The sequence below is a fragment of the Trichogramma pretiosum genome, unplaced genomic scaffold (assembly GCF_000599845.2).
Source record: "Trichogramma pretiosum strain Unisexual culture from Peru unplaced genomic scaffold, Tpre_2.0 scaffold5, whole genome shotgun sequence".
Lineage (NCBI taxonomy): Eukaryota > Metazoa > Arthropoda > Insecta > Hymenoptera > Trichogrammatidae > Trichogramma > Trichogramma pretiosum.
Window position 1 is genome coordinate 2,210,471 of NW_019641672.1, and position 144,179 is coordinate 2,354,649.

The 144,179-nt window shown below is 37.6% G+C and overlaps 1 protein-coding gene across 1 annotated transcript; it reads right to left on the reverse strand.

The window, feature by feature from the left end:
- Window positions 1-11,241: 11,241 nt before the first annotated feature.
- Window positions 11,242-106,064, reverse strand: LOC106658509 (zinc finger MYM-type protein 1-like). Its single transcript, XM_014380510.2, has 3 exons — window positions 104,757-106,064; window positions 103,804-103,964; window positions 11,242-11,398 (listed from the first exon to the last, which is right to left on the reverse strand). Exons 1-3 carry the CDS (start codon window positions 106,062-106,064, stop codon window positions 11,242-11,244), a joined length of 1,626 nt encoding a protein of 541 aa, XP_014235996.2.
- Between the last annotated feature and the right edge of the window lie 38,115 nt (window positions 106,065-144,179).

Sequence of the window (144,179 nt, forward strand, 5' to 3'; positions counted from 1 at the left end):
TAGCGCCCAGCTGATGGTCTTAAATATCGAATAAATAATCATTTTACGCTAGGCCAGCTTAGCGCGCGTGACCTGGTGGCAATTGTAGTATAGCATTCGTAGTAGGTGCAGTGCATGTAATGTGACGTATAAGTCTTTCTCTCTCTCTATCTCCGTCTTTCTCGCTCGTGCAGTAAGCTGCATGTGCAGTCGCAGCGCGTTACAACGTAAACGTTTCACGGCGCGCGGTTACGCAAAACAAGCATTGCGTATTATATTATGGGTGCCTTATTGCGAATATAGCTTGTATGCATGTGTATATTTAGTGGCACACGTGCTGCCCTGCTGTGTCTTAGCTCGTGCATACACATATACCAACACCAACGTCCTGCAATATTGGTTGCAGTCGCGAGAGCTGCACACTTGCGTGCCGTAAACTAATGGTTTTCGATATTTTTAACTTTACACTGGCGCAAATTCAGAGTGTATCTCACTCAAGCTTCTATGTACCTGTGGAGTATGGATTTATTTACACAATGTGATTAGAATCGAGCTCATACTCGCTACAAACCTACTAGTAGGTTTATTTTACTGAGATTTTTCACCATTGCATGGGGATGGTGAAATAACACAGGTTCATATTTGTGTTTTCGAGTTTAATTGAATATAATTATTTTGTCCAAAACTCATGCATTTTTGGACGTGTTATTATGAGAATAAAAAAGTATTATAAACACGTGCTGTAAAATTGTTAATTCTGCAAGGAAAAAAATGGATATTTGCTGAGCGGAATAAAAAGAATTGAAAACTCAAGTACGTCCCAAGCTAACTTGGAAGTACATTTTATTTTTGGCTTGCAAAGATTCGCTGACGATGATTAATTATTCATCTTAGTATAGTTTAAATAGACTTGCATAGAATACAGAATTGTGAGGGAGAAATTCAACTCTTCAATCTTTTAAATGAAATTTGACGCGTGTTGCTCTCTACTAAAAACTTGAACTTTCAAACGTATAGTATTTTTCTTTGCATTAACGTTCTCTATTGGTGGTTTGTTTTAAAGTGGCAAATCATTCACGTTGTGTCGTATTTTAAAATAGTCTTTGATGTCTGCGCTAATTACTTTGACACTAGTAAGATTTTTAGCACATTAAAAATGTAGTTATGGTAATTTATATGAAATATTTGTCTGAACTTTAGAATAAACTATGACAAGTTTGATTATTAATTAAGACATGCAAGTATACATTGGAATATCATCTACTAGCGGAGTTGAAAGTTATCACTTGTCAACAACCAAACATTATTGATTTATAATATTAATTTGATATCGCGAACAAAGATCTGCTCTCTTCTTTGTGAAGGAACATTAAATAACATTAATGTCAGTTAATGTACATATTTTTCAATCGCGCGATGTCAGTAAAAGAAATATTCATTCGGAAATAAAACGAACAAGACTCGCATCGTCGGTAATTTGTACGTTATTTTATTGTTTCATGTCCCATCGAGTTTCAAAATCTAAACAGACGCTTTATCAGATAAATGATTTGGCATATTGCGTGGGTGCAACATAGTATTCACGCATCGCTTTCCACCACATGTCGTTATATCCATGCAGCTCGACTAGATGCTTATTATTGAAAAGGGTTGTTCTCCACGATGCGCGTATCGTTGAAACATTTTTTTAAACGAAAGAATCGTGTTTTGCTACTTCGGGAATTAGGAAGGGAGTCAAACGTGGGGAATTATCACGGTGTCTCGATCTACGTATACTTAATTTTTGAATGTTTTGTATGATTTGAATATAATTACGACGACCATGATCGCATATGACGTTGAAAGTATTTTAGCCTAATGAAAAAAGATTTATGCTCGGGGTGGAGTCCCAATAGTTTAAATTAGCAAATTGTTTTAAATGGATCTTGTATATTATATCTATATTTTTATCTAATGGTATCGATGCTGAATTTCAATTTATAGTAGTAATAATCTTGCTATACAAGCGGCGTATAAAAACTGCGTCCTGCGTGGTGTAACGAATAAACGCACGTTTATTATTTTATTTAATAGCGTTTTCACATGTAATTGGATACCACAGAGCTATGCATTTTCATAACATAATACGCGTCTTTTTTCATTATGCGTAGGGTCTTCGATCACTTTACCCGCGAGCACGATTATTCACGTATACGCGCGCTCGTACAAAGAAAGTTGAAAAGAAAGAGAAAATGCAATCGTGCGAAAAGTTCATTCACTGCGTGAGAAAAATAGACCATTGTTTCTGATGGCCGGTATAATATATGTATGCGTATTGGACTTGTTCACGCTCGTTGTACTGTACGTAGTGCCGGTGATAATCATCGAATCGATTTAGCATAAAAGTGCGTTTCGCGTCTTTATGTTATTAGGGGAATTTACTTTCGCTGTTTCTGTCATTATGCGCATCCACATCCGCGTGTGCAGTTTCACTTTTAATTGTAAAAATTATAATACACAAAAGTTACAGTGATTTCACTATTATGGTGGATTAGTATGTGTATATTATTTAATTTGTACCTCACAATTACATTAATTTATCCTGCTCGACATATGTGAAGGATTAAACTAAAAGATGATAGTTTTAACTCGCTGTATAAATAGAAAATAGAGATTAATCAAATTATACTTTAATTGTTAAATAATTTGAATGCGAACAACGCATATCTCCTTCACCATAAAATAATTTATAAATTTCTTTTTTTTACGTCTGCATCAAGAAATGCGATGCCATTATGTTAAAAAAGCGTTTTAAAAATGGCTAACAATGTTAATTTTACGATAACCATAAATTTCGGGAAATTTATCATTTGGGCCACTGAGAAAGAGTAATAGACGTCCCCAAAATTCTAGTAAAATTTGGAGACATGGGTATAACACGGAAAGCAACAAGTTTTTCATACCCTCAGAAAAAAAATGTTTTGGCCATTATAGATTTCCCAGAGAATTGGCCATACGTACAGGCTGCTTGCTTGATATGGTCGAGTAGAAAAATAAGGGAGAAAGAAGAAAACGAAGAAGGAGTGTGTACGAGAAGCGAGCGAGAGAGAAGAAAGGGTAAGACTGCCTCGTCAATCACGGTCTAGTTGGGGCCACTTTATTTACAGGCCAGGTATATATAACTTGCTTTGACTGAAGTTGCTCCTGCAACCTGTATTACACACACGCGAGCGTTATATACGCATCTGCACAATGTTCAATCAGCATCGTTTTTAATTGAAGAAAGCTTGGCCGAGCTCAGTAAAAGAGAGAAATGGAGAGAGACGATCACGCGCGTTTTATATAGAAGAGCTGTTGAAAAGAAGAATAAGAAAAAGAAGAAACAGCGGCGAGCGGTGACGAGCGAGTGAGAGAGGAGTGAATGATGTCGTTGACCTCGCGACAACGAGCGCAAAAGCAAAAGATTGGGAGGGACAGAGTGAAACGGCATATTATGTGCTGCAGCACACGTTGTACATGCGTATATACCTACGTATATAAAAATATATACCCTCGTCAGAAGAAGTGTTTTGAGCCTGAAGAAGCAAAGGAGCGGGCCTCTTGACGGCCCTCGCAAGCTTTTTTGAAGGGACCTGTGAGCGTACACGGATCATTACGCGACATCGTGGTAAAGATCGCCGGAGATCAGCCGTCAATGCTCCTACAAAGTTTTCACAAGAAGCAATTACGCGTGTCAGATCATTTTTCGGAGCAAAAAAATTGTTGCCTCTTTCAAAGAGCAATCTTTCGTAGTACCAACATTCAACATTGAATATTATAAATGTAAAACTTTTTCAGATAATCTAATTAAAAAGAGTGATAAAAAGCTATATGGTATATAATCAAATGAACTCGACATTTTCAATTTTTCCCAATCAATAATTTTTTCTACATGAAATTTAAAATTCATCAAAATATACAAATATTTAAAAAATATATATATCCACATTGAGAAATCATCGGCAAAAGAAGTCCGAAACAATAGCTCAAAAGTCAGTCAACCTTATGTAAAAATTGTTCAAAATTGATGCTTTTATCGAGTGGAATCATCGGGCCCCAAATTAGCATAAAATTATCATAAACGAAATAAGTTAGCAAAGTGAATATCTTGATTGAGTACTAAATAAATATAGTTGAATAAATTTTATACTAATGTGCGAGAGCCTTTTATATTGCATTATATGCTGCAGGGGGCAGAGCAGCAACTCAAACATTGAAATATTTCAAAAACACGGCATTTGTAGTCAAGTCAGCTACAGTTCGTCGATAAAATCTTATAATTTCGGAAGCGGCACTGCAGACAGTCGACGACCCGGTGAACTTGAAGTGCGCAAGAAGAGAGACGCGTCGCGATCGGGTTCAAGGTAATATCGTGATCTAGGTATAGAATTGCAGCCGATGTTGGCCTCGCACAACTGCAGCTGCGCGCGTCGCAGCAGGAGAAGAGAAGGGCACTGATCGCGCCGATCGGGTAGTTAAAGGTCTCAGCTCGAGCGCACGACTTTTAACGTTAGGTTCCGTTTAATCGAGCTTCGTCCGAGCGTAATGTATACTCTCTCCCTCGACGTCCTCTGATCCTGTGTTTTCACTGCTCAACTCGTTTTTCTCGTGGTATCACGACGCAGCAATACCCCAGCAGTAGACCGGGCCTTTTTTGCAAAATTTTTTGTATCGCCTGGGCTCATGGCTGAGCTGAAAGTTCAAGGTTTCAGATGGAAAAAGCCGGGCTCAAGAAGTCCAAAAAGTGACGGGAACCGGTGTCGATAGGTTCTTGAAGTTCAGAAACGTGCTTTGAAAATTTAGCAAAATCGCTCTACAAATAGCAATCATATTGTAGATTGGTAACTTAGCTCTGAGGGTAAAATCTATATTGACAAGACGTTTTTTTACGTAATTTTATGTTGAAAATCTAATTCCGTAGTCAGTTTTGAGCTAAGAATACGATTTCATTGAAAAAAATTCACTTTTTCGATAGTTTTGTCTCGATAATTTCGCAAAGTTCATTTTTAAGCGCGCGGCGAATGAACAGAAAAAATCTAAAAAATTTTTTGACGCCGCCAAAATTTAGGCTTTTTCAAGACAAATCTAACAGTATATATTATTATGTGCTTTCAGAATATTTTCAAACAAAAATTAAAGATTTTATCCCAAAACCGACATTATATAAGAATTGAAAAATCGAAAACCATATTTGTTTCTTCAAGAAAATGTCTGAGTATAATCATTCATGAAAAAAATTACGTTCAACAATTTGATAGGTTTTTGTCTCGCCTTTCCAAAGCAGTTTTTAGATTTTAAAAATTCGCAAATTTCGTTGAGATACAGCGGTTTTTGTACGATACACTTTTGTGGCTTAAAATTCAGTAATTCTGAGCCAACTTCATGTAACAAAAAACAGAGCTGATAAAATTATTATAATCATTGATGTGTTATGATTATAATCATGAATGATTACACTCAGCCATTTTCTTGAAGAAACAAATATGGTTTTCGATTTTTAAATTTTTTATAATGTCGTTTTTTGGGATAAAATCGTTAATTTTTGTATGAAAATTCCTTCCTTAAAAAAATCATGTGAAGTCGTTTTATTCGTCACCTCATTGGTCGAGAAGTAAGTGCATCTGGTTTCATGATTGGTCGGAATCTCGCGTCGGTCGTTCATATAATTTTTTTAGTGGGAAAACTTAAGGCTCCTCTATACAGACGGACAAATACCGACATACCGATATTATTTTGTACCCATTTTTTTTATTCTCTAGACAACCGTTGAACTTGAAACTTCGTGGGAGTGATTATGAAACTTATAAAAATGTGCCTCTGGAGCCAGTTTTCAATAAAATGTTTAATAAAATCATTTTAACTAATTGTTTGAGAATACGTTACTTTTGAGGTTATAAAAGGGGGATAATAGAACATCAAGTTTGTTTGAAAGTAGCGGTCATTTAATTGAAAACTGGCTCCAGAGGCACATTTTTATAAGTTTCATAATCACTCCCACGAAGTTTCAAGTCCAATGGTTGACCAGAGAATAAAAAAATGGGTACAAAATAATTACGTACTTGTTATCGACTGAGTGTGTGTAGAAGGCCCTTAAATGTTGCGTTTGCTTAAATATTTATATCTGTAAGTCATCAGTTATTTAAATTTCATATTTGTTATTTTCACTTGATTAGTTGGACTCATATCACTAGTAATCTTAAAACACATAATAATATATACCGTTGGATATGTCTGGAAAAATCTTAAATTTTGGCAGTGTCACAAAATTTTTTAGATTTTTTCTGTTCATTTGCCGCACGTTTAAAGATGAACTTTGCGAAATTAACGAGATAAAAAATATCGAAAAAGTGAATTTTTTTCAATGAAATCGTATTCTTAGGTCAAAACTGACTACGAAATTAGATTTTCAACATAAAATTACGTAAGAAAACGTCTTGTCAATGTAGATTTTACCCTCAGAGCTAAGTCAGCAATCTACAATATGAGTTGAGCGTTGAAGGTTGACGGTCTAGAAGTACGCAAGTATTGTTAGACTAATAAAATTTTATCAACTGACAGTTCTCCTAAAGAGGGTCACGAACGAGTGACCGAAACGTTAAGAAAATAAAGAACTTTTGAACATCAAAACTTGTGCCCTTTTATTCCAATTGACGACAAATTTAATTCAATGTACAATATGATTGCCATTTTGAGAGCAATTTTGCTAAATGTTCAAAGCACGTTTCTAAACTTCAAGAGCCTGTCGACACCGGTTCCCGTCACTTTTTGGACTTCCTTAGCCCGGCTTTTTTCATCTGAAACCTTGAACTTTCAGCTAAGCCATGAGCCCAGGCGATACAAAATTTTTTGCAAAAACGGCCGAGTCTACCCAGCAGTATGTTTCTACCAGTTGTTTCTTCTACTCTTACTTCTTTCTCTTTCTCTTTTGCTTTCTCTCTCACACTCTTTTCCTATTTATTTTTTCGGTTTTTCTGCTTTTACGTCTCTACAAAGATTAGTCTTTTGCTTCTGGTATTATGCTTTACTTCGTAACTTTTAATCTGGCTTCGTCGCTGCTGCAGCTCTTCGGATATTATGTACACATGCACGGTAATGCATGTTTTTTTGCCGTAAAATTTATGGTTTTCTCGCGACTGTAATGTATTATTATTTTTGCACTGCTGTACTTTGAATCCACTACACTGCAAGAACGAAAAACATTTGAAACTCATCAAATCTTATATTATAATTCCGAACAGTGCCCACTCTGATTAATAAACTAGGAACGACGGGGGGACTACAATTTTTGGGACCTTTTTATCACTTACTGTAATATACCAAAAGCTTGTCCAGATCGGTGACATACGTGCGTACGGTTTTGTAAAAGTATATTATTTTGACCTATATCTATATCTCAATATCAAGGGATTAATGTTAGTTAATTATTTAGAGTGAGAATAATGTAATAGTGACCCATACTTCCTTGTTTATTTGCTTACAAATTGTATTAAATTATACATAATTTCAGTTGCTAACAATATCTGAAATTTAGTGAAACAGTGTTATATGCATGATACATTTATTCAATGCATGTATTAAACTGATTGGTAAACTCATTAATTCATTGAGCTTTTGCACAAACTTCACGATAAAAAGCTGTTAAAGCCAACATAAAGTGTGGGTTCTTTTCAAGACTATTGGAGCAAAAAACGTTCAGTGAAGAATAGTCATTCGTGCTCATAAATTTAGTCATATCCCATCTTTTTATCTTTTTTCTGTCTCTTACTTGCCAAATGGAAAAGACAATGTTCATAATTTTGTATAACATAATGAAATAGCTTTTTACATGAACGGTACTAAGTTAACACGTTAATAATCGCAAAATATACCCAGCAGCGCGGAAGTTACTTTTCGTCCGGTACATATAATATAAGTTTCTGCTGGCGTTACTGCTACAGCTTTTGTATATCTCTCTTATATGATGAATTGCACTTTTTTCGTATTCTCTTCTTTTCTCTTAACGGGCTTCGTGTTTCGTACGCTTGTAAATGAGAATAAGTATAGAGATAAAGAGCAAAGATGGACTGCTGATAGGTGCACACACATGTACACATTTGTGCAGCGCTAACAAAAAGGAAGCACAATGCTCAAGCCCGATATCACCGCGGGCTGATACATGTGGAGTATCACCGAATAAATAAATGTTTTAAATTCTACTCTTTTTATGCGTAGACAATACTTTTAAAAATTTGGTAAAAGGAAAAGTCGAATGCACCAAAACTAGAAGACATGTCTCTGCAAGCGTGTAATTTGTATGCATTATACAAATCTAAAAAGAAAAAAATAAGATTGCAAAGACAATTGCATCAACTGACTCAGGAAAGCTTGAAAGAGTAGGAAGAGATGCATTAAGTGATGAGAAAAAAATACTCTGGCAGAGGAGTCAACAAGCGAAGAGCAAATATTACATCAAAATCAAAAATATACATTATACAATGAGGCGAAGTACACATAGACACAAAGTCACATTAGATTATGGGCTAAGCCATAGTTAGCGTGATGGTCAAAAAAATTTTTTTCAGCATACGCGCCCTTTAGAGGCTGATTACGCGCTGGGTATGCTGTGTTGGTAACACACTCGGGTACGGTCGAGCAGCGCTCCTCGCATCATATCAGTCAAGAAACATGGCTTTTCTCTCATTTTCCTTGATTCTTGACTCATTTCTAGCTCAATAATGAAGTCTGTTTGTCTGCCCATAACCAAAATTTATCAAACGTGGTATTTTGATGTATCGATAAACATATTACAATATTGGCCTAATCGAAGGAGACGAACACATTTATTTTTAGACATTTATACTATTAATAGCTGATTAATAGCTGATAATATCATTTTTATGAGTTTTAAAGTTGTTAATATGATTTTTAAGTACAACTTTGAATTCTACTTCAAATTTCACATTAAAACCCATGGTTTAACAATTTTTTCATATTAATCCCAGAAAATCAGAGTTGCAAGCAGAGTATCACCAGAAAAAGAAAATTCAACCTTAAGGCCCTGAAAATCCAATAGGGCTGTACCTAGGGAAAATCCTGAAACTTTCAGGACTTTCACTTTTCAATGTACTTTTCAAAACTACATAATTTAAGAAAAAAATTTTTTTTGACCATCACGCTAACTATGGCTTAGCCCATATATGTACATACATATATGTAAAATAGATGTGGTGATACAGCGTGGGTCGAGTAATGGTATATAATTGTCCTGGATGGATAATTAGTGATCGACGGTGTAAGCAGAGTTTCTCCTTGTACGTATGTATTTAATGCAAACAGTAAAATATATATGTAGCAAATATTTGCACTCTACACAGAGGTAAATGATCATCGAGAGATGTATCTGGCTTGTCGTAAGTAGGGCTTCTATTGCACGCGCTGCGTGTATTATGCTGTGGTATAATATCTACTTGCTTAGGTCTCTAATGTGTCCGGATATCACCAACGAATCAATATAATAATGTTGAAGCGTGCACCATCGTACGCAATGGTGAAAAATATCAAAAAACCTATTCGCATTTTATTCAACAGTAATTGATTTATTAATAAACGCAGCATTTTATTTTTTGAAAATTTAGTGAAAGAGAAAAAAATTTATGTATAAATTTCTAGGATATATAAGAAGTAAGTAATCAATTTTCAATTTTCTTAGTTTATTCGATGACCCTTGTACAATAAAATTGCGCAGAAGAAGAAATGGACTCAACAAAGCCACAATCTCGAAATAATCACGTTTTATTCCGAATCCATCAAGATCGAACCCTCACTCCAAACTCGTAATAAACTCTGTCGGTTTTTTTACTCCAAGTATACTCTCGTACATATACATATTGTGCGACGCAAATATAACACAAGCAACTCAAAAACATTGCACAGTAGCAGTCACGCACACATTTACACTCAGATATACCGGCTTGAGAGTAAGAGAGAGAGGGATAGAGGGAGAAAGAGAAACCCATCAAGTCCCTCTCTTACACGCAATTGCGCTATAGATGCATACGCGAGTCAAGGCGCGGCGCAGCAAAAAGAAGCAAAGTGATGTAGGCTAAAATGAAGAAAAAACGAATGCAAACAGAAAGAAGGGGGAGAACTCTGACTCGCAATACAGTAGCTGGGATGTTGCTCTTGCTCTTGCTGCACAACAGAGAAAAAGAGAGAAAAAGAGAAGCTTTAATAATATACTATACGCAGCAGCAGCGGTAATTGTTGTTGCTGCACTTGGACTGTAGCTGTTGAGTCAGAAATGTATACCAAATTTAATACGAATTTCAGTATGGTGATTATAAAAATCAAATTTTCAGGTTTGTAATTTGAACAAATGATAATAAAACGTTACTTAGTAAACTTAAAAATATAGTTGATAATTACTATTCGTTACAATAATAAAATACATAATACGTCATAATTAATTAAAATCGGTGATGATACATCTAAAATACGTTCAATTGTACATCTTTCCTGCATTATTACATGTGACGGCACCAAAGAAGAGGATCCAGTTGACGACGTAAATGTAATGGTTGAATCGGCTGCTTTTTGTGTCTCCGATGTTGTACATCCAATCAAGCAGGACAACCGAAATCCCGACACGTCCCTGATTGTGACCAGAAGTTCTGGTCAGTTTTCTGTCATCCGAGGTCAGCAAGAGTAGCTTGAATAAGACAGTTGGTCTGTTGTGTGTCCTAGTCGTTGTCCTTAGGAGTCTGACAACCTCAGCCTCTAGACCTTGCAAATGACGTTTCGACGGAAGGGGTGCAAGTACAAATCTTTGAGTGTGCGTCCACTGTGATATCACAAGTCTCTTCTTCATTATCTGTACAGAATTCCAATACTTTGTCGCAGAAATAGCCCTTTGGAGCTCCAGCATCCCCTTTTTGATCCCCCAACTCTTAGATGCCCGTTTTGGATATACTCCAAACTCTCTGGATGGCATCGACAGTTGATCGTTATTACGGAATTCAAACTGCGAGTCTGCCAGTCTTGCGAGACCCTCAGTTTAGGCTTTCAAGTAGCAAACTATTATTCTCTCCTTATCTTGCCCGCGCTATCCAGCATGAACAGCGGATGGTACAACAAAGACTCCACGGCAGTGCCTGGTTTAATATCAAGACAAACTTTTGCCGCCTTTTCCATGCTAAAAATCATCCCTTACAGCGGTACGCCGTGTAAACATGACAGAAGGTGTTCGAACATTCACCAATAGCGGCTTCAAGAGCATGTTTTAGAATTCCATCTGGTGTTGTAGCCACTCCACTCCCAACCCTTCTGCATCAGATCCGGTACGACAAGAGACGTTACCATTGGACCTGTGATCGTCTTTATAATTTGATCCCAGGCGTAATGTTCAGCTTCGTTGCTTGCTTGACTTAATAGCAATATAAAGAGCCAAGTAAGAATCGCCAATATAATTACTAGCGGTCAATACTGGCATAACACTGGGTGCCAGTACTGGTTTTTTTCATCTTGATCTAGTACTAGCTGGATGCTGAAATGATAATAGTAAAGCCAGAACTGGTTAGCAATACTGACTCAATGCCAGTTGCGGTTATCGAGCCAATAATACAAAAATTTTTTTGCAGTACTGTCTCAAAATCGTTAGTCAACATTGGTCAGTACTGGCCCAAGATTACAGAGTTTTTTTAAAAATTCGATTTAAAAATCAATTAATACGAATATAATCATGTAATAAAAACTTGTTTGTTTTTTTTTAATATTGAAGCAGTTCTGGTAAATTTGTTATAAATTACGTAACAAACCAGTACTAGACAACGATAAATTTTGTACTTAAGGAAGTCTCAGAGCATCGACGAACTAGTGTTGATGGATGATCACGCGCTCTCTGAGTTTCATTAACACTGCAATGATCTTCAAGAGCTTTCCTGGCACCCCAGTTCTCTGTATGAAAGATCTTAAATACTATACTCAGGTAGTAACTTTTTATGTCAGCGTCACTCGCCCGTCAGAACTCGATTCTGGGCAAGAGCGATTCGCTGTAAAAGTACAATCAACAATGGAGTCTCCCAAGCAAGAAGCTACCAGTATGATTCTTCCGGTCCAGTAGTGGTTAAACACTGGGGGCCAGTATCGTTTTTTATTATCTTGGACCAATAATGTCAAAAGACTGGAAATAATAACAAAAAACCAATACTGGTTAGTATACTATCCTTTATTTTCCGAATTGCTCCAATCCTCGCTCTCACCCCTTGAAAGCTCATCATTTGACTTACAATGAAAGAAAATCACTGTCTGATTTCGATAAGTTAATTCTAGATAGTGCCACACGCGTCAGCTTTTTCCCCATTTAAATAACAGGTAAATCAACCTCGAAACTTTCTGGAATCTTTCATGGGAAGCTTTCTTGAAAGATTTCACGAGAAGCTTTCATGCGATGTGGGCATTAATGTGACAATTTTCCCGTTCGATTGTTCTTTTATAAGCATTAATAACATAAATTTCAACACATTGCAACAAAAGTGCATAAAAATTCATATAATTGCATTCCGATTACTACCAAAAACTATACAGCACATCTTAGAACGCACCCTGAAAATTTCATGTAAATTACAAAAATGGATTTTGAGGTACGGTGGTAACAACAGAAAATTTGAATTTTTGCAGAGGAGACTTGCGCATCGCTTAGCATAATTATTTTTCATATATCCCTCAGCAAAAATTTTTCTTTTTGTCTGTAGGGACGAGAAAAGTTATTTTTGGTTGCGGTATCATGATAAATATTTTTTGTTTTTGTTCGCCTTGTTTTACTTTGTGTTTAAAGTTACAGTGACCAGAGCAAATGCCCCAATCCTTTATACTCGTCGACTTTTAGGTAAATAGCTCAGATCAGTGGCAAGCGTACTTTACTGGCACATCGTTCCTACGACTAATTCGACCATTTGTGACGTTGAGGTGCACGGTGGGCATGGGAATCCCACCAACACACAAATTTTGAACAAAAGTTAAGAATTTTTTTATTTAAGGAGGCTGTAGCGAAATTGAAAAAATCTTTAGACCGGAGTGAAATTTTAACCACTGATAGTTCATGAAATTACAAGATTTTTGGTAAAAAAAATTGGGGGTTTCCATGCAAATTTGGAAAATAATGAAATTCAAAGTTTTGGCCATTTAACATTGAATCAAATGGGAAGTGGCAGTTGTTAGTGTACTGTGAGCTCGAATCTCTTTACAAGTTAATGAAATTAACATATGTTATAGGAAATTTCATTAGCTTTCGAATGATATAATTATAAATGGGTGTTTCCAGGCAAATAAAAAAGATATTAAGAGTCCAACACTTTTTCCCTATGTTCTGCCATGCTAACGCTGGCCGCTGCGTAACGCATATAGCCTTGCGCATGTAGCACTTTAATACAGAACCACCTTGCATCGCTACAACCTCCTTAATTTTTCATGCAATACTTGAGAGAAAAATTCTAGCGAAGCGAAACTGAGCGTGTTTAAAACTGCCGTTGCTGACCAAGTTGTGAATTGATTACAATCGTAGATTATAATGACGATGCACGTTACGTTGGGACGTAGGCTACGATTATTTTTTATAAATCAACAATGTATTGATTCCCACTTCGCACATCGAGAGTTTATAACAAAGAAAAAAGTCATGTAGTTAAGTTATAGTTTACGAGAAAGGAAAAAAAACATAAAGAATCTAATCGGATAGCTTAATGATTACGATCTAACACACGTCTTTTATCGTCATCTATATTATAATACGTTAACTCGCAAGTATACAATATATAGCGCATAAGTTAGTTTCATTCAATCTTGTCACGAAGAGGACGCAGAATTCTCAAGTTAATAGTTTTTGAAATGACGTAGAGGCGCAGCATTAGAGATAGCACAAGCATAGCAAGAGACAAGCGAATTATATAAGTAATTGAAGCAGTTGGGAGTGCGATTTGCGAGCGCGCGCGTAGAAATTTCATTGTTAAAATGACAACACGAACCACGTCGAGGCTTTATCTGAACGAGGATAAAGACGATACCGTAGCACTAGTACCACCGAGCAGAAGGAAAATTAATGTGTGTATATAGAATATTTGAGAGGCTGCTTCGTCGTCTATTCGTATATCTATGATTTGCACTATTTCGATATAATTTCTAATTTTCGTTCTCTTTCTAATTGAACTTGAGAATGCACATGTTCATAATGCAGAGGAATTATTCTAGGAGTAATATGCAATCTACTGTTTTGAGTCTCCCTCGTCCTTTTATTTTTCTTCTTCTTTTTCTGCTTGATGCAGCTAAGTACAACATTAGATAATCAGCTCGAGGCCAAAAAATAAATTCCATAAAATACCAATGAGACGACTAATGGAATGAAAAAATAATTGAGGAATAAAATCTTTTGCCGATACACGTGCAGATGAAGTACTTCAGTAGTAGTGAAGCAAATCTCGTTTATTGATAGAAATTAACAAAAATCTAGCGAATGAGAGTAGATACCAAACGGATAGATGAAAAAAGTTAAAACCAAAGAAGATAACCATCGAAAAGCGAAAAAGATTAATATGAAATGGCTGTAGAGATTTAAAAATAGCACAAAAGAAAAGAAGACAAACGAAATATGTACTGGAAAATATTATAAAAAAAAATAAATAAATAAATATATAATGGTCTAAAACCTAACATGTAAGCTTTAAATGCTCATTTATCAATTTTTGTGAAGAACTACAACGTCATTTCGATCGTGTACCTGTGCTCCACAAAGAGTGTTCATAACTTCACCGGCCACCTCCACTACAACTTTTTGGCGTCTGCCCGATACCTGTGCGCACAGGTACAATCCTCTACAGAGTGTCACAACGCGCTCGAGTAAATTAATTAACTTTTTGTCTGGTGCCTATAAACGAGATCCCAGTAGTTGCATTTTGAATGGTTTATTTTTTAAAAGAGTTTTCGTTTTTATTTGTTGGATTTGTATAGTTTTTTTATTACTGGATATTATAGAAACCCTCGATATTACACATGAACCTATTATCTTCAGTAAGCAATCTCTTTGAGTATTGATCGTTCCTCCTATTACCGAGAATTTTATTTTCTTCATAGATAACTGAAAATATGACAATAATTAACGACTCGTCAAATGTTATGTACATTTTTTCGATTGATCGAATAAGCTCGCCAACAATCTTCGGCTTCAGATGAGCATAAAAAGTGAATTATCTGTGTGCAGAGTAGAAAAAAAATTTACTTGGCTTGTTCACTATGATATAAACACGAAAGAAAAGCTGCAAATGTCGTCGCAATAAAAAAACTTCAACTTCTTGCTCTGTACCTAACACAAATATAATAGTCGTTGCGTCAATTTTCTTCTTTTGCTCTTTTTACTTGCGAAAAGGAGTGGCACTGCAAGCATCCACTGTTTCAAATAATGCACTGTATTACGACTATATAGATTTGTGAAAAAAAATAATAGAGCTCGCGTGCTGGACGAAACAAAAAATGTACTATGGGCTTGAGGCCGAGCGGAAGCTATGATGCGTAATAATAATGTGTGTAAAAGTAGAAACAACAACATGCTCCCGAGTACGCCCGATGGTGGTGGCGATGGGCATCTAATGCGTGAGCGCGTTTATTTCTTGCAATTATGAATCGAAACGTTACCCTTGGGCACAGGTGATCAAGCTCGCGCGCTCTGCGTTATTTATGTGCCTTGGAGTTTCTCTAATGCGCCCGATGCGTAGCGGTAAATTTTATAGCAGCTCGATATGCTTTTTTCCATTTCTTTTTAGATCGAGGCCCCTTATCGTTTGTACTATGCATGTCGTGATTCGAAGTTTTGCTTGTATAAGCTGGTCTTCTTTAAGTCGATCGCAAGCGAGCGATTATACGCTTTGCTGTGGAAGATTTTAGATAAACCGTGAAAATAAATCGTCAAAGTTGAGTTATATGTGTTACAGGGTCTGCCGCTTAAGAAAATCACTTTGGAACAAAAATGTTGATACTAGTAAGCAAATGATTCTACTATCCGATGTGTATTGCAATAACTTATAAATATAAATAACTTCAAAACCAAGAAATTAAGAATTAAAGTAAATTATTTATTATTGAATATGTATTAAAAATCATATGTGACGTACTTCATGATTAAATGAAATAATCAATTATCTCCTTTCGGGTTTTTTTATCAATTATATTGGTAAACAAGTTTTCTTTATTGTAATTATTGAATTATTCTGAGTAATGTTGAACTCTACGTTTCAATATGTATAGTGTGTTAAACATTTCATCTCTCTTAACGCTTAAAATCGACTTATAATAAAAGTGAGAAACCAGCTATTTAGTGTCGACGTAATCGGATTATTATAGTGCAAATTTGTATGGGTCGTTCATTTCAATTTTCTTGCTTATAAGGAATATATTGCCAAGTGGCATCTTCCCGAGCTGGCATTTCCCTTCGCTTTACCTTGTCATAACCTGTATTTCAAACATTGGTGGTTATGATTGTTTTCTTCATACCTTGACCGAAAGTAAAATTTACCTCCCGCTGCTCGGTTGGGAAATTCGACTTTCATGACAAGGTATGATCGTATATACAACACGGGAGAAAGGAGAGAATGTCTCAGATCAAATGTAATCGTCATCCGAGACGAATCCGAGTTTACTTTTACTCCCTTGTTGTGTAATGTACTATTGTTAGCGTTTCTTTTAACGTTTACCTCAGATCATAATAGTTCAGTTTTGTTTAATAGGTTTCATTGAGCGGATGGTTTTTGTAACCAATATTTTAGATAATGAAAAATTTTATATAGGGTATGAAATAGCTGAAACTTAAAAGATCATAAATACAAAAAAGTAAGTTCTGATACATAAGTTGGTATAGTAAAACTCTCTTTGTTAAAAAGATTGCGACAAATCACAAAGAAATTTTACATACTGGAGCTGCTTATTTGTTTTAAAAATAATGTTTGACATATTCATGCTTATTTACTAGAATAAAGAGAGCCCAGGCATCGTGATATTTATATCTACTGATATTGGAAATCTACTAACGAAGTTTCTACTAGTCTGAATAATTTTGAAAATATGTTTTCCAAATTATATATTTAATAATAAACTTATCGAAGAGAAAACAATTTGGATACAGATGATAAAAGAGCCGTATTAAAAAAGTTCTGGGTATTCGTTCATGAATTGTTCTCGGTGCATTGAACTAATCATTATATTATACGTTAAATTTTAAACAAAAACAAAGCATTATTAGGTTCACACTTCTTGGCGAGTTCACTTCGTCGTATTATATCTACCGTCACTGCACGCTATTTCTTATATATATGCCATCTAATAAACTACCTAATCACTTAAAATTTAAGTTACATAAAATAACCTAGATATATTATATAAATGGGACATGATCATTAACTTTTTTCTACTTATTTATTTTTCTTTCATTTTTCGTTAGTATAACAATTTTCCATCGTCTCATAAAAGTCATTTTGAAAAATTATTTCATTTTTCCTAACTAAATCAATGTAGCGTCTTCATAAGCGTGAGCAAAATAAGCCTAATATACGCATATAGGTATATCAAGCGCATCATTCATCGTATTCACTGCGCGGTGCCTACAAAAAAGCACTTGTGCTTAATGTATACACGTTATAGATGAAACAGCCGGTGACTTGAAATCCACCATTGTTACAATCAAAACATTTGCTATTGCTCAACTTCACATCAATCAGTATTTTCCCCGAGCTTATTTGTCAATGACAGCTTCTTACAATAAAAATCCCGTAATAGCCGCTTAATTCATTATAATATTGCGCATTTCGTTTTACGGCTTTTCACAATGATCTTTGCACGAATGGTCTCATTGAATATCGCAAAATTTGAGTTGTAACAAAAAAAAGTAGAAAATTATACGTGCATGTGGTACCACGTTGATAATTTAGGGCAATGATTATTATTTATGTATGCAACGCTAGACTAACGACGTGATAGCTTCGATCGATTTTACGTAATTTCTGTTTACATGCAGATTTGCTAGTTTCACTCGACAATGACCTTGCTACGATTAAGATGCTTAACTTTTCCTGTAGAAGACTTTTATAATTGTCCATATGATTTTTCAGATAATCGGATCGTTGCGATACTTGAGAGCACATTCGTTTGTGAAAACAGCAGCCTCATTTATTTTTGTGTACAACTTTGGATGAGGCATGGAACTTGAAAGACTTCAGATTCGTACCGAAGAAATGAAACGAGAACTTTGTTGATAAATCAACACTTGCATCAGCCATCATTACCCTTCTCTGCATGTAAATAAGTACTTTTGCACATGGTTCGTATAACGTTCCAATATATCTTTCTATACGACTCTTTACTTTCGCTTTTATTATACTCTCGCATAAAATGAGCATATGTATGCGTACGCGAAGTGAGCTTTGACATTAAATATTCATTTTTATTAAGCTTTATTTACGCTATGGGGAAAAATGTTTTGCTACTGAATTTTATTATTGTTATCGTTTAAGTGTCTTGTTTGAGAAACAGCAGCTACTGTGTATTTTTCAATGATACACAAAGAGTATGTGCAGTAACGCTGACAAGTTTTTACCTGCAAGTTGTTTTACCTGCCTAAAAAACTATTGCCTCTCAAAATAAACTTGAGTGCAGAGTGATATTATGAGTCTTGAAGCACTTTTAACGCGATGACTTTAAATGTCTCCATTCAAAATTTTTCACATATTCATATTTCAAACTAAGTGCTTTTCAGCCTGCAATAGCCTTAATTTTGATAATCGTTATCATTTTCAAGTCTTTATCTTTAGATTGAAAAAATTTTAAATCTACTCGTAAAAAGAACACGTTTGCTTTACTCAAGCAACACATTGTCATATTGAACTTGGACTATTAAGACATACAAGCCCAGGGACAAGCTCAGGTTCAAAACTAAGAACATTTTCCCTTGACAAAGTTTTAATGATATGGTAGAAAAAAAACTAAAATGATCAAACTGTCTGTAAAGAAGCAGTGAAAATTCATGCCTGGCAATTACTGTAATGCAGCATATGCCTTATCTTTCATACAAGTCTGTAAGGAAATGTTAAAGATTAAAAACGGTAGTAATCCAACTTCTTTCTTTATAATTTTGATTATTGGTAAAGAGTTGGCTAAAGGCGACTAGAAGCAACATAAAAAGCAAAAATTGATTTATTGAAATTGACACAAGGCATGTTTAACAAATACTAAAGCATAAACAATGCGCGCATTAATCTCTGTTTAAATTAACAGTCGTACATTGCAAATGACATAAAGTGCGCACATATAGTCGATGTATATATAACATTAAGCTTGCCCGATGCGTGTGTACACGATAGTTTGGTGTGTATGTAAAGTGATGTAACGCATCTACGCATGTGTCTAATTAGCAAGGCAAACATCGCTACCTCGACCAAGATTCTCATCCCCAAGCAAACGATGGATGTCATGCGTACATGTAGCGCACATTATCGTATGTACTACTGGGCCGTCTAACGAAGTAACTCGACTTACACTTTGTGGCCGTGTCGTGTTTGAGGGATATAATAATATTCATTGAAAAGCGGGATCTTATTGCTTCGACCAGTCATTTCGGTGGATTTGTATTTGATAACAGTGACCGAAAATTTTTTTTCGGGTGATGCTGTTTCGCCAATAAGAGAATTGATGTATTTAACTCGTTATTATGGTAGTAATACTACAAAATTATGGAATTAAAATGTCTCAAAATTAAAAAAAATACTTTTCAATTGTTTCAGAAAGTTTCAAGATAAATTTGGATTATTTAAAAAATTCGGAAAATGGATTTTCCAATCCAATATTTAAATACTTTAAAAGATTCTGAAAAAATGAAAAGATGTTTTGTGATAAATTCCGTTACATTTTTATTTTATAAACTTTTTCACTAATATATATAATAAGTTTTTGAGAAAAAAAGATTGAACATTTTTGTATTGTAGAATTTTTCTCTCAATCAAGCATAAAAGTGAGTACGCATAACCGATAACACATTATAACTGCACATATAACCAGCGATTAACTTGCAGAGACACATACACACTTGAACGCGTAAAATAAGCCAGAAGCAAAAAATAATTTTTGATGGGACATGGGCGCTGATTTCATATCTTTTGTACGTATAATCGATGGAAAAAGTTAATTAAATCGTTTACTTGCTCTGTATCATATTGGTATCGAACATCAAGCGAACAGAGCTGCGAGTGGCTACCGAAGCTGGAGCCCTCCTCATTGACAGTTGTGTATTGCAATATACACAAGTTTACTAACATGAACAAAAACGAAAAACTGTGATCTGAGAATTAAATAATTTATTAAAAATGAAAAAATTATAAGGTGTATTGTACACAACTACAGGAATAAAATCAGTGATTCGGGCATTAATTTCTATCGCTTTCCTAGACATAACACTCTTTTCCTCACGCAATTGCTTATAAAAACGCTTGGATTAAAGCAGTGAAATGCGTTCAATTGTCCACGAGGTAAGATATTATATGCAATCATAATTTTGTTTAAAATGCTAAATCTGAACATCCTCAAAGCCCAAGCTGTAATCCAACTATTTTCACAGATACTTGTGCAGAAAAAATAAATGACCCTAAACAAGTAGTTAAACGCTTTGAACATTGGTTAAGAAGAAATGAGAAAAGTGACATTTCTGATCACGAAGACAAGTAAAATCATGAAGATACGTATGAAACTAGTGATTCGCTTCGAGATGAAGTGAATAAATTTTCATTACTTGAATTTGCACTTCATACGGAGCTTCTCTCAATCTTTTAGTCCGGATACAGGTTGGATTGATGATCTTGCAACTATTAAAGCTTACTTTTCCCACTCTTACCTAAAATACGCAACTTTGCCGCTAATTTTAGACTCTCGTAGGAAAAAATAGTATCATTAACTGGTGTAGGTATGGTTTTTTAACAAAATTCGTACTATAATCCCTCGTTTTGTTAAAAAACCATATGTACACCCGTTGAGAAATATACTATTCCTCGCTTACATTCTTGACGTGTTTGGAAATGGCTAGATTTTGACTATTGTGGATAGGATTGCGCCGAAATGAAATTTCGCATTACCGCTGGAAAGCCCGTATTTAGAATTACGTCCATATAAAAAAATGTCAGTAAAATTGTTACTGTTTCATACTAGTTCGGCTATACTTGAGTCTTGAGTAGTATATGTTTTTAAATAACAACCCTGAATGTTGATAATAATTTGTTATTGCTGCCTTGAATGCTTAGCATACTATAATACCGTATGTTAACATTTCAACAACGGAGGGCGCTCGTTTTATAAAATTGTCACCACGCACTAGCGCTACAGTAGCGGCTCGAGGCTAATATAGTACAGTAACACAGAGCGATAGCGCGTGAAACTATTTACTGCATCGTTTTTTCATTAAAAAAGTTTGAAGCTCGATGTACACGCGCGTATAATCAATGCAATGCGTACATGTTGCTATTTTTTCTCGAGGCGATACATTTAAAGCACGAGAGAGAATGTCGCTGTACAAACGTAACTTCAAGGAAATCAATATTTTCCCACCATTAATGAAGAAATAAAAGCTCTGGAGGCGTCGTAGGCGCAATACTCGCCTATAAGATCGTACTGTACGTTTATTTATACACAGCTGCAGCAGCTCAGGGTAGATCATGTAATCCTTACACAAGACACATGCAATAACTGCAAGAGATCGCAAAAAAGAACACATTATACATCAAAATAAGATGATGAGGCTGTGCTGAAAATAACTGATTTATCGAATTAAAATATTTGTACTCATTGTTTATTACAAATACAGACACCCAGTTTCTCCGTGTCAAAGTCTCATTTTATAATGGATATTTGTTTACCCGTACTTTATGCCGTGACTTATCATTTTCAGGAGAACTGATGGGCATAAAATAAAAATATGTATTGCTGCAGGAGAGAAAACGCTGGAGAACAGCATCACAACAAGACGCTAACGACTCGTGTGTTGCCAAGCATGCTAACGACGACGAAGAAGAACCGAGTAAAGGTTATGATGCCATGGTCAGCATATATACGTATACGTTGCGGGGCATATTAGCGCAGAGTCGTGCATTGCACTGGTGCAGCAGCAGCAGCAGCAACAACAGCGGCAGTAACATCAGCGATCGTTTGCATACGACGGGTAATAATAAACGTATACACACAAACAGGCACGACACGCACACGCGAGCGTTAAAGGCGCGAAGCGGTAAGCGACAACGCGCAATTATGACGCGAAGAAACTCTCGACCCGTAGCGTCGATGATAAACGGATAAATATCGCGCGCGCGAGTATATACACACTTGATGCTTCGATACGTATGCGCGTAAGTAATATACACACAACTAGACATAGGTGTGCGCGCGTATATAGCTATATAAATGCGTAATATTTATGCACGTGGGACGCTTTCCGAGCGCTCGTATACGCGCGCCTATGCGTACGCGTCCATGCACTCGCACTCGCACAGACAGGCTTGTGACATTCTTTTAATCTTCCTGCGTGCGAGAACTGATTTATACACCTGATTGCAAAGCTCGCGTATACGAGCGATGCTAACGATTTTTCCCCGACGAGGATCAGGTTTTTCTTATTATTATTGGGGCCGATGGGAGGGAAGTTTCAAGCTTGTTTTGCAATTAATCTTGCAAAAGATTGTGCGCCGCAGTCCACTCCGTATATGCACATAGTGCATCGCTATTATACCTATGAATCGCTTTGACATGTCAACTAATTACATTTCATATGCATTTATTAATGCCTGTGAGGTGCGCAAGCTTTCAACTGTAGGAACTATTCACATGCTACCGCGCATCGCGTTGCCGAACACGAGACGTTTTTTGTGTTCTATCAAAATATCAATTTCATCGAGCGACTTATCGGCAGATGCGCACCGAGAGATGAATATTGTAACATGCCATTGCTTTGGCGCTCACATTTTTACAGTTACGCAAGCCATCAGTGATCTAGCTGCCTGGATGAACTCGCTCACCGCAACAGCATAATGAACACATTTACTTTTTCTCTACACTACCTGTGAATACGTTGATACGTCGATACGGGCCCTCGCGACAGATTATCTGTAGCAATATGCTCACGTACGATTGCTGCTGTCCGTCTGTATTCAAGTTGCATGCAGTCGACTTACACATCTATCCAAGTATCATCATCATTACCGTCATCTATCGGTATATTTTTCATACTACCACAGCTCGCGCATAATCCTGTACAAGTTTACGTGCTCAGGGCCAAGTTTAGATCATCATCTTCGGTGCGGGACGTTACCGAAGAGCGATAACTGTCAGCGGGCTTTGCACGTCTCCGACTGATGCAGCGTTACGTTCGATTTAAAGCATTACAAGTGCACAAGCCGGAGAAAATAATATTGTCTACGAGTATATTTACAGCATTGTTACAATAATATTAATAAAAGGTGCTATATTGACGAGAAAAACTATAAAACCTAAACCCTTTTTCTCGTCTAGTGTCGTAAAAACATCACTAACACTTATGTCGACAGAGATTTTTGCCTGCTCCCTCTAATGATGTTAGTTCATTTGAAAAACTTTTTTATCAATGCATGAAAGGTCGAAGTCTAATGTTCTTTTCATCAAGTTTGATATTGAAATATCAATCGAAACCAAAACCAATCAGGATAATTGTGTACAATTTCAAGTTAACATTGTGATCGAGTCAAAAATGCAAAACAAAAAATCATGGAAACTCTTAGTTTTGCAACCGAGTGCAGTTATTTTTCGGCGACTCTTATTATAGACCAGCAGATGATGACAGATTGTTGTTTACTCTAAGCGTTTCATAATAAATCGTATAATATTTAGGTTAGTATACTAAATAACGTTTATGTGCATGAATAATTTTAATTGAAAAATCGCATTACAGTTGCGTGCATATGGGCAGCTAAAGAACCTACAATTGTTGAATCTTACAATGATTGTCACGCTTTGCACAACTTTGCAAAGATGTAAAACCGTGGAAAAACTTTCAAAGCTGCAGATGCCAAAGTGCTGTCAGTTATACTTTTAATGAATGCGTTTTCTTGGAAATTTTGGAGTACCTAACCATTCGAAGAAATAATCTAAACTTTTTGCGTTGAGTCAAATTTATTATTATCTATTAAAGAAGATGGTGAAAGTGTTTTCTCGAATTGTGAACGTCTGTATTTGAAAAATGAAGAGAGGCGCGAAATTAGTTTATATTTAAAGTATCGCAAGCCTTAGTTCTTTTTCCTCATAGCGATCTGAAATGTAAGCGCGTAAAGTACGTATGCATGTATACAAAGTACAAAGCGCAGAGTTATACATATTCGCGTTGTATTGTTTTCGAAACCATTAGCAAAGAACAAAAGTGAACAATTGAAGAAATCATAGAATAAGACTCGTTGTCGTCTGCTGTGTGTATATGGAAGTAAGGCTGAGCACAACGAGACATCGCTTTAGCTTCTTCAACGATGATTATCTTTTTTTTTTCTTGCAACGTGCTGCTGCACACTTATCATCTCCCATCCTGTCCATTTGCTCCTCTGCAGATTACTTCGACCTTCAATACGCGCGCGATATCGCACGTCTTATCATGGCACACGAGGTACTACAAGAGCAGTGCTCGCGAGCATTAATGATTATTAATAGCGTTGGCACAATAGAATAGCTCGTCGACTTTTTTTTTCGCTCTCAGACGCAAGTGCGAATCACGTACCACGGCGTCGGCGCACGGGCGAAAGTTATTACATGCGAGGCACGCGCCTCTTGTACCATGCCTATATATACATACGTATGTGGCGTGTATCGCGGCAACCGTCATATAGTTTTAAAATAAAGTAGAAAATTAATACACTCTTTTATAGAGGCATATTATTGCATCGAAATTCTGAAAATTTGTAAAATTGAGTTACAATTTTATCAATCTACTCGGCACAAAGTAGAATTATTAATTGATACATTTAATTTTAACTTTTATCATCACCTTTGTGCTATTTGGCATTGATACTTGGATATTGGATATCCAATTTTTAATTGGAGTCCATTTTTCGAATCATTGAATTTTCCTCTCTTGCATTACGTGACTCTATCATAGTTATCATGATACAACCCATATGTATGTCGTCCGTGTGCATGTATACGTACATATGTAAGGTGCAATGGGTGCGGGCGAGTGAAATATATCAATGTAATCGAGGATTGACGAACGAAAATAAATGCGATAAACGAGTGTCAATTTCTCATTACCCATTTGCATTCGAGTCGTTATTGTTTTGCTTTGCTAATTTTTCTATCTTTTTTCTTTCATTTTTCTTTGAAAGAAAAAATATTTTGCTGCATTACACTTCTCTTAAAATGACCCAGCAATTCAAAGTTAACTTTAATAAAGAATTTATATTTTTAATTTGTTCCCGCGAAATTAGGAGTATTAACACAGAAGGGCTCGCTGACCACTCGGTCAGCTTATAGGAGCACAGAAAGCAACCGTTGCAAGCCCAAGCCACAAAAGTAGTGATAATACAGAATGCAAATCTAGGCGAAACATATAATCACGGTTCAATCGCACGAAGCAGCTTAATTGTAGCCTCTCTGGCTATTTATTTCTCTCTCGCTCTCTTTCTCTTTCATACACACGCTGTGCAAAGGTGCACTAATATCGAATGTGCGTTAATCGGATTAAGCTCGTTACTCGATTGATGCTTATGCACTGACGTAGTAAACTTGTGCGCATTACTGACAAGTGTCTCTGCTTATAGCCGTAAGTGCCTTGTGGCCAAATAAACCTACCAAGCGCGGCACACTTTAAAAAGTCAGCAATGGCGTGCACTTTTACATAGAACGTTCAACGCGCTCAATGATCATTATCACTTTGACTTGCTCACCTAATGACAAATTAATTATCCGAAACGAGTAAAGCTCGTAGCCTTTTTCTCCTTGGCCGATTGATATAATAGCTAAGATTTGTGGAAATCTATAATAGATCTAACCAGCGTATATTCTATATAGATATAGTCTATAGCGCAAGACTTACATAACTTATACATGCGTACATGCACGGTTGCAGTTGAGTAATGGATTTGACGATTTGATGAAGTTGCCATGATTACAGGGCTAATGAAGCAATTGCTACTGTTTAATTCATTTCACGAACCAATTTGATACGTCGGTAATGTCGATATGTGTTTTGATATTTACAGCTTGGTTATCGTCATATATGCATTTTTACTTTTCATGACATTTTGCGTTAACACTCCTTATTTCAAACATACATAGAACTTTTTAAATTAAATTATAACATGATACATACTTATAATTTGATAAAATTGACTTTTTTACCCATTACTTTTTCTTGTCTTTTTTTTTAACTTGAATTTTGACAAAACTTACCCTTGATTATTTATGCATGTATCCATCTCCATATAATTGAAAAATAATTACTACCACATGCTAATATCTTAAGATTTATTTTGATTTACTCTTTATACTCGTGCAAAGCGCTATTGTACATATTTATTCGGTGTATGCGTAAAATAAACGACGAATATCTGCTCACAACTTGTAGGTAATAGGTATTTTATTTAAATTAACTTTGTTTGAATATCAGCAGCGTGCCCATGAGCATATGTATATGCAGACCTGTTTGCTTCATCAGAATATTTTCACAAAAATGCAAACTGGTTATTTTAATACGAATGAATGAAGGCGGAATAGATACGTCAAATGAAAAAACAATGACTTTTGATATCCGAGTAAACATTATCACAAATAATTTAAACCAAAACAGAGATAAGGTATGGTAAGAAATATACAAAATTTGAAAAATTATACAATTTTTTCGAAGTATTAAGACAATAGTATATTTTTCAACGGGTGCAGCTAGTGTTTTTTTTAGCAAAACGAGGTATTATAGCACGAGCTAAAGGCGAGTGCTGTAACGAGTTTTTTCCTACGAGAGCCTAAAATTAGCTACATATTAAAATTTTATATTTAAGTAAAAATTAATTTTGAAGAGCGAGTGCCTATATCCCGTACGTTTAAAAACATTCCTCTAAGACCTCATTGAAAACTCCGTTTTCATACATCGGAGCAAAGTTCTGTCAGCTGATGCATCTTTCGTCAGCAAACAAAGAGAAATAATCCATCGATGCTTCCGATGAAGCAAACGACACTCTTAAATATAAAAATATACATTTTCGTGTCTGCACAGCTGGGCCTGTGTCTGATGCAACACGTATATATATGCAGAGTGCTTGACCCGCTCAGCTATAGACATGGTCATGCACATAAGCGAGCGCGCGCCTATATGCCAAAAAAAGCCTGTACGGTGCAAGATTCCCATGAGTGCACGTGCGCCCATGCAGGAGCTGCTGCCGTTCAAGCGACATCTTTCTCGGCTCGCTTTTTCTCGGCTTTTAATATCGCCGTAATAAGCCCCACCCCCATTGCGCGAGCAAAGCAATCTTGCTCGTATTCTAGTTCACCTGCAGCACCTGATGCGCGCGAGATTCCCATGCAAACGCGCGTGTGTATCGTTGCTCCCCTTCGTCTGGAACGAAATGTACACAGAGGCACAAAATCGACGAGGTAAAATATATCTATAAAGCAACGAGTGATTGTCGCTAGGCACAGTACGTACCCTTGTAAGCACTCCTCATTTTCGTCGTCTTCTTTTTCAAGCGCTCCTGCGCACTCGATGTTATTTTCACGTGCCTTACTCGTATATGTATTTATACGCGCATGCGGTTCAATAGGCCATTGCACCTGCGCTCACGCGCGTCTGCCTCTATTGTCGCAGCTTTTATATTATATCCCATAAGAGGGTGGAGGTGCGGTGCAGAGCCACATTGATATGCAGATGTCACCAATGATGCGAGTCAGGCTATACGCATTTACAAAGGAGAAATGCGTAAACTCAGAAACTTGTTTTGAACAAAAAACCAGTGGGAGAGATTACGTCACTTAAACCCCATCTTGCTGGCAAGTAACAAGCGCGTGAGTATTAAACAATAGCAAATGAGAAGTGGCTTACATAAGAATTACCGGGTCATCGGGCTAGTTTCTTTGCCTTTTTCAGGCCAAGCCTTGCCGCACGAACTTGCAGTATGTAGGTCTCTCTAGTAAGGGTGAATATACAAACGGTGCACCCCTGCACGTACACAACAGCACTAAATATGTTAATTCATCCGAGCAAGTCAGACGGGTACAACCGCCGTTGCTCCTCGACTTTTATTCATTTTTCGCGATTTTTGCGATATACCTATAGTGCAGTTGGACTTGATGTTATATGGGGTACAATGACCTTTTCAGAGAAAGAGAGAGAGAAAGAAATGAACGAATCGTGGCGCAAAAGGGCATTTCACTCGGCTCATGCAGTACCTGCGTAGGTAGGTAAGTGCATTTTCACACAGATGGTCGAGCAGCTTCAGCACAGTTTCTCACGTATGAGCGGCGCGTAGTTCCAGCAATTAAGGGGGATGACGATATGTATATTTGTGAGAGCAGTGGATTTTTCGCACTTTCTCCACGCGTCAAAACAACAAATGCAATCATATCATGCTAACGTATCTCGTTTCCCGCTCGACGCTTCTCGTTGTGTTTATAAAACTACTCTTGCCCCACTGCCTCTGTGCATAACGTTGCACTAGAGTATTTTATTCAACGGGTAGACATGCTGATGTGATTTTTGAGGGAGGTAGCATTTCTGCTAATGCAACTAGTTGCATTTCTCCATCAAGTTTCAACGCATGTATCGTAATCGGTAACGTATATTCATTCGAATGTATCGAGACAAGTGTAAAAGTCTTTTTATTTATTTTTATTTTTGTTTTTAGATTGTTTTATAAAACCATTTATAGTCGGTCACTAGAAATCATTTCAATAAAAATGGTATAAAACTCATACCTGATATAAATTAAAATATCCATAAACGCATTTATCTATAATTATTGTTGCATAAATCATGGGATTTTTTTTTAAATATTATATTGAAAATAATTATTTTATAAATCATGATTGAAGACAGCCAGCATCGTTAATAAAGTAATCTGAAACTCAAAACATGTATAAAATCACTTCAATCGAGTGTCAGAAACGGGTGAATAAAAATGAACATTGAGTTTAAATTTTAAAAAAATTGACTAACTAAGAATTAGAATTTGCATACAAAATTTTAGCAAGTAATTATTGAAAGTATAAGCAATTCGAAAATATGAAAAAAATTAATCACTGACTTAATCACTGACACACGCTGATGTGGATAGCTAATTCAATTTTTTTTATTAGTGATCGTTCATCTTGGTATCTCTTTGAACTTTTATCAAAGAGATACCTAAGCTAAGTAAATTATAACCATTTTCAAACAAATTTTAAAATACAAACAAAGACATACGAGGATATTTAGAAACCAATACAATGAAGACATCTTTGTAACACGTTAAAAACAATTCAAAAACAATGATTTTTTAACCTATGGTCCAGTTATACAGACTGCAAGATTGATCAATTTATAATAAAAAAAAATTGAATCAAAATGTTGATGAAAAATCCGTTACTTATAGTCTTAAGTACGTTGATGGATGAAAACACTTTAATCCATTGCATGGCACTGAGCTAACGATGCCACTTATTTTTTTTTCCTTTCTTTCTTGATTATATACGGAAGCTTGTGACGGTCGTCGACGAAGTCGTCATCATCAAGTATACAACATAATCCGGCCGTGGGGAGGTTCAAGCGAAGAGAGCAAACCGCACTGAATGAGAGAAAGAACACAAAAGTTTGCGGTGTACAGGTTGACTAGAGGAAAAATATTGCCGAAGGGAGTTGACGAAGGAAAAAAGAAAAGAATCGAACAACTAACGAATGTACAGCGATAATTTGGAAAGAGAGAGAGAGAGACAGAGACAAACAGACAGAGGGAAAGGGAAATGTACATACCATAAGTTCATCTTGATGGGCAATAGTTGGATTGCCTCCGAGCTTTGCACTGTAGCGTAAGTAAAATATTTATTAATATCACAGCTAACATCGTTAATTGGAGAGGGTAACCACGATCTTCGCGCGACAATAATCACTTTCGCACTGCGCACCGTCGGGGCAGTTATATGTTATTATTGTAAACCAGCCCAGGACGAAGAGATACAAAGAAAAAACAGAAAAAAGTGGTATAACTTGGAGTCAACATCTTACAATTCCAATTACAGCGGTGATTATGTGTGCAAAATACAACGGTGTACCAGTCGCATATTGTTATAATGACTGTGAAGCTAATAGAAAATGTGTCAGCTAGGGTGCAAGTTATGTGTCATTTTGGAATAATCTTGTTGGAATGCAAAATTCAAAAAGATCGACAATTAAAATTTAAGTTCCTAAAAAGCAATTTCGTTTAAAGAATAACAAAGTAAAAACGAATCAAATGTAGATTTTGAAAACGAAATTATGAACGCTTGAGCAACAACCCAATAGCTCATCTTTACGAAGATGTTTGAAATAAAGGTTTAATTCGAAAAGTCGATAGCTCAAGATGAAAGTAACCGTAGTGAATCGTTGAACTATCCCGTAAATGCAGTTTTACACAATATAGAGAATATCTATGATTATTGTAGTGTTAATGTCGTGTTCCCTTCTTTCGGCTGTAGTGCTATGGCCCCAAAGTTGACTTTCTCTTATTTATTTCTCTATAAAAGAGCAAAGTCATCACATTATTTTTTTGCAAGAGTTTTTCCTTTTTGCGGCCGAGTGTGTAACTGCCCATGATACTTTTTTAAATCAGTATTTTTTTGTGAACTCAAACGTCGGTACTAAATGATTACAATAAAATGAGAAGAAGAAGAGATTTTTTTTTTCAATATTTTTGAATATGTAAGTTTGTATTTGAATTTTTTTTTGAATATGTCGTCGCCCCAGCGCAAGAACCGCACAAATAAACTTAAGGGGCAAAAACAACCTTATCCCTATGTTAAAAGGATAGGATTAAGGCACCTTTTTACCACTTGAGTTTATTTGTGCGGTTCTTGCGCTGAGGCGACGATGTAAATTATCTTGCCCTTATTAATGTTATAGCTATATAAGCATTATTTAGAGGCTACTCACCGATACAATATGCCGTGGCGTACACGCTATTATAATTTTTTTTTAACAAGGACCATATTCTCTTAATTCAATATGAATATCACTTTTTCCCTACCAAATCGAGATATGCTTGGCAGTATAACCCAACATGCACCAACGTATTCCTCGAATACGCGTACAGTTTATTATTATATCTCGAAGAATTCGAAAAGATCATGAAAATTTAACTTGAAAACTTTTTCATTTTAGACGGAAAAATGTTTCATAATAATACACTTTAAACGCGTACAAACTGCATCAAAGTTTTATGATACAGCTTGACTATAGTTCGGATGTAAAATATTATACATCTTCGGCCGCCAAAGAGAATAATAGATAATACGTAAGCTGCAGTCACGCACTCGCTCATGGCACTGCAACATTAAGCGAGTTAAGCTGCGTGAAAACTTTTCATGAAATTTGTGAAATATAAAAACGGCAACAGGAGCAGCAGAAATTCAAGCAAGTCTCTCTTATGCTCTATCTTTCTTTATTTCTTTCGATGTTGGGAAATCATAGAGTTCATGCTCAATTTAGGATTCTAAAGCGTCTGTTGCATATTGGAAGTCACACGCGTATGGCACACACTGTTCTACCGCATCTGTAAACAATACAAACCGAGGCCTAAACTGTCGGTTGCTCATGACTAAAGTGGTACTTATGACGACCACCACGTGCAATACACGTTTTGCATATGAATAGTACTATTTTATAAAATATATATAGGGTTCTTCAATTTGAACCGAATGAACATATCTTCGATAACGTGTCGAATGAGGAAAAATCATAGTTTTGGCCCTCAAATTGATACAAATATCGATCAAATATCGGCGAATAAGCTCATTATGACATTATAATTAATTTTCTAGTAGAGAATTAGTAATTCACGATCCAAGTGCCTTAAGTTACACTTTTTGGCACAGCTTAGTTTAGGGGCCGAGCACAACGAGCCCTGAGGCTAGGCCGGTGTAAGGCGTGTGTTCGCCTGTGATCGGAGTTTGTGATTGGGCTGGTGATCGCCCAGGTGAAGCAAGCAGTGCAACGTGTGAAGCCTTGTGTGGGCTTGGAAGCAACGCCCAAGGAGACGCCTGGATTTGGCTTGAGGATCTCCCGGAAGTTGGGCTTGTGAGACGCTGCGAGAAAGCAACGATCAGCCACGCTCAAGGAGAAGCCTGGACTTGGCTCGAAGGTATCTTGGAAGGTGGGCTTGTGAGACGCTGCAAGAAGACAACGACCAACAACGAGAATCAACATCAGACGCAGAAGAAAGAAGATAATTTAAGGTACTCGGTCGGCGCGTGCTAGAGTGTGCCCGGAAGGCCAAGGTATGATGTGTGATTGAATGTGCGAAGATCGGCCGGGTTGTAAGCGGTGCGAGTAACGCGGGCAAGATAAGGCCCAAGGTCGGACACGGATCGCCCGAAAACGCGACGCGTAGAGTAAGCCTTCGGGGATAGTTATTTGTAAATTAGCGATTAGTTGTAAGAAATAAAGTATTTTGTTTGATTGAGAATCGCTCGTATTGTTTACCAAGCCCTGAAAGGCCCATTTTCAGATCCGAAAGCCCAGGACGGATTGAAGGGCTCACCAGCAGCGGGCCCAACTCGGCGAGAGGCCCGAACCTCCTCGCGAGATACGGTAAGGCCGGGCGGGTCCCGGAATAAAAGTATTTCGACGGCAACGCGCTGCAGGGCGAATTAGGAGGCCCGGTAGTTGCCCGTCGCAACTACACGCACTCACGTTTACGTTCTCGCGAGATACGCAGCTCGAAATTTTCTTGTCGCGTTAACCTCACACACACGAGTGATCAGTATTGTTTTCAATTGATTTTTACAGGAAGTCAACCTGTAAACACATCATCTTATCTAACTTTATAAAGTATGATGGCAAACACCGCTGAAATTATTGAACTACTGTTTCCTTCAAACAGTGAAGAAGTTGTCTATTTGGTTAAGAATGGTTATATTTATCGGTGGAGAAATAATACCCACACCGTCAGCAATTGGAAGTGTTTGGCAGATGGAGGAAATTGCATGGCACAAATAAACACAGTAAGGATGGGACCGTCGATCACTGCAACATCCGTCGGCTGGCACAGAGGCAACCACGGTGATCTCCCCGACCTACTTAAACAAAAACGTGATGATGCTTGGGGCCTTATTAAAAGAAACCTATTACACGAAAGATTCTTAATATCAAGACTCGGACCCACTGCACCGAATGTCACTGCCTCGTGGAGAGATATTCTTGGAATTCCAGCAGAGTTCTATTTGTGTACAGGTTCATTGGATCCCCCAAATGTGTGGTGCAACCTGAGTTACACACGGGATGAATTAGACCTAATCAATAATTGGGTATTTAATAATAATTAGTCAATAACCTGAATGACACATGGAAACGTCCAATTCATTAAATTTTTATTCGTGTCGAGCCCATTTCCTGAAGAGCTCCTAGCCAAAAGAAACGAAACCATTAATCAGATTAAAATTTACAAGGTATTCGCTTTGAAGAAATAATGTTTTTTTTTTTTAAATAAATTAGATTCAAGTATTTCAACATAAATTCAGTTAGATTGATATCATTTTCTTAATTTTAAAATTTTTTGTTGCATTTAAAAATTAATTTTGATTAATGAATATCCATTATGTAAACTTGTAGTTTTTTGTTGTATTGTGTTCGGGTTTATTGTAGTAATGTTAAAGCCGTAACGGCCGAATGTAAACATTAAAATTAGCTGTTACTGTTACCTCTTGTACTCATCGCGGCCAGTTGTCATCGAGCTGGCTGAGCGAGAGCAGCTCACCATACTCTAGATCAATAAATCTATCGTTCAAATATTCAACAGCCTTTTACTCGAGTTTACCTCCACATTCAATTTATCTATCTTAACATATTGAAAAGGTAATTCAAAAATAAATATTTGTATTAAGAATTATATGTATAAATAAATTGTCATAAGTTTATAATAAAAAAAAAAAAAAGAGCTGTGCCCTGTAACTCCGTTACAATACCCCCTCCTTACGCAAAACTACCGGCATGGTATGTTTTGAAAAAAATAAGACAACAAACTTAGAAACTTTGTAACTAAGCAGCCTACCTACGGCTCAATTCCTGAAAGTGTATGAGGGTGAATGGCAATGATTAAGCCCGGCCTACCGTCGTGTGGTTTTATATCTCGTGAATGATGGTTCGCTCCGAACTTACAATTTCAAGGTCTCGATCGAACGGCTAAATTTCAAAACGATTCGCCCGTCAACTCTACGCCTTATCCGTCGGGTTTCACCCCCAACAACTTGATTCAAATCAACTGAAACTTGGCGTCAATGCCCTACTACTACCTTTTTCAAAATACAGTGAAACTTACACACTAACTTTACGTGAACCTGCTATTCGACCCTCTACTGATTTTTGGGTTATTCCGTCCTCGCGATTTCTTTACCCCTTTTCGTGAAGCTATTTCCCCTCTTCGATCTTACTTGGGTCCGTAACTTTAGAAAACGAGTACGCGCGTACTATGATACGACTACTAACATTCGAACTCGGTGCCCTCGCGTGATACTGCTTCTAGACACTTGTCTATTTTTAGCCTAACGGGCTACCCTACAGTAATGGTACGCGTCCAACCCCCATCGAATGTCTACTCTGCCCTCATCACCTCCAGGCCACGAATCCCGGCCACCCTCGCGACTATTTGGGCTTCGTCTTCGCATCTTTTCGCGCGCGTCTCTTTACTTTTCTATCTGCTCGACCCAGTACGTGGGCTTCCTCGGTCTTAACTTTTCGCGCACCTCGCTCTGCTCTCCCCCTTCTCATGGTCTCGTAGCGACAATTTCTCTCTTGCTTGGCGAATGTAGTTACTTATTAGAGTTTTTGCACGCTCTACACATTTCGTACATCCATACACAGTATCGCTCTTTTTGCCACATCCTCCGCACGTCGGTAATCCATTACCTAGGTTCTGCCAGAGCTCCTTTGGGCACGAACTTTGCACGTGTCTTTCTTGGTCGCACCTTACGCAATCTCTGTTTCGGCAATCACTCACCCGATGTCCAATCTCTTTACTCTTGTAGCATCTCACTTTTGACGAACTCTGCGACCTGTGGCTTCTTCCTGGGTTCATTAATTACTATTTTCTAATTCTACTTTCGTAAAGCTTCATTTTTTCAGATCGTGCTCCAACTTAGAAATTAATTATAATATTTTTTACATTTATCTATACGTATGAAATTTTTGTAACAATTTAAATCAAAGTTGAGAAAAATACAATTCATAAAGAACATCAGAATGGGTCGTGCATGGTATTTTTTCAAAACAAGAGAAGCCTCCTTTTATCAGCTTAAAAATCATTCAATTGTGATGTCTAAGAACGGTCGCAACTGAAAAGGATCATAATTTATGAGGAGCGGTTATCAGACAGTAGGAAAGTGTAGCGCATGCATTTGAATAATACAAAAAAATGGATTCGGAAGTACTTTTTTTATAAACAATTTAATTTTTTTTATTTACTAATAAAAACAAAAAGATAACTATGCTGATGCAAGCTTCATTGCTGAGGCTCGGGACCTTATCTTTCTCGATTGAGGAGGATCACCTGCAGTCTTATGATATCGACATCAGCGAAGGCGACGAACATGCAGCTTTATAATATACAAGAAAGATATGAATAGAAAAACGAGAAATCAAACAGAGCAAAAGCTGCACTTGTAGATGCGTATAAGTAAACGTCGAGATTTTATTATGTTCACTTTATATGCACGCGCGTGGTGAAGGTACTCCCAACGAGCCCTGCGAATTTTTTAAAGGTGTATACATTTGCATCGACACGCGCGCTTCCGCATTTTTTTAGGGCGAGCGGTTCTCTCTGCATAGTGCAACGTTGCGTATCCGCTACGAGATTTCACCTCGAAAAAAAGAACGATTTTTCACGATGAATATGAATAAGAGCAAGCGCAACATTTCTGCGCTCGTAAAGTCGGCTTCATATTGATGTACGTAATGGACAAGTGTGGACTTTGAATAGTTGATAGATTTATCGTTTTGAGCTAAAAATTTTTACCGTAACAATCGATTTGCTATGAAGACACAGCATGCTGATCAGGCTTCGTATTACTTGATTCAAACCGTTAATATCATATACTGCATAAGGTGAAATTTAAATTGATGCTTACGGTGTTCAGAATAATGGAACTACTGCTGCTGATATTATATTCATTACTTTTTAATTTCAATTTTTCTCATAAGACTGGTATTATACGATTAACAAACAAAATTTATTTTATATCCTCATGCTAAAACATCTCGATACATTCATTCAGTTGTAAAGTTCACGTGCAAACTTTTTAAATCACGGTCATTTATACAAATTTATGACATCTTACACAATGTTCTATTGTAGCAAATGTTATATACAACTGCGTATAAATGTTGATTAATATGAATATTTGTTCGTTAGCTCTTAACAAATTTTCTGATATAATATCGAATGTAAATAGCAAACTAAATTTTCATTTGTTTAGTCATATCTTGAAAAATTGAAAAAACTGATCTAAAAATTTTAATATCAATAATTTAATGGTAAAGCAATAGTTAGATTGCATCAATAAGCAATTGGTTTCACTAATAAAATTGAAGCAAAACTGCAAAAACGCATTTACATAAACAGAGTCTTTGCTAGCAAGGCATTGGAGCTTTTTTGCTATATGCATAATGAATGTATATTTCATAAGAAGAAAAGTAGGAAAACTAAGAAAGGCAAGCACGTTTAGTCGTTCTAGGCACGTCTTGTTTCTGTTTCTTTCTCGCAAAAAAAAGCCCGCATTTTTTGCCTAGAAATTTTTCGGTCTCCGTGACATTGGCAACACAGTTACGCTTGGGTGTATTCTTTTGTTCAAAAAGAGTTGGCGTGCGTCACACCTCCGTACATTTAGGTGCAAAATGCGCTTGCTAGATTCTTATTTATATCTGTCGTATGCTAAATAGAGGAGCACGTATTTTTTTGGATATTGTGCGGTGCGGGCTTTAAGCCTCCAAGGAGCAGTCGCGTAAATAAGTCGGAGGGATGCTGGAGTTTGCGTCAGGCAGAGATGACTTCGGTCATTCGCATGCGTACTTGATATCCGCAAGAGGGAGAGATCAGCGTATATATACATATTGTATATTTCTTTTCCTTGAGCTACGAGTTATAAGATATGTTATTTAGTTTTTTTTTCTTCATTCATGTTGCAAGTGTCTAGAATAATTCGTGAAAAAGCGGAAGCTTCGCTCAATGCGCGTATGTGCACATAATAATACACACGATAAATAAAATAATTTACTTGGCTCATTGAAAAGAAAGAAAGAGAGAGATAGAGAGAGAGACGGAGAGGGGAACGAGTGAAAAAAGGCTTTTCATCATCATCAAGTCGCGTTTGCTCTTGATGCAAAATTATATAATTGCACGCGAGCGAAAGAGAGATCCCTTTTGATATATATCAAGATCCTTTCGAATAAATACCCGCGAAGCCCCATTATTACGAACGCACCGTAATAGCAGCCGAACGCCTCAAAGGCATGTAATATGCTATCAGCAGCAGCATCCAAGGCTTGAGCTCGTAATAGCTCTCGTACATACATCCATATACCATGTGCACATACACTACACTGACACTCTCGCGCACGCGTACACATATAGTCAAACGAATTTCTACTTTTATCATGCAAAGCAGATTTTTAAGAATAATATCAAAGAATACATATGTTTTGTCGCTACCCCCCCTCCTCTCTCTCTCTCCTTGTGGTAGACGTCCCAATCGCTTGGGACGAATGAGAGGATAAAGATGTATTGAAGAGGGGAAAGCGGTAGCCCGTAGTGGCGCAGTTTTTTTGCTAAGGTTGGACTACGTCATTATACTTGAATCACTTCGTCGTACGTCTTGGTAGTATATTTCCTTGGAAGGACAAATAAAAATTACATTTTCACTACCCCTTGAAAGACCGTAAAAAATTGTATATCTTTATCGATTCCTTGATGATTTAATGCTATTTATTGTCTTTTCTCCAGTTCACATTATTATAATAAGCAAATAGATCTGCTATGATATCTAGACGTTCGTACGTGCGTATGGCAATGTCGAAGGATCGAAGCGTTTTATAAAGCGTAATTATCATAGTCTGCGGTCTCTCGTACTACGTGTTCTGCACTCAGACATACGTGCATACAGTATCATTTTCATAATAACGTCTCGATCGCGAGCTCTATAGGGCAACGACTGTATGGCAAAGAAACAGAGAATAAAAAAAGGATTGACACGAGAAGAAAATCGACCATAAGAAGACGAATATCAGCTTTATTCAGTTTTTTTTACGTTCAAGCTTATAATATACTAGTCTAATGGTGAAAATATGACTGGGAGGAATATGGAGGGGAGGGTTGTACGCGTGTGCATCATGAATAAAAAAAGTGAACATATGTAAAAAAAACAAGTTTCAGGTACGTTGAAGGGGCTGAGAAGAAAAAGAAATCTCGTTCTGGTGACTGGCTTATACATATGCAGCTATGATACCAATCATCGATTGGAAACGATAAAGTATCCTGCGAGAATGGAGCGGAGGATTTTTCTAGAATCATCGGACTTGATATAATTTACTTTTATGGAAACGTTTATGCCTTAATGATTGCGATTCTTAGTAATCTATGTACGCGTAAATAAGCATCAAAAAGCCATTGTATTACATGTTTTTAAATTTATTAAGCATTTAGTCAAATAGAAACGACGATTAATGGAAATTGATTTAATGAAATTTATATTTCAATTATACAATTATAAAATCATGGATTGTGTATGCATTATTATAAGATATAATGTAATTTTAAAAATAAACCGATTTCCCGACCCTTCGAGGGGTTATTGACCGACCTGTTGAACTAACACGTATCCCTGCATGTAACCGGAGATCCTTATCCTGGTTTACAAAATAACCGTAGTCTAATGTGGACTTCGTGTCCAGAGTGATGATAGCTTTATTCAAGTGTGAAATCTTTGAGGTGCATTTGCACAAAAATGATGCTCCCAATAAGAAATCCTTTCAACACGTATATTTTCAAAAATCACCGATGGAAAAAATTATCACAATTATTACATCGAAGATCAAGACTGTGAGCAAGTATATATAATCAATGATAAATACATAATTGTGGCTCCAAGCGAAGGAAAAAAAAGATAAACATAAAATTCAAAACCTGCAATTTCAAACTGACTTATATGTTTACAATAGTCATCGTTGAAAAAAAATTACATCGCAACCACAAAGCTCGTAGCTTTTTTTTTCTTCATCCACACGTCAATAACTAGTACGTTATCCTGCTCGTGCCGCAGTGAACCTTTCTTTCGTCTCGCAGAAAATCGGTTCTCAAACCTTTTTCTCTCTCCCTCCCTCCGCCAAGAGTGTACAAAAAATCATTTCAACTGCTACCGTGTACACTGTTCGTACGCATACACGCAGACAAAGTTTATACGCGTGCGAGCTACTGTGTACAGTAGCGTTAAAGTCCGGCAGCATATAATAACACAAGAAGTAAATGTTTTTTCTCGCTTTATTGACTTTTTGCTCTGATTTACTGCAGAATCTTCTCGGAAGTCTGGGCAGTACTCCGAGCTAGGCACGATCCCTCCAAGCCAATTCCGCGAGCTTCTGCATCGTCTCTGTGCGCATTGCCCACCCCGAACGAGGAAAATGAGACAACTACCGAAGAAAATTACTTCGAGTCCCGGACTGATTAACGACCGAATCGCCGTCGTTGTTTGGTACAGAAAGGCTTTTTTATCTGGATAAGACGAAATAAAGAAATGAGAGGAGCATCTCCCGTAGACAAGCTTCATTTCTATTTGGAAAGTAGAGAGCAGCAAAGTTGACGATGCCGCACGAGTGAATATTATACAACGCCAACAGACAGGCAAATATAATAAAAGGCAAAACGATGACTTTGATAAAAATAAAACAGAGAGGATATTAAAAATGAAACAGAGATAACCGAAAAAATAAAAAAAAATGACAGCTCCATGCTGCTAGTGGACGAAGTCAGGTAATTTATGTATGTATGTATATATATACGTATAAAAGTAGAGGTGTAAAGACTCGAATCTTATCTCCGCGGGCAATCGCAAGATGCGACTTTGGGCGCAGCAGCAGAAGCATCTCTGAACGTGCTGCAACCAGCAGCAGCAGCAGCAGAAGCATCAGCATTGCCAGTATATACGATAATTATCCTGTGTTCGGATCGGGTTTCATGAAAGAAAAGAGGGAGCGAGAAAGATGACTGCTGCAGAAGAAGGAGTACAAAAAGAGAGAGAGAGAGAGAGAGAGAGAAATAATGCGATAGAAGGTGGTGTAGAAAATAAAGAGAGAGAGAGAGAGAGAGAGAGAGGCTGATTTAATCTGTACTGCAGCGTCGTCGCTGTCAGTCCTGAGCGCACACACTGTCGAGTTTTCTCTTGCCGAGCTTCGAATCTCACTTTTTCTGCTTTAACCTTCTCTTCTGCGCATATACAGACACGTGTATAGAATCAAAGACCATAGGTTACTAGCCACTCGCATTTACATCGGAGACTATTGCAGAGAAAGAGGAGAAAGATCGAGTGAACCACCTTAATTTTTTTTATTTGTACAGATAGCTTTGAGAATTTCTAATTTCATCAAAAAAATTATATCATCATTAGTGAAGAAATATTCAAGGTTTGACGCTTGCCGAGCAATGAAACTTCACGATAACAATTATTAACTAACCTTGAAAACAGTAGCGAAAAATCCATTGTATCATCAAAGTCATTGTCTTGTGATTACAGAAGAAGTCATCTTTGTAGGACCGATTGGTTTACATATGAGAATTTTTGATTTGAACGTTTTTATTAATTCCAAGGACTCCTTGGTCTGAATGGCAACAAAAAAAATTACAATCAGTAAATAGACAAAATGCAAAAAATTTACAATATACGAATGACAATAAATTGAGTACTTTGATACTAATTTTTAAAGTGAGTTTAGTAAAACAAAACTTTTTCACAACAAGTTTCACGAATAGAAACATATCAGAAATAGTAACTATATAAATCACTTTTTTAACAGCCTTGGTAAACTCAAGTTCAACGGTTTTCAATATTATTGATTTTCGTGAAATCTTTTAAAATTACTGTATTGCTATTACTCGAAATCCAAGTTCTCTTTGAATAGTCTTGGGATAGCATTTCATATAATAGTCAAACTCGTCTATTTTTTCGTGTCAAACGTTTACCTGTACCATCAGTCTAAATTTTTTACAGATAAAAGTAGGTCGCATGATGGTAAATCTTTTGCGAGCTGTATGCAATGTGCATTGCATCTATAAACTTTAAAATAGTATACCATACTTATTTATTTCACCGAGCATTCCCTTCGATACTATGATTCGAGACAGGAGATACGTTCTTTTGTGATGCAGATGGGATCAAGCATAATTTCGGGAAAGGTATCCATTCGTTTGGCTGGCCGTCGATTCCCTTAATACCTTCGCTTGAGCTAGCGCAATCGAGATGACGTACACATAAAAGACCAATTTTTTCTGTCCGTTTCAAGTGACACAAGTCATTTGTTTTACAAACGCTCAAACTCTCAAGCACAGTAAGTATTCGTAGCACCTGAAAAAGTCACTTAATACGCATAGACTCGAAGAGAGTGTGTCTAAATCTGTTTATGTATATTAATAACTGCAAGAGTATCTAACAATGAGTACTTAGCCCACGTGCGTTTATACGCATGGCTGTTTTCGAATGAAAATGCTTATATACTCGTTGGCACGGCGAAGCAATAAATATTTATTAAACCGTCCCTTCTCGTTATGTGTATCTAGATTTTTTGCGCAGATACATATGACAAAACGTACATGCTCTATGAAAAGTATATACGGGGAGAACCGCAATTTTGGTTGAGAGAGAAAAATAGACAGACAGAGACGGAGAGATGAGTCATTAATCCTAAGTGTCGAGAGTGCGACAAACTCAACTAGTTCTCGCATTTGAAAATTAACGAGAGCTGCGGTTACCGTTGCTACTGCTGCTGTTGTTACTGTGCATAGTATTATACAAGTCACTGTTGAAGGAGCGATTTTTCACGGCACTGCTAAACGCTCTTGCGTCAACGTTGCTACATTATGTATGTATTGGTCTCGACCGAGGGGGTAGGAGGGGTGCTGCAAGGGGAAACAAATTATAGCACTTGTATGTAAAACAAATCTACGCTACGTTTTTTGCGTAAAAATTTCAATTCTCAAAGGGTTGTGGATACGTTTGTTTTTTTCCGTTTCCCGCAGGTAACCATATTTGCAATAAATGTTCAGAGGATAAAAGCACATGGACTGTTTTCACGTCTGCATTATTTACGATGAGTCGAGTGCGACAGTCCATTAGACAGACGCACAGAACAGAATTTTAGTCTGCCTTAACTGAAAAAAAAAATAATAATAAACTCATTGTGTGACAGAAAGGCCAACAATAATGTTTCAGCCTATCTATTAAAAAATTCACGCTAAAAATCATGCAGCCCACTTGATGCGATGTATACATGGGCCAAATCACGTCAACTTGTATAGCTAAAAATGATACTTTGTACAGATAAAATTGCATACTTTCAAAGAAGGAGAGTGTGGGGCATAATAGGTTCGGAGGTAAAGTAAGTTTTGGTGTTTTCAATTAGAAAAAAATTTTTTGAAACAAATTGATGCCCCCAATTATTGATATTTGAATGAAAAATGGTTTTTACGAAATAAAATTTAACTTAAATAATTTTAACCTGTTATAAAAATAGCCTATGTAAAATTATGGTTGGGTATAAAACTATTTCTCACTTTTAACTTTCTTTTTCAATGAACTATTGTTATATTTGCACTCAACTCGTAAATGCTGAAGATGCTTTCAGATTTAAACTTTTATTATTTAGTTTTATTTATTCTTGGTTATTTTTTTATTGTTTATTTGACAATTTTTTTATAAATAATATTAAATATAAAAAAATTGATTGAAAAAAATGAGTGAAAAAAATTAATTTTACGTGATAAGAGAAATATGTAATGATTTTTTTAATGAGATAAATTAGTACTTTCTCTAGAATATCTTTTGATATTTTTCATCATCCAATCGATCCTGTCAAAAAAACTTGTGAAAAGAAAGATAATAAAAAACCCAACACCCACTGCAGAGAGTCAGAGAAGTGTACGCCGCTAAAATAGTGTAGGACGAAGTACCTGGACAAGCAAAGAAGTGGAACTTTGGGACAAAGAATAAGAGGAAAGGAGCCTCGATAAGCCTCTCCCCTTGCGTTCGCTTGTATCGCAAGTAGCAGAGAAGAAGCAAAGTAGTATTAATGTACACAAGCTTGCGCACAAGCACTTGTATAGGTGCGCACGCTCGAGCCTATACATGTATATGTGTGGATGTAATACGTCGTGGCAAAACCAGTCTAACCACCTTGTGTCGATCTTTCTTTCTTTTTAGCATCCCCTCTCTCGTTTTCTCTCTTTCTCTTTCTCTCTCTCGATCGTTTACCTCTATATACAGGTATATACATTCTATTGGTGAAGAGCACTGCAGCTTCTACACCGCTGCTACTTCTTCTTTCAATAAAAACTTTTTTTCTCGTCCTCCTGATGCGCAATATATTCTTCCTTTTTCCTTTGCCTCGCGGTCGTTCGTCTTTCGCTTGCTTGCAACTTGGCACAACTTCTGCCGTGGCTGCTGTAGCGCGTATATTATACCTCGAGCTGTTACTGCTTTTGCTAGTTTACACGTGTGTTCCCCTATGCAGTAATATATATCTTGGCTCACACTTTAGATTTTCCTTTCGTGCAGTTTTCAGGTACAGAAATTAGTCTGCATAATGCGATCTGTGCATCGTATTTTTCAGCGTAGATGCAAATTAACAAATAAATGTAACGACAAATTTCAACGACTTAGCCTAATGGTATTTTACATACGGCATCGGCTTGCTCTTGTGGAATCAGTCAACGTGCAAAGTTCGAGTAAGTCAATCGAAACTACTGCAGTATTTCCAACCGCAACTCCCCTGTTTTGTTCTTTACCTATATGCTCGAGCAGCCCGAAAGCGCGTATCGGAATAACAGCAGTAGCAGCATAAAAATCAAAAAAAGACCGAACACAATTTTACACAGTGCAAAACCATAGGTAGGCTGCATCAAGTGTTCTAGAAAATAAAACCCCGCGTCTAAGCATCAGCGTCTTCCACTCCCTTTCGTTTTCCGTGCGGAGTGTCTGCTACTTCTGCTGGACCAGGCCAACGGTAAAGTGCACCGCGTTACAAGTGATAGGTAATTACACGCGTTTGGAGTGTATATCTTGTACCTTGAGCCAAACACCTTGTTCAAAAATAACGGTCGCTACTATTTGCTCACAATTAAATACATGAGTCTCTAGAGTTTCATGTATAAAAATCGAATTTTAACATTTTTAAAGAGTATTTTTGTATGTTTATTTTGTACATCTTTTCAATAAAACAATAACTCCTTATTTGATATTCATTTTTATTTGATTCGCTTGAATGTTTCATAAGCTATTGAAACAAGAATTTTTCAATTAAAGAAGTGCTGATTTTGCATAAAAAATAGGAAAATATCACAAAAGCAGTAAATAAAATATACCTTACTTGTATATTTCATTGTTAGATCTCGGTTAGGTTTGAAGTATTTATGCGCAGTCAGATTAGCAGTCTTGTATACATATCACATTTCTTCTCTGCCTCGTGGTCACGGGCATTGAATGTATATATGTGTATATGCTTGTCCAAGATGCTATACGTAAAATATTTTGCTGCTACTGGCTATGTGTAATGAAATGATCGGTGCATAATACTATCGGCTAAACAAAGCAAGACTTGGCGGCGACCGGTATAGCCGCGCGCAAAAAGGCGTTAAAATCATTCTCGCGAAACTCGGTAATTTCTACTTGGGCAAAATGTAGGTTAAGACTTGTATGCATCACAGAAAAATACGTGTCTGGCCACCAGTAATATAGCCAGCAGAATTGTATAGATATATATAAATGAAATCGTTACACGGGGAAAAATGGGCAGCCGATGCCATACGAAACGAGCCGTGGTAATTATCGACAAATAAACTGGAGAGCCATAATAGCGCGCGAGGCCATCAACTGTGGACAATTGTGTTGGCCAAAATGGCATTTTCTCGAGCTGCTCTCAGAACGTTACAAGGGTGGTGACTTTTTACACCTTTGGACTGGACGGTTCGACACGGCCGCGCGCGATCGTATTATCGCGCAAGTACCCAATGACGCCGCTAACGACTGCGGCTCATTTTACGACGACATTGTGTTACTGTACTTTTCGAGCGTGTCTACAATTATTTAAAATGTAGTTTTATAGAAGCTAAAAGTAATTGAGAAATATATACGAGTCTTTGTCAGCCGATCCGTATGACCATGCCTCATCGTCGTGGTAGCTGCTGAAGCATTTTTTGAGGATTCTCCACTTCTGAACATCCGACTGTAAAACAGCTAGCATCTCGTGAAGGTGCGCAACATCGCCAAACCCGATCAGCAGAAATAAAAAATCAGCGCTTGAACTATTTATAGAAGGGCAAGTCGCCACGAGTCGCAGTCACATTAGCTGCAATATTATGCATTCGTCCGAGTGGCATGTAGCCTGGCTCCTACGATGAACATTTATCCAGCGCTCGTATAGCATCTATATATCTTAACGATGCGTTTGTTGCCTCTCTCGCTCGCGTTTAATAATGCATATCGTCGGATTACCAACAGTACAATGCATACTCGGCTGATTATGGATAATTGCGAGTCTGCCAGCAGCAGCTAGCCTCGCAATGATTTTGTCCGACGCTCGTAATACAGATATTAGCCTTTGAAGTCGCAATTGGTAAGTACACTTAGCAGAAAGTTGCGCACTTGCGTTAAAGTGAAAATTGAAGATAAGCCACGGTCGTCGGTGAAAGCGAAACAAAAGAGCCCTACAAAAGTGTAAAACAAACATTTTCGACCCATGGCGTGATTATCTTTTGCAGCTCGTACATCCTATATATCGTGTAAGCTCGAGTTTGTTTTGAGCCTCGCGCGTCATTACGATAATTCGAGCCCAGCGAACATCGAGGACTGAAGTTTTGCATTGTATGTTTGCACTTGGTCTTTTATACCTTTCGCGCGCATGCCCGAGCGTGTAATTTCAATATGTTTCGCAGCACGAGGTCTATATGAACCCCGTAAGAATATTAAAATCAACGCGCATACGAATATTTTCCACAACGAAAGTTTGAAAGATGAAAAATTGCTATCGCTACCTGCGTACTTCAGTACTGTTTTATTCATGAATTTTTGCCGCGAACTTCACAAAGTAAATAAAACAACAGATTTTAGGCGCAAAGTAAGTGTCGAGTCAAATTTCACCGCAATATCAGTAAAAATTGAATCGTAGCTTCCAACAGCCTAGGCTCCTCCGCAATCCTGTGACTTCCTGTTAGATCAGTTTTGAACACGTCTGCTTCGATAAGTTTTCATGACAAACTTCCCGGCACTTGCCGTGACTTTGAAAAAATACACGACGTTGAAGTCATGCTGAAGTTCGGCTTCATGGCTAGATGAATGAAGTGTACAGTAAAGCATCAGCATCTAAAAAACGTAAAATAGAACAAGAGCTTGTAGAAAATAGTATTCCTGCGTTTTTGCATCAAATATATCGAACACTGACGTGTGTTATGCGCGTTTAAAAACAATTTAAAAAATATATTTTTTATCGTCAGTCAACTAATAATATACTAAATCCTCCAATTTGTCATTTGTTAATACCAATTATATTAATTTTATTAAAATTACTCGTTCATCTAATTAAAAGGCTCAAAAGGTATCTGTGCAGAAGGACTCTTCATTTTTCAAGAAAAATATACGGATATTGTATCGTCGCCCCAGCGCAGGAAGGTATCTACTTCCAAGCTGTAGCAAGAAGGATACTTACTCGCGCGCAGAGGCAAAAAGGTATCTAACTCGAGCGCAGCGGCAAAAAGGTATCTAATTCGAGCGAGAAGCAAAAAAGTAGCTAATTCAAACGAAGTGGCAAGAAAGTTTTGACGCGCTGAATTTAGGTTGGCAACAGAGCCGTAAATGATAAATTTTTGTTTTGTATTTGATCAAAAAAGAGAAAAAACAAGTGAGCTAGTGTAATGATTTTCATTCATTTGTAATGCGAGCAAACAAATCAATCTCACCGCGATTTCGACTCAATTTGTCACTTATAATTTTGTTGAAACAAAATTTTATCATTTACGTCTGCGTTGCCAACCTAAATTCAGCGCGTCAAAACTTTCTTGCCACTTCGTTTGAATTAGCTACTTTTTTGCTTCTCGCTCGAATTAGATACCTTTTTGCCGCTGCGCTCGAGTTAGATACCTTTTTGCCTCTGCGCGCGAGTAAGTATCCTTCTTGCTACAGCTTGGAAATAGATACCTTCCTGCGCTGGGGCGACGGTATATTAAACTTGCATGAACGGGGTTAAACGATGACAATGCCGATGTTAGCCTTGAAAAAACGTTCACTCCCTAGCATGACTCTAAGCGCATATATGCACTTATTTATATTTTTATGTTCACTTGTATGAGTGTGTATACGTATATAGCAATAATATTGGCTTCGGCTTATTTTCTACCTCAAGTGTGAAAATCTCAGGTACGTATATGTGCGCACAAACGAGAGAGTACATTACAAGTCGAATAACAAGATTTTCTGTATTTTTTTCTTCTCTCGTCTTTTGTCTTTTCGCGCCGTACCGAGAAACGTTTATATCGGGCTTTATGCACCAGTCTCTGTCGCTCTCCGCGCACAACACGTTTTTCTCGGCTCTCTTTCTCTCTAGAGAGAACTGCTTAACATTGCCAAGACCATATTACGCTGGTTAATAACTGCTGCTGACTGTACATAATGGTGTCTATAATATGCCGTAACAGTTTGGAGACATTCTTCAAACGAATCATTTAAATACTCGTTAAAGCAAATCTTTGCCCTCAAATCGCTGGCGTTGTTTGCCACTGACAATGGTCAGACGCAATTTAAAAATTACTCTTTTTACAAAATCATGTTCATGTTAGATGAATTTATGATAACATCAAGTATTCGTCCGATTTAACAATAACAAGCGTGCAATGTCAAAAATATCAATGAACCGTGTAAAATTTCTCAACGTGTGGCCGGCGTACATGGCTTTTTATGCATACGAGCCTAAGCAGCTCAGTTATACGACATATACATATAAATCTAGTTTAGGGTTAGTCAAAACGATTACAATCGCAATACATCACGAATAAAAATCATCTCTTTCTTTTGCTCTACGTACTGCAGTAGCTCTCGAGAGTAGACAGCACAGTGGTGGTAACGGCGGCGAGCACAATCAACACCGTCACGTGTTTTTATAACGTGTGCGTATATATATATGTGTGTGTATAGTATGTGTATTATACACGAGTGCAAATCTTTAGAGTCATGTAGCGGGTCGCCGAGTCAAATCATAATATAACGCAATACACAAGTGCACAATCCTTTGTTTAGAGAGAGAGAGAGAGATGCTGAGTTTCTACGAGTCATTACAGTTGAGGTAATAAATAATGAAAATGATTGAATGCCCGCATAAATATGTGTATATGTTAAACCCCTCACTCTACCCTTTGCTACCACATATGAAAAATATATACAAGTACGCGTGGACTAATGTTTTTTATACATAAACTGTAACCCAGGATCGCGATTTAATCTTGATTAGAAATTTCTGAAAAAACAAAGATCAAGACTAAGATGTTTTTGATCCATTGGGGTATTGAATCTCTTATTATCTACTTGTTGTAACATCATATTAGAAGAAAATGAACGATGGACTTAATATTATTATTAAGTGATACGCTTTGAAAGGAAAATATATCCAGTCGGGAGGAATATTAATTTTTTATCTTAAATTAATTTTTTTTAAATACAAAGGGATTTTATGAAAAATTTTATGTGTGATTCAAACGTTATTCCCGCCATAAAATTTGATTTCAGAAAAATCGTCACTTTATGTTTACAAATAAAGAGCAAACCGCAACATAACACAGTAAGTGATTATATGTATAAATAGTTTGAAAACCCGCAATAACTATTTGAATTTTATATGGAAATTAACCCTTGATAATGTTTTTAAAAAACGGCTATACGTTTATCTTGATATACATGAACATTTTAATCGACTCGACCTTAAACGCCGAAGACAAGAAGAGCTTTTATATTGAAAATTGAAGAACGGGTAGCAGCTTCTACAATTATTTTTGTGCCCTATGGGCAGTTTTGAAGATTGTTGAAGGTATCTTTTAAAGTGTGTAAAATACCTCGTTTAACTGAAATCGACTTGATTTTTGGGCATTTTGCATACACAAATATTAATTTTTATCAATCGGCGAATATTATAATATATCGTCTATTCAAGGGAAATTCGTACACAAAATCCTAAAGATTTTTGAGTTTCCAGTACAAATTTTCCCCTGAATAGCCAAACCTATAATATATACGGACTCTGAAATACAATGTTTCGCTTCTATTAGTAATATATGTGTTCATATCGTTATTACGAAGCAGCTGAATCGAAGACAGGTATTAAAACAGTTTGAAGTTACCACACTGATCAGTACCTGAATACTTTGTGCACCTGGCAAAAAACAAGTAAAAGTTATGTTGCAGTTAGATTATGAAAAAATTAACAGTATTATTCACGGTGAAAAAGTATGAACAAAAGTACGAAGTTGATTATATTGCACCGCCGTGGTTTTCAGACAGACGGCGTGCGAATTGAGCTGCATACATAGTTGCGCGAGCTGTATACTAACTGAAACTTTTATAAAAGTTACCACGAGCTTTTGCGAATGTGTATGTTGCATATACCGATATGATCGGGAAGCCACCACTATTTTTAGACTTAAATACGTGCTTCCGAGCAAAACACTGCGCTGCAAGTGGCCAGTCGTTCCATTTTCAAAAGCCGATTATCTTTTTCATTTAGCCTTTTCTCACTTTTACGTTGTAGTACACGTATGTTTCTGTGATTTTTCACAGTGAAAAATTGGCACGTTTCTAAAAAAGCTCGAAAATTTAACGCAGAAAAAAAGGCTGATACAGAAGTTCATCGTGAACCTTAAATATCAGCTCAGAGTAAAATAAGCACGTTATTCATTTACTCAGCAAAGAGTAATTTCTGTGCGCTGTAGCAAAACATAGTTGTCGCTTTCGCAACTGACGAGAAAAGTAATTTTTTTAATTATAAAAGAAACACTTGACGCTGAGCAAGTCGCAATATAATTGCCTCGTCGAAGGATCATACGACGAGTTTATAGGCATTTTTCACGTAACATCATGATTGTGATAAACTTGAAGAATATGATAATGCCGATCATGACTAGGATCCTAGCTAATGATAATAATAACAATATTAACAGTCGCTACGTAGATAAGATCAAAGTGATGCAAGTGTGCGAGTGTGTACGTGTGTACATCATGTGCTTAATATGTAGCTCAAGTATCTCATGTGTAGATATATATGAGATGAAGGAATAAAAAAAGCATCGCGAGCGAAAAAGTATAAACAGTGTATATATATACGGACGCGAAGATAAAAAGAGAAAAAAGTTAAACCTATCGGTTACCGAAGCGAGAGACGGAGAGATCGTTGCACCGTCATAATAAACACAAACACACGAACGCATACACACGCAGAAACACACGTACGCACACTCGAGCGAGCCAACGACGCAGAGACACGCGCTTTTGCCATTGAAGTGTGTAAAGTACATTGCGTCAGATGCTCGTGATGATTTTATTTTAATTCTATACACGCAAGCATCGAACGAGCCGCTGCCTCGTCGTCGTCGTCGTCGTCGAACAGTCTATGCCTGACGAGGTGAAAAAACTTTTGCGCAGTATATAGAAACGGACGCATAAATACACGTATGCACACACCGGAAAAAGTAACGAGTTGCATTAGTGTATGTGTGTGATACGACGACGCACTAGCTGGCTGTATCGAAGAAAAAAACATTACGCGAGCTGCGATGTTTATGTTAATTATCGTTTATCCTTCGGTCAGGAGAGAAAGAGAGAGAGCTATAAAAACTGTTGTACGATATGTATATACGATACGGCGTCCTTTTTCCGCTCAATCTTCGATATAACGTATGTATCGGAATCGGTCTGTGCACTGCTCGTCTCCTACGCAAAATATATACAGCGCAGTGTCACACCCGAAGCGGTGCAGTAATATGCGCAGCTCGTTGCATCAAGGTGTTTCGTCACCGCTGCTCGGGCAACGTCGTATCATTTTTCTATAATATAATTCATATGCTCCAGTCGCGATGGATTCTTATACTGACGCACGGGGAGGAAAGATGAGAAAAAGAAAAAAAACTGTTACAATGTGAGCATACGTGCAATATAGACTGTACCTTACTGTTCAGCCTCATGCTCGCAACCTTGATTGGAAAATTCAATTATGCCAAGTGCAGAAAAAAAGAAATCCATAATGACTTTTGCGGCTTGTCTTTTCGTTGCTTCGTCGCAGTCGCTCTTGTCGCGCGTTTACCTATCTAATATGTGCACACGTAATGCCAGTAACTGCATCATTGTGTAGGATTATTGCTTCAGGCGATATAGAAAAACTTCATTACGTCTCGTAGAGCGTCGATCGTTCAATATATATAGCGCTCTAATGTTTACAAACACGCTCGTGTGTATACATACATTGAACTGTGCTGCAGCTCTGGGAGTTTAAAACGTTGAGTAGTCTGCAGTTCTCTCTCTCTCTCTCTCTCTCTCTTCGCAAATGATATCGCAATATGCGAATTAACATTGTGTTAATGTTTGTAATGACTCAGAGAGCATAACGCGACGACTACGCGCTTGTCTAAGGAGAGCATTTTTAATAGAGCTATCGATAAAAAATGTAAATATAACTGGCAATAATCATAAATTGCGTTGAAAATTAACTACTGGTCGTAAATATTCAAATAGCTTCAAATAAAAGTATATAAACATTGCTGATTGTTGGCATCGCTTGTCACTGTGACGGTATTATGAATTAAGATTGTGACTTGGCCTCGACTGCAATAATTTTTTATATATTATCAATTTCTAAGGTTGATCATTCTAAAGAAATATTTCAAAAGTCAACAACTTCCGAATCCATAAGTAATTTACTCGATAAATTGGAAAAAAATTTGTAAGCAAATCATCATCATCGGTCGTATTTTTTGAACGATATATCGGTAAATATTGAGGCTTATTGATTTATACAGGATTTTTTCAATTTGACTTAACAACGTCTAAATTAAACGTAAATAACGTACATTTAAAATTAATCATCTATGCAATTTTATTGAATTAAGTCGTTCATGTATCCAAGAAGATCTTCATCTTATATTTGCTCTGCGTACAAATGCACGATTCAATAAAGTCATTCCCAATTAGTCTGAACTCGTGGCTCGCTACGCATCAGAAAAAGATGAAATCATTTTACTATGCCATTGAATGTTTTTCTATAAAGACTGAATCGTCTGTATATTGTGACCGATTTTGTATTGTGTTTGGTGCAAGACAATCAACAAAAGACCTCGGTAGATTTCAACTACAATTAGGCTATTCCAGCAGATCTCAACACATGGCTTTCGCAGGATCGAGAGGAGAAAACCTCGCGCTGCTAAGGACGATAGCCGTTACGGCTCATTGACGCATTTCAATTTCATGTTTATGTTTGCCAATGATCTCGACTTGGATCGACGTCGAAGAAACCGAATCTTTGCTCGCTCGAACGAGCGTATGGACCGTAAACTTTCTCTCGATTTTTTTCCACCCACTCGCCATTTTTTGGCAATTAAAAGTCTGGCTTGTACTAGCAGCAGTATAACCTACTGCCACAAAAACGTTTCGAGAAATAGAGATGAAGGAGCAATTCAGGTTTAACGCCAGAAACAGAAGCAGCAGCAGAAACATTAGCAGGGCCCGTGATAATACCAAAGTGCATCTTTGCGTGCTGGGATCTCGTCAACGAGGCGCTGCGTAAAATTTTCTGACTACGTGAAACGTATATAAGCTGCCCTCCCCCTCATCAGCGTCATCCGCTCCACATATTCGATAATTCATACTTGCCCTCGTGCGCAGGCCAGGCGAATAACAGCCGTTCGAAAGATCGTCCATGTTTACATATATCAACGAAGAGATATATAGCACGCCACGCACGTGCTGTATATGTATGCGTATATCTATATATAGGGTCCGGAGCAAAGCACTGCCGTGCAGCATAATGCAGCACACGTTTTAGCAAAAGCATATACGCAATGCACTCGTATATATACATGTATACGTGTATAATATAAGCAAGCCCGCGAGCTGAGCCTTCCACCTCTCTGGCTCTTTTCTCTTTTTTTTCTCTCTCTCTCTCTCTCGGTGCGCGCGAGTGATTATTTCTCTCCTTCTTGGTAGCATATTGCAGAGAGCAACAAGAGGTGCCGAGAGGAGCAAGAAAGAGACAGAGGGTGGGAGGGGAAAAAAGAGATACACGGAGGACTTGTCTCAACTCGCGCAGAATATGTATACACTCAGAGAGTCCGGTACAGTCCAAAGCATAATTTTCAACCACAACATTATGTGTTATGATGCACGCGTGCTTATACGCTGCAGCAACAGCAGAAACAGCAACGGTAGTGATCGCGACCCCGCCGAGCTGCACGAGTAGCTAATATAAAAGGACTTGTGTAATAAAGTGCCTGCTGCTGCTGCTGCTGTTGTTGCTGCCGTTGTTTTATTGCTTTGCGTGTATACTCGCACGCGTACTCTGAGTTGTTTTCCATCGTCGTACGCGTGCGTATATAATATGTATATGCGTATATATTGATGCCGATACGAGGTGAGCCATCTCAAGAGCTATTTTTTCAATCCTTCAGACCGATAACAGGACTTGAACGTAAGATAGCTACATGATGGAATATCAACACTTTTGTTTAAATGCAAAGTAGGACAAGTTTTCAATTTTGGGTCCCTGTTGATTATGATCGAGCTTTATTATTTTAATTTTAACCAATTTGATGTAACTTCCAAAAGACGATTGAAAAATTGACTACAGCAAAGGACTTCTTAAAGCAATTTTGATAGTTGGAAACTCGAGGATTCTTACTTATCAGGATAGTTTTTCTTCATTTGACTGTAATCAATTTTGAAAACTTTTTGTTTGGTAAATCGACCACTTTGGGACAATTTGAAAATGCCTGCTGTATAATGCAAAAGGTATTTTTGTAACTCACGAAAAATAATTGTTAAAATTTGGAGATGGCCGAGACGATTAACTATTCATTGAAATATTCAATAAGTTATTTACTTAATTGTTTAACATTTCATTTGCTCAAAATGATTCGTATTTTTATTTACGTATGGCCAACTTTCAGCATATCACGATGATTATTATTAAACAACTTTTTATCCTAACATTATCCTTCCTTTCCATAAAGAAAACCACGTATATTACAGAAATATATCAACCCGATCCTTGACCCGATTGGTCGTAATTACGGTACGATAGTTACATAGACACGGATCAATGTGTGATCGAAACTACACTTGCATAAAACAACATATTTTTATATGTACATGCGGTACGTCTCGAGCGATTCCATTAAATATAACTTCTGTTTACGGAAAGTCCCTTGCCCGCGTTCGATCTCGCTCCGGGTATTAGCTCTATGATTAACTATATATGTGTACAGAGCCGCGTTGACGTAATTTTCCAAGCTCCCTGTGCTTATATCTTGCTATATGGAAATTCTTATAAGTGCGCATGTTTATTATTTATATATATGTATATATATTATATTCATATGCACAAACACGATTAATATCAAATTATTCAAAGAGCTTGTCTACTTTATTGGCAAATGTAAACACTGCAGGACTAAATTACATTAAAACGTAACTAAGCCGATTTCAATCTCGTACTTTGCCATTCATGACCTAAATATCGAAGAAAATTCGCCCGAGACTTGGATCATTGAAAATTATTAAATCAACCTAAAACATTTTGTCTCTTAACATTGAAATGTGTCTATGCAATTTGAAAGTTTAAAAGACTTTACTGTGCATAATTATTATAAAAATAAAATGAAAGATATTGAACGCAGTAACAACCGTGACAGCATGTTGATAAAAAAAGAGCACTATAGTATGTTTTGATAAAGAGTAAACAAAGCAATTAGCTACTGAAAACCCATAACCTTATAACGGGTTGGATCGGCCATCATAACAAGATGCTGTGGCTGGCGTCGTAAAATCATTGGATTCGAATTAGTAAAGTATCGTTTTCAAAAAAAAGAGCAGAGGAAAAAACGTCGGACGCGACTTGTATAGTATTAAGCTAAGAAAGTACCTGCGCAACGTGTTCAGGACCTGTTTTTGATCGGCAGTGAGCGAGGCACCTTGGTTTGTGCACATGCATACGCATACAAATGCGTGTATGCAGTGTGGAGAAAGAGAGAGAGGAGAGAGAGAGAGAACGCAAAGAAACGGACCTCGGGTGTGCAAGAAACCGGTACAGTCAGTACAAACACTTTCGATCACAACATTCGCGTGAATATATATAGCGTACAAAGTCAATGGCTCGTGTGCAGGCTCTTATATGCGCTTGCCGTAGACATTGGCTGCTGCTCCACGCCCAAAGTACATAAATAGGCTCGAGCCTCGTAATTTTTCGGCCCTTCGGCCTCTGCCCATAGACACATATGTAGGTAAAACTTATCACTCGAAAAGATTGTGTGGATTCGCTGCACTCGATGAAATTACCATAAGGGCAATTGATTTTTATTGCGATATCGCCGAAAAGAAAAAGATTCACGATACGAGCGTCGGGCTTTTATTAATATTCCGCGGGCTCCGAGCTCCCCTTAAGAATACGCCCGCATTAGAGAGATAACGTCATCACCTATGATGCGTACTTGGCGCTCCAAGAATACGATTATTACTTTTGTCTTTCACGTGAGGGAAAACTTATGATACGTGAGACGCGATCTAGACTGATCAATATTACATGAATCGGAAGGACAAACGAGTGCACGAGCCAAATGGTTTTACGGTGTTGTATATGCCGATATATCGGATGAAGGAAATACTCTTCCAAATAGAAGGAGCAAAGTAAATTATAGAAAACAATCGTTGCCGATACATCGAGCTCGTGCGGGGAGGAAAGTTTGCGCACCTGCTCGGCAGCCTCACTTAGCATACGAATTTTCCTCGTCACGGTAAATTTCAACGAAATATGCTGTAGATCGCACACATCGCTCTCGCTCTTTTCCTGCGATCCTCGCTGGATACACAAGCCGCTGGATAGGACGTGCGAAGCGTCCCTGGAATTTCATTATACAGCAGCACACTCGACTCTACTCTACATAATACTCTTGTTTGTTTCATCTACTTCGGAAAACTTTCTTCTCCCTCTCTCGCCGGCTCGCTTTTTTCTACTCGCCGCACCCGCTTCAAAAGTTGGCTCAAAATTTTCGCGCGAATTCCAGTCAACGAACTATATAGGAGTCTGTCGGGCGCATAGAGCCATTCTTTTTTTCTGCTCACCGAGTCGCAGCAAGTATTTGCGCATACTCTACGGAGACGAACACTGCTGGATCCTCCAAGAGCCTTATTACGTAATGCACTCAGCGTTCGATGATTCGCTATTTTGCCACTGTATATATGGACGAGCGCATATACAGAAGACACATGGAGCAATTGGGAGAGACAAAACTCTCGGATAAACTCTCGTTTGCTGCAAATCGTCTTTTCTCTCTTTCTCGCCTGCCGCTACAAGCTTTGTGTAGCTAGGTATTTGTGCTGAACAAGGGAGGCTCTGTACATTTGGGTACACATCACGGGGGGAAGCGAAAACCGAGTGAAACGCGATTTTCGTAGTTGCAAGCCTCGACTATGGATATGTGTGCCTTCCAAGAGGATTCCCGAAACAGTTACCCAGACAAGAAAGGCAATGCCCTCGCTTGTCGCATATGCGTTAGTTTGCCTCTGCAGCTCTGTGCGCCGTGTTCCTGATATTTCGCAGGGCTAAGATCTCTTTTATACCCGTAGTTCTATTTTCCCTTAGCGATAGTGGTGCGCTGAAATCGGCCAAGACACAAAGAACAAGAGAAAAGAGCGCGTCAAATAAGGCTGTGCGAATATTGGAAAGAAAACGGGTAAAAAAAAGCAAAGACTGGTCACGGAAAATCGAGCGTAAAAGTTGAACGAAAGTCCCCAACTCATGATTCTATATTGTATATAGAAGTTATATCTTTGAGATTATTCGGCCGTTATCTCGCTCAGCGTTTTTGCCCCATCTTGCACTGCACACCTCTACCTATATATAACTCAACACCAGCTGCAAAAGTACTAAATTTATTTTAGGACTTTTTCTTCGCCCAGAGTTAGAGCAGTGGATAACTTCAATTAAATGTTCGATCTCATAAAATATTTCGCATAAAAAGTTTCCAATTTATATTAACAATTCAAATGAAAAATATTCTCAGCAATAGTATTTCTTATTCTATGAACATGAATCAAAAACCACATCCAATAATAAAACGAAAGATTTCTTACATTGAATAATGAGTACAATAAAAGTTCCAATAAAGTAAAATTAAATTCGGAAAATACTTGATATGCTTAAATGTAACCGCACTAAGTTTTGGTAACGAAACAGTGAATATAAACAAGGCATTAATTTTAATTTGAATATAACTTTGTTGCAGCACAATTATGTTGCCAAGACAAACGTCTAGAGGCACTTTTTGGATTCACAACTTTTTCCGCTACCTCGTGATGCTTTTGAGGCTGCAGCGCACTCGGTTGTTTTGGATTTATTTAGCGAGTGTGAGCAACGACAGAGCCGCCGTCATGAATATATACGACTTTCTCATACACAGCACGTGCACTGCTCACTACCCAATTCACCGGCCACTCTTCTTTTTTTCGTCATTATGTATACCTGTACCGATGCAAACCAGAGTGTAGAGTGAATATTATACGTGTACCAGAACAAACAGCAGTGGTGTTTTTTGCGTTGTTAACACGCACCGAAAATCGTGAGAGTTCGTCATACGAATTAACAATTGTAAACAAATGAAAATTCATTGATATTCTGTGCAACATGGTGTAATTACTCAACCGAATTCACTATGAATATCCCCGATAGAAAAAAAAGAGAATTGAAGAATTGACTATTACATTCATATGTAATTTTTATCCGACTGAAAAATATTTTATCCATATCATTAATGATGTAACTTCACAGAATAATGGTTTTAAGGCAGTTTTTACAAGAAAACATCAAGTACCATAATCATGAACTGATAATTACATTGTCATTACTAAAGACCAGCCTTCGTTAGATAGTATAATTTGCCCATAATCGATCTTGAAAATATCAAAATTTCAATTGTAATTTAATCGAGGATACGATTTCACTAAAGGCCAAATGGACGTTTGCATTGCATACGCACAGACATTTAATTGCACAGGTCAATTTCGGTTGTACGCACGTGGCTAATAGTTTAAGCTTATAAAAAATGTTGCAATTGCTAGACAAAGCCGGAGACATATAATCATAATGTTCAGCGGCGTACGATGCACACAAAATTGCAAAGTTTTAAAATGCACTGGCTCGAATAATTAGAAGATAAGCATCGCATTGACTTGGGCATATCGCACCTCCGCGATCGTCATAATCTCCTTTTCATCGAGTAAGCTCATATACCTTCTCGATGTATTTACATACATATATGTATATTCCTTGCATAATGAAATTTCATCTACAATCCAAATCTATGGTAATAAATCACGCTTTTGCAATATTGATTATCGCGCGGAGAGCGAGTGCGCGAGAACAACGCAACGACTTTATAATATTTCGCTCGTGGCAAAAAAGAAATGAATTTATCACGCGAACGGCCAATAATGAGGGCCACATAATAAAAATCTTGCGGTATTTGAATATACCTATAGCCAGCGAACAGCTATATAGGTGATCGCGACTAGACGCGCGGTGTACCAATGACGCTATTACGAAAACCAATGGCGTTTTCAAATAGACCAGTTAAGAAAATCAGTCGCTCGTTGTAGCGTAACGCGAGTAATGGCTCTCCGCTGCTTGCTACTGAGGTTAAAGCTTGTTAACCCGAAGTTCAAGTATGCTTATGTCCTTTGAAAAGTCGTTAGCGCTATAAATCGAACAGATAATATCTGTATATGGCGCATACGAAAAAATGGAAAACTACGACGAACTCGTGTCCACTGCTGGGTAAATTCATCACTCGCTTGCCGCAGCAATAATTACCGAGCGTCTCTTGCCTGTGCTAATAATCACTTGACAAAATACCTATAATTATAGGCGAAAGATTTTTGTTGGTTGCTTTTGCGGAGTCTTCTCGCGATTGGACTTTGTACTCGGATAGATGGATTCCCTAACGGCAGCGAGCCGCTTCTAATCAACGACTGATCGATTATAACGGCATGGGAGGCCGAGCAACGGCGAGGCATCGTCGTATCGCGCAGCCCCAGCACGTGGGCAAATCCAGTAATTAGCGCTCGGGCACGCAGCGTTATTCAACGGTTGAAGCTCGAGTCGGCCTATAGCATGAATTACGCAAAGCCAGAGCGGCGTGGCGCGGCTCACGCGAGTCCTGATCTGCATATAATTTCACCTTGCGCCTCGTACGTATACATGCCAAGCGCGACGGAAATAAGAAAATACTTCCTACGCGCGCACGCGACTATTATGAGCTTTTTATAATGCGTCTAACCGACAATAAACGATTATCTTATGTAAAATCGCGGCGCAAATGATATCGGTACCGAGCCTCCAGGGTCTTCTTCGGATGACTGATTTTTCCATGCGAATCCGACGCTTTTATAAGCTAGCGATTTACTGTACTGTACTAAAAACGAGCGTTTAACTTTATTCGTACTTAGATACTATCTTATTTTGGAACATCGCTCATGGTTTGGAAAATCTTAATTATGGAATAATTTTGATGCACACAATACCCATGTAGATACGTGTAAGTGCACTAATTATATTTTATGCTTAACAATATTGATGTATAATGTTTACTATTTCAATTATCTTTATAAGGCTTTGAAAATGATGCTCAAAACAATTTTTTGTAGTAAAAAAATGGCATGACACTTATATAGTCATTGTGAAATTCCTTTTCTATATTTATTGAAACATCGTGATAACAGTTAATTGTCAATATTTATGAAACGAATCGTGCTCGAGATATATTTTTTCGTCATAAAATACATATGCTATCTAAAGACCTATTGGATAGAGTCCACGCGAATAGTAAGGTAAGTTTTCAAACAAGTGATTTGTCGATTATTCAAAGGTGTGGGTTTAACGAGATACGCGATAAATAACGTCAAAGCTGCAACTTTTAATTTTCTAAATTATCATGTGTACTAAAGTAATTCTCGTTGCGTAATTTATTTTATATAAAATTACGTGACATCTTACCGCGATTAAAAGTTTCTCGCAAAAAATGATTTAAAATATGTTTTTATTTTGATCTACGTCTTTTATCAGTAGAGCGAAATTTGTTGCATTCATAATTGCAGATTGTAATAAGTAGCTCAAACAAAGTGCATGCGTATAGCAGAAAAATAATAATCCATCAATAAACGTACATTTAAGCAAGTACAGTAGTTGTAAAACAATCGCACAAAAGATATTCAAGCACGTACAGCAACGCGTGTTCTTTTCTGCATACTAGAACGAATCCGATCGAGGTTTGAAATAAGATTCATCATCCACACCATAAAGCGTGAAGGTCTCGTGAGAAGCGGAAACTTAACACCCGATGGCGGCTTCGCGCGTCGATAATGCATCAAACGTATTGTACACACGCTCGTACGCGAGAGGAAGATCCATCTTTTACAACCTGATCTAACTTGGAACAATCGAATATGCGCCAAGTGCAGCTGCAACAGTTTTTTTACTTCTACTTTTTTGTAGCGAGTCCATAGGCATATATGGTGCTATTACGTGTATTATGCATATGGCAATAGCAGCAGCAGCAGCGGCAATGTATTTATACATTGATTACACGTGCTCGCACACGCCCTCTCCGTCACGCTACTGCAGCGCATAGAGCGATTTGCATAAATTTTCATTGTTCTCCCGCTATTGCTGCGCTTGTAAAGCAGCCAGTTATATATAGATATAGCAAGGTAGACTCCAGCCTGTATATATAGCACATGGTAACCTTGGCCTCGATATCGTTTGCTTATCTATATAAGCGCTCGCGTGTACATGCGCTTAGAGCGTTGAATCGATGCGCTGCCTACGCGCTTTCTATATCGATAAAACGCCTTGTGCGCACTAGCGAGACTTACGGTCAAGATTAAGGCTGGAAAAATGAATTTTTACCCATACTTACCGAGTGTCGATGCATCGACTCGATTGCTCGTCTCTCGAGAGACAATTTTTTATTCTTCGAGATAATTCGCGGCTGAATCACGAGCGACCGAGTCAATTCATTGAATTGCGATCAACGAGAAGTGGGGCGAAGTGCAAATCCTCGCGTGGAGCACTCACTTTTTCCATCGCGTGTCGAATAATTCCACCTCAAAATTCGTTGCACTTGACGAGTACAAAGTGTTATCATATCGGAATCATTGGGCGTCAATCACTGCACTGCGACTCAACGCACAGAAAATAAGCACCTGCCGCAGTCAATAATCTCTAGGCTAATACTCGAAATTTCTCCAAAGCAAATCATACATAGGCCGAGTTTTCCTTCATTTTACACTGGCTAGAGCGCTAAATCCATAATAGCTGCTCTCACCTTTCGATCATGGTTCGATCGGGCGAAAGGGCTGCTTTCCGCGTACGCTTCCGCGTCGGTGTGGCACGCGCGCGTGTCGAATAATTCCACTAGATACGCTCGTACAGTTGTATACGTGTGCCGCGGCCTTAGGCTCTGCCTATATTATATACGTGTGTACGTATGTATCACGAAAGTTAATCTAATATAGAGGAAACCCATAGCCTACTAGTACACATACACGAAAATTGCACGCATTCTCCGATGTATGCAGTGCCAGGCGTCGAGCAACACATCCTAATTGTAATTCAGATACAAAATCAAAAAAGGAAAGTATGCGTATGTACTTATTTCTTTCGGCTTTGTGATATTTATATAGAACCGATATGCTGCTGCCTGCAATATCTTATTGTTTTGCTCGCTCTCGCATGGACGATTTCGCTTTCTCGAAAATATGTATAATATACACGCCCAGATGCAGTGGATGTTTGTCATCGCACTGGATTTCTAACTGAAAATTGATATCGAACTCTCGACACATTTTTAATAGATCGAGCTTCGTCATAACGCACGACCTGTGCACTTTAAATATCGCTGAAAAGCAATCATTTATTTCGCCACGTAGCCGCGACCGCAGTTATTGTTACATATCAAAAATAAGCCTCGAGCACACGCATAATGCATAAAACTTGTACATAATAGGCGTATAGCGCGCTTGGCAACAACACCTTTGCCTCGAGCACGTGAATATGTACGTATACTTACGTGCTGCGCATGTATGTGTATAAAACCGCAGGAGCGAGCGCTCGGACCGTTGCGCAAGAGATCATTGCCAAGCGCGTAATTAGATGATTGTCCGAGGAGCTCTCGACTGCCGGCGAGAGGTGCAAAAATCAAGTGCGAAAGTAAAATCGGCTATGTGTGTTCGCGTCGAAGCAGATATTTTCCATAGAATCGTGAAGCTGTAAACACGTGTGCGTGAGCGAACCCAGGACTTCCTGGAACACATCTGCGTGGACTGTACCGCACACTGCAGCGAATCACGTCCGATTATATTCGATATTGTCTCTCTCTCTCTCTTTTACTCGTGGCTGGCGATTGCGTTATGTATACAGCCTTAGAGATTCTGAATTATACGATCTTTATAGCTTTCGGTCGCACTTGGTTCAAATGCAGTCGAGGATTGATTGAGCCCAGCCTCGTGGATATATAAAGGTTAATTGAATGTTGTGATACACGCCTGAGTGAAACTCCAAATGAAAATTGTTCTACGGTACATGTAAGACAGAAAGAAAAAGAGCAATTTATTGTTGTTACGGGTGTGAATATGGATATTGTGAACAAAGAAGTATCAATCCAATCGACAGGTGCATATATATTCATCATTTTTGATCATTTGATTGTTGATCCTTGATTATTGAAACCTGTAAACTGTAAAAAGAAGTCATGAACGAAACGAAACTACAGGTGACAGTTGATTTTTCACACTTTTCAGTAGTTTATGACAAAAGGCAAACGATTAACCTGAGAACGAATATAAAAAGCAATCAATAATTGAAAAGATAATTTTTCGTCACTTATTATGCAAACAAGTTTTTATTTAATAATTCGCTATGAGTAAACAATGAATTAACCAAGGTTTAAAACAAGACGAATAATTACTGCAATACAATTGGAAACAAATTAAATATAACTTATCAAAAATTTATAACGTAATAGTCAAAATAAAAATTGGTAATTTAATTTTGATATCTTCGACTAATTCATAGCCACGTGTACAATAAAAGTTATTTTTAAAATTTATCGATTATATTGCCAACATCGCTACTACAAGAAGTTAATAAGCTTCGAAGATCTGTAACAATAAGTTTACTTCTTACTAGCCTAAGACTATTTTTACACTGCAGGACAGATTTTTTCAGTCAGTATATAGGAAATAAAATATAGTTATGTCGCAATACGTTAAAAGATCCAATACATTGGCACATTACAAATGTGGTTAAATCAAACTACTGCTTGTTAAAACTGCATTTTAATAATTACTATAAATTTCCATTTTTGTAATTTCAAATTATCATCCTTTTTTGTTATGAAATTTTTTTGAAAAATTCGAGCAGAAAACATCATTTCATAAGCTGATGTTAACTTAATACCCAATAAAAGTCGGTTAGAAAACTTGAAAAGTAAAAGAAAATACAAAATTTCTTCTAATGACGGCTTGAAAAATTACAGTAATTTCTCACTCCCCGAGCTAACTCTAGAGTACACGGGTTACGTAAGCCACATGAATTTCCTATATCTAGATTTTATTATTTACATGATATCATAAACATTAATAGCTCTCGTTTTGGACGCCATGTACGTGTGCAGCAAAGATACCAAGCAGCTACAGACTTATAAAAACAGCGTTTTGCCAGATCTTGAAAGGTGGGAGAAGTGCTTAGATAACCTCGACAACAAAGCGCCAAGACACACGGTTTAATAATCAACCACTAAATACCCTTAAGGACTTGTGAGTCGTGTGTACGTGTGTGTGCGTGTGTGTTTGTGCGCGCTGCCACGATATTACGCATTCATATAGGTGTATATATATAAAGCACAAAGCGAGCACGTGCTGTCATTCTGCACTATGAGGCGTTACACATTTTCCATAGAACTGCAGTAGCAGTAGCCTTACAAACTTCTTATACAGCATAAACATGCGGTTGGACTTTAACTAGTTAATAATGCGCACCAGAGCTCACTCGTTCGTCGGCGCAGCTATTATGTCCAGCTCCTGAATATACTGAGCATGCGGAGCATTTTCATGCACTTAGGCCTACTTGAGAAGGAAAAATTAGTAGGGTTTTATGCGATACAGAAAGGGAAGGGGAGAGAGAGATAGCTTGTTTTCTGGACAAGCTGTAACACAGTGACGTAAGCTAGAGCCTGGCTTCGCCTATTTCGATCAAATTCTTAGTTCGAGCATTTGATGAGAGGTTTAATCGTAGGTGGACAAGGATTATATTTACGTTTTGCACGTTTATATTATCCTCTAGGTGATGCAAGCTTTCATAATATATAATAATCATACAATATATAATATAAATTTTATACATTTTTCTCGTAGAATCAGGAGGAAATGATTTAATTGCCAGATAGATTCCTTCTTGGTGATTAAAAATTCATCAAATGAAAGAAATTTTTAGTACCTCAAATAGTTAAATTCAAAATGAGCTATTTAAATTACAGCACCAAAATTTTGGGTCATTAACCTCCGAGTGTCTTTAAATAAAATTATCTAGAGCTTTGATTCCAATGGTTAACCGTGAAATTTTCAATAAACAAATATATTCGCGATAAACCTAAATTGAAAGAAAACGCAAAAAATAAGAAATATAAACACCTGAAAAACACAAAAAAACTGCTTAAACTGATGTATCTTAGTCAAGAGTCAATCAATTTTTGAATCATAAAATGATTTTAAAAAATCACTATTTATATTTACAGGATAAATTATTGTTCAATTTTTTCAAAATTTTTCTACACCAAACTAAAAAGCACTGGTTTAATAAGAAATTCGTCGAATCATTCGATTATCTGCGTTTAAAATACTCGATTATGTTTTCTAAACAATTTTACGATAAATTGCATGAAATGTTCACAATACATCAGGTATTGTGTTGCAGTGTGAAAAAATGTATCAGATAACTCGAGGCGTAAACAAACCAAGTTTCATTGAACGTATTTTGCCTCGTTCTCTGCGCAAGACGAAACACGCGCTTACAAATAACACATGCCATGGAAAATAAAGCAAAAGTAATGTCTCATCGCGCGGGCCAATAATTCCCTTGCCGGACAAATAGCCGTGTAAACTTTCTCACGCGAAAAATGACACTGCATGGAAATCAACGACTGTCTCAAAGCGATAATAACTTCGTTATCGACGAGGTCTGTATGCGTACGCATGGGAGCGTCGTGAGCTAAGCTCCCTGCTGTATACGCATTTTACCTGTATGTGCTTAGATTATCTTTTGCATCGTCGTCGTGTGTTATTTTACTCGATGATTTACGACGCTATCGTCAAGCTTTCGTCACTTTATTTTTTTATCGTCGAACATATACCGATGTTTTTGGCTCAAAAAATTTAGCCTCGATCGCAAATTATGAGAGATGGAAGGTAAATGTGCGCGAATGAAAATACGACGCGTGTACGTGTCGGGGATGCTTGATCTCTTTTTTTCGAGACGCAGACTCGTGGTTATGCCTCATCTTCTTATATTGAGATGCGAGTTTTCGTTTCATATTTTATGGAGACGTAATGATTGACTCAGCAAATATGTATTCATGAAATAAGACCACACAGAAAAGCATCTGAAATTTTTTCAGCTCATGGCTTTTTCGGCATAAATATTGGATCAAAGACTTCTTAAGGTTTTACGGTAAATAGTTCGCGTAAGAAATGCTCACTTAGATTCAATTTGTAGTTGACTTTTTGTTTTGATAAAAATAGCAAATTATTTCAAATAAATTGGAAAGTATTTCATGTTTAAAGTTTCCTTTGTCTATCCTCGGCTGCGCAATTTCTTAAAAGAAAGGAAAGACTTGTTCGTCGCACTCACGTCACCTCGTAAAGTCTCATGATATAAGTTTTATCCTGCGCTATTCGTCTTAAACCTTAGATAATAGACACAGCTCTTTAAATGACAGGGTAAAGTGGATCCAGGCGTTTGAATGTTACTTATATATACGTATACACTTTGAACGTGAAAATTCCTCTCGCTCGCAACTTTTTTATACGATGCGAATAGCTGAATTACGAGCGCAGGCAGGGATCAGTCTCTCTCTCTTTTGCGCTCGCTCTTGGCGGAGTAAGAACTTTCTTTGGGCGAGTGTCTGCGTGATTCGCATATCGATTCGATCTGTCCGGCACCTGAGCTTCCTTACATAAGTAGGTCGTGTATATGATAACGAGCTGGCATTATCGAGGAAGCAAACGAGCCGATAGGATTTGTCAAGACACCTGAGTCGCCTTGGCGAAGCTTTTGTACTTTGAAACACAACTTAATTAATTAAGAGCCCCCCAAGGCTGCGGCAAAAGCTTGCCTATATAAAGTGCGCAGGCAGACCGTGAAGCCCAGCTGATGTACTCGGCAGCGTCGATGTAACGAGCGTAACGCGCCGCACTGCCGCTATTGCCCGCGCGGATAAAGGCCTCCTTTTTATTCCAATCTCCAGAAGATGCAACCCTTTAAAACCTCACTCCAACGACCGAGTGAAATATTCAAGTAGGGAGATCTCTTTCACGATCACCCTCGGGCTGCTTGGGTGTCATAAGACTCGAGCTCGTCGCACATTACAGCGAGAGCCTCTCTGGCCACCTATATCAGGAAGGATGTAATCAGCGTGTGCGGTTCGTTGCTTAATTATCAAAAATTAAATATCTACTAATTTGCTGAGAGGCCTTTTAAAAGTAATTTTGCCCTTGAATTATTTATAGCGATTTCTTTTGTGCGAGCCTTGGCACGCGAGCCGAGGAATTCTTTGTGCCCGGGAGGATGTGCGCTAGTTCAAAGAGATGACGACGAATAGCTGCGCCTTTCTTTGAGTACTTCTGTCGCCACTGTCAGCTCGAAGGGTGGAACGGGTTAAGTGCGCTCGGATTCAAGTTTTTTTTTTACAAGCCAAGGGATAGCTGAACCCGGACCCTTTGGCTTTCAGTTCGATGTATACCTTCCAACTACAATCATAAATTGAAAACAAAAATAAAAGTAGACGATCAGCGCGAATTAATGAGAACTCTGTATTACCGAAAATAACAAGCGGTATCTTTTCCTTTGTATGATTGAAATTTTGATCCATAAACTCTCCATTGCTTGAGAAGGTAGAACATTTCACTTTGTGGTTTGGAAAAATTCTAATTAGGACAAAAAAAAAGGAGTCTGAAAATAATACTTTAACGCCTCGGAAAAGCAAGTTATCTATTTTCTATTTCGTCACTCAGGGCCAATCGTTAAATCATTTCTCGCAAGCAATTTACACGGTCGGTAAAAATTACTTATTCAAATTAGGAAAAATCAATAAATCAGCGCGTCTATGAGCGGCTTGCATCGTGCTTGTTGTGCGCATAGATTTCTTTAAATTACAGAAATATAAGACTCTGTTGGCCGAGCCGTCAATAATGTATGTTTAGCTAATAAAAACACGGCAGCCGACAAGGAGCGACGACGAGTAACAGCAGCAACGACAGTCGACCGCTCTTGGTGGAGCTCAATATAGTGTGACCATTGTTCGAACTTGGCTATAAATTTTGCGCACTTGCGTGAAACACACGATGGACAGGTACGATAATAATTCCACATCGTTGCGCATTATGTTATATATACATGTATATGTGTACACATGGACAGTTTCTTCGTGCGTATAATAGAGATTGTGTGCGCGAACGTGTGTATAAAACGCGTGCAAAAGCTGTATGTTACGTATTTGTGTGACAAGCACGCATTTACCTTAAAGCTCGAATTTTAGAGGCGAGCGACGCTAAGTTAATTTACGTCACATAGAATCAGCATTTTGATGTTATAGCGTTGAAGGATATCTTAGAAAGTCTATCTGAATACAATAACGTTAATGTTTATTAGTTTGAAAATTAAAAATTTTCCGAAATTGAACTCTTTTAATTACTATTACATTGTAAATAATAATGATGAAAAATTAAAGTAAATTTACTTATAAATTTGAAAAATACAGATTTAATAGCAGTATAATTTATGCGATCGTAAGGATTACGACTAATTTAAGACCACCGTGGCGTACGATAATAAAATCAATGGATCGGCTCTCATCTTAAAACGTGCGTTGTAAACCCCCTAATTGATTGATAAATAGGTCAAGTGCATCGTGGTGTGTTTGTACAGCACACTTAGAGCCTTCTCAAGTTGATGCAATAAATGTGCAGGGTGCTAACAAGATATTATATGAATCATTTCAATTTTAAATACTCACACATTATTACATGGAATCATTAATCGAAGTTGTTATGTGATCAATATACGATCGTAGTAAGATGCAAACGCTTGCGGATGTTTGGAAATCCTCCACTTGCTCGATATTTTTTACGTAGTTGCAACTTTGAAATGTTAGACGAATTAAAATTTATTCGACGGTATTGCTAACCTTTCTTTGACCATAATGTTCATGAGCATTGAAAAAGGGCTCTCATTGTCTTTTGCATTAATAAAGGGAGTTATTTTTGAACATTTGAGCATATTTTTTCCGTTTTATAAAGTTTACTTAAGAAAAATTAACATTATATTGAAAATATATTTTGGAAATGAAAGATAAAATCGTAAAATTTATGAAAGAAATTTCTTAATCAGGATATCTGGTTGTATGTTAAATTTTATGCTTAAATTTTTCATTATCTTGCATTATTTCATTGGATAGAAGGCAACTAGAAGCTTTAGATCTAATGTTATTTTATCCAGCTAATGAAGCCTATACTTTCGGCTACGTAAACTTCGTTGGCAAGGAAGTTGCGTATATATACGCAAAAGCGCATTGTGTACTCGAGGAAGAATATTCATAAAATCTAATGAAACGTGGTGTACTTGTATTCGCGCGCGCGCTCGAGCAAGCCTGAAAGATGGGAGAGTTTTGAGCGCGTAGAAAACCGCCTACGCCTATATATACGTATACCTACGCGCAGTGCGTGGCGTTAATTTCCGAAAACACCAGTAGTGCTTACAACACATAGAGCACACAAGGGGCTGCACTGATGCCAAGCTATACGCGCCGGCGTTTTACGATCTTCAGCCCGAAATCACTGGCGACGCGATAATAAAATAATCTGGGGCCTTTCGACTCATTAGCTCTGTTCTCGTTACTTAGCCCGCTTCGAAATGGTGTCTCCTTACATGTACACACATCAAGTATTAACGTTTGGCTTTCTGCTATTTTATGCCCTCTGCTCTTGAAATTGCAAAGATGCTGAAAATAAAGATTGTTTTTTCATAAAAAATCAAATAAACACGGGTACGTAATAATTTGGTACTATAATTTTCATCAAAAGTAGCATGTCAACAAACATGTTATTTCCAAAACAGCTCGAGTTGATAAATGATATTATTTAAGCTATTAATTTAAAGTGTGTACTGCTTTTAGACTAAATTTAGATAAAAATAAACAAAACAACGACTGCTAGGTAAAATCAATTGCACATAAGTATGATTAGCGCAATGAGGAAGTAATCACAAATTAAACTTTTCTTCCAAATCTGCTACACATTACGATCGTTACTCCCCCACAAATGCATGCATGTTCTGCGCACGAAATGCTACATTCCTTGATTACTCCAGCTTCATAACACCCTGCAATTTGCCTATATTTTCATGCGGGAGCGCAATTGAAGCAATAGCTTTCAAAATGTTTCTATAAGTGACGGTAATTATTGTTATTTTCCATTTTAATTGCCGTTTTAAAAGTTGTATGCAGTCTCAAGAGTGAAGAAAAAATGCGTAGTAGAACACTCGTATCGAAATATTTCGTGCAACATTACTCGGATAGGAAGAAAATTACTTAATTTTACGAAATAAGGCTCGTTTAAAAAAAACTAATATAGAAAATTTTTTTAATACAACTGCAGTGATCCAAGGCAAAGAAACAATACAAAAGGTTTTCTATTGCGGATGGCTACCGCGGATTCACGTCACTTTCACCCGCAAAAGTGCAATTTTCTCGTATACAATGCAAACTGCTACGAACAACGGTGCAACAAGCTCCGCGTAAACACGTACCACTGTAACGGTCAGTGCTATGTCGAACAATGATGTATCTTTTATATTGTAAAAAAGAATAGGAAGTCATAGTTTTATTGACCCTCGAAATTTTGCACTTAGCTATCTGTTTCTTGAAGAGAAAAAAACGTCTTTTTTCCATAGCTCGGAAAGAAAGCAAGAGCCTCGATGCTGTTCCGCATAATTTACTCTTTTTACTGTGTCATAATTGAGAGCACATTGCACTAGACGCACGATGTTTCCTCTGACTTTATTTCTAATGCTCATAAGATACGAGCATAAAAAAACTTTCATTTTCACGCAACTATTACTCTCATCAAACGCAGTAATTTTGTTGGCATAATTATCGCAGGAACGCGGCGCATGCTCACCACAACGCACAGCTCGCACAATAGAGCGAAATTGAAATTGAAATATTATTCAACGGGCTTCAATTTGAGTTTCACTTTCGATGTTTTTACAGAGAAATGATAGCCTCATCGCGCACATGCAGCTACATGGTATTCTTTCAAAAGAAAAATGATCAAACAACCTAGTATCATCGCGCGCGTCGAGAGAGCAAGCGAGAAATTTAACGAGAATCAGTAAAAAAATCGGTGCAATCTCGCCTGACACGTACGTATATGATACATGATTCGCCGCGGCACACCCCAAAATTAGACGCAGCGCTGAAAAATGACACTCCCGATTGGCAATTGCAGGCTCGGTGTTGTCTCGCGTATGCGCGTCGCGGTTTTCACTTTCGCTCGTCTCGCGTATCTAACATCGGCACGCGCGCGCACGCCTGGACATGCCGGTTTCACGCACTGCAAAGTACACGCGTCGTATATACATGGAGAAATATCGTGCACGAGAAAAGAGCAGCGGAGCTATCGCGTGTAAAGTCGCGCTCTAAAGCAGCTCGACGCTGCACCCCGTTAAGTGGATCCAATCAAGTCAACAGCGGCAGAAATGAAGCTGCGCGAGAGCTATACGCGTTAGACTGCGCGATACTCGAGGAAAATGAGGGGTTGCACAAATGAGGAAATAGATACATCGAGGGCCGACTGCTCGTGCGAGAGATAGGCGCGAGAGATATCAACGGAAGCCAGCGCGCGCTGTATATGGCCTCGCGAGCCGTCGCCACCGCCACCGATGAGAAGGAAAGTGGGCTCGAAATTAAAGCGGGATGCAGGGTACGGAGCGCAGGGCAGAAATTAAATTACGCATCGGGCACTACGAGTACTCACGGAGCGCTCTTATTTTTTCTCAAGGTGAATGATAATAATACTGCTTCGCCACTGCGATATGATCGCCATAGCCTTCATTGTATGGATCTGCTATAATTTGCCAAATTGAAGAGTAGACGATAATAGTAAAATTTCAGAATATATTTTGATTACGAGACGAAAGCAAAAATCGGTAAATGTGCGAGGCAAATAAAGTCATCTTTGTACATGATACAAACGACCAGTAGCGCGGCTCCAATATCTACGCCACATTGATACTATGACTTTGGTGTGGTCGACTTGTTTGCAGAATTACTACACTGTATTGCTGGACACACTAAAACTTAACGATCAACTCTAACTATTGCATCTTAATAGCTGATATAAATGTCTGCGCATCTGACAGTATACGGATGAGTCAGTTGAGCGGATAAGTCTCTGAGTAGTAGCGATGCCAAATGTAACACACAACTTCCGCAGAAATGCTACGATTTATGTTTACCGAATGGGCCATGAAAATGTTATTCTGATAAGAGGGCGCGAATGTATTGTGTGAAAAAGTCCGATGAAAATATTTGCAGGACAATCAACTCTTTCGTCTAAAATTTCATAACAGTAGACAGTGTACTTGTTTTTAAACTTGACCTTTAACGAGAAATATTTTCAATGCTAGTCAGTTTGTGTTGAACTAATAACACTTAGAATTCAAAATTATTCAACCCTTTCCGAACTTCATTTACAAACATACCGTGTTTGCAGTCTAGTTGATTCTCGCATTAATTAAATTAATTAAATCACATAGGAGTAAACTGATCCATACAATGGACGTTTCGCATATGTATCTCCGTATTCACTCATACATATGGCTGTTTAGCCATATAGAAATTTGAGCTTGTACAAGGTGAATTTGTAGCGTTGCTCTAACATATTCAACTCGTGAATGCGAATGAAGTTTCAAGACAACAATTCGAGATTGTGATATTCTATATGTACATGGGCTAAGCCATAGTTAGATGGTCAAACAATTTTTTTTTCTTAAATTATGTACTTTTGAAGAGTACGTTAAAAGTGAAAATTTTAAAAATTTTAGCCCTCTAGGTCCAATCGAGTAAAATAAGAGAAAAACTATGTTTCTTGACACATATCTAGGTCAATAATGAGGTTTTGTTTGTTTGCCGCTGACCAAAATTTATGATAAGTTGCTTTTTGATGTATCTACGAAGAGATTTCACTTTTGGCCGAATCGAAGGACATTTATTTTTGAACATTTATGCTATTTTTAGCTATTTTATCATTTTTATGGGTTCTGAGGTTATAAATATGATTTTAAAGTAAAAATTTGAATTCTACATTAAATTTTACACTAAAAACCATCGTTTAACAATTTTTTCATATTAACCCCAAAAAATCAAAATTGCAAGCAGAATAACACCAGAAGAAGACGTTACGTAATCTGCCCATTCTTTTTCATATGGAATTGTCTGCATATGCCATGTGTTATTGTTGAGCAGTCTCTTTGATCATTGATTTTAGTATGGTTTATTATGCATTTCATAAGTACACGATGAGGTAAAAATGTGTATCACACGTCGAAACTTTGACAAATGATAGATTTCTTCAGCTGCGCACATGCACACGAGTGAATTACAGTATCGGCACAGTATAGCGATTGAGCTACGTGCTACAGAGGACTAGAATAACGCAAGATAGAGTATGCCCGAGAGGCGATATAATTTGCCAAGGTACGCTTAATTTTAGTACCTTTCAAGTCATTCAGATTCATACTATTATGAGAGTAAAAGTTAAATATTTTTAACAACGATTCTTCATTATTTTATCAAATTATGAAAGTCGGTCGTTAATTAAATTTTTCTCAAGAAAATATTTTTATTTTTATATGATACGAAGATGAAAAGAATCATGAGTGAACAATCAACATCGATAGGAATAAATTATATATTTATTAAAAATAGAAAATTAAAATAATTGTGTAAATTCCTTTCACAGTACATTCATATTTATATACTACAAAGTGCTGACGAAAGTGATTAATTCATAATAAAATCTTTAACTCTTATTCGATTAATGCATAAGAGAAGCCATGACTGTTATATATGATACTGCTGTTTTAATAATCTACAAAATCAAATAAAGTTCATTCATTTTAAATATCTCTTGCCAAAAATTCATATGTATAAAAAAATACTCATGATTATATACCGCAGTGAAGTTAACGTAATTCATTTTTAAAATTTTTGAAGGACCAGACTGCAACTCACAAGGTCTATTAGATCGAATCAACATCAAATGTATCAACTGTTTAGTTTTGTTTGAAAACTCATACCATCCACATGAGTAACTGCAATGAATATTATTTTTAGTACAAGAAACTTGTCCCTATACCTACAAATAAATATGCACACACGTATGTTCAAAAATATCACTACTTGCGTTAGATATTAGTTGACCTACGTGTCCCATTAAGAATGAAAATAATATAACGAATATGAAAGCAACAGTCATTTCCATTAACAGAAACAGGTTGCCATTTTTCAGAGCTATTAAAATCTGAAAGTCAAGTCTTTTAAATTAAAAAGATTGCTGGCTAAATGACATAAAGTAAAACAAAATACCAATATTCCAGTAGAACTCAATGCACATAATACATAAGTAGATAGCAAAATTAATATTTTATCACTAAAACGTTGATTCTCCCAAAAAAACCTGAAAAATTATAATTTTATTTAAAATTGCTTAAACTGGAATCCAAAAACGCTCAACTCAATTGCTTCCTTATGATTTATAACTATGCCTCTTATTTCAATGTGAATGTTTTCAAGTGCTCGACTATCAATCAATGAATTAAAATCATCAGCAACTCGTTTTTGAACTTTTTTCAATCTATAACTAAATTTAAAAATTGTATTATGAATCTTGAAATTTCAAATATTTTCTTTATCAACAATAAAAAAGTCTTAAGGGTAGATCCAGTAAAAGTAAACAGAGCTTGATCAGCAATAGTTATTTAGGCAACAAGTGCCCAAAAGGCGTTTTTGAGTACGAGTGTGCGGAAAAAGCTGGGCACGTGTTGCAAACAAAATTTTATGCAATAGTAAGCAAAAAAATACTTGCATTCTAAACGAGGCATTTTCCGCACACCAGTTTCCAAAATGAGGCATTTTCCGCACACCAGTGCCGAAAAACGCATTTAACCGCACACCGATGTCGAAAAACGCATTTTGCGCACTGAAAAATGTGCGAAAAAAGACATTGTTCGTCATACTATTGCATAATAGTTATTTTGCTGACACCGCAAAATTTTGCCAAATTACCCGCAAAATTGAGCCCAATTAATTTGTTATGGGTGAGATTGTCTTTCATCATTCACTTTTGTGGATCTACGCTGGACTTTTTTTCAGTGAATAGAGTGAAAATAATTCATCGTATATTTACGAAATGAATTACTGAATACTTACCGAACTAAACCAAATATTGAAAGATTTATAGAAATAAAATAAATTCCAGCACAAAACTCTGCTGATACAACTGTTGCAAGAAAAGTCATCAAAAAAATGGTATACATATACCAGTAATAAAAATACTTTTCTCGATCCAAAAACAATTCTCCAGTGGTGCAAAGTAATCTTGTATAATTATGATTTCCAAACATTTTGGAATTGGCTAAGAGAATGATCAATGTAGGGACAACAGCAAACCCTATATATGATCCATAAATAATGGCTAAAAATCGAATGCATTTTTATATCTATTAAAAATTAATCATTAAATTTCATAACGTGAATAAAATCATACCAACGAAAATATCGGATAACTGATCGTACGACTTGCATATATCAATAATAACTTGTATTTCATCGACTTTGACAAAAGACTTGATATATTCAATGACTCTTGAATGATTGGATTGCATCTAGTACGCACAAACATAATTTGTTATTTCTTATATATTCATTCAGATTTATATTTTGACATACCTTTGAATCGAAAATTAAAAAAATTATATATGTAATGGTTACTGTTAAAATAAATGAAAATTCAAACAGTGTTTGCATGGCGATTTCCCATTTGACTGGTATTTCAGTTAACTGTATGTGTGCTGAAGCAGTCTGGAATTTTAAATAATTTAATGGAAAAAATTAGATTTGTAGGTGTTTTATTCAAGTGTCTTACCACCGCAAATAGTGCATGTGCCAAGTTACACAAAAAAAGCACCCTTCCTAAAATCTTTACTGCGGGTCTTTGATCAGTAAAGAAAAAAGCCCATCTGTACAGTATTTGATGCTTTGCATAAATTGCCAATAATGATTTTTCCGCTGATTGGAATTTTGATTTCTTTTCCATCATCAAAATTTGACGTATTTTTTATTTGGTGTAAAATAATATTTTTTGATGTTAATACTCGTACCTAAATCGTATCTCAGCAAATGTGTTCAAAAAGCGCAATAAAGAAACTTGACCTTGTTGTAAAGTTAGAGTTTTTATGAATATTTTATGGAAGCTATAGAAGGAATTTAATAATGCAATTTCGCAACAAAAGAACAAGTTTTGTATCGAAGTATAGATCAAATGAAAGGTAAATAAAATTTTCAAGTTGATTTTATTTAAAACCAAGCTCAACGCTTATGTAAATATTTTATCCTGTGAAGCATCAACAATTTGTTTATTTATAAAACTCAGTACTTTGCCACATCATTTAAAATTATTATTTCAAAAAAGTAATATTAACAATTAATTGCACTTTATCTAAAATTGAATTATAGCTTTCCTCGAAACATGGAAGCTTCATTTTATTTTTAAGTGTATTCGCATTATTTAAAAAAATTATTCCCAACTTTGAGTTTATTTAATATTATAATCTGATGAGATTTATCCCTGTATCTAAAATAATATATTAAGGGGACCTCCCTCCTCCAAATTAAAAAGAAAAAATATTTTTTCAAAGATTTACTTGTAATAGAATAAAACGACATATCTTAATGAAACTTTTTATGTTTACTTTATTGACCTTCTACTATATCAAAAATGTTTCTATGATTTGGTACCACTATACAGTGTCGTCTGCTACAATTGCTTTAAAAGAACACGAAAAAAACCGCGGCGGTAACGATTAAGAAAATACCATTTATCACCCTGAAATCTTAACACAATAATCTGCCCATGTTACTGCTCCAAATGAACTAGAATGGAAAAAATCGTCATAATATTTTCGGACATATAAACAATTTTTGAAAAAAAAGTTCGATTTTTGAAAAAACGCCGCCATTTCTTTATTTTTTAACCAATGATTTTCATTCTAGTTCAGACGACACTGGGTGGTAACAAATTATAGAAACATTTTTTGATATAGTATAAGGTCAATAAAACATATTGTATAAAAAGTTTCATTAAGATATGTCGTTTTATTCTATTACAAATTAATCGTTGAAGAAATATTTTTTTTCAATTTGGAGGAGGGAGATCCCCTTAAATGGTCAAAGTTACTACATATAAACACGGGGACATTTTATCTTGAGAAGTGAAAATTTTCGCTTGTGAATATGATAATATTTACTTCAACCTTTCCCTCCGTGTGTATTATAAGATAAAAGCCAGTCTAAATAAACGATAAACTATTCGCTACATCGAGCAGAAATCCAACGCTTTGTTTCGACCTGTTAACATTTTCGAGGAAACTAATCAGGATTAGAGTTAGGATTACGTTATGTATACGCATTGCTCAGTGCGCACAGGGAGTGGACTGGCATTGCTCGCAGAAACCGATTGAATTAGCCCTCGCACTGGCGGATCGCCGTACTCTCTCGCGATCCTCGGCTATTATATATATATCTGCCTCGTAAACTCTTACTAAGTACCTATTTCAAGCTCCTCCTGTCTCATGTCTTTCTCACTCGTGCACATGTGTGTGCGCTCTCAGCTCGGAACATCAAGAGTCAGCTGTCTTGGTATGACCATACACACTGACCAACGAGAATTAGGGAATTTCGAGCAAATTTCATTAGCGGCATCGGGAAGTTGCTCTTAATTGTAGGTTACGAAACGTCCGATGTAGAGCTCTACCGCTTCCACGTGTATATGTATATGTGCTTGCAATCGGCGATTAGGCGTGGAACTACGATCGCAGCTTTGCTGCGGATGGCTATATTCGCGCTACGTTATCACGTGCACGAGGGCTGCTGGAAGTGTATTGAAAATTTCTTGATTAGCCGCAAGAACGAGCGGCTAATGGTTACGATCTTTTATGCCTGATAAAGAGTCGCTGAAAATTTGCATTTAGATGCCGCGAATATTTAAAGCTCCAGAGGGAATCAACAAGTATACATCATTGATGTAAAAAACCAAAACTTTTTAATGCGTTAATTAGCGAGAAAACGCAAGCAAGCCCTCGAGGTAAAAGCGTCTTAATTGCTTGTAACGAGCTTTGGCGATCGAACAAAGCTCGCAGGCGCGAGCGTGGCGAGGCTCGAACTCGACGCATTGGATAATCCGTGGAGCGCTGCTGCGGCTGCAGTTGAGGCTATAAATACGTTTGCCGTACATTTGCATTTATAATAAACGCGTTGTGATAGCTCGACTCGCGCGCAGTGCTTACAAGTCCATGATTTATTTCATAATTCATACGCATATTATTGTACGTGTAACCTCTTGCGCGCGCACTCGCGAACTGGGTGAATATCGCGTTGTGTACGCGGCTCTTTGTATACGAGTCCGTGTCGCGCTTCGCTACTTTTTGCCTTTTATGCGCGCCTATAGGTGTACATGGTGCATACATTAAAACTTTGCCACTGCGCGAGGGACTTGTTTATTTATTTAATTCGCGACTGCGCGCTGCCGGCGCTACACGCACTTGCGCGTGAGCTCTGTAACCGAGAATCGAGAGAAAGTTTGCCTTTATTTGACTCGTAGCTGCACCTATGCGGGTATCTTATGATGGCTAAATAGATGCTGCGACGATTTGTTGCTTATTTATGCTCGCCTAGCGCCTTGTAAAAGTCATGCTGCTGCTACTATGCTCATTTTCTCGAGCTCATTGTGTCACGCATGTAAGATGCCGAAACGATCTGTTTATCAATTTGCAATTGACGAAAATGTCTTCTATTGTGAATAGTGATGCTTACGTTAAGTGCCTCGATTAGAGCTCGAAGAACAATCGATACATGTGCGCACAGCCTGCAACATCTTTAAATATGTTTATCTCCGTCAATTATCGCATCAGGTGTTGAGAATAACAAAACACCCATTTTAATACTTATTGAAACATTCTATGGAAATTGTACTGATAGACTACAATTCTCCTTTATATCAAATTTTTCTTTCACAGGATAAATATGCACTTGCAGATAACATCCCTCGTATTATGCAGCATGTGAATCCGATAACGAGGCAAGATTTTTCGTCAATAAATAATTACGATAACAAAGCTGTGTACACATACGGCGCGACTGATTACCATGTGCTATAGTGACAAGCCCAATAGAATTGTTATTAATGTGGCGTTTAGCAACGTCAAGTCGCACGATCATCTTGGACAGTGATTGAACTATGCCTCACGAGGTCATGTGTTAGCGCGCTTAAGCATACGCTCAAGTTTTTTCTTCGATATCTGCGCCATTACTCATTATATGCCTATTATCAATTTCTCAGCTAGTATAAATCGTACGCAATACAAAAGGTTCTATATGCACCAACTGCGCGTAAAATCGATATTCACTCAGTTAAGCGCATACAAAAGGGTTAATTTTTTTGTTAACTTGTTAGCCCTGTGTGTTGGAACACCTCGACGTTTGACACGTGTATCTGTGTCAAATCACACGCGCTTGAATCACGCGGCAGTAGTCGTTACATTATCTCGTTCAAGCTTCAGTACGCCTGAAACCTCGTATTTCTGCCTTTGCAAAGTGCTCGGCTGCCGCACGGACATTATATTAAAGACAACAATATATAGAAAAGTCCAAGGTAATCCGCGTATGTCACAACCATCGCTCGTCGCGCTGTATAACGCGCGCGAGCTCGAGAGCCTCGATAAAAAGCGAGAGCGCGTGCCTATATGCACTTGGCGATGTTTTATTACGACTGCTCTCCAACTACTCTGTAGCAAAAAGAGAATTGATCAACAAAGCTGATTCCGATGCATCGGACGAGCCTATGCAGACTACTTTGTATATCTATGGGTTGGAAAATTACGCGAGCTCGATGCTCGCTCGTTCGAGTGTGTCTGTGCCACTCGTCACCTTAGAACATTCGCTTTTTTGAAATTTATCCTGCTAAATCTTCGCATAATATTCGACTAACAAGGACTGATAGACTGATCAGTAAAAATTTACGTTCAACAAATCACTATGAACAACGGCTTTTTTCATGCTTACGTACTTATGCCTTACAATGAATACAGCCACATGTCAGCGGATCTTTTATACGTACACACATAAGCAGCGTGCATTAAAACAGAAAAGAGACAGGAGTGTCTGACGTGGCCTGATTAGCCGGGGTTGATTGCTCTCATTATAATGCATATGCTCACCTTGACCACTTACCATGAATATTAGTGAGTAAAGAAATATTTACAAAACGGGAATCTGCGCAGTACAATTTATTTACGTTTTACGATGACATTTACAAAGCATTAGCGAAGGATTAACATTACTTTTTCAGGTTCTATTTTAGTAAAAAAGAGGAAAAAAATAATAAAATACGTATGCAATTATTACAATTTTGTCATTCTGCAAAAAAGTTTAATCGATCAACAATTGCAATCTTGTCGACGAGCATTGAATAAATAAATTTACTGAACTTGACTAATTTTCCCTGAAATATTGAAATGCGGTATGTGATTGAGAAGCAGGCAATAAGTTAAGTGCATCGAACAATAGATCGACGATCGAGCGTTACCGCATTCGTCGCGCGCCATAAGTTAGACTCGCGATACACATCGACGTTGATAACACAATTAAAATAAATATTTTAGACCTACATTTTTAGCATAAGCACACGTAGGTGGGTATGTACATAAACATAGAAATAGATATACAATAATTGCGTAATTGGCGTAATACCTGCGCTCGCACCGGCTATACGTATATTGCTCAATGGTGTAAACACTGGAGCTCAGTCAGCTGCCGATAGTAAATATATATTAGTCATAGCGTATATAATACGCTTGTATTTCAATTGAAAGTTCATCGACGCATATAACGTACGACGAAAGCCAAGTAAAAGCGAAAGAAAAATATTGCGATGTATGACTTTATTATTATGATTAAATAATCATTGCCTCGCGCCCCGTTCTATATCACAGCATTGAGTAATATTAATTACATGCATGAGTATGAATATTAGCACAGCTTTGCAAGCAATATGGTGTTAATATAGATTAGTGCACGCAATGCAGAGCCACGACGCGTGAATCTCTTTCCCTTTCTCTTGCGCTTATGACTTTTATCAGAATATACCTCCGTGAAAATTTTTAGCTTATCAATTGCATTATTTTATCTAGCTACTTTAAAAGTGAAACTATATTGAACTTGTAATAGAGACGATTCAAGATACATTACCAAATTTAAGTACAATCGGATTTTTTCTTCGAAATTATAACTTTTGATGAAAACTCTTGAACATCATTGAATGATTTAGCAGTTTAGTCTACAAAGGCTTTCATAAAAACGGATGCAACGGATGAACACCGTGAGAAACGTACTTTGCTCATGTCCAATAAAATGCGAATGTTTGCTGGATAATCCACAAGTTAAATCTAAATCAACTTTGTTTTTGCTTCAAATTTTCTGCATTCAAGCATCAGTCGTGGAAGTAGATTAAATTTTTATCTTCATTTGTAATGTCGAAATTATTTCGATTGAACTATTAATAATTCAAAAAACTTTTTTCCCCACTATAACTTACAATACGTCACTAATTTTAAGCTTTAAAACGGATGGGAAATACAAAATTTTCAATATTTTTGCACTTTCTTTAACAGTTGAATTTGATTTTGTAAAAATTTCAAATTGATTAGACTTTTGGTTTTTAAAATATAATTTTTTAAAAAAATAATAATCATATCCATCTCACCAAGGTATGTAGCCCCTTCAACTATCGTCGTACTTACGTAGAAAAACTTTTCCTTCTGCCTAGATTCCACATGATGAGAAACAATCTTCAACTGTATAGAGCGTGTTCTTAGCTAACGTGCGTCTCGAATCTATTTTTCCGCTTATCGAGCTTGCTGTTGCTCCGAATTTCTCTCTTTCTTTCTCTTTGCATTTTGAGTAAAGATAATTGATATTATATCACTGCTCATTTTTAGAGCATATAAAACTCAACCCGCATCGAGTCTTAATAGTCGGATACACGCTTGACGTTTCTAATGTTTTAATTCTGAAACCTAACCTTCCCCATTCGTATTTGGCGCTTCGTTCTCACTGTAAATGAGATGCCCGTGACGTACAAAGAATAAGATTCGGGCACGCGCCAATAATTGTGCATTATTTCCATACGTTTTTCTACTAACGGCGTAAATTAAGTTCGATCAACCCGTATTTCATGATCGAATTTCATGAAATCTTGATCGTTTAATTAGAAAGATCGCGGTTTTAATTTTGTCCTCCATAAATACTTTTTCTAGATGGTTTATTGATAATGTGATTTAGCAATTAGTCATTATTGCTTATATTAATGTTCAGATTGACATTGTTTAAACATTTTTGTCAAGTACTTTACAACTTAGCTGCATAAAATGTTGGCAACTAAAAGCTACTCTCTTGCATTCAAAACGTTATTTTATGCATTTCAAGACAACTTAGAGTCACGGTACTTAAATCTGTAGATTTTAGGATCTTTATTATTCTTTCATGGGGGTTGTACAATGTATGTATATCGTCCGGTTTCTCGACTTATACGATTATGGTACTTGAGTGCGACTTTTTTCAATATGTCATAGATTTTGCCAACATGATAAGTTACTTTTTTGAAGATTATGAATAATATAAATCGCTTTATTACAACTTGAGACACCAATATATATATCAGCAGAGTTGAAAGCATACATCAACATTGTATGCATAAAGCTGTATTTGGCAAAGGCGTTCATCGTATCTTGGCGAAACTATAAAAAAGTAAACGTGATCTACTTGATGGCCATTTGAGAGCGCAAAGAAGTTTCGTCAAGGGTTCGTTGTCTGAACTTCTATATGCACTTCTCTCATTTTACGAGATATCATAAAGAGCATACGTTACATAGGCTATTATGTCACGTATGTGCGCTACCCCTGACTATAGATTTAAATGTATTTTATCGTAAAACCGAAGAAAAATAATTTACCGTGCGGTCGATGTGAACTAAAATCTCTTTCACCTAGTTGATATAAAATACAAAAGCAATCTGGAGCATTAAAAAAATCTCTTAGGTACTATGTTTCACGAATCTTGAATCTACTATTTACGAGCTAGCAACAAACGGTAAACAATTTAAAATGAATTCTAAATCACAAATCAATCAATACCTTGTGAAATTGCTTGAGGAAGAATCAACATGAGACGTATCTTACCTGAAATTGGCTCGCTCTGATTTTACTACAAAAAATATCTAGAGTAATCAGTCAGCAAACGTATGTATGCGTTAATGTGAAGGCACTAATTCATTTCGTCTTGTTTTGCACCCTTCTCGCCTCGTTCACTCGACAGTTATCGACGAAGCATGACCAAAATTAGTATTGATGGTCGATCACCATAATCGACCTCTGCATAGAATGATTTTGCCCAAGTTCGCCGATGACAGCGAAAAAAAAGAAAAATAAGAGCACGCTCCAGATGAAGAATTATCAGTCTTAGCACGGTTAACCACTGGTAATCATGCACAATATCACGCAGCTGCGCAAATTTCATATAAGCAGATCGGTGTTAGTAACCGTTGCCTATATAGTTGTCGATTCTTCCTCGCTTGTAACGCTTTCTTCCCTTGATCTTCATCGGCCCTTTTTTCTTTATCGTCTCTTACTACTTTCAATCAACCACGGGCCACATTATTATCTTCATTAATTTTTGGCATTTGTTTACCCTTCTTATTTGCAGTTTATTGCAAGATTTTACTGGAAGACACAACTGGATAATTATTGGGTTCGTTTGAATAATGAATACCGTAGAAATCATATATGGCTGAAAATCAGTCAAGTGGCATTTTATATATCCAGAACTGTACCCGAGTAGAGATACCCACGAAGAATACAGCAACGGGTAGGTACATGAAATGTCCTCAGAACAAGAGTTTGTTTGTCATAAATTTCATAATTCGCACAATTATAAGTACAGTCAGATACCATAATTCGTACAAAGAGTAAGTACTGTTATGCGCGGCCCTTATTTAACACATCATTGTCAAAGCAAACAAACGATACAGTAGAGGATTTAATTGTCAATAATTATCGCATTCAAAAATATGTCCAACATTTTTGCAGACTTATACACTTTGCACTGTAATAATAGATCCTTGTAATCATATGAATATCGAGAGTCCATTGTAACTAAATTGAAGAAAAGAAAATTTGATTTCAGGAAAACAACGTAAATACGATCTTTGACATGTTCTGACTTCTTTTAAATCGTGTGACGTATACGTTATTTCAAGCAAAAAAGTACCAAAAATATGCGACAGGTGTCTGCGCAAACTACAGTCGCGACTCATCAATTGCGAAACCTTCAATTACGTGCGTACAGTGACATCCACGAACAGGACTTTGGAATCGATCATTATTATGCTCTTGCATACATACACATATGCAGCTTCCTTTTAACTGAAAAGTTCTCACGATCGTTGCCTCAATGCGTATTGTTTTCACTGAGTAAACATATACGCAGAAAAAGAGAGCCCTCCTACATGGACATGCTAGAAAGAAAATATATATTTCACACTTTTTAAGACACGCGCACCAAACGTTGAAAGACGCGTGCCTGAGCCCCTTACCGCACTCTTTCTATGCCAGAAACCAGAGAAAATGTAACCTACTTGATTTTACAACTATTGTGTGGCTTTTGAAACTCGATCGAAAAGAAGTGTAAAGAAAATGCTCACTAATGTCATGAATATTTTTTGCTCTTCGCACGAGTATTGTGTGGAAACGTGGTATATAGATTTACGCCATAGTAAAAAATATCTAAAGTTTAATTATTGATTGTGAATTGTATTTATAAAAACGTAATTATATTAAAATTTTGACAAGTTCATTGCTTTTGGTTGTTATTGTAAAGTGTTGAAAACATGTAACAAGATAGATCAGAGTTTATGAAGCGCTTGATCTTTGTAAAAACTCTGAGTTTATTTTTCTTCGTTTCATGGCACATATATCCCTCTTGTATGAAACGATCAAACGGATAGCTACGTATACATATAAAAAGATGTAAAACAACTTTTAAACACTCCTGCGTATGATGAACAAAAAGGGCTTCTCTGGAAACTATTTATTGGATAAATAGTTCATATAGTATACTTTTATTGTGTATTTTATATACATTAAAGATGTACATGCCGGTGTTGTAGAGCTTGAGTATCAATTCTGTCTCTGTCTGTCTGTCTCTCTCTCTCTCCCTCTCTCTCTCTCTCTCTCTTGGGAATGTAAAGACTTTCGCTAGTTGTAAGTGATTTTTTAAATGATTAAACTGACGGATAACTGCACGTAGTTGATTGTCACCAGCTGCAAGTGCTGCTTTTTTGCTCTCTATCTCCCTCTTTCATGCTATTAATTTACGCAGTAATTTGCGAGCATGAGGCTTACCCAAGATCCTAGTCCACAATTGCGATTACAACGTCAAAGGTAAAAAGTATAATGACGATCAACAGGTGCAAAGTACCAACAATTTTTGTTAAAAAATACCGAGTAATTATTTATCGTTGTTTACAAACGTCGATGCACTAGCATTAATACTTTTGGATGATATTTCCAATGACTGTTAGTATTGCTTCTTCCTAGTTCTGCAATACTAAGTAGCCTGCTCAGCTACGCATTGTACTTTTAGTATATTATACATTTAATTTTTTCCTTTCTGAGCTTCAATTGAAGATCGATGTCAAAAATTTTATTTTCTCGTCCAAAGGTTAGGTTTGAAATATTTTTTTTCGAATACATTGTATTGCATTAGTGGTTTTTTATTAGCATTATTCATGAAAAATTAGAGCAAGCATACTTTTAAAGGAAGTTCCTAGCCAATGAATTGACAGCGGTTTTTTTTATTCAATGAAAAATGTTATTATTGCGTAAGAGAACTCAATTGGCCTCTAAGAATCTTTTACCACAACTTTACAGAGAAAATTAAAAATTTGCGATGTCAGAGCGAGAATTGAAAAAGGAGACGGATGACATTATAACATAAATTTAAAAACCGACAAGTTCAAAGCTGTAAGTCTACAAAAGAGTCAAACGAAGAACTGACTGAAATACAAATAAATTGCGGGTGTTCTCTCAATCTTCTAAATCATCCCTACACTATCCAACTAAATCATTGTTGTAAACTATCTATACTAGATTTCAAATATTTCTGCTACTGGAAATAAGATAGATATTTATGTAAAATACTAAGAATTACTATTACTATATCCATGCATGTACTATTCACAATAGAGTCGGTAAAAAGTTGCCTTCATTAAATAGTTCCTTCTAATGAAATTGGATTGTTAATTAAAATTAAAGCCAAAAAGAATCAGGTAAAAGAATATAGAGTTTCTTTGTGAAATATTTTCTTACGTAATACTTTTTAATGATTGTAAAATAATTTTTTTGAGTTTACTTGCGGCTTTAAATAAAAAATTAATTTTCATAAAGTCTTTAACGTCGCCATTTACGAAAAATAGAACATTTTTGAAGCGCCTTACCTTTTTACTACATCAGTGCTATTGATCAAACATAAAATTAAAATACTTTCCTTTCTTTCATTCCAAAATCCCTTTGGTTTGTTTTTTTTTCGTTATTTTTTGGCATCGGTCTTCCACTTTGCTCCGGTCAGAACTTGCGACAGTGACCTATGGCTGTTGTAATTTTGAAAAGTATATCAGCAGCAGTTTTTAAAAGCCATGTCAGCAAGGATCTACCGAGAAATGCCATGTATACATGCGTAATGTAACGCGTGGATAACATGAACGGACATTTGAAAAATTGCATCCCAGATCCTACGCGTCGACGAGTTACTAATTTTTTCTTTCGATTCGTGTGTAACTGAATAACAAAACACATACACGTACGAAAATAATGAAGCGAAAGAAACGAAAAATATCTGACTGATACGCATTATAGCACAGCATGTACATTATTGAAGCGAAGGTTAATGTGGGTCTTGTGCAGTTGAATGGAATTACAACCAAGAAAAAGTGGCCTGTTGTTAGCAAATATAGATTTGAAAAATCGCTAAAGATGTTTTTGAAATTTTATGATGGTTTAATCAAATTTCGTATATTAAATTAAAAATATTGGATTTTACTTTGGAACCCTTATAAATGAAATTGTTGATCTTATCCAAGTATTTATAAAAACTATTATCATTAAACGTAACTATTTTGAAACTCCAATAAGAAAGAAAAAATTGCTAATGCTAATTTATCCGAAAGAAAAACTACCTTGAATTATTCATCATTTTTTGTGGTCTTTGATTCAGCTTTGTCGGTATTAATAGATTCCATTTTTACATGGAAATTTTGTAAATCATCTTTACTGCATCTTGTATGCCGTACCTCGAGTTTTTTTATGTATCCTTATTATGTATTAAAAGTGAGATGAAAAACTCTGTCTTCAAATATTTCACTGTCTCTGCAAAAAAATTTCCTTATCAAATGATCGTCTACGTTTTGAAAAGAGGAAAAGAGATGGTCAACCCTCCGAAGCATGATCATAATGATAAATACTTGTTTGATTTATTGTCCTCATCGTGATCTTTTGTATTTAGATGTATCATTTGTTTTGGTATGCTTAATATCATTATGAGTACGAGAAAATACGACATATCTTCAAAACTCATGAATATTTTTTTCATTTCTCGTCACGTATAGACAAGAAATTTTCATTTCTGATTATTCTCAAATGGCGTAACGTAAATAATGCAATTTTTTATATGTATTTCGTGATTTTCCAGAAAAAATTTTTGTTGTTTGTTTGTTCTAGATTTTGTTCCAGAATTGTCCCAGAAAAATTATTTCAGAGATGTTAATAATAAGATTTGATCAAGGCATTTTACTTTAATTTATTTCTTCTTAGATTTATTATTTCTTTGGTAAAAAATTGATCTGTCGTTTAGCGGTCTAATGATTAATTCCGTCGACTGGTCAATGACTGACCTTTTTTTTTCAAGATTTACTTTAACATTTTCATTATCTTCCAAATTAACAGCAACTGTTCTGAGTAAAAATGTCAACGAGATATGGTAACCTTATTCATTTTTGTAAAAACCATTTATACAGGGCAATAAAGTTTCTGAGGTGAGTGTTCATCGAATCTGAGCAGGAGACGCTTTTTTAGTGACGCTCTGAGCAGTCAAGCCCACGAGCCGTTATATGTGTATCACATAAACTATTTAACTTCCTTCTCTTGGTCGCGTGAATTTCACATCGCTACCCTCTTACCACCTTATATTCGCGTATGTCCCTTTAGATTCTTTGTCTTTCTCTTCTACGGCATGGTTATAAAACCTGATGGCCGATAACAACCTCTAGCGCCACCGTCTTTTTTCTTTCTCTCTTTGCGACACAAACATGTACATGTATGTAGCGAAAAGCCGCGTGAGTGGTTCTCGTTTTATTGGTACAATACGTGCGCTTGGAGTAAAGATATAGAGAAAAAGAGAGAGAGAGAGAGAGAGAGAGAAGAGAGAGTAGATTCGGATACGAACTTGTCTATACATATCTCAAAAAGCAAACGTTCTATGGGGGCGATACTACTGCCGGAAGAATTCGCTTGAAGGGTGGATCGGAGGCAATATGCGATATTTTCCTCTAGATGCACAGATATACACTCGCACATATATATTTATCTTGTGTGACGAAAAGACGAATATACGCTAAGGAGTGAGACTGCCAACTGCGAGCAGCGTAATTCTCTCTTTTTCTCCGAGTGACGGACATCACGAAAGAGGTTTAGGAAATTACCGGCCTCATTTGCGCGCTTCAAACCAAGCTGCTTTTATGAGTGCAGGAAGGAAAGGACTGACGCAAGTTCACATGTGTATATCAAGCAACACCCGCCAGCCACTCGTCTCTGAAAATATATTTTTTTCCTTAGTCTTGCCAGAAGATGACAACGGCTCAGCTCTGCTTTCCTTTTCTCTTTTCTCCTCTTTTTCTGCTTTTTAGAAATATCACCACGTATAACATGCAATGTATCGACTTTTGTCTATATTCCCATATGAAATTTATTTTTTCATTGAATTAAATGAAACGTATGAACCGAAAAAAATATTTTATTGATTATTATTAATTTAAATTTGTATATACTTGTTCATAATTTAAGCGTGTCAACTATGATCTTTTTCTTTCTGCCAATATTTCAAGTTTTTTCCCTATTTTTTATTTGCCAGGAGATCGCAGACTTCCACAAAAAATATGAAGAAAATTTTTCTTCGTCGCATAAAAACTCCTGCAAATTTGACATCGCCCGCAATGCACGAGTGTATACGTATACACGTATGCGTAATAGTCATACGTTTCGGGTGATATAGCACGTACGTCTTTCGTCTGCGTGATGGAAGGAAAAATGAATCTAGCTAATAAAAAAGAAAAGTAGCAATGGAGTATAACACAGAGACGTACATTCACCTGCTTGAAAATCCCTAAATCTTCTACAGCCAATCTTTCTCTTTCTTGCGTGTATACATGTACGAAGCGAGACCGAATTAAGCAAAAAAAAAAGATAGTACTGTCTTACAAAGACTCCCTCGTTGTTGCCTTATTTTCTGCTTTGAGAGCATCCGACCAACCTCCTCGCAGTTATTTTCACCAACGTGTGCAGCCGCATCTTTCTTATCAAACAGATTCAATCAGACGACGAAATAGAGTAAAAAAAGGAAGCGCAAGTATACAGACCATATTCTTCTGTTGCTATGAAAAAAAAAGGAAAATGTATATATCTGAGCGAAAGGAAATAGCTGTGCGAGAAAAAGTAACTCCAAGCTGAGAAACAAATGATTTCCCGGATTGGTGAAAATCCGCGATTTTCGCTTTTTCTTGCACGCACCCGCCTTATTTGCTTACGTTGCTATCTCGATTATTTCTTTGCGCTCACCGTTCGTTTTTATATTTTTGAAATTATTTATATATTCTTCGTTGCAGCTTCTATCAGTATTCCCCTGTATACGTATGTATATTTGTACACTAGATTGAATTTGCAGCAGCCGAAAATCCGCCCAGAGGCAAAGAGTCGATGACGCTTGACGACGCTCAGCGACGTAGACTCGTTTAGTTATAGTCAGTAGTTGCGTTAGGGCGAAGGAAGGAAATTGGCGTAAGTCCAGCATTAGCACGCAGAGAAAAAGAACTGAGACTTTTGTTACCCGGCGCAGCCCTTGAGGGCCAATTGCACAGGCTCCATATACCTTCTTTCTCATTGTTGCCGTCTCTGTCGTACTATATACCTCTTTCGCTCTTGCCTTCGTTTTACTCTTGGTTTCAAGGGTCGTCATCTTATATATCGACTTGCTACCGAAAAACCACTTCTGAAAGAGTCAAATTTTATTATACTTTATTCGGTGTACAGCAAAATTAAAGTAGAAGAAAATTCTCACGCGAATCATCTATGTTAATAGCTCGAGAAATGCAAATAAATTAATTTCTGTTTCTCTAACATAGTTAAAAAAGTTATCGAACAAAATTTTATGCAAAACTACTTGAATAGAATAAATGAATATGTAAATAAAACTGCATTAAGGATACCTTACACCTCCAGAGTACACAAAAAAATCTTTTCAAAAGGTAATTTTTATTAGAATTAAAAGACATCTTGAAAAAACTTTTTATCAAAAGATTTTTCCTCTTGTGAATATTTTGTTCAGAAATTTGCTGTTCAAAATATAATTGTCTGACTCATATGGAAAATTATTGATTATGCAACATGGCTTCGTGTAATATGGCTGTATAAAAGAAAATCAAAATTGGATGTTTTCTTAGCCCAAAATAATCATAAGGAGTGATAGAGTTAATGAAGAGGGGAAAAGTACCTAACATCTCAGAAAAATCTTTTTTTTTTCTATTAACTTTCTCGCTGGAATTTTTTTCAGATATCCAGTGATTACAGCCTATTTGGTACAGATAATTTTGTGATTATTTCAGCAAAATGATTCAAATTTAATATAAGCTTTCTTTTATGAGTCTAATGGCTTTCGTAATGTATTTATACCCCTATCTACTGATACTTTTTTTTCTCTTTCTGTCTCTTTTTCTCATTTTGAATTTTCCAGGGTAAAGATACTTTGGGAAAAGATCTAAAAAAGAGAGTTTTTTTGTATAATATCAAAACCAAATATTTCATATTCAAATCGGCTACCAGAAAACGATGGATCAAACCAAGTTGTTCGCGATATTCATTTTCAGGGGGGAAAATACATTAAAATAGACAGTTTGACTTCTGGTGGACTCCATTAATTTTATCGTTGTTAAGTTTTAAAACAATAATCTGCTCAGGTTACTATTCGAAATGAATTGGAATGAAAAGCATTGGTTAAAAAATAATGAAATAATGAGTGACATTAAAATATTTTTTTTTCTCATCTAGCTGTGTTACTTTGATGAATCTACTCATAAGATTTTTTATTATATGTGAATTTTAAAAAATTTAATCACACATAATATTAAATTTTGTAAGATCCACGAAATATTTATATCTTAAACGTCATTCACAAAGGAAATTTAAAAGGATTGCCATAACTGTTATGTATACAATCTTGAAATAAAATTCAAAAGATTTAAGTACTCTCAGGATATGAGAAATGAAAGCGTGTACTCCATACGGAATATGTAACAAAAATGCGAGTGCAAGTGCACCTTATCGAATGCAAAAAAAGAACAAGCTCATATGTTGGTACTTGGGTTGAGCGATCAAGTGTATAAAATCATTTTATTCCGCCCGATGACCTCTTGAGATTCATCAATGCGGCCCGACGAATCCAACTTAGCCTATTGGGCTAGCTACACCGAGAGATCGATTTATTCATAATGTCATGTGATAAGGCAATGCAATTCTAAACAGATTTGTGAAGCGCTTTTTGAATAAGGGGCGAAGAAAAAAGTATGCGAACGAGAGCTTAAAAACAGCCCCAATCTGGCACTGTGCTATTGATTCTTAACTTGAGATCGGTATAATGGATAAGTTTTGAGGGCATCAAGATACGGTTGTTCCTAAAGTTTTATGCATCTATGAGAAAAAAAACATCTTGCAGCTTCTAATTAGTAAACTTGATTGTCGATCGATCCAACCCGTACTTGTACGGCTTCTCCCTCATTTAATGGGTGGGTGTTCAGAAAGGGTCGTAGACCTTGTTAACTATACTAGCCGATAGTCGAAGTAATTTACCTTTCAACGTTGATCAGCAGTTGCACTTACGCGTTTGTCTAGATTCATTCAAAAGTTTCAGCGAATTAACGCGCGGCTTCTTCAATAAATTCGCATAACGATCTTGCTATTTTCTTCACGTGATATGACACCGCGGTTACTAGCGAAAAAAACTACACAACATTTTAATGTTCGATCGGTCACTTATGTTCCATGCAAATTGTTAATGGTGTAACCACCAATTGGTTGCAATGTAATGACATTGATTCAGACATGCCCAATTCATCAATTATGACAGACATGCATAATTGAACAATTTAGCTGCAGCTTTTTAATCTTCATCGCATACATAGCAACATCATTAGTGCGAGGCGTGTAGGTAACGCGTGAAAGTTATGTAGGTTCAAGCTGCCGTAAATCGAATGTTATGGTACAGGGTTATCGGTAAAACGTGGTAGGTACAACAGCAAGTGAGATAGAAAAAGAGAGAGAGAGAGACTTGGGCAAAGCAGGTTTTTTTAGACGAATGAAAACAATTTCACAGATAGTGGAATTTGGCTTCGATTTACTATACTCGTTTTTTCCGTTTAAGTAGATATCCACTATCAAAAAAGGGTAAGAGAAAGAGAGAGAGAGAGAGAGAGAGAGAGAAAGACACGTCAAATACCAAAATTCTCGGTTTCCTGCAGAGCTAACCCTGTTTCATACCAGCCATGAGTACATTGTTTCGTTTCGATTGATTTATTTTTCTAAAAGATGATTGATTGAATGAAACTGAATTTTATTGTCAATTTGAAATTAATAAAATAAATCCAACATTATTAACATGAATTGGTTTTGTAAAAAAAAAAAAAAACTCGTTGTATTTTGGAGCAAAACACTTATAGTATCGAAGAATTTAGTTGAAAATTTCATAAGTTTCAATGAGTATTTTTATGATCAGGGGTAGCAGCGTGAAATCTTTATGTTACAATACATTTTGGTGCAGTTTTCAGTAAATTTCAGGCCACGTAGAGTGCATTCTGTCAACGTATAATTAAAAAACATTTGTGCGAGTATTGAACGAAGTACGATGATAATGATTGAGTCATAAAGCTTCTGGTATTGCAGTTTTATGGCAAATGACTTTTGCCGCGCGTCAGTGACAGCATCTGGCTTTATCTCAGTGCTAAATTTTATTAGTTTTAAAAACGACGCATCGACAGATGCATTTAATACTTTCTACTGCAGGTACTACCAATACTTGATGGATTTCACGCTTATAATTATCTGTGAATTGCAACGGTTAAAAATACATCATGTAGAGCAATTTGTTTGTCCGACTGCTAGTGGAAGATCGATAAAGAAGAATGCCATGGCAGTGGCCTCGTAAATAAAAACAAAGACCTTTTACGATTTCCAATCGTATCCTGTGGGACACATTCTGTACACATAACCATTCCTTAAACCATCGTAAAAAGCGTTTCTGTATACGGAACGCGCGTTTATTTTGGTGCTCGCCCAGAGATGTGTTTACACACTCTTCAAAGTTATGAAAAAAGCATCTCTCGTGATATTTCAGCGTTGAAGCTTATGAGTCTACGTAGTGTATCAGATGCTAAGAAAATACACGAAGCACAAATATGCATTAAATATCGCCAAAATTCATCGGGTTTTTTTTCGGAAAAAGAAATAAAGCAAAGTTCAAGTACAAACACATCGACAATGCGAGGTGTATAGTGATTGCGAGCGAGTTATAGAATTGAAGTACATAGAACATTGCATATAGCGCGAGGGTGTAAGTATATACGCACCGTTGGCAAAGGTTAAGATTTGAATGGCCGAGGCATACACGCAAAAAGCATCTCGAGCCATTCGTAGCGTGTCAAACGGCTCTGGCTGTTGCTGAAATGTTTCTACCTACACGTACGTACATATATACTTTTAAACGGATTCCTTTTGCCGCACTCTGGTAATATGTATGCGTAAACGCGCCTGTATATATACGTATACACGCCGATGATATATAGTACAGCGGTGTGGTTCTGCCAACATCTCGCTCCTTTTTCTCGGGTCTGCGGACCTGTACCACTAGTACTTATGGCGCACTGCATCAATACCAGCGGGTGCTCTCACAGAATTCAAATGGTTTAAAGCGATTTCCCATAGGGGCTGCGCTGCGCTTTCAAACTCCACGGCTGCACTCCTTCGCGCTCCTTCTCTCGCTCGCTTGCGAGTCTTTTTTATGCTTAATTCTTTTTTCAGCGCTGGTCCTCTTGACTCCGCATTATACTACGTGGAAGGAGTACACGAATAAATACGCCCGTGCGCGAGCGGGTAGCTCTGACTTATTGCGAAGTTTTAAGAGCTTGTAAGTGTATGCGACACGTTTGAAATTTTTTTGCCGACGACAACGACGACGAGGAACGAAGCTATATGTGGACGACAGTGAGGAGATGAAAAATGACGCGTGAATAAAGAGCGAAGAAATTTCATTACACGTGTTTCGTATCTGCGCGAGTTGTTGCTACTGTGCACGCACAAATAGGACGAGAAAAACTGATTTTTCGACGCGCGATGCTGCCTTGGAATTTTGAATGCTTTAAAAAAGGAAGCCAGGAACGATCTGACTGACATTTACGATGTCGGTTGTGCATTATTATGAGCGAAAAAATTTGCTCCGCAGATTAATTTTGGATGAAGTTTTTATGATATGAGAGTGATGGGCTTTCGCTGCCACCGCCACTGCTGCCGCGCAGCGGAGACAACTCCATGATGGATTGGCTTGTATAATATAAGCTGACGAAAGATCTCGCAAATGCATTTAATCTCTGCATTAGTTTTAGTATGCGGAAAACCGAGATAAATCGATGATTTATTATATTACATATCAAAGTATTTATAACGACCTGCGATTGTAACTAGACAGATTATCAATTTTTTTGAACCATAGCCATACGACCCAAGCGATGTACATCACACTGCTCAACAGGATGAAATTTCGAAGCCCAAATTGCGCTATGATTTTCGATCCAAGAATCATCGTTATAAGTTCAATTGAGCCATTAATACGTTCGCTTCATTTTCAATATATTCTATGCGTTATACACATCAGCATCCATCTATAATAAAGTATTAAACTCTACAAATAATAATGCAGTAATTTATATTCCTATATAGTAAGGGTCGGACAACAATAGGCGTTCTTAACATAATCCTCGGGGATAATCATACGGCATGGTTTCGCAGTAAAAACGAGACTCTTCGGTATTCACATCGCGGGGGCATTTCTCTCTCTTTCTCTTTGAGAAATCCGATTTACGCCACTTTAGAGACGCGAGCGCACACGAGTCCTCCCTATTATATTCTTCGTCATCCCACATATTGGTTAGCACCCCCCTGTACGCGTAAAAGTGTGAGTAGCGGCGACAAGTCTCTTGGTAGATGTGCGCTTGGGCGCGTGAAAAAAAAAGAATAGAAAAGCTTCGGCGCGACCGAAACATTATAAATTCAAAGTCAAATATAGCGTAAGCTGTTACATCGGAGAGCATCTCTCCTCGGCAGATATCACTTAATGCAATCTGCGATTGCTGCGACTGAATACCACTGCCAGGGTGTGAGAGGAAAATTATGCCGATGTTTTCTAAACCCCGGCAATTTACGATTATTGCTGGATATTCCACTATTGCTGCTTATTATTAGACGGAGGGAGACAAGTGCGACTGCTGTACTGCGATCTTCTGAGAGATTATCGCTCTCTTTTTTTTTAAATTGAATTTGTTTCGAAATGCAAATGAACGAGGCAGAATGTGTACGAACATCGACTTCTTTTCAATATTGACTTTTTATCAGAACTGAGTTTTTGGAATTACAAATATTTTGCTGACTGTATTAATTAATTACTCAATTGAGACTCCATTGTTTTTTTTGGCTTATTCATTGTAAATGTTTGTTCTATGTCGCTGATTGATTAAGATTACAAATCTATATTGATCTACGAAAATTTAATTAAAGGTTCATCAATGTTAACATTTTTTTGTGTATTTAGCTGTATTTCGGCGATTTTAAATTATTTGAAAATTCTGCGTGCCCAGTTATGAATGTTGATAATGCGGTCACTTGAATCAGCTTTTCCCTTTTTTTTGTATTGTCCTTTTTGCGGCACACCGTATGAAAAAAAATTAATTAAGTGACTGATTACTTGGTAAAATTAACCGAAAACACGTAGCAAGCGCAAAGATGTAACTCTGATCCACTGTGCATTTTACTATAACTGAGAGTAAGTCATACGAATAGATACAGTACATTAAATAAGCCCTTTGTACGTTTTATTTACTTTATTAACATATTAGTAAAATCTACTAACGAAAAAATTTGCGAGTGGTTGTAGCATAAATCAGTAACATCAAGCGACTTTTCTCTCGGTCTTTCGACTCTTACCTATGCTAGTTGCAATCAAATTAAATTCTTCATTTTCCTTGTTTCAAGTACAACAAAAGATCAGATAATTTCAAACAGTTAGAAAAACGTTTTTTTCAAATTTGTTTTAATGTAAAAACTAAGCCTAAGAAAAAAATCTCATGCACATGCGGCAAAATGGATAAATGTGTACATCATTTTTTTAGGTTTTGCGTTAGATAGACAAAAAATCAACTCCTTCCATTTTACATCAAAAAATACTTATTGAGGGAACTATAGTTGTGTAATATTACGACTTAGTGAGGGCATAGTTTTCACAGGACGGTAGCATTAACTTGAAAGATGATGGGTTAGCAAATGTGTTTTGTCTGCTTATTTACGAAAATGCCGCCAGGTATATCACGAGATTAGAAATACGTGCGTAATATGATACAGTAGTGGAAAGCAAAGAACTGTACTGAATGATTATGAATAAAGATGATGTTGAAAGCGCACGTAAATATCCTTGAGCTGGAGAAAAATAAGCCCTTAAACATGGAGAGAGACAGATGAATTTTAATTCAGAAACTGCTATTGAAATCCGGAAAAATTTCGTACTCAAGTTTGCTGCTTTTCTGTCGTCTTTACAAGCGCAAAATCGTACAGATACACGCCCTCTTTCTGATCGTTGTCTGTTCTTTAATAAATAATACAGAGGTACTAATACCGTGATCACATATTCTCTGCTGCATGAAATAGCATAAAAAAGCAAAGTAGAAATTGACAAGGGGTTGGGTAAATATTAATCCCATTAGAATACGCGATCGCGACGATAGAGCGTATTGCGTGCGCGACTCACTTCTTTTCTTCTCTCCTTAGTAGAGTCGCATGTTCATTCACGTTCGACAACTTTTTTTTTCTTCAGATCTGTATAAAATGGATGGTAATGACAATAATTCAGCAAGAGTCAATGCAATTCCTTTAAAGCCTTCAAGAACCTCTATTATCAGAAAGTAATACTACTATGTGTATATTCCGTTGAGAAAGAAGAAAGAGAATACGGAAAAGACGAAGACATACGGAAAGAGTGTATAATACTATCCTGTACGTCTTTGGTTTCGCGACTTTTGATTCGCATAATAAGGATGACGGTGGTTTTTAATGGATTGCTGCTATCTTTTTCCTTGAGAAACGAGTTTTTAACTTTCTTTGTGAAGTATTTTCACGATCAATAGCTTGAAAATCAATTGGACGAATATTATAATTCTTTTTTCTTGGTTTTTAATATAAATTTGAGTTAATTTTTTCAAGTACTGCGAAGGACTCATTTCTGTGTTGGAATTTTAATTTTTATAACATCGCAAAAGTGAGGATAAATTTATTTAAGATTTACACCCACGTTTAAAAATGTACTATACTTGGTAGGATGGCTCTTATGATCAAATGTAAACAAGTATATGTTTCGTTTCCATTGTATGCAGGGTCAGTAAATGGCAAATAAACAATGTGCCATAGCTTATTGACTTTAGCGGGTTGTCAGTGTTGCATTGGCAGCTGTCAAAGTTTGTCGGGCCAGTGCAGCTTGTCACAGGATTATGCGATAAGCAACAATGTTTCCTATGCTATTCTACTATTCGTAATGTCGGAACTAGTTGCAATAAGTAAACGAACCTTCTCTCAGTTGGGATGACCATAGTTATATGCTAATCTCGATAATAGAAGAGAGAGAGATTGAGAGAGAGAGAGAAGAGAGTAGTGCATTATCCTATATAGCTAATATTTCGTCCCGATTTCTCCCACGTGCCCGCACGTTAAATTGCTATCGCACAGGCGAGTTATAGTGCCGTATCCCATACCTTTACATACATTATATGTGTATAAGCTACACTACGAGCAATGTGTAGTAGTTTGCATTCTGCGAGCTTCAAAGAGAATAGCGACGACGTGGCTGCATACACACACACACATATACACACGCATGCACGTGCACGCGCGAACATAGAGAGTTAGGCAGGCGTTCGAATCGATGAATATTGCCCATTAGATAGTGTCACGAGCATGTGGCTGTGCTGCTGCGCTTTGCTTATTTCAGTGGTTCAGAGAGCGCATATAGAGAGAACGAGAGAGGAATGGCGCAAAATTGCCAATATCTCTTGAGTGGATGTATTGGAGAGAGTAGACCTGGCTATTCAGGACGCCTCAGTGGATACCTAGGGGTGCATCTGTACTCCTGCTTGCTTGCAAGTGTAGCAAGAAATAGACTTCTCGTTGCACCAGCTCTACACTAGTTGCGGTTTGTATGGCAGTTAGTTGCATTTGTCTCAAGATTCATATCATGCTTAAACCTTATCTTATTATTACACTAGTTTCCTCAATAATTTAACATTGAAAACTTTCATGAAATAACCTTGAATGATTGAAACTCAAAAATAGTTTTTCATAGGATATTAACTTAGCTATAATAATATTGAAAAGGGCTCGGAAAACTAAAGGATGGTCGATAAACAGTCACGCGTTTACGATTGTTCAAAATGCATAAATTATCGAATTATGCGTAGTAACATTAGTTTCATAGCTCAAAAATAATAACCTGTAATTTATCGATCAGTGCGTATCCAGCGTCACGTACGCAGTGGCAATTGCTTTTTTTTCAACGATCGTAAAAAGTATCCTCGCTCTTGCACTGGCAACGAGTCGAATTGAAAAAAAAGGTTTACAAGTGCACTGAATAAGGCTAATTACCAGGCTTTAACTAATGCGTTTACCGCAAATTCCAATTAACTTTACGTCTGAATATAATACAGTCGTTGCATCGTATATCTGTGTGCATTTATACAGCGTGCCGAGTTGCCGAGAGTTACACATTTTCATAATCGGTCTTCCAAGAAATTATCATTTCTCGCGCGAAGCTACGTATGTCATCTGGCTTCTCGCATTTTTCGTAATGTGTATGTACTTAATAATCATCATGATAGTGCATTACAACGATAATGTCGCCATTAAAGTGTATTATTATTTCCTGACATGCCTAATACAATAACACATCACAGGTAATAAAGACAATGCACAAGACGTATGTATAAAACAGTCACTTTTCTAGTGCTTCTAGTTGGATGAGATTTTTCGATCTAACTTTTTATCACGATGTTCCTGAACTATACCATGTACTCAGTAGACAAAAGTTTATTACTCGCGCTACCATCAGCCTTATAGATAGTTTGTATGGCAAGAGGTAAACATTGGTTGATTTAGCAGTTATTATGCTGAGCGAAGCGAAGTCAAATACATGTATATATCCTTGCTGATCCACGTACATAGAACAAACTAATTTCAACATTGTCCTTCGGCAATGTTTTTTTGCTCTCACGCAGCTATACACAGCAACTAACCGTCCGAGCTGTATTAGTAAACTACTCTAAAGTACACCAGACGCTAAGTGTGACTACACAATGATGAAGCAAAAACGAGTCTTTTAAATATTTCACTCTCGGATAGTTCTATATTGTGTAGCTGTGTGGTTGATCAATGCAGTTTTTTGCGCCGTCGCAATGTTTGTGGGTCTGAATTTTAAAATTATATTGTACTAAGAAGGTTCGCTGTAATTTCATTAACATGTGCGCCTGATAGTAGTCCACCATCATTACGTCAATCAGATCAAAGGGATATTGAAATTTCAATGAATGCAGGAGCATTGGCATTGATAAAAAAATTGTCGAAGCTCTCCCAGATACATATATTAATTGTAATTCTATTATTTTCTAGTAGTATCCTAATTATTTATTACCGTAGTTAAAATTATATTAGAGAAGCTGATCAGTGAATGAATTTCAATTAAAAAATCAAATCCATCGCAAAAATAGAATGCACCGACAAAGAATAAAGCAACTCACAACAATTGGATTACGTCTCTAAAATGTTCGCCCTCGTACTCATAATGAAATAAATTATAATCTCAAACTGAGTCATCATACAAATTTTGTGCGGGCTTTGAGAAACAAACCTTTTTTAATTAGTTTCTAACTGCATGGCAAAGTTAGCTCAACTTGAAGCGCCTTCAAGTGCAAAGATAGACTTTATAACTATTACGCAACAAGTGAATTCGTATATATATCGAGAGAAAAGTTTCTAGGATTATCCTCATAAACTTGAACGAAATTCCGTTCAACATACTGGCATAAGCCTGCGGTCAACTAAAAAATTTGCAATTTATTCTTATTCACTATTGGGTGATCAATTTCGAAATTTTAACATAGTTTTACTTGGATTAAACTTCACCTTCATCAGTATTTGAAATGTACAAACTTGTGCCATTTACTCTCAAATAAACGTTTTCAGTTGGAATCACGAACAAAACGTCGAGTTTTTCCAAAATATTGAGAACAAGATGCTTTAAAAGATATTCTTTTAAAATAAGCGAGTATTATAATGCAGTGGTATAGTGTAAAATGGGAGAATCGCTGTCGACTTTGCATAGCCAGACGATGAGATATGCATAAGCACGTTTCAAGAAGAAAGTCAAACGCATCGCATGTGTACGGCGTTTTGACGCTTAAGTCAAGATGACGTTATGAATCCTCCCTAGACTCTCCCACACAAGCGCATAAACGGGGCACGGACAGAAGTCCACGCTTCAATCGCCATGCACACGGGATCGAAACTGGTGCGCGAGCGATTCGCAAGCCGGATATGGATATGAATTTGCATTGGACAAAGCGATCCTTGTGTATACACGTATATATGCACGTATGTATCGTGTGTGAGTAGGAAATTGTGTCGGCCAAGCGCATCTAATCTGCGAAGGGGGTACACACATAGAGAAGCCTGAGATTCAACCTAAGTGCAAGAACGCCAGCAAACGACGTTACGGGGTTGACGGACTCATTACTGCTATACATACATACGCCGGGTCGATGCTGCTCTGTGACGGTGAATGCTCTAGCCTGGTGCTTTCGCGCAAATAATGTGAATTCGGGGCTCCTATACAATGGACTTATGCAACGCAGATTCCTTTTAACCATTTCCGTGCATACATATATTGGCTGAATGCCAGAATCGTCTCGTTGCTATTGTTAATATTATAATTCAAAGAGAAAAAAGGATTAATTTGCTTGGTAAAGTTGTTGATTTGGAACTGAAGATTTAGCAAGTCATCAAGTGTTGAGAGTTTTTGTAAGGATCGATCAAACAACTTTCGATCAATCCATAATGTTCGATCAATCAAATGGTTATTTTAAATTATAGTAATGATATTTTAATTTATAAGAGCTCTTTTTTTTCTTTCGGGTTAGCTATCCAAAGGTAATCAAAACACGATATTATTTATGTTCATATGAAAAATTCTAAAATTTGTAAAAAAACTTCGAATAACCCTAGATAGCCCCTGTTTTCTGTCAAAAATTGTAGTTTTTGTATACGAAAATAAAAAATATTGTGTACCTATTACACTGAATAGTCACTTCGAATATGCACATTTTACGTTGAGTGTTTTTGTAATCAGAATACGAAAATTTTTCATAAAACAGTACACATCACAAGCATATAATATACACCATATTAAATTATTAATTGTGTCGACGTTGAAAAGATATAATATAGATCAATAAAAGTAAATAATTGAAACACTCATTAATTAATAATAATAGCATCGATAAAAAAATGAATGTTCGCAAATCATTAAAATCAATACAACATAAGTATACGTAAGTGTAAATTCGTGTATATGGTCAAATCTCAAAATAAAATTCCGTTTCGTTAACAAAAAAAGGTAAAATTTTTTTTTGCGTGCCCAGCGGCCCGGACCCCCGCAAATTGTTCATAGGACCTCCAGGAGTGAAAAAAAACGCGTGAACATGAAATTTGAAAATAGTTAATTTTTTTTGGGGCACTTTTGTGTTTTAGACGCCGAAAAGTCATCTTTTCACGCAAATACGACTTATTACTCGATTTCCGAGTCGTTGAAAAAGTATCAAAACTCATCTAAAATTTTTAACTGACCACTGTATTCGATAGGAAATTTCCTCAGCTTTCCGATGATACTATTCGATTTTCCGAAATATCCAATTTTCGCTGCGAAAATGGCCATCAAACATTGAGGGCTATGTATGTCGAAAAATTCAGTACGAAAAAAGTGAAATTTTTGTATAATTGTTGATTTTTCCTTGTGAAAAAGATTTTTTTCGGAAAATCTAACTGCACCATGAGAAAGCTAAGGAAATTTCCTATCGAAAGCATATCTTCATTTATTTTTTGAGCCGAATTACTAGCGAATTTCGATTGTAGCGAGCCGTGCAACGCTAAAAACCTCAAGACCGCTCTGAAAACTGAAAACGGAGAACAGGGCAGTCAAAATACGCTTGTATAGGATTGTAATTCGGCTCAAAAAATAAATGAAGATATGCTTTCGATAGGAAATTTCCTTAGCTTTCTCATGGTGCAGTTAGATTTTCCGAAAAATCTCATTTTCACAAGGAAAAATCAACAGTTATACAAAAATTTCACTTTTTCCGTACTGAATTTTTCGACATACATAGCCCTCAATGTTTGATGGCGATTTTCGAGGTAAAAATTGGACATTTCGGAAAATCGAATAGTACCATCGGAAAGCTGAGGAAATTTTCTATCGAATGCAGTAGTCAGTTAAATTTGTCAGATGAGTTTTGATACTTTTTTAACGACTTGGAAATAGAGTAATAAGCCGTATTTGCGTAAAAAGATGACTTTTCGGCGTCTAAAACACAAAAGTGCCCCAAAAAAAATGTACTATTTTCAAATTTCATTTCGCATTCGATATCAAACGTATATACGTAAAGCGATTTCCACATTGGGATATATTGAATCTAATTTATTATTTTTGATCTACTTTAACAGCTCGGTCGGTGTAAATTTTTGTTTAGATATTTCATTAGCACTACATTGTGCTTTTAAATGAATGCATTCCTTCACAAAATTTAAATCTAAATCGTCAGGATAATTTTCTATTAAATGATTAGCTTTTACTTGAATCTCATCATTGTTTATTTGCTGTAATTTTACCAAAAATTCAAATTTTGAGGCCAATTCTGCATATGACGTACGGCGACCTGTCAATTCAACAATCAAACTGTCCAAAATGCAATAGTAAATGTTAATCCTAAAGTGATCTCGAGATGTAAACGAATGTGCTTTAGTAGCTGAATCATCGAAATGAATTTTTTGTTTTTTTATTCTTTTTAAGTCTTTATCGTATTCTTTGTTTTCACTTATTAATAGAGCTTGATTTTCAAAATTATTAAATGACTCTTCACTCCTTATATCATTTAACAATTGAATCAAACCATCTTATAACATGACTACAGATGAAATGTCTATATTTGGATCTTGTAATTTTTTACTCACACCATTAATTCGTTGCAACAAAAATTCCCATACGCACGAAAATAAAGCAGTTTCAAGTGTTCGTAATTGCTTTAAAATACCTTCAGCTTGCAATTTCACAATAGGTTTTTGAGTAGAATCATTTGAAATTTTGATTAAAGCTTGATTTATTGGCTTCCACAAAAAAAGTAAACTTTCACACAAATCATGTCGAGCAGACCATCTTGTTCCAGATAATGTTTTAATTGTTTTAATTCTTCTTGTATTCAAATTATTTATTTCTAGATTTTTCTTGTATAGATCACATTCATTTTTTAATATTTCAGATCGGTGAGTTGATAAATTAAAAATGTTCTTGAGTTCTTGGAATAAATTAAAAAATAGACAACTTTCTTCGCAAATTTCTGCCGCACAAATGCCAACTAAATTTAAAGAATGCGCTGAACAAGGTATATATACAGCGTGAGGACACTTTTTTCTTATTTCCGCTTGACCGCCTTTGTTTATTCCAGACATATTCGCAGCGTGATCATAAGATTGACCACGACAATTTTTGATATCAATTTGTAGTTCCTCTAATGTTTTCATAATAGCATTTGCTACATCTATGCCTTTATGACCAACATTAGGTAAAAATGTCAAAAATCTTTCTACTGGGGAGCCACTTGAATCCACATATCGCAAAATAAATGTGAGTTGATCTACGTGTGACAAATCTGGTGTAAAATCAACAATTATCGAATAATATTTTGAAGCCTTAACTTCTGTAACTATAGTTTTTGAAACTTCATCAGCAATAATTTGTACAAATTCGTCACATATGGTCGAGGATAGATATCTCGTGCCTCCTTTACCCGGATTTCCATATTCAGAAATGTGCGTAGCTAAAAAATCATCGTATATCGCAATTAATTCGAGGGACATCATGTAGTTCCCATTATGAGGATTTCCAAATTGCTCTACATGACCTCTGAGTGATAGGCCTCGAGATGAAAGAGCTTTAATCACATTCACGATTCTCTGAAGTACACTACGCCAATAAGTACTTTCGTCTTCGATTTTCTCCAATAATTTTGCGTCAACTCGATTCGTTTTATTTCCTCGTAGTTTCATAGCTATTAAGGCATTTTTATGAGACTGACTATTTTCGTGCTGACCAATTCTCACTTTATTTTTCCAGTCGTCGAAACCTTGTTTCTGTGATCCAAATTGAGTTGATGTTCTATCAAGCAGCACACACGGCCCACAAAATACTTTCCCAGTACTTTCTGAGTATATTAGCCACTTACGATGCACATTTTCGCCGTTGGGTAGAGTTGTTTCGAAATCAGCTTTCGAAAAATAACGTGGCCCTGTTGCATACTCGCGCTTACTTTTTTTAAAATCACTATTCATATTTTGAGTAAAACCATTTGTCACGATATGATCTATGGTTGCGTCATTTATTACCCACAGAACCGGATCACTACTCACACTGACTGAATCACATGGTTCACGAATTATATGCTGATCGTGCAGCACCTTGTCTGTGTCGTCAATTGATCGAATTTCTTCTATCTCCATTGCTTCGTCACAAATATTTTTACACTGCAACATACTGCTGGCACCATTGTTAGAATCATCTTCGTTATTATCGTTCTTGTGAGTGTTAGTTTTAAACAGTTTGTCTATTTTCGGTGTTTTAGCGATTATTTCTTTATACTTCTCTTCTTTTCTTGCAGCTATTTTTCCATATTCACATCCACTCGATTTTTTTCTGACACTCATTTTATAAATGTTATAAGTAATATCCCACTATAATAATAAAAATTATTTTGACACCAATTCTGCATAAGAATAGCTTATTTATTAGCGATCTGTGCTGCTGCAAAAGTCGCTGCACACTGACTAGTGTTCAATCGTGTCACTGTATCGAAACGAGTGAGCAAAATGTAAACATTAAGCATATCATATTTTGGCCAATGATGTTGCACGCGAGTGTATAATATTCTAAGTATTCCGCGCCTCCGCGAAAAAAGATCGCATACTCGCAGAGACCGCGGTCTTTAAGCCGAATTTTCACGCGCGCGGTCTTTCAGCCGAAGCAGCCGCGCGCAGTCTGCGACGACTCTAAAGTCGTTGACTCCACTACTCTCACTACTAGATATCCCTTGGCCCAGTAGAGACGCATCGAGTCCTATCGTTCTAAAGTTATCTTTCGAGTTATTTTCAATAAAGTTTTTCTTAATACATCGAGTCTCGGGCTCAAGAGTTTATTAAATAAATACAATTACGTTCAACATAAATTGCCTCTTTTTCTCACATTATTGCATACCTGCTTAAACCTAATTCCACCACTCCAATAGCAACAAAAAAAGTTGCTGGTTTGGCAACTTCATTACCATCAGAAAGGATTTTTTCTCAAGCAGGATTAATTAAAACTCGAATCTGCAGTCATTTAGATCCAGAAAATTTAAATATTATGGTATTTCTACATTCATGCGAGCTGCAAGATTGGATTACAGTTTAAGGACCGATAAGGATTGCATCAATTTTTGAAGACGAAGTGGAAACTCCCAAGCACGACGCAAGGTACTGCGTGAAACACGTCAACTAGGAAAAGTACATTGAGTTACTGCTCTAGTCGGCTGTTGCAGCCTTGACAAGCCTTGACATTTCTATAAAATTCACTTACCAGATGATCTCATTATGGTTGATTTGTTTAATCCGTTTTATTTGGTCGAAGCCTTCTGTCAAAATTATTACAAAAAATGTGATAGGCTGGGGTATTTAAGAAGAGATAATCGAGGTATAATTTGAATTTTTTTACTGTTTTAGATATATTATATATCGCCACGAAAAATCTCTAATGAAATAATTTTCATTTCGAATAACAGATTAACCGGAGCCAGTTAGATACTCTGTAAATAACGATATGGTACGTTCTCAAATTTACATTTTAATTTTGAACATTGATTTCTCATGATTGGCACTTATAGGTTTATCTTGGATGTGGCAGAGGGCAAATTCAATCGTGGACACTGATTTTGAGAAAAAAACTAACTATATTTGCTAGGGAAGTAGCCTATAAAATATGGGGAGAAGAATTAGATAATATTGCTCTAAAATTAAATAGAAGATATTACCAGTTTCCTGGGAGAAATCCACGCTCTCTAGCACCACCTAGATTAGTTCAACTTTGACAATAAAGCTTATATTTTTTGCATATTGATTTATATACTTTGAAATTTAATTGAAATGCAATTGCCAAATCATTTTTTACATGTAAAAGCGGACACACGTACCCTGTGCGTGGATATATTTTGTCCAGTGGAACACGGATTTATCGGTATGGACGCGCTGAAACCACCGAAGAGGCACCTCTGCGCAAGCAACGTGCCGAAGAACGGCAACCGCAGGAACGCGCCCACGTCACTGCGGAGGTCCGTCCTCACGAGCGCCCGGACGAGGAGCAGCGGAGAAGCGACCAGGCCCGAGCCGCCGAGGAAGCTCGCCAGCGCGAACGCCTGGAACAGGAACGCCACGAGCGGGCCGTGGCCGCCGCCCGTCGCGTCGCCGCCCAACAGGAAATATACTGGACCATGCGGCTCGACCTGGCCAGGCAGGGCACCAAATCTAAGGCTGGCCAGCCGGCTCGCACAGCCACGCCACCGCCACGACAAGTCGCACCGGCTCGGTACGAAGACAAGGGAGGAGAACCTTGGTGGGAGGTGGAATACCAGGCTTCCCTCCGAGAAACCGAGCCGAAACGACGAGGCGCCGTGTTCGACGGACGACACATGCCGCGTGACGCTCGGGTGGAGCCACTGAAAGGCGGCTGCTTCATCTGCTGGAGTACGGCTCATGGATGGCGAGCGTGCCAGCAAACACCCGAGCACGTCTACTGCTGGAACTGCGGCCGCCGAGACGTCAACACGCCGTGTTGACAAGTTGTAAGTTTCAGCTACCTCGTCCGCTGGGCCCTCACGGACCCCGGCTTCGATCCGGCCATCGTCACCACCGCGGCAGGCCCTGCCATCGAACCCCCACCTCACGTCGAGGAAAGGGCCCTCGTGGCACAGGCCGTCGCCGTACAGCCGAACGCCGCAATGCCCCCCGCCGTACAAGTCCTCGCACTGCCCGCTCAACCAGCTGGCCGCAAATCTAGGCGATGTGAGTCGGGAGGTCCGAGAGGAAGTCATGCGGGCAGCCGTAAGGCCTCCGAGACGTCCCAACGCAGGTAAGTCAGAGGGGCCCCCCTCCAAAAGACGTGCGGCCGCGACCCCGTCCGATGGAGAGCCCGAACAGGTGGATAATCAGGTATGTTTTTTGTCGCAGGAAAAGAGTAAGAAGAAGAAGCTAGGCGACCCCGCTGCACCGGTGAGTCACCCTCCTAGCTTCTCAAGCTCAATGGCAGCGCCGTAAGCGGCGAAGGTAAGCAATTGCACTGAGCTTTACCTCGAGCTTGCGCGACAACTCCTTTCCTTGACGCGACCGTGGTAGGTCGCGGGTAAGGGAGGGGGTGTGACGTTGTGCCACTGCAAACGTCGTCGCGTCGGCTGCGAGGGTTGGACGATTGATAAGGTTGGCGACGCCAATAATAATTGCGTGGTATTTTTGCAGGTACGCGCGTACAAAGGAGCGAAGGTAGAGCCCGACTCGCGACCGCAAAGGCGCGCGAACGTAAACATCGCCGTGTTTACGTTCGCCTGGCCCGCGCAGCGAAGTCGGAGCTGCTACAGAGACGAGAGATAGGCAAGACGACACGAAGATCCTCGCGGCCGGTGCGTGCCAATTAGCAGACGAACGCACACTTGTATTTCGACCGTTGAGCCGTGTAGAGCCGAGTACTTGCGAGCCTTTTTGAGTCGTTCTGATTGTTGAGTAGTTTTGTGTGGAGTAATTGTAGTAGAGCGTGTGTGAGGAGTGTGCAGTGAGTGAGTTGTGAGTGCAGGTTGGTTTTGGTGCGTGTTGGTGAAAGCGAGGAGTTGGTGGCCACGTGCTCGAGTGTGTGTGCTGGCGAGACGTGCGGCGCACCAAACCGACACCAACGCGACGTAGTTCGACCTTCCGGCCCGTCCCCGTTTACGTCTGTGGCCAACAGACGACCGTGAGGAAGACAGCAGCAACTCCTAGGACCCCGGCGACGCGGAGTCTACCCGTGTGGTCGCGAGCCTCGAGAGCGAGGAATATCGTGAGTAGGTTTTTGGTATTACCGCGCTCGCGCCGACCCTCCAAACGGCAACGCAGCTCGCGTCCGCGACCAGGTGTGATTGAGAGCGTGATAGCTTCGGCTATGTGTGGATGAGTGTTCAGAGTAGCGTCAATAAAGGAGTATTTGTTTCAATTGAAATCCACGGTTTGATTATTTACAAGACCCGTCGTTTTCCCTTCCTCTCTCTCTCGCGAATTTTCTCGTTTACAGGTATTTTTCTAGGTGCAGTGTTGCAGTTGCAGGAGTCCCCGCTCGATACCTGTCGACGTCCCCTCCAGGAGGAGAGTCGTACCCACGACCCAGAGGTAGTATTTCGCGTTCTTTCCCACCCTTATAGAGCTGGAGGACGACGGGCAGTCGCTCGTCTGGCGCGTCGGATACCGACAAAGTCGGCCAGGCAGTGAGAACGCCTTGTGTACGGTGGACACGGGGAGTCGACCGTCACAATATATAAACATACGACGTTCCACGTTCCAGTGAAAAAAATATATCTGCGTCAGTGTAGAAATATGCAGGCGCATACATACAGACAAACTAGATATCAAAATTCGTATTATTAATGAATTAATAGAGAAATCATTCGACGACGCTTTTTACGAATCATTTACGATAACCTCTTTTTTGTATTTTCTAGTTCTGGTCAAAGATTTCATTGAGCAGTATCAAAAATATAGAACTTATTCCCCATACGAAAAAAAGCGCTTGATGGTTAAGGCAGTCCGAACCCTTACGAACGCAATCAGAGATGCAAAGAATAATACAATAAAGATGTTAGAAAATCAAGTCAATCAAAGACCCAACCGACGAAATGTTCTGTTATTCAATTAAATTACTAAAATTATCATATAATAATTAATATAATTGTCTAAAGAGCTTCGTTTTGTACAACTTGTGTCAGACCGAGTGCACGTTGAGCAGAGAGAGCGCGGCGTGGATGAGGCGAATTACATGGCGCAAGAGTCGTCTCTCTCTCTCTCTCTCTCTCTCATGAGTGCACCGAGTCTGACACTGTTCTTATTATTCAAGCACGTATGCTCGCTTTTATTATAATGTGTTACGATTAATGAGGAAATTAATTGATCTTAAAGTTCGGAGATAAACATCTCCTCAAATAACTGACTATTCGTCAAGAGAACTTTAGAAAATCTTCATGAAGGCTTCGAAAGTTAAAAATTAGCAGTCAAGGAGCTAGTACTTGTATCAAAATTTCCTGTTACCCACTTGTGAGTTCGATTAATTTATGTATACGCCACCTGTTGGCGATTTATGAAGATAAAAACTTGCTCGGAAGTATCTAGGAAGCTTTTTGAATGTTTCACTGAAACTTTCGAAATAACCTTTCGGAAAACTTTCATAGAAACTTCCAAGAAAGTTTCCTGAAAGCTTTAATGAAACGATCACTTATGAATCTATGAAACCATCCTAGCAAACTTTCAGAAAACTTTCAAGAAGCTTCCATGGAATATTTCTGGAAAGTCTCCTGAAAGTTTCCGTAAAGCTTCCTTCAAGCTTTTATAGATGCTTCTAGAATGGTTTCATGGAAGCATCCCGGGAAGGATTAGGGAAGCTTCCCGAACGTTTTGATGAAACCTTCAAAAAAATATTTTATGAAATCTTTCTTGCAACCTATCGGGAAACTTCCGAAAAGATTTCATGAAAGCCTATCCTGTATGCTTCTGGGAAGCTAAAAAAAACTTTCTGGAAACTTTCTGGAATCTTTCTTGGGAAGCTTTCTTGAAAGATTTTACGGAAAGCTTTCTTGAAAGATTTTACGGAAAGCTTTCTTGAAAGATTTTACGGAAAGCTTTCTTGAAAGATTTCACGGAAAGTTTTCATGCAGGCTTATTTCTATGTAGCATTTCTATGCGGGCTAGATATCTGATTTTGAACAATGTATTTATGTTGAAGATGTTCGATTCATTTAGCCAATTATTAACAAAATTTTCTTACGTATAATTAAGTGGTTAATATGAATTATTGATCGAATATAAGGAAATGATGGAAAATAGGGGCATATACCTTATTCATTTTCAATTAGAACTAATGGAAAAAATTACTTCATAAAGTTTCATTTAGAAAAAAAAACACAATTGGTCAGTTCTAACATCAATCATCGTCCAAAAACCAATTAGAGAATAAAGCACACCTAAGAAGGCATTTATTGGTATTTTAAAATTGTACAATTATTAACTACAGATTGTTCTATGACACCTAATTCATATAAAAATCTTTCAAACTATTGATGCGAACATAGAGCTAAAATGTTGTTATTTTGTGATTTTTTGGCGTGATATTTCATATAATTTTTCATGAGATTTTTTATATGATAAATCATATGATTTTAGTCAGCAGGGATTGATCTCTCTGGACCTAATGAACAGTGCATAAATACTTTTGGATTTTCATTTGGTATTTTTTTTGTGTGACTCTACCGACTCACACTCATGCGGTTTGAGGTGCATCTACTGTATTATAGAATTACGATTTTCACCCTTTGTGGTTAGTGAGACGCAATATCATATTCGAACTAGTGTGTATGAATGAATGTTTATGTAAAGACGCAACGATGACATGCTTGGTTATGCCTATTACCATTGAATACGTCAATTATTACAAAAGTAATTAACCCTCTTTGTGTATTACGTTAATTGTTGCTACTGCATGCTTTTGCGTTGCGAATTTTGAATTCATGATATTTACGCGAATGGCGCTGCGAATGTGTAAGCTCGATATTACACACACTTATAACCTGCTATGCCAAGTCAACTCTTCCGATTCGTTTCAATGTATTATTAATCACATATGAAGGTTGTGCGTTACAATATTTGCATGAGAAAACTGACCTCGAGTGAGAAGTTACACAAATAAAAATGATATGAGTAAGGGTAGTTTTGCGTTCGCGGAGAAAAACAAACTTCCATTGATTAGTAGGGCAACTTTTACTTCTGAGAGTTTATTTCATGTATGAAATATTTAATTGGCTACGTATGTAAAAAGCCGATGCATGTGGAGACTGCTTTTGGAAAATTATTACATTCAATTAGATGCACAGTAATAGCTAGTTAAAGGTATGTGCAGTGTAAGCTATAATATTGAGTCCATGCTTTACACTTTTCTTATTATTATATAAACGACTGCTTATCGAGGTGAAGAATTTATTCAATTTAACTGCAGAAACACATAATGTTTGTCATTATTTAGTTTGATGCCCGAAGTACCACTAAATATAATACATTATAATATACAGGGTGCGGCAAAAGTATGGAGACACCTGAAAATTTCGTGTAATAAGTGTAGAAAAAAAAATCAAAAACCTCATAACCGACGTATTTTTCGACGAGGAATCCAATGGCGACCTTGAATTTGACCTTGAACATAACCTTCAAGCTCCAGCGACCCAAAAATCGATTTTTCAAATGGAACCCCCATTTTTTATTGCAGATTTGAAAAGAGCACAAAATGTTACGTTGAAACATGTATTTTTTTTTCAAGGTCATTTTAAGGGCGTTACAGATGCAAATAAAACCCCGATTCAACCTAAAATTAAGTTCGAGTAAGGGCTTTTTTTCTAACTGTACCGCCTCCAAAATGACCTTGAAAAAAAAAAAAAACAAAATACATGTTTCAACGTAAAATTTTGTGCTCTTTTCAAATCTGCAATAAAAAAGTGGGGGTTCCATTTGAAAAATCGATTTTGGGTCGCTGGAGCTTGAAGGTTATGTTCAAGGTCAAATTCAAGGTCGCCATTGGATTCCTCGTCGAAAAATACGTCGGTTATGAGGTTTTTGATTTTTTTTCTACGCTTATTATGCGAAATTTTCAGGTGTCTCCATACTTTTGCAGCACCCTGTATAATGTATTAATAAAATCAGAACTGATTATTTTTCCTTCATCACCAAAAGAAGTTTCAATTCATATTTTTTATTATAATTATAATTATTACAAAAGAATTATAACTAGACTGAATAAAAAAAAGGCTTTGCAAAGAAAAGCGATCAGAATACCGATTGGTGCAAAAATGACGCAGTAAATATCCAAGTCTATCTACCAGAGCAGAATACGGACATAGTGAGGATGAAGTTTTAACAGTTTATGAATAATATGAGTCATGTTCCAAAATTTTTTTTTTGGATATGGCAATCAGGCAGCCCCTTCAGAAGGCCCTAAAGTCGGGCCAACTTTCTTGGTTAGCCTATAAGCCCTACAACTGCCTCGCATTCGCCCAGATTCCAAAAATAAGGCGTTTTTTTTTTACTGTCGTAATATTGTGTGTTGATGGGCAGTGGTCAAAATAAATTTGTGCACAGCACTAGACACTTGCAATTTTAGGCACAGGAGAATAAACTTTCTTTTTATTGTTAAACTAATGAACACTTTTGGTGCACTGCGCACTCTGAACAAAACAACAAAATAAAACACTTCAGATTGAAGTAAATGAAGAGAAGAAATTATTAAGAGTGAAAAATCTAATCAGTTGAGCTGCAATGGCTGCGTATTAACTCGTTGCCGGCTCGTACAAGAGTGAGGCAGGCGCGGCGCACGCATGATAGAGAGAGTCGACTCGTGCGCCATGGAATTCGCCTCATCCACGCCGAATTCCCTCTGTTCAACGCGCGCTCGGCCTGCCACTAGGTGGTGACACCTAGTTGTTGCTAACATTTACAAAAAAATATATATATATAAGGAATTGCTTATTTTCGGTAGAACACGGTACCTCCATTCTTAGTTTGGGGGGAGTCATACACCAATTCACTCCTCTTTGTCATTTTTGTGATATAAACCACAGTTTAATGTCAATCTACATTTTCAACATAAACTTGACATCTTTGAGCCCTAAAAAATGTGAAAAAACTTGCAGAATAAGCCTTCACATCTTAAATAGCTTATTTTTGCTATTTTAGCCTTTCGGCACTGTGCGCAAAGTTCAAATCAGAGTTATTCAGGTGAGAGTATCTGAAAGGTATCAAAATCTTCAGAAAAGTATCCTTTATGGGCTGAGTTTTGTGGACTTTTGATTAAAGTTATGGAAAAGTTTAAGTTTATTTAAATGTTTAAATCACTCGTATTTAATTCGATCAATAAATGAAACATCATACAATCCATTTTCAATCCACAAATTAAGGAGACAAACCTGTATTTTAAAAATAGCCATATAAATTATAGAGATGAAAATTTTTTATGGTAGTAAAATATGTTTGTGCTCCATCTGTTGACCAAAAAAAGCATACCCAAACTCAAAAATCCCAGAAGAATTATACTAAATATTATGATTGGATTGACTAGTAGATTTTAAGAACCCACAGATCAATATTGATAAGTAACTCGAGTTAAAATTGCGTGGCAAATAAATTTAGTCTCAATTTAAATTAAAATTATTTTAAATTAAATTTAAAATTAAATCAATTTAATTAATTTAATGTTATTTTAAAAATGTAGCATAACTATGGAATTTTTTAGCAGGAGTAAGAGGTTTCTTAATCATAAAATGGTTACTTGAGCCCTACTTTGTAGTGGTTCTAGTACTTATTACTATTACCGAAGTATATCCCCTTGATTATACTTTTTCGTCTCTTTTCTTCACAAATGCAGAAAAAAAGGTTATTCGTTTACTTTATTTATTCACTTTGTTTATTGGTTCCTTTAGTGATCCTCACGTCTACCAGCAGCAAATCAAGAGACTCAGAAGAAAATCGCTTGAGCGTTCCAGTACAATTGTAAACTACTGTTGCTATGCTATATATACCGTGGCGATGACCAATTATGTATTGTGCACATATATATGGTTTGACTTTGCTATCAGCATGGGCCATTGCTTACGAACCCGGCCAATATCCCGCGAGCTCTCTACGAAATTCAGATCGTCACTTTATGACGCTTGCGACGTTGCAAAGATCAATCCTTGTATCGTCTACACTTACACACATGTACTGTTTGTCACCCTTGTGGGTATATTTACAACTTCCGAGTCTTACTACACGTATATATCAAGCACTTCTACGTTCTTGCGTTACTCGAATGACTTTTATGGAATTTGATGAAATTATCGTATCTGTGGGAGCATGGTGAGTTAATTCACTTTGGTAACATATAATTTTTCAATCGTTATTCAGAAGATGTATTAATTATTTCACAAATAACTCTTGAAAGTTAAATGAAAATTCTCACTTCAAAAGCAAAATCACTTTGTTTAATTTGCAATTTTTCAATAAGTATCTATCTTTACCTCATAATTTATATTTTAACCGGCATTCTAGCAAAAATTGCATAAAACCACGAAATCCCACTTAAAAAATTGTTTGAAAAAGAATGAAAAAGACTATAAAAAGTTTCTGTAATGCTGAGTAAGAGTATTTGAATATTAGTTCAAAATAATGCGCAGATATCAAAGAGGCAGCGTATGCGATATAGATCAAAGATTCGACGCCGATAAGAGTAATCTCGTGCCTGCTCTAAGGTACTCGTACCTCTGTCAAAAAGTATCAAAAGTAGCCCACCTATTATGTCGTTGTTCGTCGAAAAGAATAAAGAGCTCCGCCGCGGCAACAATCGAATATCGAAAAGCGCACCGACCACGCATCGACTTTTCTAATCAAATCCGACGAAGGCCACTCGACTTTTAACAAAGGTTACATAGCCACCGGTGTTCAGAGAAAAAGAAACAGAGAAAGAGAGAGAGAGAGAGAGAGAGAGAGAGAGATACACAGGCAAGAAGCGTTAGCTAGAATATATATAATACTTAAGTTTTGGGCTAGGCTACAATCGAATCACAAGCACTACCGCGAATTCAGTCAATCATCCGATATACATACGAGGCTAAGCTAATACAAAGTAGCTGCGGTGGCTGCATCTCGAGTATCATCGATAGTTAATTCATGGCCAACGTTCGGGCTTATATGTGTACTCGCTTACGAGTCGTATGGATGCTCTTTTATCCCGGCGACGCGCGTGTAATGCTCGGCACGGCGCACCGCATAGCCGTCGCTCGTTCGCGCCCATCCGCAGGAGAGAAAGTCCGGCCGCGGGACGAGCTAACTCTCCAGACATCGATAGGCTTTTAGTTTATTAGCGCGAGCCGCAGTGCACAATGCATCGCAGAGAATAGAATGATGCATGAAACCTCGTCGAGTGTCGAAGCGCAGCCGTGCGTTAATTTCGTAACACGTTTCGTTGTGCGTACGCGTCGACGTTTGTCAGGTACGTATCGCACCGATCCTTTTTCAAACAGCTCTTGATCAATCATTACACGATTATAGAAGGTTTTCCGAAGATTGATTGTCTTACGGCGTCTCGTTTGCCTTGAATTCAAAGGATGAGATTTTTCCGCGTCATTTTAAATCTCATTAACTACTACGCGTATTTGTTTATACACACTCATATAGGAAAAGCAAATTCGGTGAGCTGTGAGAAAACAAATGATGTTGAGGATGCAGGAGGGGAGTAATGTCAGTCCGTGAGCTAAGTTTTGTCGCTCGCATCGTTACGGTCGATCGAGCCTCTGACGAGTACGCGCAAAATTTCTCTAACGACAATGCGTATATATGATATACTTGAACGAAGATCTGGAAGAAACAGACGAGTTGGCTACACGCTTTTAGACGTATGCGCGCTCGCCTATATTGCGTGCACCCGAAAAGACCATTAGACATGATCGAGAGGGCGACCTTCTTTGATAAGGCAACGCGGTATCTCGGCATATCGCACGTCGCAGCTCTTCTTTTTACGTGCGCATAATACGATACACAAACTTAGAAGAGCTTGCAAGAAAAAAAAGCATAATTGGAGTGTCGTATACATAAGAGTACACTGCGAATATTTCACTGTATATAATATGTACTCTGCAAGTCACAGAGAGCGCCAAACGCAAAGTTCTAGCAAGCCGTGGAAATCGGAGTAGCGCGAGTACTCCGATCGAAGCACAACACGCACCAGTGACCAGAAGAGTATACGCCGAAAAGAACAGTATAAGTTGACTTCCGCAGCCTAATCAACTATCGAATTCGTGCTTGTAAGACACCAGCTTGTAGCTGCTATAAGCAAAATGCTCATACATTGAATGCTTCAATAATGGGGGCAACTACTACTTCAATGAGCTAGAGTATGGATTGTTCTGTGTTAAATGCATTACAGATGTGGAAAATTTCTCAGTTTAAATGCAAACTTTTTCCTAACGAAAAAATATAAAAAGTTCTGGAAAGAAAAATACGTGAAATGAAACGTACAACATCACTCGGTGGTAGCGGAAAGCAGTAGCAGTAAAAGCAACATTATTAATTCTGCTATACATCGGCAATATAATGCGCTACCACCAAGATAAGAAGAGACAATCGTAAATAATCGAAGTGCATCCAAGTCATAACCGATATAAATGTGTGTGCTTTACGATATAGAACTCAGCTGTATAACGTGCTCATATAAATACACTCTCGCGAGCTTACAAATACACCCGCTAGTGAGCATCTAGATACAGACTGGAGAACAAAAATATATTTTATTATATGTGGGAATATAAAAAAACGGAGGATCGCGCGATTTCTCATAAGTGCAGCGCCGATATGTATTTCCCCTTCGTACATATCAGAAAAAAAGAAGAAAACACGTATATCGCGATGCAGGGAAGCGAAGCGAGTATACGTAACGACTCATCGTGAATAGCGCCGAGCTTTTTAGGAGAGCTTTGACGTTCGTTCGTTGTCATTGATATCATCCTATAATATCCAGTACCCGCAGGCCAGCGTGTACTGGCTTTTCTATCGAGAATGCGAAGCGAGTGATAAAGCAGGTCCACCACGATGTGAGCTCGTAATAAATCAAGTACGTGGATCGAGGCTGTTCGTGCCCTCGAAAGTGTGACGAGCTTGCAACAAGCACAGTTCAAGAAGAAATTCACCGATAATTTATCGTTAAAAGGTCCGAGAGTATTAGTACGATGTTTTAGTACGGCGCCGTTGTCGCTCAACATTTCCGATAACCTCAAGTCAACAAATTAAAAAACATGCTTGGTGAGAACAGCAAAAAGAGGTAGTGCGTCACAGCGTAACGTGTCGCCCACTTTCATATATATACATATGCAATATAATAGGGTAAGACACCCCCGTATGGCAATAAATAATGCGATAAAATGCGAGTTTGTCAGACTATCAGAGAGACGCTACTTTATATATAAGCGTTCTCCTTGTAGAACGAGAGGTGAAGGGGGCGCCTCAAAATTCACCGGATGCGATTCTCTGCTCCAGCAAGGCTTTCTGCAAGGAAAAGCGAGAGAGAGAAGGACTCGCGCGCGCGTTCACGATTTAAGAGCCTCCGTTGTTTCCTTTTTAAAAAGTCCTGCCAACGAGTCAGAGAGGATTTATGTGCTCGCGCTCCTTCCGCGACGTGTATAAAAAAGCACAAAGACTCGTATACATGCACACTTTTGGAATGGTAGCCGTTCCCCGATCAAAAGTTTAAAGAGTGTAAATTGAACGTAATGCGACTGACTTATGTGAGTGAGTGAAAAATTACCAGTTTCATCGTATGAATACGCACGCACGTGTAACTTAGAAAGAAAGTGCACAGCGTCATATTCAAGAAAGGGGATGAAATTTATCGGTAACTTGACTTCATTTGGCGTACGCAATATCCTAAATACAAAATGTTACTGAAGTAATGCGTGTGAAGTTAAAAAGGTTCTTAATTCTAACGCTTCGCTCGAGCGATAACTTTATAATGTACGTAAATAATAAACTACTAATGTATGCTGCCTAAGCAAGAGCAGTGATATTCACATTTACGTTAAATACTGTTGAGAAACATTTATGAAGATTGAACCACTTTTTAAATTTTTATTTATGAATTTTTCAAAGACTCATTTCATTCGAGGAAAAAACTTTTCACTCATTGACGGTATAGCGAAACCAAGTTCAAAGATGAAATTTCCAGTTTTCTAAAATTTTTACAAAAAAATTTATCCATAAGCTCGATGGTACCCTTAAAAACATCAAAAACAACACCATCGATGATCCTTTTGAAGAAATATCAAGTAGGAGTTTCAGGAAAACGATGAAAAATTTAATTTTTGGCTGGTATTACAACCACCTTAATCAATTGCTAAGTAAAAATGTATCATGTTATATTACGAACTTTTTACGTTAGTTGGTTTATTAGCATTCAGGTATAAGAGTATTACGTTAATGACTGATTCAAAATACGAAATATATTTAGTCAATATTTATTCGATATGAGTAATATAGCCCAAGTTTTTCGTTTATTTGACCAATACATATGGTTATTGAATCAATAACGCAACTAAAGATTATTCAAAAGCCTAGTTATTTTTATGAATTGTAAAAGTTTACATTGAAACACTACATAGAGCAATTACATGTAATTTTATAATTGATCCGCTTGGTATGAAATTTATTTATTGCATCGATAACAAGTTACTTTTTTCTGACGACTTTAGACACAAAATTGTATGCTTTTAACCAAAAAGTTTCCTTCAATCCATTTATGACGCTCAGAATATAACCATCCGAAACTTGAAACAATATCTTATTCTTGAAAAAAAATTGAGTTTCGAACAGTTTATACGAACCTCTATAAGGCCAATGTGTCTGGTGTTATCAAAAACTACCCACTTTGAGCTATGAGTTTTCATACGCGCAGTGTTCGCAAACTACGAGTTTTAGCGTTCAACATAAAAGTGAGCTATGAATAAACTCATCGATGCGAGAAAGGTTTTCTCGGCTTATATGCAGCTTGGCTTGGAAGATCTGCTGGAAATGTCGACAATATAGATATACGATTGAGGGGCACTACGAGACAAAAGAAATAAAGGGAAAACAATCGAAAGTCCTATTAGATATAACCGCGTAAAAGTGACACGTGTATATTACAGAAATAATTTCTTTCTACTTGAGAGCACCCGCGCGAATGGAGAAACACACAGACGCACGCGCATTTATATACAGTATCGCTAAGTGCCGACGTCTATAAAAATAAATGTTACTTACTCTCCCTTATATTTTTCTTATTTTCTCAATCGCACGCATATCTGGAATACGGCAAAAGTCAACCTTGCCAATGCAACTAAAATACTGTATATACTGCACGAATATATAATAGTAAAGTCGGATACTGCACATGGCAGCAACGCAGAATTATTTGCGAGGTCAATAAAAATTTTGAACAAAAAAATATTCGCTTTCTTAATGAATTAAACAGACTTGATCAATCGATAAAAGTATAGGCGCTCATTAATGTTGGGACTTTTTTGACGAGTCTAGATCGAAGCTCGCGACACATTACAAATCAATCGTTATTCGCGTAAAAACTAACTGCAGCGTACATGTGTCATTTAGCAATATCCGTTATTGCGCTCAAGCGACGATTCGGCCGCTCCCATGGTCTATATAATAATGCGTGCACAAGTAAAGTCAAAGTACAGCATATTCTATGCGTATATCTAAGAAAAGATTTCGCAATGGAGCTGCTCCTGGGTTGAACAAAGATCACAGGACTGCGATCGGAAACGAGCCGTCGTTTTTCTCTATGAGCTCGCCGTCGCTGCAAGCAATATAATCGCCCATGTATGCGTAACGTGCATGTTCGGGATCGTCAATTTTCTAGAAGCTACAATACTTTCGACTATAATAACGATATTATAAGTGCACTGCTGTTTTATATCGGCTATAGTCGATAGATAGACCTAGTGGGTAAATATATGGAGGTCAATGTTGTTTCCCAGATTCCGACTGTTTTCCATCGATTAGTTATCAGGTAGAAAGTGCGAGCTGCTCGGCTGCATACGACAATTCAGCTTCGGGCTATGTAAGTACGCCAGAGATGGAGTTTTTGCGAATTTTTAAGGCGACCGACATCTAATCGGACTCTCTTCAACTACGCGCTATGTGCGAGTTTGTGTGCACGTAAAACTATATGAGATTAGTGCCATTTACTCACTCACCGATCACTGCTGATTGTTATTCAGTACCGTTTCAACGAAACCGCTACGTAATTTATATTTGCGTAACTGTGAATGCTGGATTGGTAGGCAAGAATGAGATTCATCGGATGGCTCGTTTGATTTTTGCATTTCCACTTTTGAAAAAACGAGTAGTTGGCGATATTAAATATGAATGTACACATGCAAAATAACGCAGCCACATTGCCGTGGAGACGTGAAGCGGTTTCGCAACGGCAGTTTTACCGAGCCGTACGTTTTAATGCTGAAACTCACTTTCCATCGTCACCGGAAGAGGGTTGAAAACATCATACACACATACGGGGTTCGTGTAGGATAGCATCTCTCGTTATTATCATTATTGTCTTTATTATTATTACCACACGGAGAATTTATGGGAAAGAGTAACTAGGCGTTGTCGTCGCGTGTTCATTACAGAGAGGATGCTGATTTCAACCCAACTGGATTTATTTTCGATTGCTTGCTGCTGCCTGTGTGAATTATTATTTGAAAACGAGAACATTTAATTGCGGGGATCGCTGTTGTATACGCTTGTGGCAAGGGCAATGCCTGTTGTGTCTCGGAAGGTCGTCCATCACACAAGGTGCTCGCTGACTTGTTGCTTATTTTTATAGACTGGCGATGACAGACGAGCAAACTGAAACTTTTATCCAAATTGTACTTTACGTCTAAGTCAAATTTACGATTTGTGTATGGTGTACACGACGTAACATCCGAAATAAACAAATAATAACCTTGAATCGAAAAATCCATTAGACGAAGCGTACTTATTGTGGTTGCACCGATATCAATAAAGAAAACGAATGCGTGCGTCGCCGGGGTAATATTCAAGCTCTTTGTCGGTCTGTTAGCAGTCATATTCAAAAGTATTTTGGACCCATGGGCGGTTTTCGTCATAACCGTAAAGTACGTAAAATATTCGCTGCTGCGTGCAAAGCGTCGCGCGACCTTCTATGAATAAGCCCGTGGTCGTCACTGAGTTCAGCGGCGCTTTCGCCAGTGTAAGCCTCGGTATCGTTGAAAAATTCAAAGCAAAATGAACTTTGCCTCGATTTGCCGTATTTCCTAACCCTTAGCATAGCGCGTATGGCGCTGCACTAATAATTTTGTTTTATTCACTTTTAGGCGGACTTCCAGCGGTGAACTGATATAAATAAGCTTGGCGCAAACCTATTACGGCGTTTTTGGGGCGTTCGAACTGATTTGTTCCCCCTCTTTTTCGGTATGACGAGTTGTGTATGCAGCCAAACATCCTTTCTCATTTTCCCGGGAATCCCTTTTAACCCCCTTCAGCATAGCGTCTGAAAAAATCAACCGTCAAATCTAGACGAAAAAGTTGAATGACGCTTTTTCTTTCTTTTTTGCCTTGCTCGAGATTTACGCTTCAGAGACTTCGATAGCGTATGTTTATTTGCTTATATATGTACATGGTTTTATATTTGAGCGAATATATTTTACCGCCTCAATTCCGCGTTATTGGGACTCGATTTTGGCGTTATGTTTCCTCAGAGCCCTGAAAATGAAATAAATGACTCAAAGTTAATATTAAATTTTTTCAGTACATACTCCGCAAGAAAAATGTTTACATCTGAAAAAATTTGACCACATGATTTGATACAAGTTTAAAAAAAATCATTCCCGTTTGATGGTTAAAAACATTGATGTAATAATTAATCCAATTGATTAACCGATTTTTAAAAAGAACGCGTAGCTTATGAATATTGGAAGTTCACATAAGCACACATCTGATTCATAAAAATTGCACTATTTTTTGCGTTTTGAAGATTGATACGAATGAAATAGAACAGGCGTACATTCAAATTTGTTTTATTCCATCAATTCTCTCCGGCGTATATACGTTAGCCGTAAAGCCAATCTCTCAGCATGAGTGCTTGAAAAAAAAAGAAAAAATATTTCTCTCGGTTGCAGTGACTCTCTCTCTCTCGTCCTAAATAAAATATTCACCACAATCATGCAAAATTACAGAAAACCACGAGTCAGACGAAAAGTAAAGAGTGTGTAGAGCTCGACGTGAAAAACGTTGCTGAACGCGTACACAGTAGTTGAGGAAGCGAACGTTGATGGCTCAGCTGCACCACTTGGCATCTATATATTATATCTATATACATATGCACTCGCAAACGTACGTGTAGAGCTAGAGCTAGAAAATATTTAACGCGCAGGAAAAGTTTTACGATTTTTGAGCTACTCAAAACATTTAACGGGCGCTTGCTGCAGTCTTAACGAGTACACTGATCCGCGTGAAGAGTATCTATAGGTGTGCGTTACATACCACTTTCCACTTGTAATACGTGTTCGAATTACGTCTAATCATCGTAATCCTTTTTACGTCCTCAGCTTTCCGGTATGGAAAATAATACGGCCAGTCCATATACCTGCTGAGGTATTATACTTGTGTATATTTAGAATCTCTTGGAGCCTCTGCACAGGTGCGGATGATCATCATTATAAGAACTCGTAATCTGAATCATATTGTGGATATGTGTGCGCGTATGCCAAGGGGTATTGTCTCGATTGATGGACCTTACTTGAAGGGAGAAGCGAGCAAAAAATGAAGAAGCGAAAAACCTGTAATCTATAATATTAACTTTACAAGTGCGCATCGAACGCGAAGCTAAATTGCTAATGATTGTATTGCTTAGCAATGAAATACTACCAGTTGAGCTTACACTTTTAATATTAAAAAGCTCGATCTTATTTCCGATTCTCCTTTTCCCAGACATCTTTGATGTTACGAATATTTATATATTACATGCAAAAGTGATGTACCAGTGCATGGTTTAGCCATAAGATCGTGCATTGTAGACGTCGATCCCTAAACTACACATTCAGAAGATATGGAATTGAATCGGCATATATACGGGTCTCGATACTGCATGAGCGCCAGTAAAACAATCGGGCTACGTGCGCATGCAGGACAATGGAGAGCAGCCTAAGATCTTGAGCTCATGTCCAGTACAGCAGGCGCATTAGTCGGTCGTATGAGCAGGCACAAATGTAGCAACATTTCGCAGCAGTAGGCAGTCAGTGGCAGCCCAGACAATGTTATACGTAATACGCATACCTATATATAAGCAAAGTACATTACACCTACATGCATCGTTGGACTTCGTCTTGCAAGGCAGTAGTGCAGACCTATAAGGCCGTCGGCGGTGCGTACCCATATACAACATATATAGCATGTATAGCGCTATGTACGTCAATCTGGACATGTTTAGGATATTTCCAATTGTTCGTGCATCTACGAGATTCGCATCGGCTATCCTTCTATACCCTTGACTCTTGGTATAGTCTCATTTTGGGATACGTTTTGCATGCTTCACATGTGTAACTTGATTGGTGAGTCTGTTAAACTGCAATATTAGACCATATAAGGGGTAAATTTCTTGAGCTCTCTTGGCATTAATCGGTCATCGCTCAAATTTTCAACCAGCTGTAAAAGTACTAAAATATATTGAAAAAGAGTAACTAAAAATATTTTTGACAAGAATATCTAAAGCTTTTCGATGGTGGAGTAAGATTGGGTTCCATTTGAAAGGTGAGGTCGTTTTACATTTGGTACGGTAGTTTTCATTATGTAATTCTAATGAAAAGTATAAAAGAGATACGAATGACTGAGGTCAGCGCTAGGTCGCAGAACCACGCAGTTTTTAGCGTTACGCGTAGTATTTTACACTTATAACATTGTAATTCAACTAAAATAATAAATGGAAATATGATTTTAATGCACTTTTTCCTTTGATTTCTAATGATACAGTCTGATTTTCGAAGAATTTCCATTTCAAAAATGAAAAAATTGAACTTTAAAATCTAAACGAAACCACCATACCCAATGTTAAAAATACCTTATATTCTAATTGAAACGAAACAAAAAAAAATTACTTTTTTCGAGATATTGAACTTTGACTTTTTGATGTTGAATTTTCCCAATAGAAAACTTTGGAAACTCTAACACTATCATCAACAAGCCGAAAAAGTTACCTACCACGCTTTTAGTAAATTATTTGTTCTAGGGATATTATAGTACTTTTACGGCAAGTAATGAATTGAGAGATTTGGTCTATAATGCGGTGTGGCAGACCACTACGAAAATTCTGGATAATCATATACGATGTCAAAAGTGATTGATTTATAGACTATGAGTTAAGGGATATTTTTTGGGAAATGTTTCGAAAAAGTATTAAACTTAAATAGTTTTTTAAACTACTTTAATACTATCTTTACTTTAATACTATTTAACTTTTTATGTAAAATTATGACCGCAGTAACTAGTTTTGTGATATTTTTTGATGTATAAAATAAAGAAAAATTTCTATCGAGGTTCATTTTATGGTGTCGATGTTTGTTTTATGGTGCAGAACTTGCAGTACTTATTTGTAATGTTACATTTATTTATTTATTTTTATTAAAAATTTTAATAACTCGAAAGAATAAAAAATCACTTTGGTTATCGTTAATGACAAATGCTTTGTTAAAAACTTTAGGAAATAGACCTCTCTGTTGCGTCAAGGAGTCATCGTAGCTAAAGTCAATATACACACCTATATGAAATATAGTTGTAAGGTTCAATCAAACAAGTTCAACTAGTTGGATTGAGTTTGGCAGTTTACGTGTGTACCCCTTGCCTCCTGTATGTACCAAGAACAGATATAAGATAGTCCTAAAAAGTCGTATAGATGTATCGAAGATTGAAGACTATAGTTGATATTTCATTTACCCATATTCATTGATGTTATATCGAAGTTCTTTAGTGAGATGTTAATTCTTTACTAGTGAAGAGTTTTTATGAATTTTTCAACGAATGTATATCTACAAATCAATTAGCATTTTTTCCAAATTAATTTTTACATCATGATATATGTAAATTTATAACGATTAATTTGAAACATCTTACATTTCTAGTTCATCCAAAATGTACATGGGAAATTATTATTATGAGGTCGTTTCTGAATGTGAAGATTAATAATTAATATTTATGCTTGTAACCAACGTCATCTACTACTACCGGTATAAGAATGAAGTCAAGCGTTAAAAACTACCCATACAAATTAAAAGTCATGCAATGTACTAAATAAATTTGGCGAACTCAATTACAGCATCCACATGCCGCACTAAGTTCCGTTTATATTATGTGCTTCGTTCGTTTCAAAGGGGGATTCAAAAAGATGAACTGACCAGTCGTGGTTAGGTACTGACTCTCTTGTAAAATCGAAGCGAGATATGAATTACTCTAGTTGACTTTTTTTCTAAAGTAATAACATCGATTTTTTCGTTATAAATGTATTTTTTTCCAAATCTACTGATACTAAAACGTATAGAAATCAATTGACAAATAGAAACCAGAAGTAGTAAATTTTTAATTTAACTAATTCATTAATTGTAAAATAATTGAATCATTTAAATCAATGAGAGTTATAGGTACATGTGATGACGACATATACAAACATAAATTGCTTATTTTTCTTCATTATTCCGATAGCGATTTTTTTTATTCGAAGATTGAATTCAAATGGGTCGTATAATGCGTTGTATTAGCCCCAAGCTGACAAATTCTTCTCTCTCAGTCAATTGGAAGTAAAAAAAACCACGCATAGTTTCAATAAAGCCCACACATCGTATGCACCCTTGCGTTGCTACCGATAGAAGCTCAGAGGCTCCTCTCTAGCATACGCGCGCACGCGACAGATGCTAAAAGTGTCGGGAGTAAATTGCATTTTTTATAAAATTCAAATTCGTCGGAGTTCACGGATGTCAGAGTGCATAGTGATCCTTGCGCTCATCCCGAGCAAGCCCCGAATTTTTTTGATAGGCCGTGTATGTGCGCGATCCGATTGAAATACACACGCGTACGCGCGCGCGTCTACGTATATATGCGTATGTGCAGCTACGCTCCATTTCCGCCGGTGCCTTTTAGCGCTCAACCCCGCGCCAGAGAGTTCTGCATTTATATTTACTAAAAGGGAGGAAAAAAGAATCGCCGTTAGAGATGCCGCGCACGAGCTGCATTGCGTGCATACTGTTTTTCCGCGATTCGAAGCGACGGATTATTGGTGTGCAGATTGCACACTCGCAGTGTTCGCGTGTGTGTCTATGTGACGGGCTGCGGACCGGCACCGAGCTTTGTTTCTATCTATTTTTGTTTCTTTTTTTTTATTTTGGTTTATTCAATGCTTGATATGACGCATAGTTCCATGCCTTTTATTGGTATTGACTAAAGTGCTTTGGAGAAATGCAGTATCCATGTGTAGGCACAATAGCCGCGTTTCGATGAAAAAATACCTACTGCATTTGCGTCGGTAAAATTTTTATTCTATTCTTCACGCTTGCCGAATTTTGATAATTCACACACATAACTTACTTTTTTTGTATTCGTTTAATGTTTGGATGTAGCAACAAAAATTTTTCCAAATAAGTTGAGTTCAGTAAAATAAACTTTGAGTTTTATAATATTCACGAAACGAGCTGAAAATTTATTTAATGATAATCAATCATGAGTAACGAGTAGAGTTGAAATTTGTATCAGATATTGAACGCCGCAGGACAAATCATACATCAATACGCGCGAATGACGAAATGAAGTATCCTCTGTTGCCGAATCAGAATTTACTTATATGACGTAGAAGCGGTAATAAATCATTTCGAAGTATATAGGCTCGTGCAAAGCTTTGGTGCGTAGCATCTAATCAAATATAACCTGGCCAATGTATACACTAAAACACAAACACGCACCGATGACAAATCGATCTATCACGTGTGCGTAGCCGTACCTAACACCGCAAGTTAAATAACATCTCGCTAACGCATCAAACGCAAACGAGCCGAGATCGTAGGTTGCAACTTCCGACTTGTAATTCGATAGCTTCGACTTTTGCACCTTTGCTGGCACGATCTCCGAGGCCGATTTACCAGCTGACGAGGATTTTTTCTCACTTGCGCGTGGCAACGTAATATCTCCGCAAAATTACGGTGTTGGATTACGGGTGCGATACTTATCTCGATGTCGCCGAAGCTTCTCGCATTTTCATCCTCTCACAAAAGACGTGTGTAGCGCGAGCTTAGCCAGCTTTATTTATCTATAAATTCCAACCTCTCGTTCTTGCCACTCCATTGACCCAATTTAGTCGCAATTTGCCGGTGAAATTAATGAAGCGAAATTGAGTCTTGCCAGCGTTAAATGAATCACGACATTTGTTGGAAAAACGAAACGAGAAAGATTCCGTGCCATTAGCCGCTCCCGCTGCGTCCTTGCCCGCTAAAACAGAGACAAATGTCGATGTGTCAAGTATTTGGTTGGAGATTCGATCGACTGCTCCTCGCATTCGTTTGCAACTTGCTTGCAAATATATGCGGGGGGGAGTCGCGAGCGTGCATGTGACTATATGTGCCATCGGTATCGGTGAAAGATGTCATTGCATGCGTCGCGTAGTGGGTGTCTTATGAAAAAGTGACGAGTCGATTTTGTAAACGAAACGAAATAAAACGGAGAAGGCATTTATCTCTCGACGTTTTCTGACAAAATTGTGACTATTCAGTGGGCGAAGAATAAATGTCCACCTCTTAATCATTGAGCTAACCAACTGAAAGAACCTTTCTTTGGGTGTTTTTGCTTGTCGTTACATTGAAATAAACGTTCAATTATTCGAGAAAAAGATGTATTTACTTCGGTAAGTTTGTCAATTAATAATTTATAAAGCTTTTTTGAAGCAGTCGTAAAATTTCCTTTTCGTCTCACCATTATTTCATACGTATAATGTTGATCTGGAAGCCAAAATGTCAACTGTAAAGCAAGTATCGTAGACTGAGTGCGTCGAGACATTAAAGCTTGCTATTACGAGGAAACATTGTAAGGAAGCACTTGCTCCAACCAACGCGCATCTACATTGTAATTAACGGTCGCACTCTCGTCATCTTCTCGCTCTTAACTCCGTTTAAAGTAATCTCCAAAACAAAAAAGCTCCCGTGCGAGCAGACTCACGGAGACTAATGTGCAAGACGTACCGTGAGCGAGATGATACATGCGTCGCATAGTAGTCGCATATAGTAGTTGAACTTTTCATCCCTTAAGGAGAGCTGTTGTGCGGGCCTTTGCCAGTATTTGTACACAAGCTTTTCTTGGGCGAGCTCTTCGCTTCTCCGCGTCAAATTGTCAACGAAAATCTGCTCGTCAGGAGCACTTCAAAGAAAAGGTCGTCCTCGTCGTCATTGTTTCGATACGGCTTCTGCATGCATAGGTCCTTTGACGCGTATACCGACTAGTCTTTACGTAGACATTATTGCGATACTGGCTCTTATCAAGCGCACTCATTAGTAGGTCTAATATATAGCAGCTGCTACCGATTTCTCGCCAGCTAGACTTGTCAGCTCTTTTAGTGTACGGATTTTACGAAGATATTGAAAATGCCACGTGCAATAAAGACATCAGACTGTCTATATAGAGTGAACTACCGTAGCTCGATTAAACAATGAGAAAAGTAGTTGCGGGAGAAAGAAAATAAAGCGACATTTTTAGAGCCTCGTATAATTTGGCAGACGAGTTATGACTGCCGCGAATATACGTGTACGTGTACCTAGGCTCCGTTATAAATCAATAAAGTATGCTCATATAACCGCCTATCCGCGTCTTCTTCTCCGCGAACTTGGCCCGTGGTGTAGAGGCAAGATCGCCTTATCGACAGTCTCGACGCTGTTCTAAATTTTGCATCTGCATCCGTATAATGTAGATAATTCACATGAATTACAAACGATATATATCGATGAGGGCGCGGCGCGGCTCGCAATTTTTTTACGAGCCAGTATATAAACTTTATTTTATTTCGTTCAAGCTGTGCGTGTGCCGCGGATTACTCAGAGCACACACGTACCTACGCCGAACATAAATAGTATATATGATCCACGGAGTGTACGCTAAGAAAGGCCATTATACGAGCGAAGAAAAAAATAATGCAACTATATGTTTTCCGTATCGCGCGCTTCCCTGGGCGGATATAACTTGCGTATAAAATATCAGATATGATCGTTGGAAGCTCGACGCATTACGAATGTTTATGCCCGAGCTCGGTATATTTTCGGTCTCACAATGTGTCGCGACGCGCGCAAACGATAACGTGCACTCTGTGTACTCCAATGAAAAAAAGGGAAGAAAAGCGAAGAATAAATTACACCTTGGCTTGCTGAACACTCGTGGCGCGTTATAACGCTTTTAAATTTTACGTAATTTTAATGATAACCAACGCGCTTTAAGGACGCGCGCAGCCTCGTTACACGCGAGCAGCCAATAATAATAGGATGAGAAAAAAAAACAGAGCACTGCTACAGTCGGTAAAATGAGCTCAAAGTGGTAGCTCAGCGAGGTTCTATAATAGACCAACGTGTATCTCGTTAATATTTCCAGCTCGAAGACGCGCTGGGCGCAAGAAAGTGTGAAATTGAAAGCTACGCGATATATACAGGAGTTGCCTAGAGTAGGATAAAATACCCACAGACGCGACCGCCGTATATAAAATATTGCCAGCACACACGCACACATACATACGCACACAACAGGTCTTTCTACCTGCCGTATACGGACAAAAGGTTGCTATTGGGCAGCAAAAGCAGGAGCAGCGAGTCGCGCCAAGGGAAAACGCACACAAGCTTCTGTTGTATGCGTACTTGCTGTTTTGCAAATTACACACTTGAGAAATAAATTTGCGAGCACGCGTGTACACATATGTGTGTGTATGTATACATTTATTTATGTTGTTCAGGCACATCGTGTAAGAAGTATTACCCGAGGTAAAAGGAAGTGTTTCATTGTTAGACAAGCGTAAAATCGTCCTTTTTGAAACGTACGCTGCACATCCAAAATATGATCGCTCGCGCGTGATCTGCCTGTTCCTGTACTATAATACTCGCGCTCGGGACACGCTATTTTATTACGTTCGCGCCAAGTGCACACTACAGAAAATTCAAGCTGATTCAATTTAACCTCATACTTGATTAATTAGATCTTCTTTGAAGGCTTATGATACATGCTGATATACGTTCAGCTCCACGTCGAGTGTTAAATGTACAATATTATAATATTGTAACATGCTTTCGAGCGGGGCTTCAATTGCCAACCACACTTTGCGGATTTTTTTCCTATATCAGCTCCGAGCGCGCAAGAGAGTGAGAAACGGAGCCGTGTGAATCCCATGTGAATCAGGTAGAAAAAACGTCGCGAATCAATGTTTCGTGAAAATTGATGAGATATCCTTGCAAAACTCAAAAATCCGCTTCTGTCATATATTCCACTGGATAAGCATGACAAGTTACAATTTGGAGTCAGTTGATCAAACCAGCTCAATGTATTGACGCTCGGTACCCTTGAACCCTTTTCTCCCTATCCTGCCTGTGCACACACACATGCGCACACACCAGCCGACAAAAAAATCAAAAGAAACAAGTTTTGTCACCTTTTCTACTCGATTAGCCAAAGATCGTCGCTCACGAGTTTTTTGTGCCTGTCTCGCGACGAAATCGTTATTAAAAAATTCTGTTGTCCTTAACAATATACACACACGTCTACAGAACGTGACAAAGTGAGCACTCGTGTCTCAGTGCGGCACACAAACGAACCAAATAGGCCACATACTGTGCATTAAAAACGAGGTCGTGCAACATGCGACGTGTGTTCGATGTATGCAAGGATTCATCAACCCTTCTCTCTCTCTCTCTCTTTTTCTCTCTTTTGCTCAGCAGAGATCTTTCAGGGGGCTGTACACGCAACGTCGCAGGCGTTACGAAAGATATGTATACGTGCATTTCGCTGGGGTTAAAAATGCATTTCTTACGCTCTCGCTTGACAATGGCTAGGGGATTATTGTCATGTTCAATGTAGGTCAATGATGTGGCTTTTGCGGTAAGAGAGAGAATGAGAAACCAAGAGAAGGGCTGAACGAGAAAACTCAAGTGCATCGCGATTCGACGAGTTGAGGCTTGTAATTAAGATGCAATTTTGCGTTCAGCGCAAAGGGTTGTTTGTTTGACTTATTTTTCACTTCAAAAATGTAGGACAAATTGCACTACTTGTTAATGTACATGTTTTTCCAAGTGAAAATTGTATATTTTTAACTAGCGTAGACAATTAACTAGACAATACTTCTTACTTTGAAGTGACGAATTATTTTTGGAAATCATAACTGTAACTCTTAGAAAAAAAAGCATAATGATTTAACTACTCATGTAAAGATCGAGTTTTTCAGTTCAGGGCACGCCAGATAATTATGAAGCATCTGCAAGGAACTGTAACAAAAAGATCGATAACATGTGTTGAAGACATCAAAAGTTTATTTATATAATATTATAACATCTTACAGCGAAAAAAAAAGGAAGCATGATACGTTAGCAATCAGTTTGTCTCTGAAAAGTGTGAGCTGTCACTTTTAAATTTCCAATGTATCAATTATAATGCAATATCGAAAGGGTTTTGATATAATCGTGAGAAAATTAGAGGCGTGCTTTGGAGTAAAAAATTTTGATCGAGAAGCCGTCTTAGATGACTCGTCAATTTATCGAAATGTTATAATTCACTAGAAAAAAATCAATCATTTTTAGCTACTTATACGATGGTGACGGTTACTCGGTCGATTGATCAAAAAGAATGGCGTGCAATTTACATGTAATTTGTTTGGAAATGTCACACAATTTAACATTTCTTTGCGACGAGACATCTCAATAAGCGAAAATTTCATCGAGTAGAATTTTTCCTTCCAGCAATTTTTTAAAGCTTCCAGTACGACACGGTCACTCGTATGGATACAAAAGAAAGAAGAAGAAGAAGAGCGAAAAGCAGATGCCAATGTACAGAGAAAAAGCAGGCTTAGCTTTCATGAGAATATTTTTCAAGGTGAAATCCTTCTTTTCTGCAATTCGTACTCTTGAGCACGGCCCCCCGGAGGCTAGGTGAGCCCTTGCTTACACTTTTCCCACTACATACAGTTGAACTAATTTAAATATCAGTTTGGCGCGAGGGTGGCTTGTAAATCTATCTGCGCTAGTGCTACTTCTGCTTTTGCTCTTCAACAAATTTATGGTCTTGCCGCATATATGAATGTTTTACATATATTTCACGTCCACGACAACTACTACGGGTGTATACTCCTTGTTTGTTTCGTGCGCGCTCCAACCTCTCTATGCTCGCAGGTTCTCAGCGTTTAGTCGTGCTCGTGCAAGCTCACGGCTACCTCTGCACGTGTGTAATTGAATTTTTCGCCTCGATGATAATAATGATAATAACGTTCGATTTAATTGCGAGATTCAGCATGCTTCGTAGAGGGGAAAATGAAAATTGCACGATAAAATTTAGCAGCCGATCGCGTGTCCTGGCATCGGCGCTTCTGCTTTTATATCGACGAGGAAAATGACGTTAAATCAGGGCAGTTCTAGTTTGCCAAAAATATATGATGATTCCATTAGAATCTCACTCTAGCGCGTCATTGAATTTTCATACATCAATTTTTTTTCTTTCCTCGCACACACAAGCACATGTATACAGATGCTGCTTCGGCGCTGACCCCTCCCTCGGCGCACACGTACACGCGAACGCGCGAGGTGCTTCATGAATAAAATATCGACGCTAATGCCCCGAAGGCTCAGCGGCGCATTTTTCCCCGTCACGCACGCATGCGAACAGCCGCTCTGAGTATACGCGTATATACGTGTACTAAAGCAGAGCGAAGAAAAAAAGGAAAAATAAGTCAACTACTGCATTCGTTTGTGCATTTGGGGAAAGGACTCGTAAATAATCGGACGCTGGCGAGAAAATACATAAGCGTCATATAGGCGGCAGCGCAAGCCGGCATCGTCGTCGTCGTTTTCGTCGTCGCACCCCTTACTCGACGCAACATTCGGACTCGACGCCAAAGAGTTTTTCTTGGACTCGGGCGATTCCTTGGTTGGCCGCGGATATCTTACTCGCTCGCAGCTCCTGTCGCTGGCACTTCCACTTTGAATTATACATGCGTGTATAAAAGGCCTTTTATTTATGAAGTCCGAGTAATCTCTAGAGCTTTTATATCGAGTAACAAGCTGACTGCTCGGGTTGGGTTCGCTACTCGCTTCTTTTCTTTGAGGGTGAAAGACGTTTAGGGAGTGATTATTGACGCTTTGGTGCGCTCGCCACGCGCCTCGACCCTTTGTTTGAGATCGATTTACGAATTCGCGCTTATGTATGTACGCGTGTGGACATGTATCCTTGTCCTTGTGCAAAAAGGTATTTCTTTAAAGTCTAAGGCAAAAACAGCCCAATTCCGGGTTATTAATGTACGGGGCTTGGGTAAGTTTTGGCGTCTAAGTTGAGCAAAAAGCCTCTCTGAACTGGGACGACGATAGACACATTCTGGTCATTTTGATAGAAAATTCTCTTTTATTTGTCCAAGTGTGCGTCTTTCACAATTGGATGCTGCCTGTTCTCTTTAAAAGTATCGAGATTTGTCAAGGATGATTTTGAAACTTCATGCAAGCACGAAGTAAGCAACAAGTATTTTTTTCAATTAAAACTTGGAACAAGTATCAAAATCATAAAACCTAGGAAAGAAGTTGTATTTCGAGCTTTGGGCGCTGTAAAAAATGAGCAGTGCCAGAAGTAATTTGAAGTCCGGGCGCGCGTACACGATTACTGCCTTTCTCTGCATTTTCAAGCAGCGTAAAGATCAGAAATCGCTCGCGCACACCGCAAAGTTTTGCAGGCAGAAAAAAGCTCGCTAAGGGGCTGTCACAGGGCTTGACTTGAGCCGGTGGAACTTTCTGCGAGAATCTGCATTTTATTATTTCTGGCATGGTTGTTAAGGGCACACTCCGGTACAGGCGTCGCGCCCTTTTTTTACATCGTTTGCAACTCGATACAAACGCGTGCATTTTCGTTTTCTCGACTTCGTGTTCTTAAATTATGGTATTCGAAAACTTTTTTCTGAAAATTACAAGAAATCGCACGCGCAGAAATTTTCCGAGCTTTGTAATTTTCAACGTCGCTCGCTACAAAGATCCGTGCGTATTACTTATTCATAACGTCCTGAAAGTTGTGCGTATTTAGATGTCATCTCGAGCAAGCAAAGAGTCTTCGATATTCACTGATAGATAAAAATTCGATTCTGGATAGAAATAAAGCGAGAAGTAGTTGCTCGACATCTTAACTTTTATTTACCCAACATGGGCAAACAGAGCTGAGCGTCTGTTTTCTCGTACGCGTTTCTCACTCGTATTCATTTCCCACTTCCTCGTCTCGTCATTTACTCGTCCTTCTCTTTTATTCCCTCAATACTCATTCAGTCTATAGTCCAGGCGCTCATTATACCCCATCTCTCTATCTGCGCTCTCTGGATTTTCCAGCGTGTTTCGACAATCTTTACGATCTTTCTTTGTTCCTTTAGCTTTCCGACGATGCACTCGCTCTTTCTAACGTCGTCGTTGGGTTGAAAAAGCTCCTCCTCCCTCCACCGAGCGTCGCTGTCTTCCTTTGAAGCAGCGAGCAGCCTGGAAGTCAACCGGATACGAGCTTCTATTTGCATTCGTGGTTGTAAAGAGAGCCGAGCGACAAAAAGCGATCATCGTTGTCATTTATTCGACGTGCCGATATAATAAAGACCAACTTGAGCTTAACTCCTGAGAGAAAGAGAGCGAGAGATAAATTTATCCCGTACGCAGTAGACTTTCGATTTTAATGCACCGGTACACGTTAAATGTATATTATACAGCAGCTAGAGGCTTGCTTTGAGGGCCAGCTTTAAGTCGAAAATGAAGTAAGATCCATTCGTCGCAGCAGAGCCAGCGAGAGAGGGAAAGAAGCCATTATCATTTCGTACGTATAGCTCGCGAAACTCTGTCATCGTCTGTTGGCCTTTTTTATTTATATCCTTTTAGCTTTTATGTGTTGGCCGCGGCTCGCGATCCATTTTTATCTTTGCACTGTTTGCAGCGGCGATGGAGGCGGCAGCAGCGGTTTTTTAGAAGCTAATTTCCTCCGCCGAGCACATTGGATTTTCACTGGCGATCGTTAACACCCGCACAGCAGCGCGCGATAACTTATTGCTCGGGACGAATGGACTTTACGTTCGACAACGTAAACGTACTGACGTGACAGTGGCGTCTTGCACCCGAGACTTTCTTTCCTTTTTTTTTAACGTTATCATTATTATTCTGCATCGTATAATATTTATTTCACTCAGACGTGGTTATCAGTTATAATACGCGTTACGGACGAATGAGAGTATATATTTTTCTTGCCGCGGCGGTCCTCGTGTTTACGATATAAGCTTTTGAATTTATTCCGCAGGACGAATGGGAAGCCGTATATATAGGAAAAAGTCCATATACGCGCTGAAAAGAAAAAAAGAGGGTTGGTTATTTCACGCTGGCCAGTAATAGCTCGATGCTTTGATTTTCACGAGGGTTCGTATATATGGTTATATATACAGGTCATAGCGAGTTCGTCGAACTGCAGATCGCGCCCAACTTCTCGAAACGAATATTAAAAGAGCTCGAGTGAAAAGTGATTATTCGATTCGTGAAACAAAGAGCTTCTGAAAGCAAGATTGCCCATTACTTTATTATATCGCGCGTGGATGAAAATGAAAAACTTTATGCGTGCAGCAATGTAGTAAATGCGATCTTTAAGCAACATTTTCAGATTGTTTTTTTACAATGCCTCGTTGATTATATTTTATAAAAATATATTTTCTCAAAACGTATTACATAAAGATGTTTGTGAATTTACGTATTTAAAAAAAAAACTACCAAGCACATATAAATTGCACACACTCGAACTTGTGGCATTTGGTTGGCATATATTTTATATTCTTTATGCGATATTCCGCCAAGAACTTGACTTCTTTACATATATACGACCTACGTATAATACAAGATAATATAATACGTTTAAGAATAGCTTCAGACCAGACCAACGTTATAACAACTGTGACTGACAGTTCGACTGAGCCTCGCAAATATAAATATCATAACCCCGCGATACAAGCGTCAACAATTGGATACAGTCAAGGGTTCACTACCCCTATATCGAGGAGTTGCGCTTATCTATTCTTTTAAAAATTCTTTCTCGCATTCGTTGTTTTTTTACTATTTTACCGTGACGTTTCATGCGTCAATATCGTAATGCGCCGCAACGCTTGGGTGAGATTTAAGAGGAAAATTTTTTTGAGCTCGTGAATTCGGCTTTTGTGATAAATCTACGAAATTTTGTTAAAAATTATTTAATCCAAGCAGCGTCAAAGCGAGAGATGTCTCAGGCTATAGAAAAACAGCAGCAGCCATGTCTGCTGTTTATTATTTGCAGTTCCTTTCTTTTTTTTATTGAGCTTGAGTGGCGTGTGCCTATAAGGTTGTGCATAATGTACCATAAAAATTTCGCACGCGGTCGTCGCCGTCATGAGATATACGTATATTTTATGCGACCTGCTCCGAGTGCCACGCCACAGAGTGCAAAAATTGCCCTCTCTCTCTCTCTCTCTCTCTCTCTCATACGCATGCTCCAAATATGCAAGCAGAGATGGCGGCAACAGCTCGAAGAAAGGAATATAAAAGCGCGAGAAATATATAGTAATAATAAGTCGGTGCAGCAGGCAAATTTTTTTAATATCGATATTGTGCGCGCGTGCATGCGTGCCGAGAGGTATTTACCGCCATACTCAATGACTCAAAGGCCATAACTTGACTCGCGCAGTCGTAAATGTATTATAAAAGCCGAGTTGCTGTAAAAAAAGGTGAAGCAATTATCATAAGCGTAACGATTCACAAAAATATAACGCGCATATTATTGTACTCTCGCCAATTTGCCGATTGGAAAATTTAAGAATCACATACTGTATCGGAAGGAAACAGGGATTACTGCAGCTTTCGACAGAAATCGGCAAAGTTAGCGCGCTGCAGTGAGCGCGTGGAAAAAAGACAGATAAGTGCAAGTGTGAATTGACATTGACATGCGGTTCGCTGAAGGGTCTCGTATGCTTGCGTCTCGAAAACAGGACAAGGAGACAGGTATGAACTAACGCACGTGGACAAGAAGGAGCAAAAAGTAAGCAAGGCAAGTATGGCTCTAGACACGCAAGACGCGCTCGTACGCATGCAGTACCTACTAGACGTATAATGGCAACATTTTCATTTTTTATTAGTTACTTTTTTTCCTCATACATGCATGTGCGTATGCATCGAGCGACCCTCTTCACTCGATCCAACTCGTAATCAGGTCAAGTAGATCGTTAAATAGCGAAATACGTATCCTCCCAACGCACGAGAAAACGCGTAAGACTAGATAAAATACACGGCAGTCACTTCTGTATAAGCGCGTGTACACAAGACGCGTAGCGCACATCGAGCGCTGCACATTAATTAGTACGCCCATTGTTGCAGCAATCGCGCTTTTCTCTGACTGTGCGCATGTATCACTTGGTCTATCGACGTAAAGACGCTCTCGCAAAGCCGCACGCGCCTGCAAGTAATTGTGATTTATACAAAAGCTGTTTATTTTTCAACTCGAGCGCATGTAAATGCACGAGTGCAGCGCTAAAACTTGTGATTGTAATCGCTGAGCGTCGCGGCAAAACTGTCGATACACATACGGACGGGGCCGCATTTATATCTGTATTTAAATGCGATTTACGATCGATCCGTACGCGCGCACATACGCGTGCGTGACGCAAAAAGAGAAGCTGATTAAACGTCGCTGGGCTCGTGTACGCGTAGCGGTGACACGAGAGCTATGTGCACCAACTGATCTCATATACAAATTGATTTTCCACTCGGCTCTACGGCTCGCTAACTCGCTCGCGCACTCTTTATACGCACTGCAATCGCAGCTATTTCATAATAATGAGATTAAAGCTTAATCGTTATAAAGGCAGCTGCTCGAAAATCGGAAAAGTTTTTAAAGGTTCAAAGTAATGCGCTGCGCTTGTACGCGTGTGCTCGTGAAAGTACACTGCGCGTTCCTGCGGATAGGCCGACTATGTGATGAAACGTTGTCGGCAGCGACGTGTTTTAAGCCCATAATACCCCTTTCGCGTGCCTACATACATACGCATGTTTGCCGACTCAAATTAGCATATTTAGCTGTTCAAGTGAAGTACGCTAAAAAGCATACAATATATTATTTCCGATTTATTAATCATCAAACTTTCCTGCAGTTATCCAACTCTAAATTTGGCTGAATTTTTTTTCAAAGATTATTATCCTGACCCATAACACTTTTTAATTCATAATAAAACTTTCATATTAATTCTTTTAATTTCTGACAATAATCATGATTTGACATAATTATAAATAGCCGCAAAAATGATATTTTTGGATTAATAAGAGGGCCTAAAGAAATTTTCCAACAAACAACGAAGCCTGTCTACCTTCTGGGCTTCAGATACTGAGCAAACATTCTTGTCGACTTCTGATGTATAAAAATTTAGATCCCTTTTTTTAATATGATCCATTGGGCATCAAGGCCGATTTTTCAAGTCATTTTATATTTAATTAAAAAATATTAGCGTTATTCTAACTCAAAAAAGGATCTTGAAAAAATTCCATTCCAATTTTGAAAAAGATCTGCAATCCAGAGGGGGAAGGACTCCTTGTAAATACAATGATATACCGTGATTGGATACTTAAATATTATTAAATCCCAAAAGTCTTAAAAAAAATTTTCAAATCTTCTGTGGTTGGGAAGGGTCAGATCTGGTCACTATTTTATTTGTAACACTCATAATGCCCATTAAATATAATTTTTATGCAATTTTTTACAAATTTTCTTCATAGTTACGATTTAATTTTCAGTCAGCCATGATTGAGGAAAGAGATAAATTATAAGTTGAATTGAAAACCCATTAAGTATGGTAAATTGTTCAATTATTTCGTAATGAAAAAATCATCAAGCCAAACAATTATTGCTTTCTGGTAGTATACATAAGATATAATAATGTTGAACGTCATAAAGTAAGCCTAATGTCACATATGTACGTTCCTGCAAGTTAGAATAATTTTGATATGATGATAGATGAAGACGACCAGAAGTATTTTTACTTTGTCCCTTTAACGTTTTGGTAATATTTTGCAGCTCCTAAGGTTATAGATATAAAAAATATTATTAATATAAATGAAAATTCAATTAGAGGCTTTACACATGGTAAAACGAATATGATTAATTGTACGAGATAAAAATTGCAGGTACGGTGGCTTTTTTGTTCTGCTTCATTTATTTTACTATAAAGATTCGATTAAGAGCTTAATTACGTTTTAGCGATGAAAATTTTTTCATCGTAACTTTTTCAATGATAACAGTCCAAAATTTGTTTGTTTTTTTACTATATAATATCTATACTCTGTATAAGTACACTAACGCTGACTCAGCGTGAAAAATAAAGAGACGCGCACAAATTGCCTTTGTCCTGGGTACCGTGTCCTGACCTGGTAACAATTGCGATTCTTCATTCGCCACAATAAGCGTAAATAACGTCTTATGTCGCTTCGAAGACGTGAAATGAACAAAATTGTATAAACTTTAGATATTTATTTATATATAAGTTTGTTGCTTGTTCCCCAGCAATAATGGTTCTTGCTTTCAACCTTACTTAGAAGCTAAACCGAGTTTGATAGGTATAAAATGATTTGAAAATAAACGTTATTTTATAGCTTAGCCTATAATAGACATTATACAAGTCGTTAAGTATTAGTTGACACTTAGTTTTAAGCAGATGAAAGAAAGTATATGATAAATGACTTGATGCTGAAATTCTTTTTAATACTTGGTGATTTACGATAAGTTTGAAGAAAGTCGGCTTGTGTTTTGTATACGCACTCACATCATCGCATGACTTACGCTATATATTCTACGCATGTAAAATGAATATTTGGGATAAACTTGGGGATGTACACCATGTAAAGCATCCTTGGCCTCTAGTTTTAATAAACGCTTTTACCGAAGTTGGCGAAACTTTTTTGTGCCCAGTAGCTCACACAGGACTCGCATCGTTACATTGACTCGAAGCAAAAATGCGCATTCTAATGCTCTCTAGATGGATGTAAATGCTCACTACTCAACTTCCTTCTTCTACGCGCTCGGCATCTTTGCTTCTGGTACATTCGCAAAAAGTACAAATCCCGCATGTTGTATGCGTAATCTTTCGCGCGAGCTGTGAAGTGCCATTAAAAGAAGTCGAAATCTTACGGCGAGCGGGCGTCTATCATCGAGTGTTTCCAAACGAGCAAGAGCCGAAAAATAATCACAGCAAGAGCCGATGAAGCCCCTTCTTTCTTCCTTTTTTCGCGGCAGTGGCGTTGGGGTGTAAGAGCAAGAGAAAAAGATCTTAGGTATAATTGTGAAAAAAGCAGGGCGTGACATTGAAAAAAAAATTTCGCGAGTACCGAACACAGAGCCTGTGCCTACGTATAATATCTACTTCATAGCTAAGGGAATACATAGGCTTTGTACAATATCTGTATATATGTATCTGTACATATATTTCTATCGTCAGGCCACGAGCCTCAAGTGCGTCGAGCTCGTTATGAATAGATCAAGTACATCACGACGCAAGATAGTCGGTAGATGACGGGGAAAATATAAGGGAAAGCTCGCGGAGAAAAAAAGGAGGTAAAGCCACAATATTTCCAGTGAGTAGTCGGTTCGTTGGCTTCTTCGATGCGACTACAAGCGCGGCAAGAAACAAGTCAACCGAAAAGTTTTTGGCGCGTCCCAAGTACTTGTAGTAGCACATTTCGCCCTTTCCAGCTTTGCACAAGTTTATGCTACGTCTATACACCAGCGTCGTTTTAATTTTCTTCGCGGCTTGATACACACCCCCGCTTGCACGTATACACAGATAGATGTATACTTGTATATATACATTCTTCTCCTTTTCTGAAAATGCGCGCGCGCGCGAAACAAGAAGACCACCTACTGTCGTTGAATTTTGGGGGTCCATATCTTCGAGTGCAAAGTCTCCCTCTCTATCTTGGCTTAAAAAATTGATCCGATATCTCGCTGTGTTGGCCCTAGCAATCCCAAGGGATTGAACGGGACAATGGGAGCAGTATGCAAGACATAAGAGAGAAGACACCGCAAAAGAATGAAAAAAAAAGAAGCGCGAGTTGCACAGAAATACATAAGGGCGGATCTGTATACGGGTGTAGATGTAATGTATCTCTCTCTCTTTCTATGGCAAAGTATGACGAGAAAAGTGAAAAGTTGCAAGCTGAAAGAAATCAAGAAAGAGCTTAAGCCAGTTTTACTGCAGACAGGTCGAGTTAAAAAATCTGTTTTACACCCGATTCCAAAAATTACAAATAATGCAAACTCTATTTAGCATAATTAAATTTACATCAATGATCAGTATGAATTTAATAGAATAAAAATAAAGTTCTGCCTTGATTTAATAAAAGCTGAATTTTTAATGTAAAAAGTAAAAGATCAAAATAAGTAAGTTCGAGAGGGGTTAAGCCGAGTTCGAAGAAAAGAAGTGCGTTCCTACGTTGGAGTCAAGGCTTTAAAAATTCTAGAGTTCTAGATACGTACCGTGATTATATCCGAGCGACCCCCGAAAAATGTTCTTTCATTTCGTTCGTTCTTTATCTATCGCCACCTCGAGATGCGTTTCTCGTTCGGAAAAAAATCACCCGTACCTCTCTCTCTTCTCTTTTGCGCTCAAACTTGCCAGCTTCTACTTCGAGCACTTGTATTTACGCGAGCCGAAATATCCTTTATGCTCGATTTTTTGCCCCGCTACTTCGACAATATTGAAAGCAGCAGCAGTTGGAGCTTTTTTAATCTTTATATGCGTATAATGTCATTCTTTTCGCGCCTTCAATACTCTGGTGCTCTCGACTCTCATAAAACGGAAAAAGATGTTGCCAAAATTTCGTCTCATTTCATCTCGAACCGTACGTATAGCTGATTTTAGATCTTTCTTTATACAATACGACGCTGCTATGCGACGACTGTTTTATCTAGACGAGTCAAGCTCTGCCTTTGGCCTTGACTTTATTCTTTGAAAACTTGAATGCGTTGTGGAACATGAAAGGGCATACACGGAAAATTGAAGCGGCCACTATTTTATGTTTAGATAAATATTAGTTGAAACTTTTTTCATCTCCTGTCATCCCACTGAGAAAACGTGTTTTTCAGTCAAATTTTTCATAAGGTCGTTTCATTGGAGTCGAAGTACTTTCCAAAACGTTCGAACGTGCAAACTAATGAGCTGCAAGGTTTCCTGCGCTAATGTATCATATTGACAGCAAATAAAGGTTTCGATAGCAAAATAAAGTTTTCTAGATACAAATCTATTTATTTATGCTTATCTCTTGACAAACTAAAAGCTAACTGGTGCATTATCTGCGAGTAAGCTCAGCTGAGTTTAGTGAACTTAACACACGTACTCGTGGCGTCACTGGTGGCCAAGTAGAAAAACAAGTAGCGCGTCAATGCACTACTATAGCCCGTCGTATTACAGCACCAAATCATAGTAAAACCGGCAAGTAAAACTTTTGGATACCTCCAGGGAGGAAGCAAAACTTGTCTCTCGTATAATAAAGTACGATATCGCATGCCAAGACAAAAAGGTCCAATGATATATATATATTCTTGCGAAGACTAGAGAGCATTTGAGTAAAAAAAAATAGAAGTCGGTTCACCGCTTGTACGATAAAATCCAATTGTTTTACTCGTCGGTTCTTGTCGACCGAAATTTCGTAAAGT

Coding starts and splice junctions, on each gene's coding strand:
- LOC106658509 (XM_014380510.2), bottom strand. CDS start 106,064: ATGAGTGTCAGAAAAAAATCGAGTGGATGTGAATATGGAAAAATAGCT. Junction 103,965..104,756: donor GAAAAAAGTGTCCTCACGCT/GTATATATACCT, acceptor GTAAAATTACAG/CAAATAAACAATGATGAGAT. Junction 11,399..103,803: donor ACACCGACCGAGCTGTTAAA/GTAGATCAAAAA, acceptor ATTGCTATTAAG/TCAAGCAAGCAACGAAGCTG.